Raw genomic sequence first — 144,179 nt, 5'->3', positions numbered from 1 at the left:
AGTACTGATGATATTGATAATGTAAATAGTGATAATTATGTCATTTTTGTTGGTGACAATATTATAATTGGCCGTTCAAATCTTCGAAAAGAAAATACATCAACTCCAAGAAAAGTAAGTTTTATTATCTACTCAATTTTATCTACACTACTATTTATTTTAAGGAGCTATATTAATTTCATTATTTATGTAATTACATTTGAATGTTATCTCACACTTTACTCATTATTCTTATCATTATTGAGTCTCTATTTAAACAATATTGTGAATTAATTTAATACATTTTGTTATCTATATGGTTTTGGATATGAAACTATGAATTAATTAAACATACTATTATCAAATACCAACTAATTTTTGTTAGTTTTTAGTTGCGTTAATATAATTAAACTATTGATTAAAATATTTTTGATTTATCATTAAAATGTTATACTCCATAATTGGAAGTTTAAAATATTACTTTTTTGTTATTAGTTTACAATTTATTCAAAAATAGTACTTAAACAATAATTAAAAGTATTTTATTCATATTCAAAGGAATAAATAATATATATTTATATATAAACATTGTTTAGTTATACCTATTTATATTTAATATTAAATTTAACATGTATACAATTCTAATTATAAGCGTTTAAAGATTATATTGGTCAATATTTCCAAGAACCTTTTTTATATAATTTTTGATTTTTATTCATAATATCAATATAGTAAAAAAAAAAAAAATTAAATAATTAAAAATTAAAATCATTAAATTACATTGAATATAATAAGGAATAATCTTTTAAGCATCATAAAGTTTTGACTATAATTTTCAAACAGAATTATTAGTTCTAATTAAACCCTAACTATACTTGATTTTTCTGTTTGAAAATAATTGAATAGCCAATAAGTAAGGATAAAGGGTAGATTAAACAAGTTTTTTTTATTATTATAGCTCGAAGACATTCATCATAGGTCAATGAGCTGGTTCTTTGTAGAAAGAGCCTCGGGCATTATTATTTATTTTATAAATACAATATGTACGCATTCTTTTGCACAATGACACTTGAATGCTGAAGTATTAGCCACTGGGCAACACGATGCCATACAATATTTCCTGTTTCAAAGAGTTTTTCATTGTAGTCATTAGTTCAGTATAGTCTTTGTTACATATAAATGTTTTTAATGTTGTAATTTGTTAAATTTTACTTAATGTCTTGACTCTTGGATAGTCTTTGCATGGACATTATTGTAGTTAATATTTTTCTCTATCAACAACTAACAAGTAATAATTGTAAGTTATAAATTATAACTTATAATAAATAATATTTTAAAAAATGTGGTAAAAAAAAGATTGAGACCATTTTTTATGGACTTACATTAATTTATTAAAATAGTTGTTAATAATATTGACTGTAAAGACTTTTCTTTAAAAATTCTATGAATGCTAATGTTGTGAAAATATCCACATGAATGGTATTTATTTTTATACCTTTTGTTTCATAAAAAAACAAATCAATAAATAATTTAGTATTAGCTAGGTAACTATAGAAAAATCGACTAGACAAGATTATTAGAGTATGATTTATTGATGTGAATTGTTATTAAGTCTTAAGTGTTTGAAAATGTACAATTAAATAAGGCATTTCGTAATTGGTCGATGATTCGGATTATTGTTCTTTTAATAACTTTATTAAAATTAGATTGTTATTCACTACGTTTGCCGAAGTATTAACCGTGACATTTTAATGGGAAATTGAATATATAGTTATTTTTTCTTTGTACTTTCGCATGAGATTATTGATATTATAAGATGTATTAAAGTATTACAGTATATGCATACTACTTATATATTTTAGGTCGCCATACCGGTTTTAGGTCAATCATTAGTGAAAATATGTAGTCCGATAAAAAAAATAAATAACCAATCTTCAAACAGTTTAAAATTTGCGATAGAAAATTAAAAATTTTAGTGGTAGCAAATTCTTCGTTGTTTGAGAATATAGTACCTATCCGAAGGTCATAAACTGTGGGTCATTGTGCTGTAACAACAACTTATAACGGCACAGCGTTCTATTAAGTATTAACTGTTGGAAACTAAGTAAACCTAGTTTGAGGTCATACGCAATTGAATCTACAAATAATTACTGTTTTAATTTTTAATGCGATATCAAGTACGTGACGGACTTTATTGTTATGTTACATTAACAATTACCATTTATTTTCTAGGACCTCCACATAAAATTCTCCGACGTACTCGAAACGACGCACGAATATCCGTCTGAAGCATCGATGTTGATCGAAGAGGAAACGACAAAAAACGACGATTCTACGACCATGTCGCCAAAAAGTAATATACACAATTTATCGTCTGGAATACCATTAGATTTTGTTCTTGCAGACTGGAACAAACATAATGGTTCATACATGATATTATGTTCCGTATAAACCGATTAGACGTGTTATATGTATTTCGTTTGAATATTTACGTATCGGTATAGTCTGCACAAAGTAGGTCGCCAATACTTTCACTGATGGTCAAGGTTCAACATTGAAATTACATCTTGAAATATCCCGTTTGTATTTAGTTTTCAACCATTCTAATTATACATAAATATGCGTATATATTTATTTACCACATTTTCATGCGTGTTTAATTCATCCGTCATGAATGATGTCCGCTTATTTATTCCGTTGCACTTCGACACTTTAATCGTACTAAAATAATTATAGGTATTTAGCATATCAATAGGACACTGCGTATTAATTTCATAGACAGTGAAACAAACTTTTCAAAACCCATTAGTTATATTTTTCCATACATATATGTAATATATATATATATATTTATGTATATTAATAGATACACGCATACTCTCGTTTGGTTAATAATATTTTAAGTAAATTATTAAATATTTAAAAAAAAAAATCTAATCGGAAATTAGTCAAATTTTAATAAATTAAAATGTATCGATTTTTACACTTAAATTAGTGTATGTTTTTACTTTATTTATTTATTTTAACAAAATATTGTAATTTCATTAACAGAATCGAAGCGATAACTTATATTATTATCTCGGAGAAATGTTTTTACTAAACGTTAGACCATAATGTTTCAGGTAAATTTGGCAATTACATTCCAAGTAAATTGGGCACAAACGAAGAAGCGTTTCTCGGTGAATACGGTGTGAGCAGGAGTAATATGAAACCTGTAAAACGTGTGGTCGATAAAAATGAAGAAGACATGTCAGTGATGGACACGTATGTGCCCTGGAGTGAAGAAACTACACCCGATCTCTTGTTTTGAGTTCCTAATCTTTATATTTTGTATTGTACGAGCTCAATGGTGTTTTTTCCAAACAATATAAATTAAACGGGAAAATCGATTTCTTTACGTATTTTTTTTTTATATTAAATAACTATATATTACCTGTATTAAAGTTTAATTTAAACAATGGCCAACTCGATAAAATACAAGACTCAATGAGAAATTCCTCGACTGAAAAACTACATTCTTTACATAATATTTATATATTTTTACGATTCCTATAAATACGTGTAATATTTTTTTGCTAGGTAGTATTCGTTTATTATTTAATATTTCTACTATTAACTGATGTTGTTTATTTATTTGTGCTTTTTTTTTCTTTTTTTTTTTATATAATATAATACAATCATAATAGTATGATATTTTGATGTTTAAATGCATTTTGTACTTATTTTACATATTGGCATCATTTTGAAAGTTTTGGAATTGAAATAAACCGTTTTGACACATTTATTATATAAAAAAAACAATAACTATTGTCTTACAATCTATAATCCGTTATCCATATGCATAATATTGTAATATGTATACTTAATAAATACTTATATTTAACTGTGTATCAACTCAGTTCGATCTCTCGGAAATTGTATTACCGGTTTGAACGAAGGAAAAAGAAAAAAAATAAAGGGAGGGAGATGTCACATCTATATAGCATGGCAAGTATCTACGGTTGTCCGCGTCCAGAAGAAATACGATTAAAGGACTACGCGTCCTGAGAATTAAATATAAATGTCTGGCTAGAGAATTAAATTATTATACTCGTGCGCTACAACTATAATATGGTCGTTGACATCCGGAAGATTCATTTTGATTATTCGCGTGTGATATAATATTATTTCCCTGTTAATAAGTTTTTTCAAATTATACTTTTTAAAAAAATCGTTAAGATTTATGAAAGGGCCGATCAAAATAAATGACCTATTTAAATGTGTAAGTGTTTCCTATATTATGTTGTTTTAAGTACATTGCACGAGCATAGAGAATAGACACAGTAGACGCCCTTTAAATATAAAATATTGTGTATCGACAATATAAATACAAGGCACTTGTACCGGCAAATTTTAAAAGCAATGACAGTCAATGACTACACACTTATCAAACACGTGCCAAATCGAAAACAAAGCGTGCTCATCTTAATGCTATATATACCAACGTATATATTATTATATCGACTGGCAGCTACCGTTACATTTTTTTTGTGTGGAGCAACTATTACAAATAAATACCCAACTACTAAACAACCCCAATCCATAAAATAAATTATTCGTAAATTTTAAACGAGTCTGGGAAGTCTTTAGATACCCGCTCTCGCTCTTCATAAAATATAGGTACCTATTCTTATTGCCACCACTTGTGTTGTGTAGCTGCACCCACGGTGTATAATTCAATTGAAAGGCTGCAGTATAATGTATATTATATTGATAAAATAACAATTAATATTTAATAGTCCGCAGGCTTTAAAATAAATATTTTAAATCGCCCCGTCTCCCGTGGGTACCTACTACTTAACCTAACCGTTCCAACCTATCGCATAATTATGCAATGATGTAGGTACTTTATAATATGTAAGTTTAAAATCTAAGGTTTTCCTTTCGTAAGTTGTAGAAATTTTAGCTCAATTATAGGTGTCAATGACTTACAGTTTACTTATATGGCTACCTACATTTAAACATTGAGTATGTTATAGACGCAGTGATATTTCAATCACTGAAACGTCAGTGAGTATAGGCTTAATCCTCAACTCATAGAATAATAAATAATAATATACTGGTATAGTATACCTATATCTATATGGCTATATATTATAGTCATATAAGTTTTTAGGATTTAAAAAAATTTCACGATGTTATATATATTATTAAATTGTATAATTGCCAAGAATTTGAACGAAGGAAGAACATTTTTTATCGTGTATAACCTATACATATAGATAGTAAAAGCTCTCCAATAATTTTATCTGATTTCTACTTATGGGCTTTGTTGAACGAACCGTTATAAGGTTTAAAACTGCATGTTTCATATTGAAAAGAATTAGGTTTATTCTGAAGTCTAAATTCAGTTATATTCGAAGTTAAGGTTTTTGAAATATTTTAAATGGACCTATACGCCCATACAGATTATATTAATACATTCCTTATTTTCTTATTAGGTATATTAGGTACCTATTAATTATTATTATATTATAAATTATACCTAATACAGTCGTTACCAGATAATAGTTTACTTGGAATGGAAATGGCACAAACACTGCTAACCAGTGTTTCTCCGTATTCGATGTTGCCTACTAAATATAATATCAACAAATCCAAAGCTATTTTTAAACATTTTAAAACTGATATTTAGTATTATAATATATCATAAATTTTAAATAATAATAAAAATAATAAAATACTAAAAATTATTACAGAAACGCCACTGTCGTGAGAAATACCTACAAAATTTAATGATAAATTGCTAATATTTTAATGACTACGTAGCAGTCTTGTAAATGATACTTTTATTTTGTATTCGGAATACGTATTCGAATAATTTTCAAAAATATATTTAGAATACATTCTGAAATACTCAAAAAATTATTTGAATACTTTTAAATATTATTTATTAATACTTATTTTGCTCAAAATATGGATATTATCTACACTGGTAATAACAAATTACTATCACTATTTATCTGGTTTTTTGTGCTAATACAGTAATACCATAGGCCTCGTGTCCTTATACTATAAATAGACGGAGTGTGGTCATATGGATATAGTTCCGGCGTATAAAGTATAAACCTGACAGCGCTGGTAGGTAGTACATCGTACACCACACGTCCGCACATCAAGTCAACTAGTATAAGGTCTATGGGCTATAGCTAATTCTATATTTTATGTTTTTAATGACCACTACCCAAGATTATAATTTATAAACACAAACATTTATTTTTCAAATTTAGTATTAAATATAAAATAAAAATACTAAAAAAAGATATTCAGAATACGTATTCGAATAAATTTTTTTATGTATTTAGAATAGTATTCAAATACAAAAAAAGTATTCAAATACTTTTATTCGAATACTTTACAAGACTGCTACGTAGTCTGTACTCGGTACCTACTTTTATCTTTACTTTTACTATATGTCTATATCTACCCTGTTTTTTACATTGAAACGAATAACGAGCTGTTTAATTTTTTTAAGTTGGATTTGTTAAATTATATTTGAAACGAGAACTATAATTACAATTTATAAAATTATGACCAGTCGGTATTTACTTTTCCGAATTTTCGTTCGAAAATTTTAAAATAAAACAAATGTCTATTTTAACTTTTAACATGTTTTTTTTTTTTGTAATTAAGTAATAGGTATCTATATAGTTCGAGTAGTTCGACATATAAAACCAATGCAACTTACAAATAAAGTGAAGCGTTTTATTCATATTATATTCATCTATAAAAACTAATGCAGTGCACTATTGAAAATCTCAGTCAACTTAAAATTAAAAACAATATATTTATTTTTAGGCTAATATAATATAATGTTAATATATTTGTAAAATATTATTTTATTTTAAAATATAAGTGCTGCAATATAGTTTAAATACTATAAAAATACTGTAATACAGCGGAACTCTGTGCAAGTGTTTAAACAATTTTATGAATGGAACGGTTGGCCTACTTTCGAGATGGCTATAATAGTAGGTATACCATGATATATAGGTATAATATGTTACCTATTATCTATCTGCATTAAAATAACATATTTTACTACATGTCTTAATAGAAGGTATAGCTGATATATGTATATATATTATATTTGGTGAAAACATGAGTTTGACATAAATACATAATAATATTCTCTCAGTCGTAGGTACGTTTTTTTTATAAATATAATAATAGTATACGTTGGCAATGTTTGGACCAACGTTTTAAGATATTTAATACTTACGCATGTAGTGTAGAGTGACATACACACATGAATTGTAGTTAAGTACCGCGAGTTTTGACGAAAAAAAAATCATAATAATGTTGATAAAATAATATTAAATTTGTTTCGCTTCACTTACATAATGTGTATCACTGATCAACTTATCCGATTAGTAATTAGCTTTATTGCCTATATTATATTATTATAGAGGTTATACTTAAATATATATTTAGTATTATTATAATTTATAATAGATAATATCGGTATTCCTATATGGCTACATTATACATACATCGTATTTATATAACTATGTGTATAATAGTATAAGTGTATAACGCATTATTATATATTGTATACACTTGATATATTAGTTACAGATAAAACTATTGAAATCAAAAACCTTGGGCCATGGCCCTCGTCAGTGTAGTGATTGTATTTTGTATTATACCTTAAGTTTGGTCCGATACGGCCAGACAATTACTATTGTGCGTATTACCCGATTGTCACCTATAAGATACGCCTATTTAATAAATTGGGTACCTACATACATTGTTATTATAGGAAAAAAATAGTTAAACGAAACATTCAGTTTTCAGTAATATACCTGTTATAGCTTATAAATTATTTTAGTAGTAAAATAGTTTTATTTCAGGTGTATGTACAGAGTGTCCCAAAAAGAGCGTTTTTTTTTTTAAATTTGTTGCCATTTTTTTGTATTTATCTTTACAACATTGTTTATAACATTGTTATCATCATTTTTTAATCTCCTATTATTTCAGTTTGTTGTTATATAGTCAGTTTTTGTCAAGTGTCACTATGAATCGAATGTCAATTGAAACACGTGTGTTGGTTATTGAGACATTTTACCAATCTAACGAAAGTGGTGCGTAGACTGTGGGACAACTTCGTATCTTGTTCGGACTGGATGCTGCTCCCAATATGTCATCGATTCGTCAGCTAATAAAAAAATCGAAAAAACTGGTTCAATTGTTGATCTCAAAAGCCCTAGTTAGGTTAAGGCGTCCTCATTGAAACTCATCAGAAAGAACTCGGAGGAGGTTATTGTTAATTTTCTAGATCCCACTTCGGGCTGTCTATAAGCTAGGGGAGGACAATCGAATGATATTATTTTTCATAAGTATTTCAGATGTTATACCGAAACTGTACATATCCTTTTTTGTATTTGTTTGAACAATTAAGTGTTTTTTTAGCTAATTTAAAAAAAACGTTCTTTTTGGGATACTCAGTATAATGTAAATAGCATAGTAGGTAATATATATATATCGTACCTATGATGTACAATGAATATTTTTATTTATTTAACGTACGGTTTAAAATTTTGTTTTTGAATATGTATATTTAATAATTTAATTACAACTACCTACCTATTTACTTTAAAAATAACATTCAATTTTCGATAAAAAAAAATCAAATTTATATCTTTTTTTAAATAGCTTACTCTATTTTTAATATTTAACTTTTTTAAATGACAAGCAATCTTATTTTATATTTCATCATATTTACGTTATTTAGAAAATGAAAAGTTACTTTAAAAAATTGAACTTGAACAATATTGATGTTTTATTTTTTGTATAAATTATAATTATTTTCACAAATCCTCCATGATTAGTCTAAAAAAATCTAGAAAAGCATCATAGTATGATATATAAGAGCATATGACATAATTTTTATTTTTGAGTTTCTTATTTTAAATTAAGACAAAAGCAATTCGTTTTAAAAAAAAACGAAATTGATTGAAAAAATTAGTATTTAACGTCTAAAAAATCACTCTTTATAATATGTGCAATACGCGTGTACAATATACATTAATGCGTTTTATAGGATAATGGCTGTATAGTGTATATAGGTACGATACTGTTATTATACATAGACTATATGAACATTATAAACCGAATTTTTGAAGCAACTTTGAGATGAACACTACAAAACATGTTAGCAATATATCACAGTCAGTCTTTCGGTAGGGTATTTTTTTTCTTGTGGATGACTTTTCGTAGTTAACGAAGTGTATTCGGGGCAAGGGGTTATATATTTACACAAACGATGGCTATATTTTATTTCGGCCGACATGATAAGATACACGGTCGTCTCGTCGAATTTGTCAAAAACCGTCCGCGTTCATGTTCCGCTCATGTTACTGATGTAGTCATGAATTAGAAGGGGGAAAAGGGGCTTAAAAATAATCCAACGCTTAAGTACGTATAATATACCGTTTAATTGAAGGTGTGTTCTTTTAATTAACAATGTGGTATAGAATTGAAAATAATATCATTAATATAATTTACTATTTTATTATATTTAACGTGTATACTGTATATACAGCGTATATAAAATAAAAATACAGGTGTACCGGAATCTGCGGTCAAGTCATATTATACTCATATACTAAATTATCAAAAGCAAAATATTATGTGTTATTATAGGTTTCGATCGGGGAGTGTGTTTTAATTTTATACTTAAATATAACGTGTGTGACTGGGATATTCATTCTCCATTCTAGTCATCAATCCTATTACTAATAATAATATCAAATATGAATATTATGAAATACAATTAATGAAATATTTTCTAGAAATGTGAGTTATATAGTAGATACTTAAACATTTTACATTAATGCGGCTTAAGTGTTTTAACACCTAAAACAACCTCCTAGCTACATCACTACAGTTAATGTGTTATATACTTTTTATTACGACACGCCGTGTCATCATCGGATTATGATTTTTAACAAACAGGCTACACGTTTCTTCGGATCGGAAGTGATGAGGCTTGCCTTTATTAAACTAATTTCGTTTCATCGGAATATTGTCACATTGTATTAAATATTAAGAAGTCACGATGACAAAAAAAGTTTGAATGTTTAAGGTTTAAGCAAACAATGATGAAAATCGGAAGACGCGGCAGACGTACAAAATACTGCCGGTGGTCACGGTTTTTTATTGCAATAATTCTGTAGTATTGATCATTTGATCAACAGAAAATATTACTGTCACGCAGTGTCACCTCAACCGCAATATAAAGTCTGGTTTCACGACCGTGGTATAAATTTGTTGACCGTGCTATCCATTTGTATGCGTAGTATACTCGTGAGGTGGTAATCGTGATATTTTCCATCGTTATTCGTCGGTTAGTCTTGTAAAAACAAGACTATTTTCTCAATATCCGTCAGTTTGATTTTTTAAACTATTTCCGTGACATCGTCTGTTTATTTGATTGCTCATTAGATGGTTTTTAGCCTGACGAAGTTCCAGTCTCCCATTTTGTTGGCTGTTTATAGTGGATTACCGCCGAAAACAGTGCGTTAAGGTACAACACACATATCATGTCACCTTATAATAAAGATATTAGATAACATTTATTTTATATTATTTACCTATGTAAATTGTAGGTATAGAAATTTAGCAGTTATTCATAATATGTTTAGATTAATGGTCATTTTTTGCGTTTAGATTTTTAGATTTTACTTTAATGTTTTACCTAATTGTTAGTTCAATAAGATTTTTTTAGGTTTATTATAACGATAAAACACTTTAAAAAAACCTGAAATAACAATCATATACAATTTAAATACACATCATATTTATATTGTACTTATACATTGGCTATATTTATTATTTGACACACTTAATTTAAATGGCTAAGATAAACATTTAGGATTTATACTTGAAACTTCGTACAGTTTTCAGCAGTGATGCTCTTTGCAGGTTTCAGGTAAGCAAATCTCGTTAGGTTAGTCGTTAGTCGTTTTTATAAGAGTAATGTAACAACAATTCGATCTAATATATAACAATCATTTTCAATGTGTTTTGAATTAATAATTTTTTAAAGGCAATCTATTATTATTGTCACATGGTAAATCACATAATATACGATAACCAAGTTTTTACTACAATATGTATAGACGTGCAGTAGGGTTATATTTACATTTTGCTACGCTATTATTATTATTAAATAGTTGACTGTTCAACTATTGACATAAATTATAAAATATAAGAAATTCCACCGAACAAGTAGTTCATCGTAGATATTATGGAATTAATTAGCTGTATGATGTTCTTGATCTTTTTGAATTTTTTTTTTTGATACTTGACAGTTTCTTTTGCAGTTTTTAATTTTGTTAAATTGGGCCAATTTTCCTTATTTAACTCCTCTATCTCCATCTGATTTTCTAATCAATTATGTAACAGTTTATTTCTAATTTGAAAATATTAATTTTCTTCTTGAAAAGTTAACCGATCCGTAAATATCGTATCGTAATTATTAAATAGTTCTTTATTTATCTTAATCAACTCGTTGAATTTATCTATCAGATATAAATTTAATGATTAAGTAGCTTTTTTGTACTCCAACATATAATCTTCCGATTTAGCGATTGCATCTTTATATTGAATATTGATGTAAGCTTTATTTCTAGTTTCTCTATATAAATTTCCATTTTTTGTAATATCTCTCTTTCGTTATCCATTATTTATTTCAATTTGATATAAAAAATATATATATTTATAGATATACTTTTAAAATATATAATATTAATATTCATTAGATTCGAATATATTTTACTCGATTTCTGGTTGTGTACAAAAGTCAATATGTTTCCTATAGTTACAATATAACTATACTATCTATATCTATCATGTCTTATATATTAATTTAAATATTGTAAGACAATCTAATTATTTAAATAATTATTTTTTAGATTCAGATTGGTACAATGAATGAGTTGTATAATTATGTTTTTTTTTTTTTTTTTGTAGAAAAAACTATACTATATAAAACCACCAGTAGATTGCACAAAACACGTAGATTATGTGTTTTTTTAAAAGTAGAAATATTTTAGTGTTGAATGTAAGGTATAATCTAAGGTAATATGTAACTATCTATATTTTAAAAAAAAAAATAATGGACTACCCACAAATTGTTTTTCCAGTTACTGCCTTGCATATAGTAAGTACCCCGAAAAATGTTATTCAACTAATCCGTTCATTAAAACGTTTAGGTATAAATACTTAATACTAATAATTAAGTAACTACCTAATAATTCAAAATTTGATTTTTATGTATTGAAGTAATTCGAAAAATATTCTTCTTCGGAATATGAAGTTAAAAATGTATGATATATTGTCAAAAAAGTAAAAAGCTTAAAAAATATGATGATAAATAGTTTTAAAAATTATATTAAATTATGTAAAAATAATATTTACAAAAAATTAAAATGTTATGAAATAATGAGTGTATAACCATTAACCTTATATATGAATATAGTGATTCGCGTTGGTAAAACTAGCAACAAATTGCTGATACAAACACGGTTACGAGACGTGTGGGCCACACTAGACATGATCACGATGGCACTTGTGGAGCAAAAGTTTCCGGGTGCGCGCTGTCCCCCTCCCCTACGAAAAAAAAACGTTGATAGTGGCTCACTGCAATCTCACCAAACAATAATCACCGGGTTTCAGTAGAGAAATCCGTTAACGACACTCAGTGAAGAATATGGTGTGGCATCATAACGATTCATTAAAACTTCTTAATGAGTTCTTAAATCTTTTAATAACAGCGGTAGCGCGTCTATACTTACCACTAACCCCTTTCTCACAGCTCACAGGGTTTGAACTGGACTCTGTGTAAGGGTAACCGCCACCTCTCTACTGTGCAGTATACGTCATATCACCGCTGCAGGAAACTTTGGATTGTTTGTGGCAAGGAGAGTGTGCAATTTTTTATGGGCATTCGATGGAGTATTAATTAAAGGATTTGGAGATTAAAAAAAAAAAACAACTACCGTAGTTCCTTTTCTTCGTCATTAGCCGATAGTCATACGCATCTACAAGCTATATTGTCACTTTTAATATACAATATATTTTGATTATCTCTTAATAACGTTGTCAGTGGTGTCATATTGTATAATATGTGTACACGACACACGTATAGTATAATATAGGTTATATATGTAGGTTTATTGTATATCGTATATACATCTAAATACCTAATATATAAAAATTATTGTGTATTTTATTAATATTTAGCAATTTTGGAATGCAAAAGCGGGTTGCCCATTTATTTGTAAACTGAGGTATACCCTAAAACCGAGATACACCTATACAGCACCTTATTTTATAATTGCTTATTTTTTCCAAGCCAAAGTTAGATTTTAGTAGTTATATACAGGCATACAGCTAGTAGTAATAAAATACTATACTACATATAGATTACCTCTATTTGTTTCTTATGACTTAATATACGTTTAATCTATTTGCATAGTACTATTAGTTCAATATTGCTCACCTACCCCACGACTATAGTCATATCAGAGATATTTTCAGTTTTAAATAGTTATACCTCGTTTGGTTGAACGACTCGACATTTATGTTTCTGGTTGCACCAGGCTTAAGAAATTAATTCACCTACCAATAAATCGTACTAATTTTGTAAAGAAATCTATTTTAATTATGATTAAAATGTTGATAGCCAATAACAATGTTATTAAAAAATAAATTTATGACAGTCAGACAGTGTATTCAAAGATGCAAGTTAATAAATTGCAGTATTATATATATAATTAAAAATTAGATGGTTTGTGTGTATTCAAACGATATTTCTCATTAAAATGTTAAGTGTCATAAAATTTCAAGCGTAATGAATCAAAACAGTACAAATTAATAATTATTAATAATATTCCTATAATAGTTCAATAATTTAAAGAAAATTAATGTAATTAAGTTATTAATTAATAAAAATACAATATAATATAATTAAATATTAAGTTATGACTGCATTTTGTTATGTTAAACAACTAAATGGATTTTTAGTACGATTAAATATGACATATGGTTATTGATTTATAACCATACGACATTTTAGAAATTAATAAAGTAAAATATTAAGTAGTACTTTGTATCTTTTGTATTATTTATCTATGTGATAGATCGCAATTAGGTTGTTAAGCGCGAGTTTGCAAATAAGTAGTCGCACAAGTCATTCCGACATTTTATATCATATTAGGACTCTTACAACATAATATAATGCAGGACCCGGTACCAGGATCCAAGTATGAATTTAAGTGAGACACTAATAATCATAATAATATTATCACAATGACCATTAGCGTAAATATTCAAAAATCACAAAAAATTATTACAAATAATTTAGGAATGTCAAGTGAATTTTCGTTGTTTTACTTTTTAGAACTTGGATCTTGGACAGTTGTTATATAGGCTATTATCATATGACGATAAAAATGTTATCAAGTGACAAAAATTTATAGAGTAAATAAACACATTAATTGCCAATAAGTATCAAAAACATTAAGATTATTTAATATGCTTTAACTATAGTGAAATTAAAATAAATAAAAAGTTAGGCAAGTGGATATCGCTCTGATGTATAGTAGAGATTGAGAGAAGGTCCATTATAGTGATAATGGATGTGTTAAATTTATAACAATAACAATAACAGGTATCATTGTATACGAAAAACGATTCTGAACGGAGATGATTTGTTAGTCTAGGATAATTAATAAAATATATTATGTTATTAGCTTATTACTTATATTCAAATTGTAATACATCGTTGTTTTATCGATTTCGTAAAAAAATAAATTTCATACGCTCATAACATTTTTTCTATATTGATGCTGGAATTTTTTTTTACAGTAACTTAAAAGAAAATTTATGGATAATCTTATATTGGGGTTTTCAACCTTAGGTATAAATTGTAAACATTTGACGAATTATCAATTTTAAAATTCCTTACAAATTTTCGCGATTTTGATATATTTCGTAAAATTTGAATTGTAAATGCTTATAAACAAAAATTGTGACCAACGGTTTTTGATTTTTTTTCACTACGATAAGAACAACTTATAATAAACCTTGTATTAAATTTTAAAGATTTTTTGGATATCCAATTTTTTTTATAATCATTTCAAAAAAAAAAAAAAACTTAGAAAAATCGAAAATTTCAATTGTCTATAAATAGCTTAAAAAAGTTAAAATATTTTGAAAATTTAATCGTAAATAGATAATGCTAATATAAAAATTTGGTTAATGGACCATTGTGATAAGTGATAATGATATATATTATATACTACTATACCTGTGTCACTTGCAATAATTTCGTTTTTTGATTGTGATTCTAATGGTCCTCTAAAAATTCTGTGGCTCCTGCAATAATACAGTATCGAGAATCATTCTGCATAATATCTTATGTATAATACTCCCAAAGTTAAAAAGTGCCTATTTGCGTGGGTACATTAAGTGTTGAGCGGGTCACTATTATGGCTGACGGGCGTGTTAAATTTGAATTCAATGATGTATGTGTCATTGTGTACGAAAAACGATTCTGAGCAAGAACGATCTGTCAGCCTATATCATTAAGTATATTTCATGATGTTTTTTTTATATAACTATTAAAGTCATTTATTTTACTTTTAGTATTATGGTAGGTTAATATATTTTTTTCCGAAAATATTGCATTTATTATATTAGTATTAAATTATTGTAATAATATATATGTATATTATATTATATCAATTTATATAACTCAAAATGTAATAACATATTTCTGTAAATACCATAAGACAGTAAAAATAGATTCATTGTATAAATATATATCTTAAGAAAAATCAAAAATGTTATTGTGTTAAGTAAAATTCATAATAATAATAATAATATAATATATCAATAAACGTCAACGTTTTAAGTTTTCATAAATGTTCTTATATAATTATAAAAAATAATTAACATCGATATTTTATTACATAAATACGTAATTTTGTCCAAATTTAAAATTAAAATATATATATATAAAAAAATTGTTTATATATTTTTGAAATTTTATGGTCTTGGTATGAATTACTTTTATCTATTAAAATTCCAAAACTTAGGTAGGTATATTAAGAAAAGTTTTTATACATTTCTAACAAAATAGTTTGCAATTTTAACGAATTTCGAAAAAAATTTAACTTTAAATACATATAAAAAAATGCACTTATTTTTATGAAGATATAAGAACATCTTATGTGGTATATATAGTTTATGTGTTCTAAAAAATTTTCAAGAATTTAAACCTATAGCAAATAATTTTTTATCAACATTTGTAGAAAAAAAATATATGAAAATTTGTCTTGTCTATAAATAGTTCAAAATTAGTTTAAAATGTTGTATATTTTATAATACAATGAAAATTATACTATAGAAATTCGGTGAAAATTTCAAGTATCTATTGTTATTTTTATTAGTAATACAACAAAATTCTAACTTTTAACGCGTATAAAAAATACTGCAAATAAAAATCTATATTTTTTAATTGAATAATTAAAAAATTAACAACTCATGAAAAGTTTTGTATTAAATTTTTAAAATTTCATTGTAAACAGAAAATAATAATTTAAACTTTTTGTGAAAATTTCAAGTATCTATGGTTATTCGGTTTCAAGTTGCACCAAAAGAATAATATCAATTTTGTCCGAAATTGGATTTGCCTAATAATTTCTTAACGTACTTTTTTTTTTTATCGCTATTATATAAAGAAAGTTATTTTCTATCAAAAATCACCCCCATTTTTAAAATTGAAGCATTTTTACTGGCCTAAAAAATGACGATAAAAATAAAAAAAAGTTCTTGAAAATAGAAACAATTCACAATAAACATATTTGGTTAGTAGGTACTATAAACAAAGTATTGTATAATATTGCTTATATGTAAGCCGGTATAAATATTATACAATATAAAAAATAAACATTAAACACTAAAAAACAATTTATTTTTCAAAAAAAAAAAAAATTAATTATGTTTTTTACTTAATACCAGTGGAAGCTAAAATATTTAATGAGTTTAAACTTTGTATTTTACAATAACCATAATATTATTGTAATATAATGTACTAATTATTAGCAAGCTATTTAAATTAAATACTGATTATATAATTTGGGTAAACTTATTGTTGCCAGTCATCGCACCGATGGTATAAACACTTGAATAATTCTATTTTTAAACTACTCAACTAGTCAACTGGCTCTCAAATTGCAATAGTCATATTTTTAATTAATCCTACTCCCTATTATGTCTCATATTGTTATGCCTTGGAGTTGAGCGTGCATTTTATCTTTTGACCATATATTTGATTTTAAGATGATGTTTATCTCTGTTCCTCATATCCAGAACACGACTAAAATAAGTTAACAAAGATTTTTTGTAAATGATTTGACCGTAACACTTTTTATACAGAATTATTAGATTAAAGATGATATAGTATATTTCCTGGCATTTCAAATTTATATTTTTGTTATATTTTGAAATTTAAGTTGCAGTTTTTTGAAGTAACTTTTTATTATGTAATTACTACATTTATAAAAACAATTCAATGATTTGTGGATATGTAGTCGATCATATTGTTATCATTAGTATTATGTATTTTAGTTTTAGAAATTAAGTTAGTTCAATAATATTTAACATTCAACTCTTCGTGAACTTTACTTTTGGTACTGAAATTTAAATTAAAAATCCTTAGTGTTAATGTGTGACCTCCTATTTTTTAAGACTTTATAATTGTTATTTTAAATAAATGCAAATAACATGTGAAAAGTGACCAGGCAAATAGGTAATTTGCATTACTTTATAGTTTAGATGTTGGAGTGTACTATAATTTTGATAAGGTCACTAATCAAATACACTGTTATTCTTTGTTTAATATTTAATTAAATATTAAAAATATTTAATCCAAATTTAAACATTAAATGTTTATAGAAAATTGTATTTGTTAATTTTTTTGAATGTTTTTGTTTCAGTAAAGAATTATTTATGAGAACCTATAATTTTTGTATTATATATTAAGGCCTTACATATGAAAACTGAATATTTTATTAATTTTTAATTACAAAATAATTTTTAAATTTTCATGATTTTGACAAATTTGTTAATACATTTGAACTTTAAATGCTTATTAAAAAATCACATATGTTATTTAATATTTTTAAATAGCTTTAAAAACAAATTATGTTGTGGGATCTTGCGTATTACATTTTCAAACTTTTTTTTATCAAAAGACAAAAATTGTATTTATCTAACATATATGTACTTATCATAGACAAATAAAAAAAAAAACTTAATTTAATTTAATTTTAATTTATAGGTACCTATAAAAAATAGCGTGAATAATAACCTAAAATATTTTGAAAATTGTTTCATTTCAATTATTAAGTAAATGCTATAATAAATATTTTGTGAAAGTTTCATGTCTTTATACAGTTATTCAATGAATCAACTTTTTCAAAAACGGGTTTTGAGTAAAAACTGCCAATTTTTTTGTTTTGTTTTATTCTATTATTTTAAAAAGTATTTGGGATTTTTAACAAGGTTCAATTTGCTACAAAAAATGAACCTTAAATTTTAGAATCGAACCCTTTTATTGTTCCAAAAAGATGGGAAAAAATAACATTAAAACATTGATAATTATACAACTAAATTAATACATCCATCGCAATTTAGATTCTAAAATCTGATTTAAAATAAAAAAAAATAATATTTTCTTATTAAATATTTATTATTGTCTATTATCAATTATGGATATATAGTTTAAGGTTGTAGTCAATTTGCACAAAAATTATCACATTAACTATCACATAATAGTATAATAATGTATTATTTTTGGAAAAAAAATTATCATGTTACTAATAAAAATAAATTACTTTAACATATTATAAATTATAATAGCGTATTTATTTTAAAAGGCGACGTATAAACAAAGTTAGTTAAAAAATGAATATAAAACAAATACATATAATAAGCTACGAAATAATCGAATACATAGATACTATTTTTGGTGCAAATTACAAACAATAATTAGGCTACTTGAGGTGGTGCATATTATGTATCATTTATTTTTTATGACACGTATGAATTAGCAGTAGTAATTATATATAGTATAATATAATATATATATTACATAGGAAATATTAAAATTGTGCACATTATATTGGTATTTGTATAGTTGGTACTTTAACATCGGATTATTTATATAGGGTAAATTTTTTAAAAATAGTACTTGTATCTATTGATTTAAACATATTTTTTCAATGATACAGAATATATTATTAATATGAAACAAATTTTCCGTTATCGATGTCACCAAATACCTTCATCTTTTTTTAATATTGAATCAATGTTGAAATAAATATATTAAAATATATTATAATTCACATTTTCTATTTATAAAATATTTTTTAATAGCAAATAAAATTAATGATTAATCAAATATCTCCAACTATACAGTATTATGTACGGTATATAATACTGTCTGTTTGGCATCAAATATTTGAGCCCCCCTCAATATTTCACAGGATCTCCGTTTATGTATATACCTATAGTAAATGTAAATATAGTAGCTAAATATTATTTTCATTTTTTTATTCCTATACATAATACATGTTTATATATTTGATTGGGTTATTCCATATTATCTAGGTATAATATTATAAAATAAACATATATACATAAATATACATTTTTTATGTTAAAATATTTATAAGTTTAAAAAAATGAATTTATTTTTGATATTTCTATATTAATAATGGATGTATTCAATATCTATATCGGTTATTATTTCATATCACAATATGATAATATTGATATTGATACTAATACAAATATCTTACAACAGTTACAACATCGATAACATTTTGTAATATTACGTCCTATATTATTTCATAATTTGTCTATATCGAACTCTTTAGGCGAAAACCGTGCATATTTCTGTGAATTATGCACACGTTTCATGAGCCACTAGACGTCTGAACTATATATATATATACGAAATCTATGATCTGGACACAATCTATTTTACTGGGATCGTCTCTTTGGTTTTTTTTTTTTTTGATTTCACGGTCACGACCACCGCATGTTTTACGGGTGTTGTATTATGTACTTATTATTCATAATATAAGGCACGTAGAAATATGTAGTGTCGTCATATTTCGTCCTTCACGTATTTTTGCAGTTTTAATCTACGACAATGGATTGAGTGACCTGGTGAAGGTTAGCGCAATATTTAATATCAAAAAGTATTATTGTTATTACAGCGGTGCGTAACATTTAGATTTGATATCAATGTCCCGTCAGTACGCACTTTACCACGTGTGTGGTAATACGATTTGATCGATCGTGTCGGTTGAACAAGTTACACGACGTTTATTTATTTTTTGAATAATCGTTTGAATTTTTTCGTTTTGATGTAACATAATATGTAGGTTATAGACGCCCGCCGGTAACGAATTGTGTACTTACAGATTTTTTTTGTCATTGGTAATCGGTAGTCTTGCGTACTTTATTTTTATCGCACATAATATTATTACTATAATTTATAATATTTTTATTATTGTTATTATTTTTTCTTAACACGTAAACGATAGTGGTGTTTATTTTTAGCTTTTTTAATAATTTTTCTAGAAATATAAGGATTGTTGTTGTTTACAAAAAAAGTTGAAAAATAATCGATAATAATTTTCTTGTCTAGATATATTACTTTTGCTGCAGTCAACAGTTCGTTGTGAAATTAAATGTAGCTATTGTTGTTGAGTGTTATTGACTACAAACTGCTAAAACCTATGACCAGTATATTATGTTCATAATATATTAAAACAATTCGTGGTGACTTACGTATATTATGAATTTTACTATACTGAATAAAACTTTCAAAGTATGTGACTAATTATAAGATATTATCTTTTTATACTATTTACACTGTTTTACGGTAAGGTGGTAATAGTCAAAAGTCAATTATAATAATAATAAATTATCATGGTTTAATTAGTTTAATATATTATTATGATAATAATTAAGTTTTAAAAAAAAAAAAATTATATTAGTATTATTTGTAATATAATGAATGCAATGTTTTCGAAAACAATTAAATCAACCTACCGTAATAGTTGTAGTAAAATAAACCACATTAATAGCTAGTAAAAAACATATCATGAAATGCACTTAGTGTTAGTGATACAAGCTGACCGTTTTTGCTCAAAATTGTTTTTGTATATAATGATATCATTAAATTTCAATTTTACATATAGATTACAGTGGCTCAATATCTATTGTACAACAAAGCAGTATTTCTTGCCTACCTTTTTTTTTTTGTAAATTATTTAAGATTTGTGTTATTAAATATTTAATTTAAATCTTTCAATAAATTAAATTCTATAGTTGGGGTTTTGATTTTTTTTTATATATTGTAAGCTATATATATATTATGTTATATAAAACGTATTTAAACTGTGGATAGTCATTGGTAGAGGTGACAGACAGGTTAGGATAGGTACTCACTTAAAAAAAGTTAAGCTTAGACAGTGAACATATTATAGTTACCATGTTTATATTCTAAAATTTTAAATATATTCTTAAGAATATTTTGTTCTAAATCAAGCAGAAAGAATTTTGAAAATTTTTAAATAAAATAATGTTTAACTGTTATAATCATTCAATGTTTTAGGAAATTAAAAATTGCTTAATTTAAATTGTATATTAGTTCTTTGAAATTGTTAATCAATATAAAAGTGCAACGGATCTATGCTTCAAGAACCGATTATTTTAGCTATTAATAATTCAGTGTTTTGTGTCTATCTTCATATTACATTTTTATTCAATACAAAAAAAATTAAATAATGTTTTATAACCCTATGTTATATTATCTTATTTATTATTATTATTATTTTTTTTTATTATTGATTAATAGGTATATCATGACGAAAAGGACAATATCTGGGTTTATTTATAGTCACTGATGGTCGCCTGGTTTGATAAACCCTTTATTCTGCTCAGGTGAGTATCGAGTTTAAGTATATGATACCGTCGTTGGAATAGAAGAGTGGGAACCACTGTTGATTTATTGTTAAAGGCTCTCTGTGGGTTACTATATGCGTAATACTGCTACTACCCATGCTCATCGTGTATAAAACTATTGAGGAACGAGGGTGGGCTATGGGACGATGATCCATAATGGTCTGTTCCAGGAGAAATTATTACATACAAGGTTACAAGGGTGTTGACAAATCGCTGGTAACATAAATAAAACGGACGGCATACATCATAATAATTGGAAAACGGTTACATGAAATGTTTCTGCTATATATACATAATATATGTATTATATATATATATATCATTTGTACATATTATACTCACTGCAAGGGACCGGTGTTCCATTATGGATTTTTTTTACACCCGTTTAACAGCGCATACAGTGATAATATTTCCTTATCTCTGTACTTTTCTTTTCCCTTTCGATATATCCCTATTAAATGAACTTTGAGAACAGAGTTTCTTGGCAGACCGCAAATACTTTTTGTTGCCAGTGGTACCGACCTTAACGGCGACCCCGCGTTTTTATCTTTTTGTTTAATTACCTTTCCGAATGGTGAATCCTATCTACTCCTTAATTTAACCGAAAATAATTGGTTTCGTGGATTCCGCACATTAAAATGCTTTAACTTGTGGTCTTCTTTTTTTTTTCAATTACTGTCAATAAAAATTCAACTAGTAACTAAAATGTAAATTAAAAATATAATGTAACTTGGAAACTCGGAATAGCGTGCTTTACTAATTTTATATTTTTATGTATCAATGTTTTGTACATTACGTATACATATTATTCTACACATACAATTATATAAATAAATTAAACGTTCTTATCTAATTATTTACTGTTTATCTTACATTTTTTTTAATGAATTGGTGGATGGTTGAAAGGTTCAGTGATAAAAACTCAAATCTTAGACAAAACAAACATTTTTTACCGTAAATTATAAAACATTGAGACATAATAAATACATATTTTCTCAAGAAAAAAAATTTCGTTAAAATTTTGAAAAAAACAACGTAAACTTTTAAAACTTTTTTTTATAAAATTATAAGTATTTTAGTCGTTTGTAAATAAATTCATCTTTGTGAGTCATATAATTTAACCTTTTCATTGTTAATTATAGGTTTAATTTATAATCTATAAAGTCAATAAGTTAAAAAAAATTTTAATTAATTTATTATTTTTAAAAATAACTTATTATACTTCTTAATATAACGGAGTCCTACTTTTTTTAATACAATTTTTTAAATTTTTAGATTTGTTAAAATTAAATTAGTTAACAATGGTCTATTGTATTAGTTAACACTAAAAATCTGGTCTTGAAAGAAAAATAGATAATTCGTATAGAATGGATTTTATTCGACTGTCTTGTACAGAAGGACACTTAAATAAATAATCCTTAAGTAGTCGGCTATTTATCGCCACCTCTGTAAATCATGTAACTCTCAACGTCACTTGCAATAGTCCACACAGTTTCAATTAAGTACAATCAAATGGAATCAAGTTACATTTGCGCGTAATGTCACAATTATATTGATGCAATAAGAATAGGATAACAAAATAAGATAAAACATAAGGAGATTATTGACAATAAAAAATAATTCATACTATTTTATAGTATAGTTAATAAAAACGTTCTTAATACAAATATTAAACTATTAATTTAACAGTTTAAATTAATAAATAATTTACCAGTAAATAGTGTTAGGTACTTAGTTTTTATCAAAGTAAGATTAATTTATTTAAATTTTAAATTATTGCAAATTTACACTTGATTAGGCAGATTGATTATATTTTATTAGATTGAAATATTGTTTTTGAAATCGTATATTTAAGCACCTCAAAATATTTTAACTATTTTTTTTTTTCATTCTTATATTCAAGAATCAAGAGTAAATGCTCTTTTTATAAGATTATAACTAATAACTATTGTAACATTTTTGAAAAATATAAAATATAATTTTAACACAATTGATACTAATATAAAAATTGTATTAATTATAATCTTCTAAAGCCTTAAATCTAAATATGTTGCAAGGAAGTACAAACAATTTAATTTTGCGGAAATCTTGTTCCGCAGTATATAAGTTGTTGAAAAAATTTATTATTTTCACTGTTGGTATTATAATTTATTAGGAATTACGAATATATTTAAGTTCCTTATGCTTATACATGGTATATGGTAGCGATTCCCGAACTCTACACCGAGGTGCACTATAAGCACTGCGAGCACTTTCCAAGAGCATTGTGGTCTATAGATCATAATAAATTAATGAGTATTTTTTCGTTCTGTCTTTCATGGTATTCACAGCAGGACACCGCTGGTGATTTTGGTTCAAAAGTGGACACCATGGAAAAAAAGTTAGGGAACCGCTGGTACACAGTAACAATTTTCAGATAATAACTTAGGGCAGTCGACGAGGTTGTTACAAATATTGTAAACTAATATAATATCTGCTAATTTATGTCTTGGACTTAGTGACTCTAGGCTTAAGAATTTTTCAACAACATTAATGGTATTTAGTGATATATATATATTAGATATATAAGTAATTCTTTTCAAATATTTAAATTGAGCATAATTAAGATCATTTATTTATTTTGAGTAATTACTATACCAGATGAATAAAACGAATTCGAAGTTAAATCTTATTAATAATATATATATAATGTTTTTGAACTTTTTCGTATTTCTATTAATGAAAACTAGCATTCCATATGATTTGTTATAACCATTCTATGGTTTAATTTAAATGATAAATAATTTTTAAAGTAGACAACCAAGTCTTTAATATAAATTTTTCTATATAGAGAACAGTTATAAATTCGATACTTATATATTATTAGATTTTTACTACGTGTAAAAGAGATTACTTGGTATTTATTTATATTTAGAGAAAGAAGATTTTGCTTACTTCATTGGAAAAACGTATTAAGACTGGATTATAAAATATTTGCATCATTAATAGATCTTATGTCAAAATATAACTTTGCGTCACCTGCAAACAACAAAATATTAATATTAGTATTAAGAGATTGTTTATAAAAACAGGTAGGTCATAATAAGTTATAAGTTAAAATTTAACGTACCTTTTAAATGTTATTTCTAGACATCAGACATAATAATTTACAAGACTTTAAGATAATTTTTAAATTTTAATTCCTTAAAAGGTATTTAAAAAAAATTATAGTATCTATGTTATAAATGTTATAATATATCTTATAATTTATATAAAAGTATCAATTTTAATAAATATTTTATTTGAATAGTTTCGTCATTTCTACCGATAATCTAATCATAAAAAACTGGATGTTAGATAACTAGGCGTCGTCTTATATTGCTTTGTTTGCCTCGTCATTGAAGCTTAATGGGATGTTAGGATATTTAAATCCAAGGAAACAGTAAATTGTAAAAAATGCATTACTGGATGAATGCAAATAATAAACATAATTATTTCACAGGGCGCTTGTATATATCTCTATATTTATCTGATGATAGATGAATTGTAATACTTACCTAAACAGTTTTTTTCTTAAAACAACATTTAAAAATAAAATAATATGGAATTTATTTTTATATAAAATAGTTTTGATACCACGCTTACGCAGTTAATATGTACCATAAATCAACGGTGCACTTAATAATTGAAGAGATTAATCGGTTAAGGTAAAATTAATATTCAATAATATAAACAATCGGATTATGAGATAATTTAATTGATACTATCAATTATTAATTATAATCATTTATTTTTATTTTTATCAACATTGTTAATACAATATGTTTGTATTGCTATTTGACAATTGTAGTTGTTAAATTAAAACAAAATATAGTTTACTATTATACTATTATTCATAAAATGAATCGTTGTCGTGGTGGCTGCATCAAAAATTTGATTCTAGTTCTTAATGTTCCTATCAAATTATTTCGGCCGTTATACAAAAATGTAATGTGATTTAATTATCCGGCTTTACAGTGAATATACGAATGTATCCTATTTTCTTATAGTTTAAAACTAATATATTTTGCTCAAACCATTCTCCGTGTTTGACCGTGTAAAATTATCTGTTTTATGGGTAATTGTTAAAATTTAGAAAAAATTAATAATTTTTTAATTCTTATTTAATTTTTGTTACGTTTGTTAAATTCCTATTGTTTAAATTAATTAATATCATTCCATAAATGGTTGATTGCAGTATTTTAATATTTTTTTCTCTGAGTAAAAATGTGAAGTATTTTTCACAGCTATGGAACTATGGGTTATGTTTAATAAGTTTAAAGTAAATGGAATTCGAGATCATAAAGGTTATTCTGTGAGTGTACTCCTTTTTATCAGAACTTTTTGAGGTAAACTTTTGAAAATGACTGACAGGATTTGTTTTTGAAAACCTTTGACGACATCCTACAACTTTTCATTGTGTAATTTAATTCACAACGGATTCAGCAATTCCGTTTATTTTTATTTATTTATTTTTATATAATATACTTATATTGTTTAATGGATATAGATGGGATGATACTTGAATTAAGAAAAATAGAAAAACAAAATAAATAGCAGTTAGACATTTCAAATCGAGCTGGCGAAGAAACATATTAACGTCGATTGTTTACTAGAAAGTTTTTATCCGGCATAGGTGGGTGGAAAAAACCACTCTCGTGGTTCGATGCATTTAAACGTTTTGGCGAGTATGCCGGTTAATTTGGCCACAAACCAACTGGAGTTTAATTTAAGTTTCTAGTGGTAATTTTTTATTAGAGAAGAGAGTGATAAAGCATTGGTTCCGATTAGAACCAAAACTCATCAAAAATGATTTCCCTCACACTACACACATAAAGAAAATGCTTCGATGACAATATATTATTTTACACGCAGTATAATAATATGCCACTAACAATATAATAACGGTGTATAATGTTCCTTGACGTGACATTAGAGCTGAATGTATTACCTTCGATGTAGCTTATTTTACGCTAAAAGCTTTCGGAAAGCAAATACCACTTCCCGCCCTGCTTTTATTTTTTTCTTACTCTATATAATGTCCACCCAGTTCTTTCTGAAAACAATAATATAGTATCTTAAATTATTAAAAAATAATAATAGTAAAGGTTAAATAATTCAATAAGAATTTTAGTATTACATTCAATAAACAACTATTTCTATCGCATCATTTATTTATTAGGCAATCTGTTACAAAAGTTGAATAATAAGCTTAATTGATATATATTTTTTTTATATATACATACAGGAAGTGCAGAGTGAAAAGACTTTACAGTGGAGGTACTTCATCAATAGATATTTAATATTGTAGCTAACTTATGTACTTGCAATTACATTTTTTTTTTCAAATAATTTTACATAACAGCTAATGAATTTTATCTCATGTGTGAGCAGGTCAGGTCACCGCTGTCTTTTTAATCTCTTTGAGGGATTACCTGGTATGGATATGGATGCGAGTTGAGAAATAAGTGGATTGGGATGACAATATAATGATATTAAAAATAATACGATATTTTTTCCGTTATATTATTTTTATTAAAAAATGAGTAAAAAATAATATCGTATTTTTTATTTTCATTTTAAATAAAAGCGGTTAGAACCTTCTTTTGAGATAAGAATTCTTGAAAGAGAAATACGATTGTGTCAAATTATTTTTGAAAAACACTTAAACTAAATATATAATCAAGTTTATTTTTGAAAACTTCATTAAAATAGTTAGTATACTTAGAATATAAAATACTTCAGTGGGCATACGCATAATATAATAAATTGTTTTATAGTTATCCTAGCAATAATATTGTAATAGTGTAGATTAGTTTCTTATAAAATCAAACTATTTAGAATTAGTTATTAATACTTAAATAAATACTTAATTGGTATCATATAACTTTTAGTTGAAGTTTCAAGAATATGAACGTTTTGCGAATAAAAAAATATTCGATTGATAAAACAATTATATTATCCTAAGAATAAAAAAATATATGTTTATAAATTACAGTTATAAAGTTATTTCCATTAGTATGCTTATTGCTTACTCATAATTATTTATACAAAATTATTTTAAGAATGACATTTGTGTTCATTAAATTTGCTTAAAATTGACATTGTACTTAGCAATTAGCATATTGTGTATTTGTGTATAACGCTTTATTTTAAATAGTATTCCATCAATGATCAATATTAATTAAATAATAATATTATTATTAAAGTATATCACAATAACATGAGGCAATTTAATGATATAACGTTTCCATAATCTAAACTATTAAGATACTTTTTTAAGGTGATTAAACTTAAACTAATATAGATTATAGAGACAATATTTTAAGTTAAAATTATCTATCTCAGGTTACACGAATATATTAATAGGAATATTATAGAAAATAAGATTTTTGTGTGTTATTATTGACTATTCATTGATATTCTTTTCATTGGTTTTATTTCCTATCCTGACAATAATCTTGATGTGTGAACCTTAATCAATATAATGTTATATTAATTTCTTAAAAACTAAATTATCAAGAATCATTCTAAATCTATTAGTCAAAATGTCTTATTGAATGTGTTTTAATTACAATACTTGGCTAATTAGTTTTGGAATTGGTGAATAAAAAAAATATATACTTATAAATAAATATATCTATAGTTATATTAGATTAGTTTTTATAACATTGTATAGTAGTAGTCCTGAATATCTTTTTACATTCACTAAACTTAGTATATAGTTGTTTTATTTTACCCATTAAATTATCGATATTAAATTCAGACTGAAGATCAGTGCGTGGTAAGGGTTTGTATGTTTTTTTTCCGTAGAAGTATTTCATCCAAGAAGAAAAAAAAACAATAAAAGTCAAATCCCGGTTTCATTTCGGTCGGATGGCGCAGCCTACAGATTAAGGGACGGAATAAAATTATAATATAAATTTGTCTGGGTAAGCATAAAAGATAAAAACGAGACGGCTCAGAGTTGGAAAAAAGTGATTTTAGATGTACAGGGCATGACGTTTTAGTTATCATCGAGGAAATAAGAATTTAATGAAATTCAAAAATGAACATTTGAAAATAAAACTACTATAGAACAGGATTTATTTATTGAAATTATTCTGAGGTCACTTTTACATTTACTAAGTTAATTGATTTATAACATTAAAATATTGAAGTTACTAAGACTAAATTTCCAACCATAGGTAAAAATAAAAACTATTTTCTTTATTATGTAAATTATTATTGGTATATATCTATAAAACCGTTATATTTTGTGTAATTAATTTTACGGATAGTCGAGTAAATTTTAAATAAATATCCACAGGTATGCGTACATAGTATAAATTTATTCTAAAATAATTGAAACGTGGAATTTTATTTCTATGTCTTGAAATATGTATTCGTAATTAATTTTAGTTTTTTCATATTTTTTTAAACATATTTCTCAAGTAAGAATTGCTTTTACGTAACAAATAATGTTCCAAGTTTTTTTAGATTTGTTTTGATTCTTATACATATATATTGTTATCAAAAAACTATTTTTTTATAGATGATATGATGTTTGAGCTCATTATTTTATAGTTATTGAGTTACAATATAGATTGGTTATACACTTTATTTATTATGGAAATAAATAATACAATAATTTGAAATAATCAATATGTTTGCTTGATTTCCTAATGGGTATATTCTACAAACGATTTATGAATTAAGATATAATATTATTGAAAATATCACATTTTCTTCGTATAATTAGTAAAATGCTATATTTATCTTAATTTTATACTTCGTTATTTTAGGTTATAATTACTGAATATTTAATTATTATAATAATTGATATTGTCGGAATTTTTACCTAAACATTTTGATTTTATTTTACTTAAAATTGTTTTCATTAATTTGATCAATAAGTTATATAAAATATAATAAATGTCATATAATGCTTACATACAAATTTCGATGGTATTAAATCTGTGATTTTATAGTAATAATTTATTATTCGTTATACAATTACTAGGAATATGGAATTCTATAAAAATAGAAATCTTAAACTTTAAAACAGTGGAAATATAAAGAATTCTACAGTGATCAATTTAAAGTGTTATTTCGAAGTTTTAACTTTATTAAAAAAAATATTATTTTTTACATAATATGATATCATTAGAAAACAATATTTTTTAAAAAAAATTTATATTTTTTGTCATTATAACTTTTCAACTCTTACTTTTTTAACGTACACTTTGAATTTTAAATGTTGAAGTAGAATTTTTTTCGGAATACTTTGATAATCAAAACTTACAAAAAATATAATTTCAAACGAGTACATAATTAGTTATCACTTATAACTTATAAATAAGTACTTAAAGTTTGCATAACCAAAGTAGTGGATCAAAATTTTGTGAGGTACATTTGTGCTGTTATATTTTACTCGTCTAAATTTTAATTACTTACCTATAAATTTTAATTAATCAACTACTCGTTTGAAACTCAATTTTGTGTATCGAAATACTTTTGAAAATTTAAGATAACCAACAATTATTTTCAATTTTAAATTATAATAATTAGATAAATTACCTTTATATATATTTTTAATATTTAAATGTGATATTTTAAATTAAATTTAAATTGTAATAATTTATTAAACTTGACGTTGACGGTTGATTCTTATTATTAATTTTTATTATACATAAAACATTTCTCATGAAAATTAATAAACAATTTTTAATGAAAAATAGTTGACTTTAAATTTAATGTTTAATATTTAAATACTTATTGAACGAATAACTTAACATTTTTAAATAAGAACAAATAAGAATTTTGTAAAAGAATGTTTGTTTAAGTATATATTACCTTATCAATATGTATTATTCATTTCTCACAAATCAGTTATTGGTTTTTTTTTTAATTTTTCCATTGAAATATTAATTAGACACGATAGATATACCATCTACACATCAAAGGGCATTATTCTTTCTTACTTTCTTAGGAATGACTTAAATTTCTCATTTTGGTTTCAGAGCTTGAATACGTTTGTGAATGTAAATGAGCTTTAAATATTTAAATGAAGTAAACCTTAAAATAAGTTTGAAAAATATCTGTGAAATAATATAGTCATGTAGACAATATTATTGTTAAGTTTTTGAGACCGTTAGTAATAATTGCATACAAACATTTTTTTAAATACAATTTGTGATTTTACTCAGAAGTAAAATATAGAATTTACGGTATTATATACACATAATTAAAATCATTCATTTTTTGTTAAACAATTTATTTTTTAGAAGGTTTTCTTATTGGTGGGATTCTTTCTTCGTGTAATTTTATGTTGTTATTATTTTTAATTAAGCTACTAAATTTACTTATTATATTTAATAATAAAACAGATTGTAAATATATATTTTTTTAAATTAAAAAAATTAAATACAATTTACCAATATTTGTGTATAATATTTTCGCTTTTTATAATTAATTAAGATTTCTAGTACTTAGTATTTATCATCATGGGTTGTAAATGTTCATAACTCCATAAAATTATATTAAACAATATTATTTTTATCTAATATATTTATAATATTAAATCCTTAAAAAAATTAGAAAAAAATTGAACAAAGCTACAAGAACAATTGATAAACATTATTTGTAGTTATATAATATAATATGTATTGTGTTCTAAAAAGTACGTCTTATTACTCGTATACATATTTTTGGTATTAATAATTTTATTTTGATATTATTATTTCTTGAAGATATAATTCTATGTAATAAATGCACTGTGCAGTTCTAATAAATCTGAGAAATATCATACTTTTTTTGTGTGAAGTATTAGGTCATGTTTGCGCGGTAATGAAAAGTGCCGCATATGACATATTAAATTAAATTCAATAATAACTTTAATTTGGAAACAACTCATATTTTATAAACCGATCTCGATTAATACATTTATTTATTTTTTTTTTTAGACGAATAAATTAAAATCACGAATCACCACGGAATAGCTATATATATATATATATATATATATTTTTTTTTTTGTAAATTGTTTTGTTCGTCTAGTGAGCGTGTGCGAAGGGATGTGGGCGTCTTATATTACGACGCTTCAGTCCTGCGCGGTTGTGCGACACACCAATCACGTTGTCAGCACGTTGGCCAGTTGGCTTTAAACTCGCAGACCGGGACTGTATCGCGTTGCTTGTGCATTTTTCCAGTTACGAAATATTTCGTCATAAAATAATAATTATAAAAATCATAACCTGTATTGAAAATGTATAGTCCACAACATAATGTATCACCAATAAAATGATAAAGAACATCTATAGGTAATCTATACTTACGAAACAGGTATGTTAAAGTATAAAGACGCAATAAGTGATAGGTACCTGCAGTCTTATATATAATCTATGGGTATAAATAATATAATATACTCGTATTTTAAAATACTAATACATATATAAATATATTTATATATTGTATATACATTATATAATATAATAAATATAAATATCAAAAACTGCATAGGTTTATTATTTTTCATGAAACAATTATCAAAATACGAACTTGAATTACTACAATCTTTTTTTAAATGATAATAAATTCCAAGGTTTTAATAAAATTATTACTCAATTACATTTGACATCAATTTGTCCGTGTACATATTTTAATCTTATGATATATACCATACATATATATCGAATCATACATAATGTTACAAAGCTATTACATATTAAATATAGTATATTAATGAATCACTAAATATTCATAAATATTTATTCATATTGTACGTATATATTTTGATAAACATAAAAATCATTGTCATATTCAAACAAATTCGGTACGTAAAGCTTTAAAAGTAATTTATACATTTATTTTTAGAATTGGACTATACGATTTCGTCATGATTTCAAATTCGATCAAATTACTAGTATTACATTTTGGTCTTATCCTGGCATTCGGAAATTGGGGTGAGTACAAATAAATTTTTTCGTTAATGTAATAATAGTTATAATTTGAATTAGTTATTTGTACTATGCATACGAGAAATAATGTTTTTATTGGTTACTATAATCATTTTATTAATAATATATATGGTCAGTAATCTTTGGTGAATAAATTATAAGAGTTCAGATAAGTAGTAATAGTTTTAGATATTTTGTTTTAAATAAAACTTTTACAAGGACAATGATTTTTTAGAATTAAGTTACATTTTTTTTAAACAATGTCTATTACAATAATATGCTTTAAAAATAACTTAATAACCTTATATCTAACATCTATAAATAAATTACATTGATAATATATTAAATTCTTGTAACAAAAAATCTTTTTTTTTCCAATTTAAAATTTGTCGTGTAATGTTCTAAAAATACTTTTCTTTACTATAAAGTTTAAACTGTAATTTGATAAGTTACCTCTTACCTTTTTCGAATCCGGTCTATCAGGTTAGTGAGAAAAGATCCCTAAAGGATAGCAATACCTTAGCAACAACTTTATAGTGTCAGGAATTTCGATTTTAAACGTGATAGTGTTTCAACCCGTCACTCTTGGCAGTCGAACCCTTGAGATTTTGCTTAACCCTTTTAAACCCAATTCTTGTAAATGATTATTTTTTTATTTAAAATAAATTTTATTTTTGTTTATTAATTTCTAATTTCGACGAATGCAATTATTTAAAACTTGATTTTATTTGGAAATAGATAAATATCTAGGTACCTAATTAGTTGTTATAAGTAATAAAATATACTATATAAAATATGTTTTTATATGCAGAGAACGTGTATTTAAAAATAATAATATTATTGATTTTTTTTTTTTTTTTGGATAAAAGTATTGTAATTGGTAGCAGTTCTTCTATTAAAATAATATCATTCTTTTCTTGGTTTACAATTATTCATCTATTGAAGTACTTAAAACAAAGAACAGACAATCATTGCTGGGTAAATAAAAAAAAGTTCAATACATGTAAATATCATAATTTGATTATTATAAATACTTTAGATTTTGGAAAATATCAAGTTATTTTATAAATAATTTATCTTATACATTTTATATTTTTAAATAACTAATGTATGTATTTAATGCATTTAATATATTATTATATTTTTATTATTCAATGTGAATATGATTTAAATTCTTGTGATATGAGTAATATAATATTATTTTGTATGTATATTTTGTTTTTTTTGGAAGTTTTCATACAGTAATCAACATTAAGGAAGGTTATTAATTTTGGTAACTAATTTGATTAAATTTGGTTGAATTACGAGATTGGAAATCAAAAAAATGTCAGTACCTCTTTATCGTTGAAAAAATTGAGAGTTAACGAGGATACTAGTTTAGAATAAATTAGATATCGGTTGAAAAAATAAAAATAATTGTGAAGTTTTGAAATGTTCACAAAGTATTTACATCAATATTTTTATTTTATGATAGAATCTTGAAATATTTTTCTTCTTTTTAAATGGTTTATATTTTAACATTTATCTTTCAATATATTATGAAAAATATCGAAACTATTTTGAGGGTAGAAGACGTGTGTTAATGGTTTTAAGATGTTTGAAGTTGAAATTCGAACAAGCTTGGATACATAAAAAAAAGTTAACCAATTTTCCTTAATCGCTTTAATTATTTTGTTATAATAAAAAAAATAATAATCGTAAAGACTTAAAACTTCTCATAATTCAAGTATTATTATTTACCATAAAAAGTATTATGTTTTTAAAATTATGTTTAGCCTGACTTTAAAGTTTACGCTATTCATATTTTGAGCCTAGTTACACTTTTCTACGATACATAAGTTTACCAGTATTGACTTATTTATGCGAGCACTTCGGTAACAATTAGTTCACCCAACCAAATAAAGACAATTTAAATAATAATTATATATAATATAAAGTAAAGTATCTTTCAAATAGATGCTGATCAACTTGTTTTCTTCATTCAGAATTTTTTTACAAAAATTTACTTTTGAACATAACTTTAACAAATCTTTTTATTAAATTGATTACTCAGAAACGAATTAAATTAAAAACACTTTAGACAGCAGAGCGAGTTTCTTGGTTTTAATTTTTAAAATTATATTTATTCATTGAATTGTGTATAAACTTTACTTAACAGTTATATTATGTACCATGATACCATGATTACTATTTATATAATATATTCTATTTAATAAACGAAAATGCTATTATTGTTTATCTTAATCATAACCTAATTTGATAAAAAATATGATAAATTATCGATATCATAATATAATTTTAATTATAACAATTTTTGATAAAACTGTGTTTTTTTAAATACCTAAATCAAATAATTTAGTATTAATTTATAAATCAAAAAAAAAAACCCTTACAAAAGAACCTGATTATGAATATATTAATAATAATATGGTATAACGTATACATTCTTAATAAAAAAATTACTTAGGAATATTGCGATATTGAAAAAGTACTTTAATTACTTTCCGTAACAACTAAGTAAGTTTAAAGTGCAAACGTGTCCATTTCTTGAATATTTTGGTGACTGTGCATGCTTTGGAAGTATGTAATATACAAGTGATGTATACAATGTAGATCATGTTGACATAGTTGAATAATTTATAATGGGTTATCAAATATCTTTAGTCAAGTGTTCTCGTTTGTTTTCCGGGGTAGAACTAAGGATGGTTTATTATTGTGAATTTTAAGCAAAGACAACCACGAAAGGAATTCTCATATGTGTGTTAGGCGAGAGGATAAAACAGTGTCATCACCGGCTCTATGTATGTTATTAGACAAAATTTGTCATCTGGTAAAATATGTTTAGGTTTCCAAGTTCAAAGATAAACTATATTATAATACCTAGTTCTACCATGACCACACGGATTTTTGAGGTTAGAAAAACATGTAACTGAACATAATAATATTTATAAAAATATTTTAAAGATAATCGTTTAATAGATTTGTCTTAATACATTTTTTTTTTTTTTTTTATTAAAATTAATAAAATGTTAATAAGTAATGGGACAAGAGTATTTGTAGACGGATATTATGAAGATGACCTATAGGAGCCTAGGGTTTTATTTTATGATTATCCACTAATTCAATCCAATGCTTATATTGAAAAATCTATAAAAATAAAAATACTAAAAAAATAATAAAGTACTAATTTATATATTAAAAATTCATAAAAATTAATTGTATTTAATAACGATTTAAAGATTTAATTATTTAATAATTCATAAATATTTAAAAAACAATACCTGAATGACTCACTATTGAATGTTTTTGGATACACTTTGTGCTCTAATGATTGTTTTAAACGTATAAGTTATACGTTTATATTAATTATAAATTATTATAATATGACGTTAAAAACTAAGATTTGAACAATTTTACTTATTTTCTTAAACAAGTATAACAATCATAATATTTAAAAACTATGTAAACAATTAGATTACACTTTATGTGAATCAAAAGCTTAAAAAAAATCTATTATTTTTGAACGCTTTTCATGAAATGACTATTTAAAGTTGTTTCATTGCAAACTTCTAACAGGATTTTCTCAGAACAAAGGCTTATTTTGGCTTTTACAAACTATCCAGAATAACCTTATACGATCACAAGAAAAGAGACGTAATATCTGAAATTGTTGAATAATACTGCTTAGAAACTTTAAGAAACATATATAATCCACTATTTAGTATTTAGTTTAGGTATAATTTATAAATTGAACATGTATAATATGTCATAATGTGTTTTAAAATAATTTGATTATTAAAAACATTGCAATATTAAGCATAGTATATTCATAATTATTTTATAAATATTTAAAATGTAACTATGCCTGTAATACGTTTATAATATACCGTATTTACAGTTTATGTAATACAATATTATGTCTGAAAATTATTAGATTTTTTTTATACATTTTTTTTTTCAAAATTAAAATTATCTTAAAACGATTTAAATTCAAGATTTTTACTTTTTTTTATACATTTTCTATGTAAGATTAAAAGTTTCTTTTCGAAAAAAAATAAAATAATTCATCTAAACAACCATGTGAATATTTATAATCGAAAATATTTTGAATTAAATTTGTTACATAACTAAACATTTAGGTCTATCATTCTGAATAATGTTCTGAATTAGATTAATGTTGTTTACATAGTTTTGTCAGATACTTACAATTAGGCAAGTTTTAAGTTTATGAGCCAGTTAAGCATTTTCATTTTTTTCCACGTATCGAAGTTTTTCATTCTGGTTAACTGATCCGTAAAAGTTGAGAATCGAAAAACTTTTTCTGTGGCAGACATGGTAAAAGCCATCAGACAAGTTCGATGTCAGGAGTGTCGGTTTGATGGATGCTCTCTAATCACGGTAAACCACTTTTAACCGGCAATTTTCTTCTTCGCACTCACTTCATTTAACACATTAAGTACTCTATCTCTTTAAAACTCATTTTGAGGTTAAATAATAGTTAGTTTTATAAGCACTTAAATAATACTATCCCTATTACAAATTTGAAATTATATATTGAACTTTTCACATATTTAGTAAAATTTGCGGATTTCAATAAGCTCTAGTACGTGCTACAATGTTTTTTTAGTTATTTTCGATAGATTTTTATTGGGAGTACTTTAAGAGTTTCCTTCATATAGATTATAACCTTTTTAAATATATATTTTTCATATAATTTATACTACTATATATAGTAGTATGAATTATGTATATATATACATAATATGAAACTTCAGTGAATTATTTTTAATTTAATTTTTATCGTTGATTTTTATGAGCGCTTAAAATTAGAATAAAATTCTATAACCATTAATTAGTTTTATGAAAATTTATTCACTAACAAGTTATATGATTTTTAATCAATGCAAAAATTAAATTGGTATTAGTATTACTAATATTATTGATAGGTAAATGGATATATAATTATTTAATACCAATATCGATCAAACTAAATAGAAGTAGATGAGAAATAAAATGCGTACAAATATAGTATATGTTTACATAGTTCCATTAATTTAATTTCATAGAATGGAATAATCAATAGCAATGAATCAAATATTCATTCGATTAATGGCTGTTGTTGTGGACTAGACTATATGATAATATGTATTTAACTTAATATGGTATGTAAAATAAAGCAAATCTGGTTCTTCTAACATCATATTATTATTTTTTTTATTGTGTTCCAGTACCTATATTATTAATACGATTTTATATTTAAGAAGGTTTATAGGGAATATAAATTATACTGAACGCGAGCTACAAATTCATCGTTTTAATAATGTATGACCATAATATGTAGAATGGGTCACTTATATTTTATAATAGTGACATTTCGACTGCCTTCCTGATGTTGAAATAAAATACATCTAAATTCGTTATCAATAATTTATCATGATGTATTTTTATTTATTTTTTAAAATATTGGTGACACAATTGATTTTGTTGTTGAAAATATAACTCAGAGGATAGCGTTTTGTACGTTTGTTCCGGTCTTGGGCAATCATTATTCATTCCTGTTTTAGATAAGAAAACTAACCTCCTCCCACAGTTCCGGTTAAAATGCCAACCTTTTAAACAGTAATTCCCTCTCTCTATTTTTTTCGTTTCCACTTTACCCTTGAACAAACCGAAGCTTTATCTTCCCGGAAAAGCTTTTCCACGCAGACATGTTGTGAACATGCAGTTTTTGTCCCCCATGACTGCTTGTAGAAATTGAATACTATGTATGAGACTGAAGTAAAAGTATGATATAAACTAACAGTGATAAATTAAATACAATTAAAAAATGCATTTGGATAAGCTACTATAACTATATATTAAATTATTGTTAAATTATAATTTGATGTTTTTAAAAGTAAACAATTATTAAATTTACGTATTATTTTTAATTGAAACTAATTTTTATTAAATCATTTTTTATTAAAATTACCTGATTAATGACATTTAATATTACGTAACTTAGTATTTTTTAAATTTTCAAATTTTCAAATTAATTTTATATAATTGTTTAATAAATTAAATAAGATACTATAATATAGTTTTATTATAAATAATTATACTTAAACAAATACAATTATATAAGATAATAATAATTCATAATACGTGCATATTAATTAAAGTTTCATTGCTTGTTTTACAGTGTAATAATTATTATATTTTATAAAACTAGTCAATTATATAGTACATAATATATGTATTGTATGTTTGAAAATTGAACTAACATTAAATATACAATTATATATTCTAATAGGTACGTGAAAATAAAAATAAAATTTGAATTAAAAAAAAAGAAATTGTTTTTAGAAATCTTAACGTACAATGTCACGGGAGCAAAAGAAAATAGACTCTATAATATTAGAGGTAGTAAAAGTATTAAGAGCGAAGTGAATTAATCTGTTGTTTTTCCGGGGAAATGTGTTTATATTGTAGGAAGTTTTCAGTAAGTAGACTTTGATAGATTGTCTTGTCAGTCAGATTTAATAATACACCAGTGGTTGGTGAAAAACAGCGTTTTATGAATGGAAATTTTACCATAATTAACCGAGTCTATCAAAGTTTTTGAAGCAATAACGTTAAGACACATGGATATTTTTATTTTAACATAAAAACACAAATGTGTGCTATATGTTTTTCACACGGTTTGTATTATAATATTTACCTTTGAACATAATATATATTATAATATATTGCTATCTGTAATTAGTGACAAAAACTGTTCGAGATTTTATGTGGTTACACCCACATTCGATCAATCAACTAGAGTTTTTTGTTTCAGTGTGAAATAAAAGGGGAAAATGTAAAAAAAATACAGTAGACGGAGGTTTTCTCCATTTTTTACCTCTCTTTCACCCATCGTAGGTGAGTAAAATACTGTCAATCAACCTTATATCTTGATAGGAAAATAGCCTCATATCTTTTAAGCGGAACGCCCAAAGCTTATACTCTTCAATCAATTCGATGAAAGTATTTTATACGATTTTTTTTTATCCTGTTCGTTTAAACGTCTCGCTGCTTTTTTTTAACGTAACTTGAAGTAGAAATATTATCTTCGGTTTGTATTGTGCATTATTATTGTGTATAAATTACGTAAGTTTGTTAGTTTATTAATAATATAAATATATTATACCCCAGTTGAATTAATAAATTTAAATAAATTTAATGAAATTATAGGATAATGTACTTCCCTGACATTTGGTAATGATTATGATTCCATAAAGTATCAGAAACACTTTAAAAATGTTCCAAAAACTATAAATGATTATCAAAACACAGTTATTATTGGTTTTTAAAATAAAAATATATTATTTTTAACATATAAAAATATTTAATTATTACTTTATAAGGTTTGTTCCATATTCATTTTTATTTAATTTTAATAATATAAACTGGTATAAGTGCATAACTTTTTGATAAATGTTTAAATTAAAAAATTAATAAATAAAAATAATATATGTTTTAAAATATATTTAATATGTTAAATTTTAAAATACATATTATGCACTCTAAAGCAGTGTTTCTCTGGGAGTCGTGGCTATTTGACTGGTGGGTAGTGAAATTGTAATAATATATAATTAAAAAAAAAATTAATTATTTACAAAAAATGTAAGGGGGGGCATGACAAAACAGTTTGAGAAACATGGCTCTAAGTGTATGTTACCATAGCTAATACATATTACTTGCTTTAGATCATTGTTCCAGTGTTTATATTATAATCATTATTTTATCTTATTTATATTTTTTCGTTTGAAGTGATTATAATATATTATAAAATTATTTGATGTTAGTAAAAAAAATTCTTAAATTCTATTGTAATAATGTTATTACTTCTTGAATTAGTCATTATTAAGCGATTTATGTGTAACTATATTTGTGTGTTTTTAAAGTGCATAGATTTTATAAAGACGCTGTAACGTCTCAGTAAAAATCTGTATTCACATTTGTTAAGTAATATATTTTTTTGTATAATATACTGCTATTTAAAATTGTTGTAGAATATTTTTTTAGTTTTTTAGTTTTTTATTAAATACAATAATATTTTGTTTTTTAAAATTAACTTCCATTTTTCACTACTTTTAAGTGTACAAAATTTAAAAAATAAAAAAATGAAAATGTTATTAACTGTTATAATAAATTCTAAGCTGGCGGATTGGTGTACTCGTAATAGTGATTTGCAAAAAGTTATTAACATCGAGGTTTTCCATCAGTTTTATTACCTACCGTAGAAGTATTTTGTAAACAAAAAAATTTATCACAGAAATTGATTGAGTTTCTATAATACAACACATTATATTATAAAGTATACATTGTAAATGTTTTAATATTTTATTTTATTACTCATTCTTATGCATTCTATCATGGAAATTATTTTTATGGATAAACAATAAAAAGTTACAGAGATAGATTTTTATAATAATTTCTTATTATTTGTTTTCATAGCTTACAACTTATTAAATTAAAAAAAAAAAATTGTTATTTTTAAAACCAAATGATTTAAAAAAAAATTTTGACTTGGATAATAAAAATACCGAAAAATTAAAATATGGTTTATATTTTTTGTTAAGTAAAATAATTATCAATTTTTTATCTTATACAATTATTGTACATGTTTTATTTTTGGTATAGGTACCTATACCTTGGTTAGGATTCGCCTATTTTGATATTTACATTTCTTGATAAAATAATTATATTTTTACCTCATTGTGTAATTATAACTATTTTGAAACACTAATATTATAAATTTATTTTATTAATATAAATTATCTAATATTGAGTTATAATTTTTAGTGTAAAATGATTCAATAACTAACTAAAATATTTCATTATTGTCGGCAAACGGTAGAGGCGAAATTGACTAAATGCAGAGATATATTGTTCTAAATTATTCAACGGTTAATTGCATTGTTTTTTTGAAGATAGTACGACTATTACACTACACACACACACACACACACACACACACACACACACACACACACACACACACACACACACACATATATATATATATATATATTATAATTTATAACCTATAATGTTGTTTTTTTAGTTTGAAAATATAGAGAAATGAAGACACTTATTGCATTCATGTGTCAACGCTTTCGGCAATAGTAGGTATAGTTCTATTTGCCTCATATACATGGAATATTTTTTTTGGTCTCGGGTCGCAAAAGTCAAACATAATATGTCACGATCAATTGTGTTGTCGAAGTTTTATTTTTAAAAAGCAAAAAAAGCCTTCGTGTAGTAATCTAATTTACATGTTATTTGAAGTAAAGACATTTACAGGCTTGCAGCATACGGCATGAAAGAACAGTAGGGCGAGACGTGACAGAGTTTAAAATACAATTTTAAGCTCCTCATTCCTAACCCAACAAATCCGTATATAAGTATATATATATATTTATATTCAGACAAGTCTCAAACAATAGTGACCAAGTGTTTGATATTCTTATTATTATTGTTAGAGTTTTAATCGGTCCTTTGATCAGATGTAAGAAACAATAAAAATACAATAGAAATGGTACTAAAAATCTTAATTAAAAAATTCGGAAGTATTGCCAATTACGATTGTCTGTTTTAGCTGGACGAACAAAGAATCTTTTTTTTTTGTGTATCTAGTGCTATCAAATTCGATGTGCATTTGTTTCGCTGCATACACTCAATTTGGTTTTCATTCTTTTAAACGAAAATCAGTATCTCAATGGTTATATAAATATATACAATTACAAGGAAGCTAATGCATATGAAATTTTACTCATATAATTTATTTTAGAGTATTTTTATTAATGATCATCAAAATATTGTTTTCGTGTTATATAATAAGAAAACAACTATTAAAACAAAATTTTATACATTTATTATCATATACAATTTTAGAATTTTTCCTGAGAATTTGTCTGGTATTTTAATTTTCTACATCGAGTATAATATAACATATTTATACTATTATCATTAATGCTATTTTTTTATTTAAAATAAATGCATAATACATACTTTATTGTATATTGTACATTGTATCATGTTAATCGTTTTCATAAGTAATATTAGTTTAATTTATGGTATTTAGTTATTTATCGTAATCTGTACTGAAATAATATATTGACAACAAAGAACGAGTATAGTGTAAAAATCTCATTTTATAAAAATGTAATTAAATTTAGTAATAAGTTTGTTAACGTTTTTTCTACGGCAACCTAAAAATATCAAAAATGCACATGCACAATTTTTTTTCTTAGAAATTGAAACTTAAGTATTTACTGTTAATTACTATAGTTTTCACACTCATATAATATTTTATAATATAAAGTAAATTTATTTCGTTATTTAAAATACAATTTCATTATTATTTTTTTTTTTTAAATACTTACATTAAAAAAATTAAAATAGGTATGGAAATTAAGTATAAAATATAAAATATGATTATATTTATTTATATTTTTATACAATTATTTATAGTGCTAGACTTAAGCATGAATCTCTTTGCATTTATCATTGTATTACATTATTGAATTTCCCATTAATATTAATAATCATAATAATAATTTTGAATTCAGATTGGTTAGATGCGATGATTTTAGAGAGTGTATAATTTCAGCCACATCACGTTTATTGAATATAATAAGGTGAATACCTACATTAAAGGTAGGTAAGATGAAACTTGTTTTATATTTATATGTGTATAAAATAGAAATATCGATAACATGTCCAGTTGCAGTTGTTCTTCTCGGTCCTTCTGATATAGGGTATAGTATTTTTAAAAATAAAAATAATTCGACCTAACGCCGATACGCCCTCGAGGCAGCCGGTATTGTTTATTACACACAGACACATACATACCTATCACATGAACACACATACACCGGCTATACGTATAAGGTATATAGGGATGTTTATTATATAGACTCCGCGATGCGGACGAAAGCTGTTGTTTTTCGTCTAAGGACCAAGTTGATTGCGAATCACTGAAGCAAAAGTCTCTTCCGTGTGCGTGTGCTGCGAACCAGTTATTATATTATTTCCTATATTTTTTCTGACGTAGAAACACCCTGGTGCACCGTACCGGAACGAGAGATTCATATAGTAAAAAAAAAAACACACACACACACACAAATATAAGAGCAATAATAGTCGTAGTAGTAGTTCTCACTTCTGAGATTCGGGGAACGATGCCAACCGTTAGTGTTTTTCAAAAGTATTTGTCGGTGCCATAAACTGTACATTCCTCACGCATTCTAATAAGCGACATCATACTGACACTTGAGTCACCAGTAGTAATTGTTTAATAGGATGTAAATGATGTAAATGTGTGTATAAATTATCATTTCCGACTAGACTATAATGCAAGAGGGGTTGCAGAAAAGTAAAATTATCGCCAATATCGCCCTTTTTAAAATTGTATATGCCGTTATTACAAATTGAATGACCTTTTTCTCTCCAGTTTCACAATAAGCGATTTACATACTTCGATAGTTTTATGTTGGCGTTATATCAAAATTATCGAAAAATAAAATTATAATAATAAGCAAAGACTCGTTTATTATTATTTCGAGACAATATTATCATGTTTTGTTTATGGTTTTATAACAACACTTCTATATAGGTATGCTATTCAGCGTATTTTATGCAAACATAATATTCTACATTCAAGTTATAGTATTTTATGGTTTGCAAATGACGCACGTTAATTATTTTGTGAAGTTAGATAGTTTAAATTTGTTGTGCATATTTATTTTTTTTAAGTACACGTGAATGTCACTCAAAAGTCAATTCAACTTCCTTGGCATTATTTACTTTTGGTTTTGAAATATTAAAAAATGGAGTTTAAAACTACATAAAATAATACTTATAGATTTAACAACAATTCCCACAAGTACGCACATAATGATAATATAATATTTATATGGAATGGAATATGAGTGTATATTAAAAATATCAAATGTTTCATATATTTTTGAATTAAATAACTGTAGTTTTATTTATTATTCCAACAAATATTTGAATTTGACTATAGAGTATTTACTTACTTATATTTATGTATACAAAACGTCCATGTACATTATTTTATTGATGATCAGTTATTATGTTATACCTACGAATATTCTTATAATTTAGAATGCGTTACTTGCGTGAAATGGCGATAGTTCTTATAATTATTATAGTTGGTTTTAGATATTATCATAATAATTCATAAAAATATTCAGTTTATAATTTTATCTCGCATTTGTATGAATTCTCTACCAATGACCAAATTCAAATTTATACCATAAACTTAGTTATGGTATCTGCATTTGTAAGTGATATAATATAGTAATTATAAAATCTTGTACACATTTATATTATTTACTTGTTCATTTTTAGTAATATTTTATCAGTAAGTACTACTCAATTGTTCCTTTATTAGAGTTGAGCATATCGGACATTTAATCAATATACACTTTATTTTAATAAGAAATATTACATACTAAAAACATAAGTTTAAGGAACTCTCATTATGATATCAATTACTATGGAAGTAATTATAAATAATAAATAAGTTATTATTTCATAAAGCTCAAATTTCTCAGAAAAGGCAATTAACCAAAATGGTTTAAAACCATTGGTAATATACTATATAAAATAAAATATGTAATGAAAATCAATAATTGTGTTTTAAAAATGTCTAAACCATCTGTATCTATTGATTAAAAATTTGAAATAATTATAATATCATTGCATATCTTATATCATATAATTATTATACTAATAGGTAACCACAATATTAATGTTGATAAATTGCCTAAACACGACGCCGTTTTAAAAGTAAAACATATTTTCCTTTATCATTAATATCCAAAATAGTTTATAATAACATATTGTATAAAATAAATTAAATTTAAGAAATAATTATAATAATATAATTTAGAATACTTATTTTTTTTTTGTAAAAAGTTCTATTTTTAGCTTACCATATAAAACAAAGTTATATATGTATTAAAAATGAGCAAGAAACTTTTTAAAAAGTTTTGATCTCCGGATTAGAATAATTTATACGTATAGATATAAAGAAAAAAAAATAAAGCAATAGATTTTTAGTAAAATTCAGAAATCTTTTTTATCACCTTTGTATTAGTTTTATAAGCTTCCAAACTTTTGATGTTGAAAGTCAAAGTTTACGTTTATAGATTTGTGTTTATAAATTGAAATATTTTTCAACACATAAACGTTTGTATTTTTATTAACCAAAATAGTTATAAGATATGATAAAATGTGTTTTTATAGTTTGGAATTTCTCTACAATTTACTGATTAAATAAATGGACTATTTGTTTTTAATGTACAAATTATAATTAAAGGACAACGATAAATTAATAATCTACATTTATATTTTTAATGTAATAAGAAAAAAGTAAATTTGTTTCAATTATAACTAATTTAGTGTAGTTACATATTTTTAGAGTATAAATTAGGTTAACATACTGATTTATTGTGTAATGTTTTATTCGTCTTAAACTAATCCCAATCCATCAAAAAGTAATATTGGACAGGATAAAGCGTTTTAAATTATTGTGAATGTTATTTATAAATAATATCTATTTAGCTTAATAAAAAACTGTGAGTACACACATAAAATCATGTCTGCCGTTTTAATTTATCAGCGAATGCGTAAAATAGATATAGTTCGAAATGTGTAATATACATCATTTTTTTTTTTTATATATAGTTCGCTCAATAGATTTTTCATAGCAACTGCAGTTTTAAACGGTTCGTATAACGCACGTGAGAAGTATGAGGGAAGTCATCTGATAACGGTCTCGATGAAAAGCTTTCGTCGTTTTCGCGGAAATCTCGTTTTTATCGGCGGCAGCGGCGGTAACGGCGGGTAAGAGAACAGAAGGAGACCGTTTAAACTCCCTGTAATCGTGGTTCTAATAATTACCACCGAAGTGGTATACAGAGCGGTATGGTTTTTTTTCGTTCCCGTTCTTATCTGCGCACCCTCTTTCACGGTTGCCTCGCTATTTTTTTCGTAGCTCCGAGATGAGATTATATAAAAGGGTTATTATTATTATTTATCTATGAACACCTATAATAGTAGACCTAACTGCGTGGAGCGTTTAGAGGGTAGGTATTTTTTTTTATCTTTTTATATACAGCCGTCACAACCAAATGCGCGTTCTTTGAGTTTTTTCTTAGTTTTCCGTTTTATTAAAATCATGTAAGGCATTCATTGTACAGCTGACAACCGTCACCGCGCATTTGACTTTTTGGTTTATTACTATCGATATCGGAAAATATGTACAATATAAACGACGGGTTCAACGAGCATTTAATATCATTATATTTAATACAACGTTAAAATATAGTTTTTACATTAGTTGTGTATTTCAATATATATTTTATTACTTTATAAAATATATGTTTGCCTTTTTTTGCTTTTCAAAAATGTACATGTTTATTTTCAGGAAAACAGTAAATTACAATGTCCAGTGTATGTACAACATTAAACTACAAAACTATATGTACTTTAAATTGAAAACAATGTTATTATTATTATAAAAAAGGGAATTCTAATCAGAAAGTAATAGTAAAAAGTTGATAGCAGTTTAAAATATATTTATATAACAGTATAATAATAGTTTTAGATATTGGAAAAAGTAAAAACTGTATTTTTTTCATGATTTCTACTTTATATAAAGTTATATTATTAGTATTACACACATTATACATTGTAATTTCGTGTATATATATCGTGCACAGTATTATGTGCACTTCACTTAGATCTTTTTCATACCTTCTCTTAGAAAAAAAAAAATGTTTTATGTTAAATTATTATAAGGTGCGACAAGATCAACAAGTTCATTATCAATTTTTCTGTGACTAACATTATTGTAACCAGACCATGTCATCAATTGCTCTCCCCCCTCCTAGTTGAGTTTTTGTGATCAAGCATGGGCTATACAATAAAATACGACACGTCGGTCTCGTACGTGTATACGAAATCCCGCATAGGAAACCCATCATCAATCGGAAACCGTATAATAATAATATAGTTTCATATATTATATTGTTTATTATTCTCGGCCTACTCGCATTCGTGGTTTATCGTCAGAGTTACGATTGCAATAATAATAATAATGATAATGATAATTCAACGTCCGTCTATAGTGATTCTAGTGTATAATATCTTGAAGGCACCGGCGGGTGCGACAACCACTTTTGACACGCGACAGATGGCGTTCGACACACTTGGCTCATTATATCATTATGCGTTATACAAACGCCACTACGGCCTTGCGGGATTGAAGTTTTCTACCCTCCGAACGGTGTGTGGCGCACCTCGGAGTGGCGGTGGTTTATCCACGTCTGTAGACCCACATCGGTCAATAACGACGGCAAACAGCGGGATTTCGTGGTAATCGTCTCCCGAAACGTTTCATCATCAATATGATAATATTACAATGTACACAATATATTATAATACCTACACGCACATGGCATGACCACGTGTAAGTGCTATAATTTGAATTCCCCAGTATTGTTAGCTCCTTATGGTTATTAGAAACTGAAATATTAATCGTGGAATGATTTCGTTTTTATTTAATTTTTACCAATAGAGTCAAATATATATATATATATATTATGTGAAATTATAACGATTAACTTACAGTTTCGATATTGTTGTCCTTGTTTCTATAATGTTTTAACTGTATTATGTAAACGTAAATATTTTTTTTAACTTAAATATCGTAATTTCATCAACTTATTGCACCGATCTTAATGTAAGAGAGGATCTTTGTATTCATTAGATTTCTAATCTTATATTACGTAAATTGTATATTATATGCTGTTTTACCTTATGTTATTAATTTAATTTAATTAACATTTTTATACTTTACCACCCGTTGCTTTATTTCAATTTCTATATAAATTAAATGCTTAATAATTATATAGGTATAACAAAACATTTAATCCTTATAATAAAGTATGATTTAGAATAAAACAATATCATTATAATAGAAAAATTATTCTTTTTTTTTAAGACATACGTTACTTGTATTAGTTTTCTAAATGTTTACATATATAATTTCTAAATAAAATATAATTAAAACTTTTATATATATATATATATATAATGATGATGATGATGAAAAACTAATAAAAAATATAGAGTGAAATGAGAAAATAAATTGTTTAACAAGTACTTACTCAGCTTTATAATACATTTTTATCAAATTAAATAAGACATAATATTTCAAAATTAGATAATTAATTTTAATGGAGGAAATTATTTTGATTCTAACATTAATATTTAAGCAATTATGAGTGCGACGGAAAATATTTTGGTGAAATTGTAAAAGAGGGCGTTCTTTTTAAACGCGGTTAGAAGTAAGGGAGTTGATTCATTTTGCGTATCTAACAATTAAACCCCTGTTGAAAACCTATCTAGCTTTAATCTAACCACAATTTTCGTAATTCTGCTCAGGAAGTACATTTTTTATATCAACGAGCTCATAAAACTAAAAAGCAGCACACTGTGCGTGTGCGTCCGTGGTAAAATATAATATAGAACAATACAATGTTTTCATGTTAAAGATCACAAAAAAAAAAAAAACCAAAATATATTGAATATGCATTAAGGTAACAAAAATAATATGCTTTTAAAAGAAAATTGATGTTTATGCAAGTACCTATGTGTAATATTAAAATCAGTGTCTTAAAGGTTATACAAAATAAATTTCTATCCTAATCTGTGGTTTTTTATTAGTTAAGAAAATAATATGCAAATGTATAAATAACCATCTTACTTAATATTAAGTTGATTGATATTTTGTTTCAATTAATTAAAATAATAATAATAATAATTTTTTTTTGTCATTAAAAGATCAGGCTGCTTCCAAATTACATTGTTTATTTGGTCACATACAAACCACTACATCCATTTATTCGAAGTTGACTTATAATGTGGTCATTTTTGAATTTAGGATGACTTATGTTATACATTTTTAACGATGTATAATACTAAAATTAATCCGCGTTGAGTCTACACTAAAATAATTTATACGATTATCCTTAATATGTATTTCATTAGAGTTATTGTGTTATTATTAGGGTTTTAAAAAGTCATGAAATTTATTTTATTGAAGTATTTAATTTTAACGGAAAATAAAAAAAATGATTATATCTTAAAGTTTATAACTACATCAACTCGCAAGTGAACAATTTTTAAAAGTTGGTTAATTGTATGAAAAAAAGAAAATATTATGTATTATAATAATACTAATAACCAATAAGGATCCAATTAATAAGTGATACAGTCTAGGGCTCGGAAATTGTTGTATTTGCATGTTTTTTTCAACTATTAGATTTATTGCTTAGTGAATTAGATATCTTTTCCCATACACTACGAAAAAAAATATCAAAAATTGATAATGCATATTTTTGTATATTTACTATCAATATTTTCTGACTTTCTGTGTATAATCAATATATTATTTTTAATCGTCTATAACCAAACACGTTTAAAAGAAGAAAAAATATTTTGAAATATTTCAAAAAGAGTGAAATTTTAAATTTTGAATATTTCAATTAAATAATTTCAAGTGAAATATTTTAAATTTAGAACCATATTAAGTTGTTATTGTTAATAAATATGTGATATTTGTAGATTATACATAATTTATTATTGCTGTATGTTTAATATCTCCTAACATATTATACAGAGCGATTTAGCATATACTTGCAACCTGATCAATTACTCTGTATATTATAAACCATCAATCGGTGTTAAATAGTTATCCATATTATTATTACCTGAATAAAATAAATCACGATTAAAGAACTTTGTTAGTTTTTTAAAAATTATTTGAGATTATTCATATTTTAAAATTGGTCGTTGAAAATTGTACACGACTTATTTATTTTTAATCAAATTATGATAACGAACATTTTTCTGTATTTTACTAAATTTTTCAATTTGATTGCGTTGCTGAAAAATCGAGAACTTTCAAAACATTCGTCGTCATTGTTTAAGCCCAAAATATATTCGGGTAACACGTTCACGTATAATAATAATAATATTATTATTGTCATATCGTGACAAGAGACACACGTTCGTGGTTTGCGTATTAACGTGTACAAAAAAACGTACTAGGTAGTAGATTTCCGTTCATTGTCGTTTCGTAATACTTTAATTCGAAACAAATATTTAATGATATGAACGATATGATGCCGCGAGTTTAGTTTTACTTGGAAAAATGTGCACACGTAATATCGTGTTATATAGACTGTGTGAACTTTGCCCGAATGCAATAACTAATACGTGTCTAAACCACAATTGCTGCACAGACCTATACCTATCTATAATCACTACGGAACAGTAGTAACTTTCTATAAGTATTTTTTTAGTAATTTCTTTCATGTATTAAATTGTTACGTTTGGATGTATTATTAACACACGCGTCAGTCAAGTGCGTCCGGGAAACAAATACTATTTTAATAGGCAAGTGCGATCTGAAAAAACTGTTCACTCTATTAGTAGAGTAATACGAATTTATTTTAAAAATATTATTCGCATACTTACGATTCAATTGGATTGACGTCGAGTGTACCCATTTTTTAGAAAGAATATCGCATTTAAGATAAATACGTATAACCATTGTAGTTGTAATAATAATTTATAATATTATTTTATTATGTTGCTTTTACGTTTTATCGCCATGTATTACGTAATCATACGTTAAGTTATTAACGGTGAGTCACAAAAGCTCAGAGACTGGCACCGCGAAGTCGTCATAATAATTTCGTTTGAATTCAGTGTTTTCTGCGTGGGTTTCACGAGACAATGCAAATCGAGTTTATATTAAATTGTACTTAAATACGTCGCGTACGATATGCGTGTAGTATTTAGATACCATTAGATTTTTATATACAAGTGTTAGGTTTTGTTTCGGAATGTTTCTCACTTATTTAGTTTGATTATATGTCCATGTAAATGATTCCGGTCTTACTCAATACCATCTTAATGGATTTTTTTTTTTTACCAATTTTTTTCAACCACATCCTAGCGATTTCTAATGGATTACTTTTTCTATGTTATGCTTTATCTTTTTTAAACGATTCATGTATACTACGTTCGTATAATATATTGACGTACCTATGATGCATTTTATTTGTATAGCGAATAACAATTTCTTGGAACTATTGAGAATCGTCGTGCTTTCAATATTATAATAATATGACGTTGTATTCAATATCACCAGATCATACAGTACACTGTGAAAACAAATCCGATCGATTCCAATTCGTATAATATTAACACTGTGCACGTGTATTTATAATTTATTTTTATAAAAAAGTTTTTTCTTAATAACTTTAACCGTTTGAAAAATAATAATTTTAAAAACATAATAAATTCAGGATAAAATGCGCGTGAAAGAATCATGTGCACATGGATTTTTGTAGGGATGTACGACAAACGTATAATGAAAAAACAATGTATTATACGACATGCAAATCACGTCACACGAAATGGCAATCGTTTACGAGTGTTTAGTATTTATAGGTACACATTATTGTTTTACGCTTTTAAATGGGCGACTGCGAGTGCCGGTAGAGTCGCGTCCTCGACAGTTTGAAGGGTGATGGTTGGGTGGGCGAGGATAATGTGGTGGGGTTCGAGTGATGTTCGCGACTTTTGGTACGATGGATACCACACTAAGCAAATACAATACGTGTACACATGATAATATTATGGTTTGCGCATCGATTCGACCGAATGATAATAGTAAATGTCGTCCGTTTGTCGGTTTGTCGGTGGATGGGCGGTATAAGGGTATAACGGCCGAACCGTAAAAATTTTCTTTTATAAAGATATACACTGTCGAAAAGACGACTCACTGCTGAGGCCGACAACGACGCCACTCGGCAGGACTTCGTCTAGTCATTCGGGCGCCCGTGAGGGAAACGTTAACGGCAGCTCAGTTATGTAGCGTCTACACAAGGGTCGTTCGGATGGCGGTGTGGATGCGAGAGAGAGTATAAATGGATAGAGACGAGCGAACGGCGGGCGAGTGGGAAAAAAATAAAAACTAAAATATATCTCTCGGTGAAAACTACGTATGTATCTATCTGTTTGTGTGTGTGTGTGTGTGTGTGTGTGTGTGTGTGTGTGTGTGTGTGTGTGTGTGTGTATGTGCAGAAAAGCGGCAACAATAATAAAACTGGGGACGATGTATAATATACGAAACGAGAGGGGTGGCCGCGCGGAGCAGATTAATCGGTGTTGGCAACACAAACCGACTCGATGGCGCCGCCGAACGAATATCATATCCGCTCGTCCTTTTGCCCGCCGCCGCGAACGTACATGATATAACGGTGGAAGTCAATCGGAGACGAGTGGCGTATTTTCTCATGCTGTACTTAAAAGGATTTTTCGGAGCGTAAGCGGAAATTATTGTCCCACCGCCGCAACCGACACTATTATAATACTATCGTCGAGAGAATGTCTGCATGGTAATATAATAGTTTTATTATTATTATCTTTGCAAACGATTATTATCTGTCAAAATAGCGAAAATAACAGAAACCTATACAAGAAAAAGAAATAACATCACTGTCATTTGTAGGTAAACCTACTATCATAAATTGTTATTATTATTAGGAGGAAGTGTGTCGGGTTCGAGAAAGATAGTGAGAGAGAATGGACGGGGAAAAAACTACTACAGTCTGTATAAATAAGTATATTATCGTAATATTATAATTAGGGCTGTGAATTTAGTGCATAAAAAACTTTAAAATATGCACAATAAATCCCAAAAAATACATTAAAAACCTTATAAATGTATCTAAATCGAAAGAATTTAGTAAAAAATACACTACAAGTAGATCGGCAAACTTAGAGATCATTATATAAAAATAAATTAAGCGTATAATATGTATTTTAAATTAAAGTTTATAACTAATTAAGTACAATATGTGTACTAGGTAGAGAACATGTAAAATAAGACAAAAATAAAAAAAAATGTTAATTGACGAAATAATAACCATTAAAAATATCAAAATAAACGACATAAAAATCAAGTGTTAAAAATGTAAAATAAAAATTCTAAAATTGAATTCATTAGTATATCTAATTCTGTACATTTTGTATTAAGGAAACTATATGCTTTAGAGTATGCGGAAACTAATGCATTTTTAAACAAGCTCACAACTCTAATTATAATATTACATATTCTGTGAACACGACAACAAGAAAAGTTGATTGATCGGTCAGATATATATTTTATACGTCACGTGCATATACGTATGTATACTTACCGACGGGGACTAATACAACATACGATAATTAGGGGTTGACATCACGGGTGCCTCGCTGTGTATAATGTTATACACATTTAACCGTATATACACACATATTATTATTATATACATAAATTTACGAGTAAGGTATCTAATAATTATTGTTAAACCAATGTAAATATTGTACATATTATTATACATATCTTGCGTATAATATAACATTGTATAATATCGAGTAGGTAATTTATTGATTTCGTGTATTATTATGTTGTTACAGGCGTACAGGCCAGTTGGGACGAGTGGTGGACGTACGATGGAATATCAGGTATCGTTATTATATTGTTATTATTATTACTATAATTGTCATACTACGATAGCTGTTGATGAAATACGCTCGATCGATAAATAATTTGCGTTGATAAAAACAAGTTATATAAATACAATATTACATCGGGACGTTATTGTTATTGTCTTATTGATTTGATATTTTATAGTATAATAATGTGCGCCGTATGATGGCTCATAAAATTAGCTTATGAATTTGGTATGCACAGAGATTTAATTAAGGTTTAACTGAATTCGAATACTATATACTTAATAATCGCGATTCAAACTTGAACAAATTATACGCGGGATCCGAAGACTTAAAGGCAACGTAATACTTTTTAAGTAGTTTTAATTTTAAAATATAGTTGTTTAAAAGTACACTCATTTTGTACAGTATTATGTGAAACAATGATCAAATTAAAGTATTGTTACTTGATATAACTTGAATAACTTAAATTAAGAAGCAAAAATGTTCATTTAAAATATTTCTAATTATTTATATATTTCATAGATTTTTATTACTTGTATACTTAATTAAAAATAACTGTCATTAATTATTACTTAATAACACTAATAACTTTTTACTGTCATAGCTTAGAAAAATATAACATAATATAATAGTATGAATTCACAAATTAGAAAGTTAACAATGATTATTATAATAGTATTGATTAGGCATTCAATTAAAATTTGTATTAGGACATTAAGTACATATTTTATTTTTAAATAATATATAGTTATAGAAATTCCATTGAGAATGTAAACAAGAAATTTTGCGTACATGTAAAAATCATAACTTATTGTTGTGTGTTTCTAACGAAATACAGTTATTTTTAAATATAGTAAACTAAATAAAATAATTTCTTATAGTACATTACTACATGTCTATACAACAAAATTAATTTATATTATATCAAATATTTTTACAAAAGATAATTTGCACGTTTACCGAGTTTACATTTACTCATAACCTTAAATTTGCTAATATAAGACAAAACAAATTAAATGTCAAAAATAGTTTTAAAGTGACCAAACTAAAAATATTTATTATGTATACAATAAATAGATTTAATAAATATAACGTATAAAAATTAAATTATACCAACTATCTATTCAACGATACAATATAATATTATTAACCCATTTTATATAATATTATACTATTATAATAATATTCTATGCATTGTATGCTATTATATTTATGATTGAGTTTAATTATTTATTAGAAAAATATATATTTCTATGATAATTTAATTTTCATTGTGTATACATATTGTATTATTAATCATATACTATTTTTAAGGTAGAAGTGTAGTATAAATTCATATGTTTATATATAAATATATATTGGCTATACATACGATATTTGTAATTCTTTTATAACACTGAAACAGATATGTTTGGTACTATCTGTGTAAATTAGTTTTATTATTCTGGGGGTGTAAAAGTACTTCTATACAAGTGAAACACAACTTTTGTTATTTCATTCGATGTTTTAAATTTTAACCACAAGTCCAAAAAATATTTTGGTACCACCTTTCATCTTATCAAAACTTTGTTCAGTATTTTATGCTTGACAGTTATAGTTTGATTACATACATTATTTCCTGAAATCATATTCACAAAATGATTTATTCAAAAAGTACCGTAAATTTTGTATACTGTAGTGAAGATAATGTGAACATACACGAATAGGTATAGTTTTTCATTGTTACACACAAAAAAAAGAAAAAAGGAGGGAATGTTTGATACATAACAATAATATTTTAATGTTGATTTATAATATGTACATTATCTCTATTTGAAATAATGTGATAATGTGATGTCTAGCAGTAAAACTATTTTTAAAGTTATTAGTAAGCATTAAAACTTGAAAATGAACTTTCATCGTAATATTCTGTTAATAATACGTAAAATACGTAATAATGTTACACAGCTATAATACATGATAATGATAATGTAGTAATTTACTCAATTGTCAAAAAATAAATATAGATTTAAAATATATTATAATATTGTATTTTTTTGGTAGACTAAGAATTATTTTCGTAGGAAAAATAATAAATTAATAGATATTAAAATAACTTATCATCTTATATTTTATAATATATTACAATTAGGGTTCTAAAATTGTATGAAATTAAATTAGATTATAAGATATAAAAAATAAGATAGGTTTATTAAATATTTATAACTTTTAAATTTTAATAGTTATAACTTATAAAGTTATAAACCAAATGCACTATTATATTAATTATCCTTATCTATATTATTAACCTTTGTATAGTTTTACTTATTACCTATTTAAATTCAAACAAAATAGAAATAGAAAATTTATAATATAGAATAATTTGCATTATAATTATTGAATTATAATTATATTAATAAACATACCAAAAAACTCAAAAATTATAAAAAAAAAATAAAAAAATATTTTTCAATATTTCATTGAAGGGTGAAAGCTTCAGGTTTGAAATACTTTAAAGTGAAAATTTTATATGAAATATTTCACACTCATAACCCTAATTATAATACTTACCTTTTTATCTTTTTAATTTTATTACAAGTCAGTATACCTTAAACAAAAAAAAAAAAATAGCAATGAGAGAGATGGGAGAGATTTGACATAGATTTACCTATGACTATGTTATTACAGGTGCAACTATTAATACGTATATTGTACTTGGAAAAAATATTTAGCATATAATAATGAAAATTAAAGAAATCAAATTGTTTACAGAACAAATAACTTACAATCTACTTAACTACGATACACATTATATAAAAAAATTAAAAAAAAACATAGGTAATGTGGGTAGTTGCCAAAAGCTCCTATGATTTTAAATAATGTACAAGTATAAAATATATGAATTACAAAAATAAAACAATTTGCATTTTCATGTCAAGAAGAACGTTTATAAATATTTCGAAGTGTCATTAACAACTATGCTATAAGTATTATGTATTGGACTAGGGTTTGTGGATTTATTAAACGCATTTAAAGTTTTTAGCCTTAAATGACGTATCCAATTACGTTCTTGAATACTTCAAAGCAGTTTTCTTATACACTCGGTGAATTTCCATTATAAATAAACTTTGAAATTATAACAAAGGGTAATGATAGGAAAATAATTACTCAATAATTTCATAATGAGTTATTATTCAAAATACACATCAAATACCAAATATTAATACGAAAATGTAATATGGGATACAACAGTTATATTACCTAAAACTTTTTCTACCGCAATTAAATAACATTCCACACCGTTATTGTTACGACAAAACACGATATCATTGCAGTGCTGCTGATACATGCTAATTAAATTTGACGTTTTAGTATTAATAAAATTATTAATTGTCAATAGTATAAACGTTATTTTTTCACTTTATTAACGAATGGTCATAAAAATACCGTAAAAGTATCAAAACCTTCTTGGTCATTTTAATGACGAAGTTTTGACTTTTCGTTGTGTGCGAAATAAATCTTAAATAATTTTCATTCGGGGGTCGGTGAAAACATTAAGAATTTATTACCTCGTTGACGATGGGATTGGTTTGCAATCAGATAATATCAAAAGAAATGTAGTTTTAGATTTTCCCCGCTTCTTCGAGTTATTAAGGTTCGGGGGAGGCGATTGTAGTTTTATGTCGAGCTTGTATATAGTGGAATTTATGCTTGAAGCATAAAACGACTACAATTTTATTATTTTATATGTTTGGCAAATTTACAGAGAGAACATAATTAGAAAAAAAATGATACGTGACTTGAAGTTTCATTATTTTTATTCCCAGCAATAAAACTTTCCGTGGAATGAAAAAAAAAAACAAACAAACAAATAAATAAAATGCCGTACTCGTTTCACCACCCGACTGTGCTAGAACTGATTTACTAGAATCGGACTGTAAACTAAGTACTTTCAGTAAATTGCTTGACAATTGTGTACTTGTTACTTTTCAATCCTAAACATATCTTATGCTTGTCCGACGTGCCGTGCTTCGGGACTGTTAAGGTTTCTAATCACGGTCATGGCTTTTTGTACTCACTATTGAATACTATAAGACGATAGTAGACTGCTATTGTTTTGTTTAAATTTACTGAATATACTTGTTTCATTCATTTAGTTTTTCATTTCAGAATTCTGAGTAGGTCTTGGGTTAGTTATTTTATGAGAATTTATTATGACCTATTTTAGAGGTGAACCATTAGATTACAAAGACAGTGCCTGCAGCAAGTTTGTCGGTATAAGATTGAACTACGATAGGATTGTTAATCTGTATTTCAAATAAAGTATAATAGAATTTATATCCAATTTATAATTCAATAAAATCCCTGTATAGCTCGTAAAGAAAAATACCACCGTTATTTAGCTTATTTACGTAAATTTTGGTGTTGAAAACATACATTCGAGTTTAAAATAGTTAGTAGATAATTGTTACTAGAAAAACTTAAAATAAAAATAAAAAATAGAAAATAATTTATCGTGACTATGCGTTCATGAACGCGTGTAATACACTATAATTTGTTAACGTTAAGCAATTATTACAATTTTAATATACGTATATTGTATACATATGTAAAAATTGTTTATTTTGGATGAAATAATTCGAAAACTTGGCAAATAATACATCTACATTTATACAATATAGAAAATTTATGAATAAAAAGTAACATATAATTTGTTCACGTTCAAGTACCATAGATTGATAATCCGCTTATACTTTCAATCACGACTGAGAAAAATATAATACAAGCCAAAGTCAACATACCAACTTATAGATCTGCAAATTATAAACAAACATCCAAGTTGTTATTGTATTTGTTTTTACAAAAAGGATCAGAACAGCAAATGTATTCCGGTCACACATCGCCGTTATGTTTACAATTGCGATTTTACTTTACGCTGGTGACGCTGTCCGGGATGCATAAAAATCATCAAAAAAAAAAAAAAAAAAAAAAATGAAAAATAATAAAAAATTACCTTTGTATTATTGGCGTGGTCGGAGTAATACAAGTTTAAATTGAAACTGTTTTAAATTAATGGCTGGGATCATCTTTGATATTAATAAAATCGGTTTTCTATTAAAGATTATTGAACTTATTATAGGATACTTTCTTATAGCTTCAAACTTCTTTTTTTTTATTATTGGAACAAATTAAGTACCTACATAATAACGTTTTAATAACAATTTTAAATTAAGCCGTAATATATTTTATATCTAGCTATAAAATGTTTTCCAGATATGGGTTATTAAGTTGTGAATCCCTTTTATTTATGAAAATACATTTAAGATCACTCGTACTCATAAATATTATTTTTTTGGTACCTAGCAGTCTTATATTTAGAAATTATGTTTTTAATGGCATGTTATTCCTGAATCATAATAGTTAAAGTCTAAAGAGTAAAGTGTTTTTAAAAACTCAATTTCAAATAATAGAAGTATAAAATATTACGTTGATTAATAAAAACCCTTCGTTACAGTTAAAATTAACATTTTTTTAATTTGATTTAATATTGAGACAATCGATTAAAAACAAAACAACTTTTCGACTAAAAACACGTTTTATTTATATGTGATACGCGCAACTATCGATAATTTATCTAGGCGTCACCGAATAAATGTACGATTTTGGATTTGTCAATACAGCAAAAATCCACATATTTCTTTCCCAGTTCTAAACATGGTCTAGTTAGTAACGATTTTTATCGTTGGCTATAAACGTTTCCAATGCCCTGCCAAAAGTTATGACTTATATTTATTTTTTTTTTGACGATAATAACAATGTATGAGTCATAAAAGTTCGATGAGACTACTAGGATATGTTTTTTCACCATACCCATTCGTATATACGTGGATCCTTTAAATGGTTCTAAGATAACGGTCAATAAAATTCAGATTCTACCACCCGCAAAGCGCAACCGTCCATCTATACTCTGGGCATTGCCGTCGTTGGAACTGTTCGTGATATATACAATAGGATATTTTTCAAACTGGCAAAATTATATTATATTCAAAATCCTTGAATGACGAATGTTTCACATTGATTTGCGTTTGCATTAGTACAACATGAATGTTTAATGTGTTTCACTTTTGATTCTTTTAATGTCTACATTGTTATTTATTTAGTTAGTATTTTTTTCGACCTCCTGCCAGTCTCTGTCATAACTGTCGTATCGAAAAACCTTTTTAATAACGCCAGTTCGACGAGCTTTGGATTTAAAAATAATAAAATAATCAAAGGACTTTATTCAACTGAATGCAATTTTTATTCATATAAAATATTATCATTATTATAGTTTGTCAAAGAAAAATATGTTTAAGTAATGACGACATCAATTATTTTGTGATGATCATATTCGTTTTTGATAATATATATGTTAGTTAATAACTACTTAATAGTATAAATGTATAATATTATAAAAATTATAAATGATAACAAAATATCTTTAATAAATGTTTATAATTATGTATGAGATCTGGCGACGATATAGATTGTGACGTATTGTGAATACCTAATGACTTAAAACTATACATAAATAAATCTTTTAGAAAAAAAAATGTAATGATAAAATAACTATTTACTGATAAAAAAATCACTACTTTTACTGTAACTTTATTGTATCCTTTGTTCTACTTCAATTATTTAACACAATATTATTTTATTTTATTTTATTGCAGTTATATTGTATTTATGAACAATGATCATATATTATATGTATTATCCTATATGTCTTCTAGTACGTCAGCATATATTATTCTCACTTGTTTGTTGTCATACGTTATTGGTTTAAATTCATTACGATATTTGATACTTACTATATTAGATGTAATATGAATATTTTATAAATATCTACAATATATTTTGATACTAATACCTAATATTGATTTTACTATGGTGTTATTTTTCGTCAGTAAAACTATTTGTTAGATTCAATTCGTCCAGTATAATCAATAATCATTTATAAAACAATAAATTCTCTACAATAAATTAATTAAATGAAAAACTTTAAATTTGATTTTGCTATGTATCAGTTTTAAATGTTCGTTTTTTTCAGAAACTCATAATCAAATACAATAATTAAATTACAATCCACGGTTTTTTCATATATTTATTATTTTTAGTATCATAATATTATAATAGAGTTACAGGATGTTATTATACGTCTTTGGCTCTTTGCCCTATTAAGTTTGAATGATTGTAAGAGATACACATAATAGTAATAATTGGGTCTATATTACGTATCAATTAATTTTAAACGAATCAAATCAAATCCAGGTATGATTTAAATTAACTGTCACGTGTGTCTGTAAATTTTTATAAACTTATCTTGTTCAAAACACATAAAAACAATTTTTAATATTACACTAAGTCTATATATATATATTATTTTATCAACGTTAATGATGTAAAATGTATACATTTTCTATCATCATAAAACTAATTTTGGATGTTTATTTTGAATTCTCTAGCTAAATATTATATAAAAGCTAACCCAATAAATAAATATGTAATAGTATAGTTATCTACATACTATTTATTAGAAAATATGTAATATGAATTATGATATATTATGTAATTGTACATACAAAATGAATATGAGTGAAGGTGGTTTTAAAATTATCATAACCACATTAAATAAATTAATAAATATAATTTATTTAGTGTGTAGTTTCATCTAACTATAAATATTGGTTTACAAATATTAATAAAATATGTTTTAAGGTATAATAAGTAAGCAAAAATAATATAAAATTAAATAATATAGAGAAAAACATTTTTTCAAATACTAGTTGGTGAAATTTGATAACGACTATTTCAGTCTATATAAAAGTATTACCTAATTACTAATTTCTTAGTACTAGGAATTACTTAAGGTCAAGCAAAATTCGTTCATCAGAAATTAATTAAAAAATATAAGGAACTATACAATTGTTAGTGTTGACAAAAAGTGAATGCTAAAAAATAATAAAACATCTATCAGCTATAATAACTTTATAACAGAGCAAAAAAATGAAAAAAATTATGAAATCCATTTGGCAAAATACGTTGAAACAATTGTAGTGTGAAATGACAATCCAAATGGTTATAAAAGACTAAAAATAATGACACAATAAAATAAGATGATTGGAAGTGTGGAGTTTACTGAAAAATATTACGGAATAAAATAAAATCACTGATAGAATGATCTATTTTCTATTAAATAAGTATACCTGTTGACATTAAAAAATAATAAATAAATAATGTATAAAACGAATGAAATTAATGAAAGTAAAATGCATGACATCAAATTAGGCGAACTATACATGTATTATGGCTTATAATAATTATGAATTATAATATTATCAGTGACTTCATACGTAGCAGGCACGTCTTTAAGTTAGACATGCATGTCGAGTTTCAAAGTTTGAGACCCGAACTTCTACCGCAGATTTTGTTGAATTAAAACGATGTACAAATTGAACAACTCAAAAAGCCCACAAGCGATTTCCAGTCGAATAAAGTCTTAATTCTCGGCCTCTTCTTACTGTATTAAATGAAAGCAACTAATTTCTATCAGATGAAGCACAAAACGTCTTTGGGTGTACTTTTTAAACTTTCCATTACACCCCTATATTTCTAGGTTTTGACTTATAGATTAGTTAAAAATTAATCACTGATCATGTGGTATTATATGTGTATAGGGTATAAGTATACATATATAATTAAACAAAAAAACCAACGAAAAGTAATTAAATGTGAAAAAACTTATTAACTAAATACATACATAGTTTAAAGTGAACTAATTGGTTTTCTGAAAATAAAATTACTTTTTCAAAATCCAATTCATACGAAAGGTTTTTGTGTATAAGTTGTAAGTTATTATACATTTTAAATGAATGACACATTAATTTATATTTATTCTTTTTAAATAAATATTTCATGATTACTCTGGTGTACTTGTATATTTAAAGATAAGTATATATAATAAGGTATCTAAGTTTTAAACTATATTCAAATTGGTTGAAAATATATAAAATGTAACATTTACTGCAGTGGTGAAAAATCCTGTTCAAATTCGTTTTTAAATACCAAATAGTTGAAGACTAATATTATATTCGTATTTCAATAGACGAATTCGCACAAATGCTTTTTAATAATTTATTCAAATATAAAATCGATAGATTTTATTAAACTTTTTCTTACTGCTGCCTATTTAAAAACCATCTCAATAACAATACAGTTCTCTTTACGGTTATAGTTTTGTTAATTTGGTCTTTAAAACCCATATAATATCATTTTCGGCATTGTAATATTGATTACATTTATATCCATGTATGTATATTATGTATATTTATATACAAATCGTTTTTCAGTCCTTTGCGTTTCTCCCTATTTTTATTTCGACCAAAGGAATAAAGAAGGGATTCAATAACCTACGTAAATATTCATTGTTGCTGCGGTTAAAGTGAAAAAATTTATTATTCTCTTTTTAACACGGGGCACCGTCGAAAGCAAACCGATGAATTATTATTGCATGTACCAACTATTATTATGTTTGAAAACGTTATTCACAGATCATTAACCACATAAATCCACGACCTCGTATTTCCTGATCAAACCGACAGGTGTTTATCGAAAATTCGATTTTCATTTGTAGGGTGAACAAAAATGCCACCAATCCGGCACTGAAACAATATCATTAGCATGCTAAAGTTCACCAACTATTAATCTTCAATCATTATTTAAAACATTCGTGACCCATATAATCTGTTCACTGATAAACAATTAAATGGTAGTTTTTATTATAATTTTTTTCGCTAAAATATTTTGTTGGTTAATCGGTGAACAGTTACGTTAAAAAGTGTAAAAAATGTAATTCACATTATAGGTACACGTGTTTTACCATGTATTGAGGTTTGTCTTAATCGAATCTTTACAATCGAATATATTATTATATTATGTAAGTTTATAATTATACACTATTATTAATATATTATACTATTGTTATTATATACATGCTATGATTTCGACATAATTTTTGAACATTCTGTCATACCTACTAGATTTGATTCTCGTTGACTTATGAAACAACTTATGAAATCTTCCCAACCCTATTTACTCCTTAAATTCATGCTGTTGTTTGCTAAAACCATAAGAAGGTTACATTCTATGAGTGCAAGAATGTTATTATGTTTATAAAAAGTATATGTGAGTTTTATTCAGATGCACCTGTTTAGGACTTAGGTCATATTATAATATGGTATTTATATCTATTAAAATCATTCGCTTAACTCTATTGCTTTTTCAAATATATAAACCTACGAATAAAAAAAAAAATTGGTTAGTTCTTCTATGTTATAACATATGTTACAATATATACTATTATTTATTTGTTTGGTATTTATAATCAACGGTGCTATGTTATAATCGTATTATTATATTAACTTTAGAACTCTGAGAATTTAATGGTGATTCATTTATGGTGATTCGCGTATATATTATGCATTTATAGTTTAAACACTAATTATTTTGATCTATTTTTGTATTTTTTCTTTTAAGTATTTAGTATACACCGGTTATAAATTCATAGTTTATTCATACTTTTTTTTAAGTACATACATTAGGTTATATTTGACTCACGCCTGTGTAAAATGATTATGACTATTTTAAGGTTAATATACTGAATAACACGATGTTTTTATATCATCTAAAAACGTTTCCGTTCAGCTGACAAAAGAAAATGTGGAAAACCAATGACTTGCCCTGCATAATTCTTTATATCCAGTGATGTTCTTATACTAACTATAATTGTTTTTGGAGGTTTATTAAACCGGAGAATGTCTAACTAAGGATACTTTATTGTAGTTAACTAGAGAAGGAGAGATATCAATGATTACAAATATAATTTAACAATTTAAATAAATTAGGGTAAATCTTGAGAGTATAATTTGAGCATAATATTATGACATATTATTTTATGATGTAATAATATATCCGACGGAACATTACTGGATATTATTGTTGTTATTATTTCTATACAATTAAAGATAAAGACTTAAATCCCACGTGTTTAGACAAACATTCGATAGCGGGAATTTAGAGCTACGAGCACATTCATCAATGTCACATGTAATAATTGTTTTGGGCCTATATATGTAATTATAGTATATTATTATAGCACACGGTATATGTACCCACGTAAATAATAATCGCCTATCTAGATAATATAAATAAATAATTATTATAATATATTATAATAATATAATTATTATTATTCACGTATCGTGTGTTTCGTCGAGGTATATTCGTTCTAGGTAGTGGTAAGTTGTGCGATGTTATTATGTTGTTATCGTGCGTGCTCTATCACATTTGATAGTAATTTATTATATCAATATATTAATATATACATTGCATTATGATATGTAGTCGACTAATTGACTGAAATATGAACTATTGTTCGGATATCGGACGTAATAATTTTCGCAGCGATTCGGTCCCATTAGAGTAATTTTGGTTTTAAATTACAACTGTCCCCCGGTGCACGCTCATTTGCGCACGCCACTTAAACTGCCAGTCATAGTTATTGGTTTCGCGCAGTTATTGTTTGCTTTTTATTTTTTTATACAATTATATCTTTATTCGTGGTTGTATATTTATTGTATCATTGAAGCCATTTTGTTGTGTAACTCAGTAATTTCTAGCAGTAACAACCTAATGTTTCTCTGACTAAAATCAAACTCGCGAACCAAATAGCGGATAACATCTTATTGCTTGGTTATATACAGTATTATTCATCAAGTATACTCATCAATTTTAATAATATCATTTAATAATGCATATATTCAAAATCTGATTATTGAATTTTTAAAATACTCTTAAAATTGTATAAAATGTAGTTGTCTGCCTTTGTATTTCTGTTACATTTTAAGGTACAAAACGTTTCACCTTTATGGCTTTATGCCACTAGTTCTTTATATGTTTCACACACAAACACAAAATATATAGTTATCGAACTTCCGATCCTATTTTTAATGTTTAAATGTATTTTAATTAATTTAAATTTAGTCATTTAATATTTTTAATGTAAACTTTGATTAATTTGTATGTGATATTGTGATTCATCAAGTATACTCACCCCTATTTTTTTTTATCTAATTATGCAGCTAATCGGGAATTATTGATTTAATTTTTGAAAATTTTAAATATACTTTAAGAAAATATTTTTGAATTCTTGAGATTTTTTTACTAGTTTGTGATACTCTGTTTTGTGGATATACAAATTTTTGTTTTTAAACGAAAACCTTCTTTTTAACTTATAATTATTTAATGAAATTGTTTTCTAAAAAGTTTGACATATCAAAATAATAATTTGAGTTTTTAATTTTGAAATTGTATAACTTTTTATATGATAGCAAAATACTACTTACATCTCTTTTCTACTGTAAATTATTTATTTGAAATTTGTCTAAAAATATTAACGCGCACAAATCACATTTTTAACTAGTAATTTTTAAGTTCATTAACTTTATGTATCTACTAAGAATAATAGTATAATATATAATAATAACGTGTTTGAAAGATATTTGAGATATGGTGATTTGTAAATGTTGATAATTAATATCAACATTTATAATTTGTAAAAATTATCAAAACATAAAAAAATACTAGATTTAATATTGCGTATATTTTATATGTTTATAAAATAAATTAAAAGACTATTATTCTTAGTATGTATACATTATATATAAGCAACTGAAAAATTCGTAATATTATTATATATAAGGTAATTTAAAAAAATAATAACCATTAAATAAATTAAAGTGAAAAATGGGGTTATCAAACAGAAGTTTATATTACTACAAGGTACTCCTTAAATAGTTCAAAAATTTCAAAAATTTCAAAATTTGATCTTTAATTCAAAATACCAGAATTTCAATAAATATATTATTGAAGGAATAAATCGGGGTAAACATGTTTGTCGAATAACCCAATACACATATATATATATATATGTTAATAAAATAAAACTACATTTTCAAATCCTTAGATTTTAATTTAATGTAAAAATTAAAAAAAAGCGTCAAAATGAGAATTGTATTTTTTGCTGTCAATTTAAGCAGATAATTGTATGTAAATCGCATAATAATTTAAAATTCTAACGAGTTGTTTTTAAGTTATTAAATTCTATATTCTAAGCATAATAGTCTTTAATAATCGTTTAACATAGAATATATTATAATATATTTAACATTTAGTACTTGACGCAATGAGGTTATTCACATACTTACGAAATAATCATACCCAAACATCCTCTGATAAAATACTGTCAAATTTTTGATTGGTTGTGCAACAAATCGAGTGAAACAGTAATATACTGAATATTTTATTAAAAGTTTTTATTGGATTTATTAAATCTACCTATTATATTATGATATATTGATATGGAACTACATGAATTCTAATTTCTAAATAAATATCTCAAATATAAATGTTGTTACTAACAAACCTCAGTACAGTATAGTATGATATAGATTCTTAGTAATATTTATATTTTACAGAGTTATATTAAAATTGCCATATACGTCACCATTATTTATTAAAGCTTTTTCACATATTTTTCGAACTGTTTATACTTTAATACACCGAGTCCCGCTTAATGTGATCACTGGTTTATAGAATCAACCGTTTATTGAAATGAAAATTAAAAATTCCAAACAAAATCTTATATTACTAATGTTAAATTGATCTTTTATTAGAATCACTAAGTACCGGATAATTGAATCATTTTTGTGAACATTCTAATCGTTTATAATTTTTATAAATATTTCAAACATGACAGGTACGGATAAAAAAACGTCCTTTAACTATAGGTAAAAGTAAAAATCTACATTGTTTTCGAGGTGTTAAGATATTATTTGTCGATTATTACGCTAGTTCAAATTCTTGGATGAGTAGTCTAATTTTTACCAAAGTTTTGCAAAAATGGGATAAATAATAATAAAACCAAGACGTATTTTACTACTTATCTATAACTGTACGGCTGTAAATTAAATTTACAAATTTGTGAGATTTGAAATTTTTACTGCCAAATACTATGTCATTCATTCAGCCTCTTGATCAGAGAATCATAAAAACAATGAAATAACTGACTATCAAAAAGCAATGCGAAGTAAAATTAGTAGATTCTCAAATACAATAAAAAATAGATAGTTTCATAACTTTATTTTAAATGTTTTTATACGTATAAATATAAAACCATCAATAATAATAATAAAAAAAAATGTTTTATGTTATCAACCGGTTAATAGAATCAAAATTATCTGAACCAATGTGATCATATTAAGCGGAATTCACTGATCACATAAATTCAAAATAACAGTAGTAGAGGCGTTTGCGACTATACAAGAACTCTGTAAATAAATGGGTATGAAAATAAAGTTGACTTTGTGCATCCTACTTTGACATGCCACCCGGCACATAATCCACAGGAAATGACCGGAATGCCAGGTTGGAGAAGATAGACTTACTTTACGATTTTAATTATTAGTACATTATAATAGAATACAAATTTAAAAAAAAAACGATAAGAGTATTAAGTAGGCAAAACTATATAAATGTTGTTTTATAATGAATCTTAGAATTACTTTTCGGAATGAGTGTTAACAATATTTATAATCATTCATTCAGTATACATAGGCACTTACGAATAATAGTCAGAATCGAACGGTCGTGCGATACCGAATCAATGGCTTAGACAATTTGTTGATAAGATAAAGATATACGCGGGAAATATCACGGCCGCTAGCTTGCCATGAGTACCTATACCATGAACAATAATTTGGTAAGCAGTTAGTACTGACTGTGCATACCACGGTTGGAAAAAGTGAGATTATGACCTCGTTGGATTTTAATAAATTTACGTTCTTTCCATGCGTTATTTTCATTTACTGCGTTTTATGAACTGAAAAACTGCGGAAATTAGAAATATGGCATAAGCGACAGGTAACCACCGTTTATATTATTGTTTACAGCATAGGTGCTCGTAGTAAACCATAATTGTTTTCTGTTGGTCATCTTTTCATTAGTCGTTCGACAACGAACACCGCCGTTTATTTTTTCCTCGTCTCTGTCAGACTCACGGAGATCTTCTGAACTAAATAGATTTTCGCAAGTGTATAATAATAAAGTGTTGTAAAGTGTGAAGAAATTTCGGTGAAACGAGTCTTGAAGACCAGACGAATCGTACCGCACGTTTAACGAGAATTATGCGCCTGGTTACATGTAAAGGTACGATGTACATGAATTACCTATATTTATTATTTACAGGCGGCTTGTACGGATAGCGACAATTTCAGTATTTCACACGCCCCTACGACGCTTTTTTTTAAATCTACTGTGCATTCGTATAGGTATTATCAACATAATATATATATATATGTAATGTGAATTAATGTATAGTGTAATATGTTTGTGAAGTCCAAGTTAAAATCTAATATTATGATAAATAATAATTTATATTAAATATTTATTTATTTAATTTATTTATTAACAGAGAAAATAAAAAATGTCTTATTCAAAATTGAAAATTGGTACTGACACTACTAAAATCTAGTAATTAGGCTATGTACGTGACTAATGAGGCAAATACAGAAAATTTGGGAGTTACTCGACATTTTTTAAAAATATTGATGGCTGTCATATGATTAATATAAATAAAAGACAGGATAGGACATTTTTTGTTATATGTGATATAATTTACGTTTTTTTTTTTTAAGTTAACGTGAAATGATGATTTTTGGTATGCCAATCGTAAATTTTAGCAAAGTATTTAATATTTCACCACATTATGTGTAGTTATTGTAATGATGTTATAATAATCGCTACAAATAAAGTGTATAGCGTGTTACACCAAGTTAGTTTCGCTTTAATAATTGTAGGTATACCAATACCACATAGTATAGCTTCTTTTTTTGTAATAACTTCTCTAATAACTTATTGTAATAAAAAAATTTTGAATTTGTGTTTAAATGCAATAATGTGTTAGAGCAAAAAAATTATAAATTGGCAATTTTATAATTTCGCCATATACATTAATGTAATTGGCGTGGTCTGGTCGAGATTTTTCAATATTTTTGTTTTCAACTGAACCAAACGTATTTTACTCGACTCAGCGAAAGAATATAGAAAAAAGTATATTATAAACAAAATTATATTATTATTTTTCGAGCCATATAAGCCGAAACGCGTCGGGATGTATATATCGTAAACACAAATATTTCCTGAGCAATATTCACTATACGAAATTACACGGTGGCAGTTTTTATAACAAGTTACGAGAGAACGGTTGTTATAATGTTTCTCCGGGTGGGTAATGTACAGAATAAAATAAAATAATAATAGTAAAAAAAAACAAAACGAAACATTCCAACCGTATAAATGTTTTAGTTTGACATTATTTGGTATTTGTATATTTTTAACGCACTTAGCACATAGTATTTATCACATCATATTATCGCGATTATTTTTTAGTTTTCATTATTTGAAACTTAAAACAGTATCGTCACTCTTTGAACCATTAAAATATTATTTACGCAACGCTAACGGTTAACGTGACAGTGATCTAGAGGCCTTAATGTCAAGTTCAATAAGACGCGTACAACTATCACGTAATAAAACTATGATACGTTTATATTATTCATGCGAGGTTAATTGTTCAGGTACGGTCTGACGGCTGATTCTGGGGGATTTTTGATCTTGAATACATTTTGGGATATCTGGTGTATAGTTTAAGTACCAACGTATCATATCTAGGTTTTATAATACATTTTAAGCACCATTATTCATTAAGCCATTGTAAACGCGAAATATACACATTGTTATAGACTTATAGTAAATAATCATTAAACTATACTTCGTTACAATGACGTGATTTCATGCATGTATGTTTTGACTTTAGTAACTCAAAGTGTTGTTTTCAGAATATATTCTAATAATATAATTTTACTATAAAATGGTAAAATCGGTATATTATATGCTATAAATAGTATGACAAACAAACAATAAATAATTTTTTTCCAACCATACTGTCGTGATATCTATTTATACATAAGTTATATTAATTTAGCTATTTATAGAAGATCTTCATTCTTTGTAATTGTTTTCATTTGAAAAAAAGTTTCAGTATTATTTTTAACAATATCTATTTATTATTTCTTTGTATATAATATAATAACTATACCTTTTTATTTATGTTTAAATTTAAAGTATATTTTAATCAATAATAAATTTAATCAAGATTCACACATCTCAGTGACGTGCAAGTTGAATATATTTACTTATATTATATTTTAATAACGTGTTGCCAACATTTGGTCACTACGTATTAAATTTACAAAACATTGTACAACACAGTGAAGTATAGTGAACTCACTGCTTTATATTTGTTTGTCCTGAAATATGGGAATTCAACATTGGTAACAACATAATATATAAGGAATTGATGACATCTAAAAAAAAGTAAATAATATTTCAAAAGTATGCTATTTTGTATAAGTATTATGTGGGTTTTATTTTAAGTCGATTTAATAATTTGCTATCTATCAAACAACAAAACAGCTATAAAAGTATATATTTAATTTTAAATTTTCTCTCTTAATTAATATATTTTTTTAATTAATGAACATTGTAAATTAGTGTTCATGCTGGTAGCAGCTGCTATAATATTGTCTTCTACTTAAGTTTATATTGTCGTTTATATACTTTTCTCGTCGGGAATTTGGCGTAGGGTTACTCGACATTTTAACGTTCCGATATGGTTTTAAGCCAATACTATAATATTCGTTTTATATTTGAATACGATTTGAACTGAAAAATAATATAACGCAATAATATAGACGGTCTGGTCGAATATCAAACAAATCTGCTGCATACCAACCACTACGATGGTAATATTTCTAAATGGTCGATTCGTATACATTTCTATATTTAGAGATCGTTTTGAATCATTCGTATGAGAACAATTCACGTCGCGTTTCATGTGGTCATATCGTTATCCAATCCAACATTCTCTTTATAAACCCTTTATTATAATTTAGCGTATTATATCAGTCGGATATGAAGATATTTTTGAATCAGATACGTGCATGTCCAGTGATGTATATAGCATTTGGTTCAAGGATTGCAAAAATCATTTTCACACACTCATATGTGTAGGTATTCGCATGCCTTTCAAGTTTCAACAACTCCACTCACCATATGGTAGTGGTTTTAACAAAACTTCAAAGAGGAGTTAAATACACTCATACATACATTAACGTTATGTTTTAATATATTTATGTATAATGTATATTTATACAATATATACAGGATAATTTACCAAGTATAGGGTTAACCCTCTTTTTATCCTTATAATGCATTTATGTTATATTATGGAATTTTTAAGTATGCTTAAGGACCATATTTTATTAAATATTTACAGACTTCGTATACCGGTTAGAAAGTATTCTGTGACGATACAATCTTTTTTTTCAAATACATTTTTTATTGTTAATAAACACGTCGTATTATTCTTGTAATTGTTGATGTATATGAATCGAATCTTAACAAGTATAGTTTCTGCGTTATTAAATTGTATGTGAATAATTATAGTGATTAATAATGGTATAACATAAAATAACATAAAATATAAATTTAATTTAATATTTAATATAGTATTTGTTATATTCAGTGAATTTTTAAATATTATTATAATTTTAAAACTACCATACCCTTTATATTTTATAAGCATATTATCTTGAACTATTATCCTTGGTTAGAAGGTTAATAACTCGAAAATTAATCGTATTTAATATGATTTATAAACACAAAATATATTCAAAAAAATCATCTGTTTAATAAATTACAGTTAAAAAAAATAGTGTAGAGGGGAATTGTTTGATAAAAAAAATCTAATGACATTCGTTAAATGGTTTACAGAATCAGAGTATTTGAAAATAAAGTATTTAAGTATAATATATACTAAACATTTCAAAAATCAGAATTTTAATTATTAAAAAATAGTAATGAACATTGCTTGAAATCGGTATTGGCTTGTGATCACAAAATAATTTTAATATATACATAAAGTCTTATCATCATTAGTAATCATTGTAAAAGAGGTGACATGTTAACGTATATACTGTGGTAACCAAAGGTGACGTTTACGCGTTACCGAAAGAAGTAGACCATGTCCCGCCGCAAAAACGTCGAAGAATAAAATTTCCATAGAAAACAAAAACTAATACAGTTTCCTACCGATTCCGAATGCTGTTATATTATATTTTAAGTTGCAGGGGGTGTGTCGGTGATTGTGATTCAATCGTCCCGGTGGGCTTGGAAGTCGGTCGTCGGTGGCACGCTGCGAATCGGACGGCCGTCATGAGCCCACGTCCAGAACACGCACGCCGTATTATAATACGCGTTTTACCCTTCGAACGGTTGCTTTATTTGAACATAATATTATAATATATTTATGCATGTCGTGTGACATAGGGGGAGGGGTTCGAAATGTAAGGCGCAAGAGAGTACGACGAAATTGGTGTAGGAGAAACAGGTAGGTTATACGGATAGTCGCATCACCGTTACCATTGCTGCAGGCTGACATAAGGTTTGACGTGACGAGTGTGTGTGTGTATATATTTGTGTGATATATTTAAGTATATGTATATGAATAATATGCAAACGGACCAATTCAATTTCACGGTGCCAAGAGCTCAGTCGAACATCACGTTCACGACCGCACAGCGTTTTACTGCAGCAGTGATAGATGTATTACTGGCGATCAGACTTGAGATTTTCCGAATCATAGATTACCTTCGTATTACGTTTTATTATTATTATTGTCGTCGTCGTCATGCAATAACATTTTTTTAACTCGATACATTGTCCTTTATCAGCAGGTTTTTGTGACTGATATTTTCTTAAATAATTTATAGCGTTTTTTAATAATTAATACCATTTTTAACAACATTACACGATATATAAATGTATGATATCTATACAAGGTGGTCTATTAAAGTGTCTACACTTAATATTTCAAATAACGTTTACACTTTTGTAAATATTTTTTTTACGCAATTGTACGTTATTACAAAACAATATTTTCATATTTTTTAGCATTATATACTATTTTTATGAATTATTTGATGAGCGGTGCAAGTGTCACAGGAGTACCCTAAAAAAATACTTGTTCACTAATCAAACTTATCTGAACATTAAGTACTAATAACTAATTTACTACTCATTTGAAATTTGACTATTAAAATCACATCGAAAGATTTAGAAAAATATTCTGCTTCGGTAATGCAAAACTGAAAATATATAAGTGATTGTGATTTAAAAAGAAAAGAATAAAAAAATTGTAAAAAAAAAAAATATTAAAAAGTATATTTTTTTTTCTAAAATATTGTTTTCTAATGACATCAAATTATGTGAAATTAAGTTTTTGTGCAATATTTGTTAACAGTGCATAACCGATGATAATCATTTATTATTTAAATTATTTTAGTTCAGCGCCAACTGTATTTAATGTATTTTATGTATTACTCACAAATTTAATTTTATTTACGAAGTTGTTATAGCCATTTCTCTTTATATTAGCTATAAAACAATTTTCGTAAACACATTTGGTGCTGAAGGCGTTTATTTTTCGAAGTGAAAACCATTGAAAAAAAACATAATTGAACTTAAAACAAAACGACCATAGTTTTGATCAGTTATACAATTGCTTGTGGCACATTATTTATGATCAGTAAAATGGGTACACATAAGTCATAAACCCATCAAAATGTAATTATCAACATGGAGATTTAAACAACAATTGCATTCAAATTGTATACTATTTTAAAAAAAAAAAAGTATAATAGTAAGAATTCCAATACAAAATAAACAGTATTGCAGAATTGAGATGCACAACAAAGACATAGTTTATTATTAATTTATACGATTGTATGACGTTTAATTCTGCAAGCGCGGTAACATATTAATATCCTAAACGGTCTATTAATAATAAGAATCTTATTCATTTTTGAATTAAAACAACAATATAAAACTAATTTAATAGAAAATTTTTTTTCCGGGAAAATTCCCGTTTTTTGCTAATCTAGATTATTTTGAGAAGTATTTAAAATTAGTTACTTATTTTGACTATTTAAAGTACTAACTAGAGCCAATTAATAATGTTAAACCAACTTTTAAGTTGAAGACTTAATTATTTTTCTTTTGTAAAAAGTGTCTTCAAATACACATAAAAAAGACACATCATTGTAAAACATTTTTAAAACATTAATTTTAATTATATCGTTGTGAATCTATAATATATATATGTTATACGTAAAACGTGAAACTACGTTTAACTTAAAATAATTTTTTGATTGATCATATTCTAATGGATGGCAGTCATTCTATTTATTAATCTACAACAGTTGAATTTAATTTAAGTAGTGTAAAAATCTACATGATAATATTATTGATGGTAATTGAATAGTAGATAAACGTAAAATTATTGTGACCTTGTCGATTACGCGTATGAACATACGTCTACTAATAATATATTTAGAGTCTTAATATAATTTCTATTTAATTTTCATTATTGAAGTTTTAAATTTAGCAGGTTTTTTATTTTCAAGTTTTAAGCTACAAAAATACTTAACAATAATTTGTGCGTATCGTTATAAATTAAAAAAAAATCAATTCATTATTTCTAGAATATTAGCCATTAGATATGTTGTACTAGTTTGTATATATATTATTCATATAATCATATTACATAATAAACATTACACATAATATAATTATCATTACCAAATAATAATAAATAGTAATATTACATCGTAGATGACAAATATTGATAGCATTTAAATTATTTATTCATTTTATTTTTTTCATTTATTAACAAATTTGATCGGATTATTAGTAGAGAAAACTATTGTGGGAATACTGGTTGACATTTCTTTAAATAATATCGTATTGCTTATTTAATATTATATTGAGAGTATCACCAGTGTGCTTTAATGAGCAGTAGATCATATTTCGTCATATTAGACTTTACACAAAGGAGAACAATATAAATAAACGTGAATTAATGTTGACGTGTAATTTCAAAATAACTATATTAAGCTTTTGTTTCACTATCACGGAAATGGGTTTTTTGGTGGAAGTTAAGAGACGCGTATAGCGGTTTTTTTATTTTACTTACCTATATAATATACAATATTCTAAGAGTATATATAAATTATTTTATGAAAATTAATGTGATTTTTTTGTAATAATTTTGAATAAAACAATCAGTCTTACTTTATTATTTTTATTCATATTATTATTATTTTGATAAATTACCTGAAATATTAAAAGTAAATTCCATACTATACTAATATTTTGCAGAATAATGTTATTTAAGCAACTATTTATTGTGCTTGTAGGTTTTAGTTGTAAAAATATTGATGATCTTTAAGATACGAGTACAGTTATGAAACAACGTAATATAATAGTTTTTGGTTGTAATTACATACGTAGAACTGAATTTAAATAGGTATAGTATTTGTTTTTATAAAAATATTTGATTACTTGAACATAACACAAAATATTTAAAACATGAAAGATTTATTAAAATTAAAAAAATATATATATTAATATACAGAAATATTTTTAAATATTACCAAATAATTAAAAAAAATAGTTATTATAGTATAGTATTACTATACTAATGTGCAATTACAATTATGAAACAAGATAATAAATATTCCGCGAATTTATAAGTGACGGTAAACCATAATCTGATATCCTATAGTTAAATAATTAATTTTGAGGTGGACTACCCTTAGTTGTACAAGGTGTCACTATATATGTATAATACCACGTTTATATTGAACACAGACTGTGAATACTTATAAATAATGTATTATTTCAGGGCCAAAATATTGGGGCGTTTTAAACCCATTGTGGAAGTTATGCTCGATTGGCAAACGACAATCTCCAATCGACATTGATCCAGATAAACTACTGTTCGATCCATTTTTGAAAAACCTACACATCGATAAAGACAAAGTGAGAGTAAACGCATATATATAATATACCACTATCATGTTTTTGTAGCTATCGTGCTCAATTTAATGGCAATATAGTATTCAGCTGACTTCTTTTTTTAAATAAATAAATATATATATATATATACTTGTATATTATGCAAGGATTGACGGAAAAATAATAAAATCTGTTTGGAATCAGGATTTTCAAGAAGTACACATTTTATATATATTATATACATTTATTTATATTATATACTATACAATCATATAGATATATGCTACATGTTGTATACGATATAAGAGTATTATTATTATTTTTTTTTTATGAAAAATGGATTTTGAAACGGAAAGCAATATGTCAGCGTATATAACGTCTTGATAACTCGGCTGACTATATTAATTTTGTTCTCTTTGGCACTTTTTCTTATCCGTGTGACACACATACACACAGCAATACGTTATAAACAAATAATATGACTACAAATAAGTACAAGAATTATATTTCGAAATTAAATTCACAAAAATCATAATATATAGAAGTATATACACTATACAGTATACACTGTACTCTCTTGAAAGATAGATTTAATCAAATAGTTGCTGTTGGATTATATTTTATTTGAATAATTACATTCGTTATTCGCTCTATAATATATTTGTTTAACATAAAAGGTTAGTGGAACAATCGAAAACACTGGACAGTCTTTGGTATTTAGAGTGGATAAAGAGTCAAAATATGTTTTGAACATCACCGAAGGTCCTCTGACTTATCGCTATCAATTCCAAGAATTCTACATACATTTTGGCACTGATAACAATCTCGGGTCCGAACATAAAATCCAGGGTTACTCATTTCCGGCTGAAGTAAGTATTTGTGTTACTTTATTTTATTCGAATAAACATTTGCGTAAAAAAACATAATCTTAATTGTAACTATACATCACAAGTAAAATATAAAGTTGATTTAAGTTTTGCGTTGATATATGGAGGAAAATTATCTTTAGGTAAAATGTTATTAAATTATCAAAAATGTTACGTATAAATTGATCAATATTTCGCCAAATATCTATTATTTAAAAAAATATATACTGCTCAAAACATAATATGCACATCAATATTTTCACTGATGTACATTTAAAATATGTAATTAATTTAATTATATTTTTATATATTTTGTATTTAAACATGTTGTTAGTATATAGGTTTTGAAATGTGTTGGTTTGATTGAAACTATTTTCATTGTACCATTTTAAGGATCTGATGTAAATATTTATATGATAAGGTTTAATATAATATAAAGGTTCTACAACAGCTATAATATTATAAGTTATAACGTACATATAATAATAATAATAAAATTATCATGTACTTAGTATTATTATTTTCGATTGATTGGATAATATATTTTATGATCAGAATGAAATAATTTAATTATACAAAAAAAAAAAAATATATTTTTCACGTAGGTATAATTTATTTGAATTGACAATAAAAATACAATATTATTTAATACATGTTCTTAATGCGACTTATACATTTTTTTGTTTACTTTCACTACACGATTTAAACAATTTTCTTGATGTTAGAGGATTTTAAAAAAAATGTATTACTCTTATTGTTTTAAAATCGTTATTTAAAATTATTCTTTGCTTAAAGTTATTGTATTATTGAGATATAGACATGATTTATAGCAATAGTGGCCAACTTTCAGCTTGTGAGCCGCATTTAACTTTCGTTATTGTCAGATATGGTTCACGTTTTATTTATAAAATCAAAATGTATCTATTATCATTATGAGTTTAAATTTTTACCAAAAGAATTTATAAAAAAAAATATTAAATTATATAAAATATATCTATAAACGTTTTGGCTCTTAGTATCATTGTATTTATTCGTGAGACCTACAAACATTTTATGTTAGCCACGACTGATATATAGGAATCACTTTGTTTAGTCGACACTTCGACAGTAGGCGAGTTGTAAATGCAGGATCTAGTCCTTTAATATAATATTTTGAGAATCCAAATGTGCTATATATATAAGTAGCCGCCTTCCAAGTTTTGAGTACAGTTAATACATTTGTCACCAGTGTGTTTATTTATAATTCTTATTCTTATTATTATTGTTTTTTTCTAAATAAATATTCAAGATAATTTGATTTGAGACAATTAGCAATATTGTGTTTTATTAATGTGAACTAGTCTGTATATCTATTTATTTGTTTAATTATTTTAGAAATGTCTATTTTCGAATCACGACAATTTCAAATGGGTGAATCCAAGGAATTATATTAGGTTTATGTATAAGATCTTCTACTGAATGAATTAACTAATACATTAATTATTATTATTTAAACAAAATAATTTAGTTTGCATTGCTTCGATATAAAGTTAATCGGTTAAACGAAAAAAAAAATAAATTAATAAAATGTTCTACTATTTTTTCTTTATAATATTACCTCCAATGTTGAACACGATAATTTGTATCTTTCGATAAAAGTCTGTATAATTTCAAAAGTTTATGAAAGTTGTTCAGTGTGAAAAAGTTATTTTACTCGACAAAAAAAAGGGTAAAAGAAAATTCAAATAACGAACGTGCATATATATATATAATTAAAAAAGGACACCGTGTGTTGATAATTTATTAACTCTAGGTATAAAACTTGTCTAGATAAAAAAATATAGTATAGTATAAATAGGTTTCTACAATTTTCCGTTTAAATTGTATTACATCGGATGCTTATTAAAAGTTACAATTACAAAAAAACTCATCACTAAATAATGTAATATGTACCAAATCAAACAATAATATTTCATAATTTTTGATAAATTTATTGATTTAGAAGTCATACATAAAACGTATTCTATTTTCTATACCAATTTATTGATCCATATCAGTTTGATAATAATTTCCTGAGACTCGATTTCCGTGGTATAAATAATTCATGTTGTGGTGATGTTTTTAGTTTGTAATGTTTCAATATAAAAGGATTACAACGTTTATTTTACCTCAAACACGCATTTTAGGCACATTCTAGATTTTAATTATTATCATTGTTTTGTTTAATTTGTCCCGTTTATAACAAATTCTAATAATTTAGGTAGATCTGTTGTTTTCCAAACGACTATTTTATTCTAACCAGGGAGTTATTGAGTTATAATTTTGTAATATTTCAAAATCACAAGTACATGAATAATACGACTATGTATACAGAAATGGTGTAATGATAAATTGGCTATTGGATTTTAACTTCCTGAATGTAGTTTTGTACGGAAATTCGTCAAATGTACGTTTAGATATGTTTACGTACATAATCATTCAAACGCATTTCTCCCTTCGTCGAATATTCCCTTACATTTGAATAATTTTCCAATAGTCATGCCGGAACTTGTATAAATTCGATTTCTATATGAACGCATTACCACCATGTAGAGTGTTGCTTCCGTAAGCCGTAAAATCTGAACAATATAAAAGTTACTCGAGAAAACATATTTTGGAAACCAATTTTTAAAATAATGACGAGTTTGGGTAAAATTAACATAATATGCTATTTCACCCCATATATATGTGTATAATAATAATATATTAATATAATATACATATTGTAAAAAAATTAATCGAATTTAATATAATTGTAAACATCATTAAATTGTTCGTTCTTAAAATATAATTAACTTCACTATAGGTATCTATTAATAATACATTTTTACTACTGTTTATTCTACGATAATATTTTAAGTGTTGTAGTTATATTTTAATATATATTTTTTTTAATAATAAGTTACTTTTTAATACAACCAACTTGTTACTTTTTTTATTCAATATAATGAAATTATATTTATTATATTTTTTACAATATTGTGAACATATTGATTAATATACCTACTTTTTACACATTACGTAATATTGTACCTTATTATATACCGTATCATTAGTTTGTATTATAACGATTACATAAATAAACATAAATTCTTTAAAAAAAAACGAAAAGAGAATATCTTTTGAAAACAAAATTAAGTGTTTATTTTAGCGATCTTATTGATATATTATTATGAGAATTTATTCTGAAGTTAAGTTTTATTAAGAATATCATCATTAATATAGTTAGTATACTTAATTCATATTCGTACTTTAGTATAATGATGTCTATGTTTTATTGAGTATTTGTATTACTATTTAAAATAAACACATCGATACTCGAAAATATTATTTTTTTTTTTTTCATAATTTATGACAAAATATAGATGATAGATCATCATAATTTATTTAGACGTTTTATTGGTAAAATATATGCTTAAATATATTTATCTGTATTTAGTACGATAATACTATTTAAAATAGTTATAATATATAGTTATTTCTGATAACTGCGTTCTTTATCATGATACGCTTAAACTTAAAGTAATTGTTATTATTAAATTTGATATAAAAACTCTATTTATTTATTTACTAAAGGGTGATTATTTTTTATATTTTATTTATAAAATAAATGCATTTACAGAAGTTTTAAATTTATTCGTCCGTCTATCATTAATATCTTGTATATGTATAGACATTATGGTTATTGATTAAAAAGGTTTCATGACGTGTATTTTAATGAAGTCGTAATTATTTTAACGGTTGTCTTTCAATAATAAATCTTAAACAATATAGTTGCATAAATATCAAAAACAGTAAAAAGGTAAATTTGTGTTGGATATAAATAGCAAGCTTCCCTTAGACGGCACCATAATTATATAATATAATCAATAAAGAAGAACATTTAAACATTAAAGATATAGATAACCAATTCTGAAATCTTTATTATATGATTGTTGTCGATAAACATAGTGACCACAATCACTGTATGATAATAATTTTAAGAACTTAACTCAAAATTAAAAAAATATAAACTTATATAAAAGTTATGCCCAGTAAAACTAAATAAATCACTTGTTTTAAGCTGCAGGTAGGTTTAATCATACTATTTCAATTGCAACGTAAAAAAATATGTTTTAATAATCATTGTATAGCTATATATAGTTATGTGTTTTAGTACGCAAGTACATACCACAATTATTTTTCTTTGTTTCTTTAACAATATTATGTTATTAAATATTCAATAAATTAAAACCCTGCCATTATCTTGTTGCATATAATTACTATTTACTAAATATAAGTGAATAACTCTTACTTTTATAAACATTCAACTATGATATACAAATGTAGAAAAGCATAGTACGAGGTATTTGTAATAGTTAATAATTGCAGGTATCTATTGTTAGTTTGTTTATAATGTACGATTTATGTTTCAATGGTATATCAATTATTATTTGAATGTATTGTATATATATATATATATGCGTGTTTGCTTATATAAATATAAATTATGAAGATTATAGATATCATTAAATTTTATATTTTCTTAAAATATATCATAGTAAATATTCGTATACGTATATATTATTGTAAGTACAGTTTCAACTCTTTGGGAAAAAATATGAAGTAGGGAAATGTACCAATCTTCAATATGTAAGAAATGATATTTTTTTATTTTCTAGCTCCGCTAATCAACGTATATCTAACTGATATTCTAAACTATTGTATAATAAAATTAAATGCATAATATTATGAACACTTAGATACAACTTTAAAAGAATAGCCACAATATTTTTTGACAATAGACCACATAAATACAGTGTAAGAATTATTTTTATGGTACAAAGAGTACGGAACAATTGCATATAAAATGACAAACAGACGTCTCATTATGCATAAATCCATCGTCACTATAATAATGTATGTCTGTTTCATTGAATACGGCATTGTTAGTTATCATTATCACCAAGCAGACAACTACAGACAAAACGGAAAACAATTTTCTCATAACGATGGCAATTATTAATATCAAATACCTGTGTGTATACGCATAATTTTCATTGTATCTGATTCAGCAAACAAATAACGATATTGCTTTCTTTTTTATAATACTACCATAAGCGTTTAAAAAATATAATATGTCAAGTTTTTCCTTTATGTTTTTTTTCTTTTACATAAATAAATGTACTTTTATTTGTACATAGTTGGCAAATGAATGTCGTTAGTCGTCTGTCCAAGTTATTTTGGGTTACACGCACAATAACGAAAGTTATTTATTTGGGGTGGGTTTATAAAAGGTATATAACAGCCCAGTCTAGTAGTAACAAAGAAAATACAAAAATAAATATATTTTTATATCTGAACGAGATACAATGTATTAAAATATGATGTCAATTTTTATTCAATGAGACGTCTATTTTGCAAGTAATATAATATGAAAAGTAATACACTTAGTGTTCTTTTAAAAAATAAATGTTGGACACTTAATATTATTGAATATTTGACAATGTAAATTGGATCGTGTATAATTTTTTCAATACCAAACTTTTAATAAATATGGTTTGTGGTTTGCAATTCTATTTTTTTAAATTATATCAACCAATTTTTATCAACCAATCATTAAAATAAAAATTAAATTTATGGAAAATAAAATATGTTTATGTTTATATTACAAATATCTTTTAAAAAAAAAAAAAAACAGCAAAAAGAAAATATAGTCTATATATATGGAGTTAAACTGTGATTTATATTCATATAGTTTCTGGATTGCAATGGTATATTGAATATACGCAAAAATTATTCACTATTGTATAATCAAAAATATTTTATCATTGGTTAATACATTTAGTAATTATAGGTATTATTGAAATTGAAACAAATATAAATATTAGGTATACGTTTAATAAATCAACTTCTACTCAGAGTAAATCTTTTGAGTTGCTTTAAAATTTAAAATAAACATAATACCTAAATCACTATCTCGTAGTAGATCGAAGCCCAATATGTATGTATAATATTGTTATACATTAGTATAACAAACTTAGTGTATAAGTTGATATACATTTATATCTAATTTCTATTTAATTATAACTAAACTGATATTTTTTGTACTTCTAATTTCTTGATAAAACAATTTTCTCATCAAACTACTATACTTAACGACTCACCTAAACAAACATTCATTTATTTTGATTGTCTAGACTGAAAAATATTATGCCTAATATTCATCGAGTCTTCCTTTATTTTTATAGCATTACAAGTTCAAGATAGCATTGTTAATAAAAACGTCTAAAATAAATTTAAAATAATTTCCAGGTATGTATAGATTACACAACCGTCTTGGGTCTTTTTGTCGTTGACGATGCTAATCGATAGAGCTTTATACGTTAATTAATTCGGATCCTTGATAAATCACTCGAAACCACTTTATCACTGTCAGCACTGGCTTATCAGCACTTCGTAAACTTCTAATCGGGTTACCCTTCGTTTCTCCTTCTTCTTATATATATATATTTTTATAGACCAGTTAAATTGACTTCTTCTATTACCATTAAAAATGGAGGCGATAAAGAATGACGATGGTGTGCATCCAAGAACCATTAAAGTAAACAGAATGCGTATAAAATAATAATAAGAAAAAAATGCCATTAGCAATAAATCAACTTCGGTGAAAACTCATTTTAATGCGATTTAAATACAAATATAAATTGAATGTAAAATCACACCTTTTTGAGGGACTAAATGTTAACGATGCTCCAATGACAGATTTATCTTGACTGGTCGAAAATGTGTGATGTTATCGAAATAATTAAAATATTTTAAACTCCGTTAAAAATAATTGTATATTAATTTAAAAAATTACGTAGTGGAAATTAGTGAGATAATATAAATTACATATTTTTATAATACGTTTTTTTTCTAAGATAATATCATTCATTAATTACTGTATTTTAATTTATGATATACTTTTATGTAATTAAAGGTAAAATTTAAATACACAAAAAAATAAATTATAAATTCAACGTTAAATGATCAACATCAGGTACTAATTCTAAAATAAATACGTGCATACGTATTATATAAGCTAACGCGGTTGTCCAAAGGTCGCGGTAACAACGGACCCACCGAGCTATCTTTGTACTATCGCGGCCGCAGTCAACGTTACGCACACGGTATGGAATGCAAAATGTTGCTCGCGTTACTTCACGCAATTTAGTGACATTACGCTAATATAGTTCGTACTCTTACGCTCGCGCCACCATACGCATATGAGCACCTAATTCGGTATTATTTTATATATTATATATATACTGTTTGTTCCCGTTGTGTTACCACCTGCCACATTACTGATCAAACCCATCGGCATCTTCGTCAAATTCATCACCATCTTCATCATCTCCACCCAGGCATACTGCAAATAGGTTATGTGAGTCGGCTTTACGCATTTTTATATATTCTATATTATTGCTCTATGTTATTATTATTGTCATCATTTGTTATATGATAAGTGGGTACTAACAGTGGTATTTTAAGTATCACTACCGTGTTATCAACCGTTACTATTTAAAATATCATTTACTATTACCACATACGCCAATATTTGTCTTTTTATTATATACACATACTATTTTATTATACCTATATTTTCCTTGCCATAAAGTTCACCACACCATTATAATTTATATTACGTGGCCAACAATCTTATATCTGATGAGACTTGGTACGTATCAATAATAGATATATTTGTTTTTAATAGATACAAATACTTCTAATACAATAAAAGTCAAATATAGTTTTATTATAAATTTATAATTTTAAATTCTAAAATACTTCATTTAGTGATAAATATTTCGACTCTTTTCTTACTTGATCGGAAATTTAAAGAAAATACCAACGTTATATAAAATACAATAACGTGGCATTAATTTTATTTAAAATCGATTTATCAAAATTGAAATTTATTTCAGCAATCATGAGTTTCAACTTTACAAGTGTTTAGTAAAATAAATAATAATTGTTACTTAATAAACAGTTTTTAGTTAAATGATTCAAAGTAATAATATTTATAACACAATTAACTTTACAACTTTACTTTATTTTATAGCGTTTCTAATAATATTATAAAAAAGCTCCATAAATCTATAGGACCTATTATAGTTGCTCCACTTTTTAAATCCGTTAATTTTTGTAATCATCGTTGTTGCTATTGAAAAATAGCTGCACACGTTATGTTGTAAAGAAAATAAGTTTTTTTGAATTAAAATAGAAGACAACGTTGAATACCGTTTAAATTCCACGTACACGCAGTTGTAACAATATTGCCTACACATTTCGCCAGCCAACGAATTAATGCAGTAACAAAAATAATATAAATAATAATAATATTATGGTTATTAAAACTTCATTTGAACGAGTTAAAATCATTGGTCTTATTGTTATCATTATTTAAGATAAGGTTTACGATTTATTACGATACTACTGTTTGCAGCTTTATATATTATTTTTATTTTATTTATTTATTGATATATTTAATACAATTTTTTTTAATAAATACCTAACCATATAAAATAATACATTTCAAGACGTTGAGTATGTCCTATATATTAACACGTTATTATAATACCTACCTATTATATTTGCTACGTAATTAACTAAGGAAATCGTTCTTATATATAGTATTTACATTGAGTTTAAAATACCCGTTAAGTTTATAGCGGGATTATAGTGGTATTAGATAATGATTACAATTATAGGTCGATGTGCTGCAGTTTAGGGTACACTGAGAATACAGTGAAGATTGTTAGGATAATGGTTAGGGTCGTAAACTTGATAATTTACCAGATAATTATATTTGCTTTTCTCCTCGGTCGAGAAAGATATTTCGTTTTAATTAGCTAATACCCAGAATAGTTTATAATATAATAATATATATTATTATATTCATATAAATGTAATTGCAATATAACAAAATATACAAAATTTCGTTCTTAATCAAACGTTTTTCAGTAATTTTGATTTCTAGTCAAAACATTTAGGTAGTGTTTTGAAGATTTAACTATACTCTTTGATTGTAAATGTTTTATATTTCGTTTAAAAAATGTCTATTTAATATTTTCGAAATTGTGGATTTTCATTATTAATATTATGGTTATTAACTTGGATTGCACAACTTAAAAATACAACTAATATAACATAAAATGCGTTAATATTAATTATTAAAATTAAAAAGCCAAAGATACCTAGGTAAAATCGACATCTTATTGTATAATATATTATTGGTTTGATTGACAAAAATTAAAATAATTGAACGGACAAACTTTTAAATAAAAATATAAACCACTAATAACTTTGTTTGCATAACATTTTAAAATTTCATTTTGGTATCTTAGGTCTTACGAATCACGATTTAACTTTTTAAATTTATGTTTGATGAACAGTAAGTCAGTAACTGAATTTCTTCAGTGGTTTTTTTATATTGTAGAGTTTTTAAGAAGAATTATAATTCTATATTTTGGGAAAGGTACTTTTTAGATCTGTGTACACAATCTACAATGATGTAACTAAAATTTCTAATAAGAAAATGCTACCTCTTTCCATAATAAGCAAGGTTTTTTAAACAGTATTAGTAGTTTGTTTTAATTTGAAAAGCAACACAAGACATAGTGGCAATTAAGGATGCAGTATAAAGTTTAGGCAAAAATGTAAGTCACCAAATCAAATAAATATTAGACAATTGTAAGTAAAAATGAAGAAAAAAAAATAAATGTTTAAGTAAAAATGCAATCGTTATGTAAAAAAAAAATTATAATATATAAAACTTAATATATACTATATTATAAAAATTCGATATTTTTTTTTTTGATTTTATTATTTCATTGGTGGATCATTAATACTTGTTTTAGTAAAGCACTTTGAAATATTGTAGTACTTAAAGAATTATTCCCTCAAATCTAATTCTGTATGTTGACATAACAATTTTAAAGGCTGCAAAAATAAATTACAACAAAGATCTTATAATAAAGTTATATTATATCCACACACAGAGTTAAGATATTAATGGGAAACCAATACTCTCTAAAATTCTTGATCAGCCATAGTCACTAATTCATTGACCAAGTTCACGGCCTAATATAAAATACTATTATAGTTGTTCATTAAGTTCCCTGTTACATAATCTACTTTTGTGGGAAAATTTCCTTCTTCGAAACGTTTGAAACAATTTTTAGTTTTACCGTGTAAAAAAAATAAATAGTTTGCCAATAGCAAATATCAGTAGAAAAAGAACTATTTAATGCATTTTATATTTTTTATTAAAATATCCTGTACAAGCAACATTTGAGCTACATTTAATTCAAAAAACTGTCAAAGTACTTTACTTTAGGTCTTAGACTTTCAACTAATCTGTTAAAATACGAACATAATTAATTATGTTTATTTAATTGTTTGTATTATAATATAAAATATTTTATATTACAAGATAAAGTAATAATTTTTAATTTATTATAATTTAACTATCTATACATAAGACTATGTGCCTTCCACTGAAAATCCTGTCTACGCCATTAAATGTAATATTAATATATTATTTCATACTAGTATTATAAAATGCACATCATTTACTTGCTAGCTTGCTATACTTATACGTATCATAATGTTTGTATTTTATACCTACCTGTTTGATCGCAATGTTTTGTTTTTATAATATATTATCATTCTGTTTCGAACGCAATCCATTATGCGACATTTCGATACAGACAAACCCTGAACTTTCGTAATAATTTATTATTTTAATAAACATATACTATAGTGGTGAAATACGTTTGATAGTATCGGTGACAGTTATTTCTAAAATATAAATAATATATTATATAAGCTAATGAACAACGTTTTTATATAAGCACAGGCATTGCATAATTTATAAATATTCAAACCTATACCAGATATTCAGATCATAACAGAATATAAAGAAAAATAATAATGTTGAAAACCTATGATAACATTTATATTTATATATATATGTGTTAGTAATTAGTGTCTAGTCGTAAATCTAATACTATTTCAATGAGCATTATTGATTTTTTTTTTATGTGTTGGGTTAAAGTGCCTAATCGTGTAATATTCAATGAACTATATAGTTTAGACCAAAATAAATAAATATATATATAAGTATGTTTTATGATTGGTTTTTTTTTTACTATTATTATTATTGTTGTTATTTATAAAGGAAAAACTTAATGATTTGTTATAAATCATTATTATTTATCTACCTATTTTCATATTACCATAACATATAGGATATTAATATAAAATATTATAACTTATTGTATTCTACTATTTTTCCAAAAATTTTCTTATAAATTTAAATTATTTAACTAGTAGCAAAAAAAATAATAGTACAAAATATTTATAGATAATTAAGCAAAATATTACTAGTAATTTGTATGTGTATCAGATAAAAAATGTTAAGTTTTTTTTTTATAATATACCAAAATAAAAATGTGAAAAAAATAAAAAAATAAGATAAAAAGTAAGGGAATAAAATAAAATAGGGATATTTTTTTATAATGTATAATTTATAATACTATTTACAGACACTTTAATCCATATCAGTGTGAGAAAAATGTTATACCGTTGAGTAGTACAATGTTTTTTATTATGTTTAAAAAAATACATGTAACTAGCTGTTGGATTACAATATTTAACATTTTAATAATTTTGGAATGAAAAATTATTTATTTTACAAATATACTAGTCGTAGTTTAGTGATTTCAGTAAAAATAACATAATTTAACATGATATTATATTATTGTTAGTGTACACCCAACTCCCCATATAATATTATGTGGTTTCAATGTATGTATAATTATTTAAATATTTGCGTTATGATGTGTCTATTAATACATCGACACTCAGTAGCAGATATTATCAGGTTTATACTGGCTACTAAATACATGAAACATACTTACATACCTAAATGGCAACGACAAATAAAGATAGAATAATAGAATAATAGTACAGTATACCTTATTTTGAGTATTACTAATATAAATAGTTTATAATTATCTTTATCCATATGGTGATATCCATTGTATGAAAACTTTCTACAGTAAAGGTATAGCACATAAAATACATTTTCATAAATTTTTAATTTTGCACCACTTAACCATATATGTTTATTTTAATTATGGTACTCGTTGTAAGACCACCTGTTTATACTTTATATAATATTATGATATGTATATCACAGAAAACGTCTATTTAACTAGCACGATCGTTGTTGCTATTCATAATGTTATATACAGTGTAGTGTGTTTATCTTTTCGCTTTCGTCCTCCACCACCCGCGTCAAAACATTGCCATTCCAAAACGCGCTCATCTCTCCTCTCGCACAGGGGTGGTGGAGTATCGTCTCTCAAAAATTCTACCTAGAAAGAATCCGCATGCAAACGTTTACCATGCTGTCAAAAGGCCATAATCCGCTGGGTTTCGATTTCAATCTCGAAATGGAGATGAGCACCGTTGCCGCTGCTTGTCGTGTGTAAAACCCCCACAGAGGCGAATCGAATGCTTTTTAAGAAAATAATCCCCCCAAGGAATATACGTGCTGGCTTCTGTGTGTGTGTAAGTACGACTGAAATAGGCACTCGGGCGTTAGACGAATGGATTGTAGTGCGGCGTAGCAGAGATGAAAAAAGCCGCAAAAGGCCGACATAGTCGAGACGCGAATGACAGACGGGTGGATGGCACAACCGATGATATAGGCTGAAGCAGAGAGTTGATTCTTTTCCTCTTCCGTTACCTCAAGAGTGTATGTGAGTGTGTGTTTCTGTGTCCACCAGCTGTATATAAATATATTATATTATAGTGATTGGATTGATGATAGCTGACGCGAATGGTTGCTGATAGCCAACTTCCGAGTAAAATTCCGGAAGAAAGACATATGATAGCTTATAAGATACCAGTACAACAAAGTTGGCTATTTCAGATGTATAAGCAGCGAATAAAATATGTTATTAGATTTTGAGTTCACTAACTGTTATAGAACGATCATATGATTTATTTTTATTTTCTATGCGTGGTATTTAATTTAGTCTTATTTTGGCCTTTTTACAGTATACCTATATAATATAAATATACATCATTATAATAAACACAGTAAGTAAAATAGTAGGTACTAAGTAGGTATATTACGTATCTCGTATAGTTTTAGGAATGAATATATTTTGTTTACCACTTAGAATTGTTATAAGGTAGGTAATACTTTCGTGACTAGTGACATTATATTATGTTCAGCTAGATAATTTAAGAAAATTTCGTGTACAATGGTATTTAAATCGTTAATTGCTTTTTGTGACGATTATGTGTATATGTCCACCGGTTGTAACACTTGTAACCAACACTAATATAGTTATATTGTATCGATGATGTAGACGCTACATATTTGACTTTCGAAAGAAATGCCTGAGACAATATTTTATATTATTTATTCACATATTTAGATAGATATTTATTCTATATGTTTCTTTGTATTCGATTGTCTATTGATTCATCTAGGGTGTAAACAAAATATTTTTCGCACAATTTTTGTTCGGTTTATGATGTTTAATGTTCTATATAAATTTAAGTATTTTGTTAACATTTTTTTTTCACCTGATAGATAAGTAATTTATTTAGAGTCCACGAATGCTATTCATATATAAATCGTATTAATCGTGAACAATTAAAATTAATGTTAATAGTTCTTTTCGACTATCGTCTAAAATGGTGTAGTTTTTGCAAGTATTTTAGTGTCTAAAAACGTTTTGGGAAGTAAGACTTTTAAAAATACGAATTTAATGGAAGCAATGAAAAAAGGTATCTAACCTTTTCCAGTCGGGTGGACATTCTCAGTTATTCTTTGACAGCCATTGAACCTAATGGTGCTATAATAGTGCCCTTTGAGTACATGTGTTCTCTCAGTCAACGTTAAACACAATTTCCGAAAAAAAACCTTATGCAACCATAAACTTAAAGCCAAGTGTATTCACATTTATTTAGAGTATCCAAAAAAATCAGACATTGTGAAACATGATTTTTCAACTTTTACTTAGTTGTTAACTTTAAAATTTAAAAGAATGAAATAATTATCTCTTTTTTAATCTGTTATTGATTTATTATCTATATAAATTTTTATTTGCACTTTAACTGTCTATTTGGATTACATTTTTGAGAAGTATTTGTAATTGTATGTTTTTTGTATAAAAATATACAAATGGCCATAGAAATAGTCCAAGAATGGCATTAAATAATAAACAATTTAGTATTACAAAAAATACGTATTCACTAGATTTATATGACTATGCAAATTCCTCTGAATCATTGTTTAGTCCTCTTGAATTTAAAATAGATTCGAAATACAAACGACAGTTTAGTAACAAAAAAAAAAAAAAAAAATACTATTTGAACATTGTGACATATAACAATATCGATTTACTCTGAGAAAATAATATGTACCCACAACTCTGTTTGCTGTCCTCATAAAATATTATAGTGATTATAAAACAATTTTAAACGAATTGCGACCAATAAAATGCAATTTAAAAAAAATAATTTCCTGAATCATTATAATTTAAGAAACCATAACGGTGTTACAAGTAAATCGTTTTTAAGAAACCGAACAATAGAAAATATGATAAATAATAAAATAACTATAACTTTCTAAAAATGCCTCTGGTAATCGAGTATAATGTATATGAACTCAATTATAATATAACCTATAAGCTATTCTAATGTTATTTTTCATAAAATTCGTATTATACTTAAAAGGATTTTAATAAATAGTTTAAAGGAGTTATTATTATTATAACAATTACCTAATGTATACAATACTGTTTACAGTTACTTCTTTTTCTTTTTTATAAATTTATAATTTAATAAAACATTAACTGTAAAAATTGTGTTATAAATAATAACACAATATTATAAGTAAATAGTAATTAATAATTGCTAATTATTGGTATCATCTAAATAATACGCGTATATTATTAATAATATATTATAATATTTATTAATACTGTTATATTGAAGTATTAAAATTCAGTAATCCTTATTTAATTGTTTTCGTTTTCAATTATACTCAGGTTTATCCGTACGAAAGTAGACAAAATCACAAATTTCATTTAAAATACGGACGAGTGAGATGCTGAGATCGCTATACGTGATCTGCATATCGTAATATACATATATATTATATATACTTACAAATATGATAACTATATATTATATAATATATGTTAACTTAGTATTTGTCATTTTATACGGAGTATTAACGATAGCTTATTTATTTTCCATATCGTTGCTCCCACTGAAAATATTATCCCTATTACCGTGAGTTTGGTGAAAATAATATTTTTATTTCACGATTAACAAAAAAAAAAAAAAGTTATAAGAATAAACGGAATTTGGTAGTATTTACTAGATATTTCTTTAGAGGACCATTAAAATATTTCTCGTGGGCATATTTTCTTTTATCTTTTTGATTGATTTTACGTCTGTTAAAAACAATACAATTGAAGTTTTAAGAATATTTCAATGTATTTTATTACATTTTACTAAATTTACACAAATTATACTCTTGCGTGAACCGTTTAGTTTCAAGTTTTATGTACAATAGTTAAAGCCGTTAACTATTTGTTTAACTATATTATTGTTGTTATAACTAAGAAGTAAAAATCGTTTTTATTTTTAGATTCAACTTTATGGTTACAATACTGATCTTTATTCAAACATGTCCGAAGCCCAAATGAAATCTCAAGGTATTGTGGGTGTATCACTTATGGTCCAAGTGAGTTATAAAATATGTCCTGTTACTTTATAAACGTACGTCTTCTTAATTATATTTTTAACCTTATAGATTGGACAAACAACGAATTCAGAATTTCAAATGGTCACCAATGAGTTCAGTAAACTGTTATACAAAGGTAAGTTAATATTAGCAAACAGCAAATTAATTATGTAACTGACTTGAAAAATTAAAAAAAAATTCGTTAAATATCGTAGAATCATAAAACAATAATAAATTAAAAACGAGTGCAACAGAAGATGTTATAACTATTTAAAAAAACATAGCGTCTTATTGTCATTTGATAATTGTTATTAATGTTTATATCAATAATATTTGTGACATTGTCGTACTTTTGTAACACCGAAAATATGAGTTTGTTGAAGTCAATATTGTTGGTAAATACTACATAGTATATAACTATATTATATTATGGGTGATTTTATAAACATTAATTTATAATTAAAACATCGGCATTTTAGGCGCGTTTTGTTACTTTATTAATTTTTCTTATTCATAATTTTAGTAAAATCATTTATACGACCTGATTTTGTAGGAGTTAAACAGAGAAATACTGCATTATATCGTCCTTAATTTTAAGTACAGCTCTAAAATCACTTTACAGTCACTTAACGATTTCAGCATTAATGTGAACGTGCTTTGTCGTGTAATGTGTGTGAAAAACAATGAGAACAAACTGTGCGGTGCTAAGTCATTTAAAAACTTTGTTTTTGTCTTGAATACTACTATGGGCACACATATATACGTATATTTATGTATACATAAACATAGTATTTATGTATAAAGTGCGTAAAACGTAACGCGTAAAAAAATTATTTAATGTGATATTGTTCGACGACTACCGTTTATAATATAACAAAAAATATCTCAACAGAGAAGATAAAACAATCGATAAATAATATGCTATAAATAGGCACTATATATAACTCAAATATATTTAATTTACATTGAGTTATAAGTTATGAAGGAATCATCATACTACAGATGTGAAATCACTGTACAGTATCGTATTCAATTTTATGACTTGTTACCTAACAAATTAGTTTTTCCAAACATTACTGTGTTTTTCTGCGTTGTATAATTTATACAATTGTCTGAAAACATTATTATTTAGTAAATGAATTTTAATTTCATAGGATTATTGCAAAATACAAAACCTATTTAAAACAGTGCAATTAAAATAAAGTTTTTTGTTATAAAATATTATGAATCAATATTTAAAATATTTCTCAGAAATATTAACAAAACAAATTTGTTTCTTTAAACTTGATTCATTCTTCTTTAACTTCTTTTTTTTACGAAAATATATGAACGAATTCGTTTTAAATATTTATTTATTTCATGAATTCCAAACATTTTACAATACACAAGTTAAAATTCGTCGAGGTATATATTTAAGAAAATCGTTTTGACTACAGTATGCCGTAATGAAATATTTGGCGTTTTAGACTTTCGACAACCTGAAACTTGTGTTTCACTATGAGAACTTTTATTTCCAATGATAATTAGGTATATACTTACCTGTGTTAAAACTATAGTTGTATTTAATATTTTGATTTGAATTTGTGTAACTGGTTGTATTGATTTTATCGTAAATATTTGTAAAGATAAGTAGAGACACTAAGTTTACAGGCATAATTTATATTGTATTTTGTTATTAGTCTTTTGTAAAAAAAATTGATTTATAAATAATTGTTATGTCGAAAAAGCAAAATAAAATTAATTTTATGTTCAGAATAAATTATAAATGTTATAAATTGAATAATATGGTTTTGATTTCACTCTACAGTAGGTGGACACGGTGCATTACGTTATTATGTGTTTAATTGTATCGTTTGAACAATACAGTTTTTATCTCATGATATAAAATTATGTAGGGACTATCCTGATACATTTAAAATGATTCACTGAATTTTACAATCGATTTTTAATTTTTTATTAATGTAATTATTAGAATTTAAAAAAAAGCTACAAAAATATGATTAATTTAAATTCTCTGAACAGTAAACTTAAAAAAAATGATTAAAAAAATATAAAAATTGTAGTGTTAGTTTATGTTAAGTACTAAATATTATACCTTGAATAATTAAATTACAAAATTGAAAAATTATGTTTTAAGTACGTGGTGTTACAGTGATATGTTTTATTTAAATCATATAACATGCTGTTTACAGTGAGTACTTATAGTTGTTTCAATTTTAAGATAATAATTCATAAGCATTTTAGACCATGGTATTCCAACGAAATTTAAATAAATGAATGTATTCATAAAATAATTATAATAACCTTTATTACGGTAAAATAAATTCAAATTTACACAATGAAATAAAACAAAATATAAATTACAGTAAGTAATTTACTATAAAACAATTACAGTTAATAATACATTTCTTATTTTATTAACAGTTGATATAAGAATACATTAAGACAAGAATATAGACATATATATTTAAATATTAGGTAACGATTTATTCGTAACATTGAGTAAATTGATTTTAACATTAAGAAGTTTTATTAATTCAAAATTATCTAAGACACTATCCAATGAATTATCTAACAACTTATATCTTTTGTCCAAAATTTAATGACATAATAGAAAAAAACACGAGCAATATTGTCATTAGAACGAATTATTTTTTATTCTCTATATATCATACTTGCATAATTGAACTTGGAACGTACTAGATAAAATATAATTAAAACTGAAAGATATCCTAGGTGGGTAGTGGGTACCATTGTATAAATATTGATACGGTAAAAGATCACGTATAAAATATACATAAAACCGATTACACCGATACATTAATCTGTATGTATATATGTGATATATTATATATTTTTTCATAATTACAATTCGGTGTAGATTTATCTTGCTTTATTGGAAGCAATTCTAGTTCTAAACTTAAGTTTGTGTATCTAGTTATTTAAGGTGCAATTTTGTATGAGTTTACAGTGTTTTTTGAGCAATTTTAATATTTGTGAGGCGTAGAAATCCTCTCTAAATCGTTAGTAGGATACGACGTTTGTGTGCATTTTTTTTTTTTATGTGTGGAAAACCTAAAATAATCGTCAATAAACGATCGAAACTGACGCTTACCACTTAAAAGGATGTTATACTCCAAAATATTACTTTATGTAAAAAATACAATTTATTTCAAGATCACGTTTTATTAAATAAAATAATATTAAAATGAATATATGAATATGAAGTTATACGCATATTATAATATGTTTGTGTTTCGGTTTTGATCTAATTTTATATAGTATCAACTCTATTAACTATTATTAATATGATCAATATAATATAATCAATATTTGTTTTTTCGAATTGAAACTATTACGGTATTCGTTGTCGTGAAATCTTGTTAAATAAAAATACAATATCACATAATATACTGTTTTGGCCCCATTTAAATACAATATATTTATTGCACGATGAAAACAACGCTCTCTTCCTCCGTTCGAAAATATACCGGATCAAAGGTCTGGAACAAATATATTATAATATTATATGCCTTATGAGCAAATGACAATTTATTGTTTACATTATAATAGTCAACATGACAGAACGCAATTTATTTCTATATTAATAATTGAATATGTCAACCTACATAATACCGTGTATAATGTAATATACCGATATACCGATGTCCTCGATTAATGTAGTTTTAGATATTTATCCAAAGTTTAAATTTAAATAATATAGTGTACTCGTGCAATACCTAGAGAACCATTATTTCAGGCACGTAATAATATTATACGAACGTTTCAATAACTGACCATAAACTCACAAATATTAATAATAATATTGTACTGTATAAAAAAAAAATATAAACACTATTTATGTAACGCTATTGTTATTATTTTTGTTTTATTTCCATAAAATATGTCCGAATTTATAAAAATAAAGACATATTTATATTTTGAATGTGAAATGGCGGCTACGAATATAAGTGCGATGACGTTTTAAAATGTCATAGGCCCTTATAAAATTAATGATGTTTAATTCTCTGTAATGAAATAGTAGACCCAAGTATAGTATTGTGTGAAGTGTGCTCCGCTCTGCACGATAACTCGTTTGAGTTGTTGATTCGAACTCGAAATTAACCAAATTTATTGAATTAGAATAATAATAATAACTGACCCGTTATAGCCTTATAGGTTTAAAAATATATATTGTTCAATACTATGTTATGCCATTTATTTGTATAAAAAACATGGCCACGATGTATAGAATTATTTTTCATACATTATCACCCCTATTTTTTCCTTTAATAATGGATTTATTTAAATTGTGATTTTTTTTATTTTTATTTTTAAGTATTCTTAATAGTCAAGTATTATATTTTAAAATACTTCAAATGTTATGACGTTTGAGAGGATTCTATTTCGATAAAAACACTATTTTTTAAAAAATAAATACCCCATTTTTCCTGTAAATTGTAAAGCTGATATATTTTTTTAAAAATAATTATGCATACAAATTGAAATTCAAACGAGTGATCTTTTTGAATTATTGAACTTTATTTGTTTATCAAAATATTCGATGATAATAGTATATTTATATTAATTAGTTGTTTTAAAATCTTTAAAAAAGGCTAAATATGATGCTTAACACAAATTTAAGAATTTAGAACCATTCATTTAAAATTTTTATTTATATACAATGTATATTATACATAAATATTTTCACAAATAATGTTGTCTTATACTTTAACAATAAAATAGTTAGGTTAGCAATTAAACAAATAAGTTTGCATTGCTATAAGAAAATAATTAATAAAATCAACGCCTTTAATTGTTTAAAATATTGTCTCTAACGGTATAATTAAAAATTCAAAAAATCAAAATTCAAATAAATGTATTATTATAGTATAATATAAAATAAAAAGGGGGATGAGATTTTTTGGTCAATCACTCTATAATAAATTTAGATATATACCAAATATATAATTTTGTTATGCTAAAGTAAATAAACTGTACTTTTTAGTTTTTAGTAATAGGTAGTAGGTTTAATAAAAAATCAAATACTGTAGACATTAAACGAAGAATTATTTATAAGCACATAATATATTATATTTAATGTATATATAAAAAAATGTGTTTGAAAGTACGTGTGCGTATTACGTAATCACATATAAGTGTACACAATATTCATTTATACATGTCGTCTTTAAAGCGTATACAAGAAATTCTTGATTTAAAAAGAAAAATCTATATAAGGTACGTCTTTCAAGTTATTCGCATATATTTTATGATATTTTATATAGGTAGTTAGAATTGTATTATTGTTGTTAATCACCAAAATCTTTGATATAACATCTATATAATACATAGATAAATATCAAAATATTCAGTATTTTTATTATATTTTAACTATTATTATATGAAAATTCATAGTAAATAATATAAAAAGTATAAATTAAACCTAGATCAAAAATGAATAAAATTTCTATTTAAAATAAGTAAAATAATACAAGAATTCTTGCTTATCTAAACTATATTTTACCATATAGATATGTTTAAGTTTATTATACGTCATATTTTGTAATACAATAGTTCTAAAAAACTATTTAATGTAACGTGGTTATAAATAAGCTGATCGGCTAATGAAAGTTGTATGTGATATGAACAATCAATATACGTAGCTACAATAATATTTTAGATGTTTACATTTTCCTTAAATATGGTTATTTATAAATAAATAATAACATTTTATTTTAATTATTTACGATAATAAATCAGATTGTTTCTACAAACATTACAATTTCAAACATAGAAATAATTGTTAATAATTTATATTTTCTTAAAACTTAAGTTATGTTAATTAAAATTACAATTAGCGTTTAACACTTACGTATTTTATTCTTATAGTACCTATAATTTACTTTTATGTGGTGAAAATGGTTACTTTAAAATGTCGTGCTTATGTTCATACAAGTACTAGAAAAAAATGTCAAAAGCCGTTAATTAAGGACAACGCGATAACGTGAAAATAAATTGAAGTGTGTTGTATGTGAAAGGTGGTGATAGTGCGTAGGTATTTTATATTTATTTTATACTGAAAAAGATAATTTTGTCAAGTAAATTTTGTTTTTTTTTCAACTCAGTGTTAAAAAATATTCGTATATATATAATATGCAATATACCTACATGTAATAACTTCATTTCAGATAAATTTAATATTTATTTCACTGGAATATTAATTAAATTTTAATCAAATACTAGGATAAAAACGAATAAAATTTTTACTAAAAAATAATCTTGGTGGTCACTTTTTCCGTTGTCCAAACTTGTCCATGTACAATACGATGTTTTACGATCATTAAAATTATAAAAGTAGAAATATTATATAGATTTTAATGAGATTTAAGACCATTTAAGTCAAAACCTGGTTGGATTGTTGTGATCTTGAGCGAAATGATTAGATCGCGTGAATGTTTTGCAATAATAATCATACCATGTAATTATCGTTCAAAAATCTAATCGCTTCGACAACTGCTTAGTGCTCATCCCCGATGGTCATTAAACACAACCATTGGCGTTGGTATATACAACAAAGCTTACAGTGTGTTTTACCAAGCATTTTAATTTCCATTTCATAGTTTAACTATAGATAATAGATATACATTAATAACAATTATAATTTGTTTTTTTTATACATTTTCTAATAATACTAAAATTGCATATTTTTTTAATACTTCAATTTTTATTCCAGGGTTCTATGATGATAAAAATTTCATTTTTAAAATGAGAACCTTTGTTTTTTAAATCACGGGTGAAGTAATGAATTTATTGATTTTACAATGATGTGATTTTTTTCTATCATCATCTTCCGGGACAGTAAAAATATTTCAAATTTATCATTTAAAAGTGGGTTTTTGAAAAAAAACTGGATACAATTTGTATTTGGGAGGAGGAAAGATGAATAAAAATTACGATATTTATGTTTTAATACCATATTACTAATAAAAAAAAATAATTGCTTATAGCAATTTAGATATTTTTGAAAACAGCATTAGAAATATAGGCTAAGATTTAGATGATTTATCAATTAATTGTAATTTAACACATCTATTGCGGTATCTACTAAATGTCGAGATACGCACAACATCTAATATAGAATAGAAAAACTTTTCTGATGTTTTAGTGTTATGGTTGTTGAGCTTTTGAACAGATATTTTTTTTTTAGTAATTCATGGAAACAATTTATTGATATTTTGTTTATAAAATAAAAATACTGAAAAAAATTTTCTATATATTAATTTACAGCAAAAAAGAGGTAATTTATAAAAACATGTTTTTTTTTTTAAAAATATTTAAAAATATGGCATATAATATATAAATTTAAATACCACAAAAAAAATTCAAATAAGCGAATTATTACATAAATAAAATAAATGTAAATATGATGATTGAATCACTCTGTATATACGCATCATAGTGCATAATGCAATATCATCATATTGTTTTGTGCGTGTGCAATATTATTACTATAATGCGCGTACTGGTAAATGTTTACGCGTGCGACTTCTTTGTGTACTGTTATTGTTGTGTAATTACCGTGTCGAAAACGTAAGCGTCCGTCAATTTATTCGCGTGCAATAGTAATAATTATCTTGGTGAGGACTACCGCACCGTCACCATAGTATATGTTGGACGGTTTAATAGTAATGATAATAATAATATCGCTATACGTATATAGGTAGTATAATAATTATTGTTATATTATAATACATTAAAATTATGACTTATTTTATTTTCTAACATAAAACAATCGCATATTTTCGATGCGAGACGACCATTCTGTTATTTTGTATGATATATTATTATAATGCTCGACTCTGTGTTACACTATGGCTACATATTCTTGATTATTTTTTAAGTAAAATTATATACCCGTTTTAATAGCCATTTCATTACAAATAAAATAATAATATAATATTAGAGTGCGTACGATAATAATAATAATATACATACAAAATATAATAATATTATATTATAATATAGTTATTACATTGTTGTAAACCCTTAAGCAAGTTTTGCCTATCGGTTTGCTCGTTTTATTACCCGTTCAAGTGGCTTTGTTGAAAATGAATACATTTTTTTCTCTCGTATAATATTTCATATGGTTAGTCATAAAGGTACCATAAAAAAGTATTTATTTTATATTTATAATAACCATCATTCCGATTAAAAGTTACTATGACTTATAATCAAGCTGTGTTTAAATATTATTTAATACATCCAACTTCCGTAATCTACTCATATACATACTACACAGGATATTCTCAGAATCAACAAAAAAAGCTTGGACGATGGCGAATAATGATAAATACTGTTTATAAAATTACTGGAATATACTCTACAATTAAACATGTTACCAATATAATATGTTTGTTATGCGTGTGTAATAGAATTTTGCATTTGAAATTGGGTTTAAAAAAGTTGTTGTTTAATTTTTAACATTGTATATCTTGAATTGGCTGTATGCGATTGTATTGTTATATACAATGAAGTAAATATGAATATAGATTGCAAAATTATGAATAGTAATATTTGAATACACTATAAAATTAAAATGTGTTGTAGCTAAAATGCCTATCCAGAACGCCGTACGATCAGAAAAATAAATTGTATCATTAAAATACAAAATATAATATTAATATTGATAATAGTTAAAATAAATAATGGATGGATTCTTCATGCAAGCATAAATAACTTCCTATTCAATATATAATTCTCACTTATTATAAAAAAGATAATTTATGGATTGTGAAACATATTTAAAACAGACAAAAAATATTAATAATGTTCAAATACGAGATGTCAAAAAAATATATCAATGTTAGTATCAAACATAAATATGAAAAAATTGGAAAATTGAATTAAAATGCGTACACTTAGTATACCCAAGTGGGTTTTCATAGATATCCATACTTATTTTTTATAATTTTAAACTGTAAAACATGAAAATTACCACATGAATATATTTTTGTCAGATTAAAAGGTGTTTTATATAATATGTAATTAATGCAGATGGGGTGTTTTACATCGTTTCGCGAGATGTTAATGGAAATTATTCATGGCATTAAAATAATTAATAAATTGTTTTTCTAATGCATTTAGTATTTTAAAAAAAGCTTCTCATTCATCTACAGTGATGAACACCACTTAATAATGTATACAAATTTTTAAGATGTTTCAAACCATAGGATTTCATTGTAATATAAAATATAAAATACATATTATATTATTACATAAAAATAAAATGTGATTTTAAGCTTTAGTCGTACTTTACTCTATTCGGAACATATGATTATAGGTATATTTATATTTTATATATAATACCCGATTATTCTTAGATTCAAAACTTTATTTTTAAACTGTTGTCCCGTGGACTTTTATACGGTAGCAGCCAATACAAATGATATTAATTGTTTTGTGGTGGTATGAATGTGGTTTATTATAAGAGTAGTGTACGTGGGTAGCTTGGTAGGATTCAAATAATGAACAACAATTATAGAGACTACGAGTATTCAATTAATGTCGAGAAAATTATAATTGACGAAAATCTCTCTGGCGGCTATATGTATACTCAAGATCAGTGGTAGATTCCCGAGAGAGATGACTTTCACGTGTAACAGTGTAAGTAATGCAGTACGAACGTGTGATTATCATACTACTATAAAATACGAAGCTTACCATGTGTATCCTAATAATAAGAATAATAATAATAAAAAGAAGAACAATATAATAATAGATGCTCTGATCATTGTTCAATTAACCGAAAGACGTCACACCGATTTGCCTGTAGACCACAATACTCACTTGCGCTTTATTGTGTTATAGATATTTATTATATTATTGGCCGACCATGCGTGTACGGTTCCCATTGTGCGTGGAGCACTTATACAAAATGTCGATTTGGGAAACGAAAAGACAAATCCAAAAACATGGCCTTAACCACACGCGCACACATACAATCACATAATATAATATTATTATATATATATACTAAATAGGTAAGGGTAAGATTGTGCTGACATGGATGGGTGAGAGGGTGAAGAGGTGTGTGTTGGGTAAAACATCTTTACGAACAACAGAAATTTATTTGATCAGATTTCCCCCGATGGCCACCCACCTGACCGTGACCGTGCCATTGTTTATGTCGACGCCACCACTACACTGTTATATAATAATATATTTGCTGAGTCTGTGCGTAAAGTGTATTTTAAAACACTATACCTATAGCATGCTGCTACTGGTGTTGTTATAGTATAGCCACAATGTCTAAAACACGTTTTCCTATAGAGTGTTATTTAAAAACACACTCTATAAAGCACGTTTTAAAATCTTCAAGCACTTATCTAATACAATATATCAGTAAACAATAATCTTGGTCAATTAAAAATGGCGTCTTTTGTTTTTCAAACATTTTTTTTATTTTTTTTTAACCTTAACTGTTACCTACTCACCGTTGCTATGTGTAATACAATATATAAAAACAATTAATCAAGATAGGAAATATTTGGTTAGGGTTCTTGAACAGCGATAATCAAAATCTTTTTTTAGTTTTTAACATGTTTGAAACTAGTATTTTTTTCTTTAGAAATAACTAGGTACCAAGCTTAATGTCACTAATAAATGGCTCCTTAATCCCGTAACTCCAATAATGCTTTTATCCTCTACCTCACATATACTTATTGTGCTTACTTACATAGATTTTATATTTTACATAATAATAGTAATAACAATAATGAAATAACTAGTAGATATAAAGCTGCCCTTTGATATAACAAATATGATAGAGCAGATAAATATATATTTATTTTAACAATTATGATGATGTACTTAATATTATTAAAAATATGTATAGGAATATGAATGGTGAAACTAAAAAGGATGTACGTAATGTATTAATTTAATATAAGAAATATTTTTCTTAAAAAATCATCGCTAGAGTTATTTATATTCACTTAATAGAGCTAGATTATAGTATATTATATTTTTTAAATTTAATATAATTTAGAATTGATACTAAATTGTTATTAATTGCATTTATTTATATCAAAAATATCGTAATAGAACATTTATTTTATTTAAAAAAAAAAAAATAATAATAAGAAACAATTTGATTTTTCCAATGTTATTGTATAGTTATTTTCAAGAAAATTGTAGTGATATATTCCCAAAAAATCTGTCAAAAGTTTTAACGTTATTATTGTAACGATCGCCATATTGTCGTGTCAAATTTTTACTTAACCACACGTTCCTTCCCGACAAAATAAGATATTGTTATTATTACGACTCGCTGTCACGAGGCTTTCCGTTAATATCGAACGTAATAAAAAAAATGGGGTTGGATTTTTTTATATTAATTTAAAAAACGACGGAGTATATTTTTATTTATTTTTTTCAGAGCTAGGGTTTGGATGTCTCGAAGAAGGGTTTAATTTTTTTTTAAATAATAACATTAATATATAAGGTACCTCGTAATAATAATACCAGTAATAAAATGTAATGATAATAACGTAAAAAAAATAAACTTTTGTAGACAAAATTCAACATTTGCGAACAATAACAATATTAGACAACAATACACAAGTCATTATTGTGGGTGCGAGGAATGCAAGGGGTTAATGACCGTGGAAAGAGCAGAAATAATTAAAATCCGAATCACCGACAAACCCCTATATAGCCAACCGTTTTGTCCAAATTATGTATACCATGTTATTATTGTTATAACAATGCCCTTCTAATGACACACGCGAATCAACAAGAATAAACAATACGATCGTTAATTTAAAAGCTATTATAGCGAAATTTAACGGTTTGTACATCAAGCCGAAATAGCGAGATTTCATTATATCGTTTTACTCATAATCGGCAATCGTATAAATAATGGCATTTCAACTTTTCATTTTCGCTCGCCGACATTGTCGTTTTGTGATAATATTATAACTATAGTTATAATTATAATATTTATAATTATAGATAAATATTGATACCACTGCTGTAATTAAATTATTCTAGATTTGTTGAATCTTATAATAATCGCGGACTTTTGAAATAAATATTTTTACCAGTATGTACTCAATATTATAGTATATTAATACGATTTGCTTATAACGTTCTTTATCAGTTGACTTGTCCACCACAAAAGCAATATTTTGCATATTTTATTATAAAGCCATATTTTAAACAGTACTAGTAATATTTATTTTATGTAGTGGTATATCAATTTATTTTTCAAATAAACTTTAAAATTTAATAAAACTTGCTATTGTTATACAATTTTTTTTTAATTATTAAAACTAATAATTGAATAAATATTAAATATCTACAAACCACACTCGAAAAAAAAAATAATAAAAATTTACCTAAGATTCATATATTATATTAAATATTATTCAAATATTATTATTATAGATTTACAATGTTTGTTGTAAATTGAGGAATACGTGTCGACTTACAGTTCCATTACTATTGTTATCGTGGCAACAGACAATTCTTTATTTTATATTATCTGCACGAGGATGTTGATCTCGTCTTTCTTTCTCAGTCTTTTTTATGACCGAATTATTAATTTCGCCATTATAGCACCCAGTATAGTTTTGCAGAGTTAAACCTGTATTTGGTAAATTTAACCGACTTCCACACAGGTGTTTTCTTTTTCTTTTTTACTTTGGTTTAAAAAACACGAATAAATAAAAAATGTTTATTGTCATCCCCGAAAACAAGAAATGTGGGAAACACGAATGATTTTCCAATTTTCACATGGCACGCGACAACGAGGGTTATTGTACAATGATTTAGCGACAGTTTGAAATCCAATATTCATAAACTCTAACTGCCGCACCACATTAAACGCCCATTTATAATAATAATAATAATAATAATAATAATAATAATAATATAACATTGTATCTATCTTTTCGTTCGCTGTGAATTTTTATGTTTATTAGACGAAGCGAAACATTAAACACATAAAATATTATATTATATTGTTGATGATGCGACAGAACACGCCGCAGTGCAGTGTATGTAGCCCACCACTTAATGTGATAATGTATGATGAGGGTGGAAGAGGAAGGGAGGAAAAAGTTTACAGCTATAACGAGCGATAACAATTATTATATTATTATATTATAGTATGATATAGTCTCGATTGATTGACGGAAAAATATATCGTTTTTAAATCGAGATCATCCGCGAGAGTTTTTAGTTATTATATATACTATAAAGGTATCTACTTACGCTTATTATGCATTATTGTATTTAATTATACCTAATCTTAATCTATTACATTCGTTTGTTCAGCAGACATTTTTAAAATATCGTTATTAATGTTATTATTTAACTAAAATTAATTTTACTAGTTGACTTTTTTTTTTTTTTATATTAAAATTTGAAATATTAATAAACTAAATGTTGAATGACTGTTCTTATTTTATATGTATATTATGTTAGGTATATGATTTCAATAGCAATAACAATTTTTATTTACAAAGAGTTAAAGAGTAGGTTTTTAAATTTGAAATAGTTTTGTTTACACGTATTTATAGAGTAAATACAAATAGGGAAATAATTCTGAAAATACAACAAATAATCAAACGTAATTAAATATATTGCATAGTTATTAAAATAATTGTGTAAAATTCAAATTTAGCGCAATAATAATAATAGTAATAATAAAATATACATCACTCGACAATTTATATTTACAGTTAAATATAGGTTAATTGAATAATTACGATAATTACAGTTTGGGATAATAATCGATATTATGTATATGTTATTGAAAATATTTAAATATTTATATAGACATATAATAAGTAGCTATATGTACGTTTTAGTTGTATTTTACCCGAGTGTTAATACAATTATTGCCCACATATTTAATGACCACACAACATTGCTGTTGTGTGCCTTTGTGTTATTGTACAGAATGATTTACTAAACACACTTCTGTTTTTTCTTCTTGTAATTAATTTTTAAATTTAAATTTCTGATTTTTTAAGTATACCCGCATCTTATCGATCATTTATTATTATTTTTTAATTGTTATACAATTTGAGAAATTTTTTCTATAACGGTACTATAACTTATTTTTTTCAAATAATGATCAATTTTTTCCTTATAAATTGTAAGTCAATGATTTTTTTGGTTCTTATAAGTTATAATGTATCAAAATTAAAATCTAAACGAGTAGTTTCTGAGTTATTAAAATATATGTACTTATTTTTAAAAATAGCAAATAAGATGTTTTAAAAAAATAAGATATAACTTGCGTAGTATACTCGTACAATTTAAAAACGATTCCTATTAATATAAAAAAAAAAATGTTACTATCACCATAGTAGCATAGTGGATTGTTTAATAAAATAAGATAATTTTAATATTTTAAAACATGGTCTTTAAGTATACTTAAATATTACAAAAATCAAAATTTAAATAAATTCATTATCGAAGGAAAAAAATTGGGTTGAGTATGCTTGGTGAATATTACTCTATATATATCGGTATAACAACGTTTATGCGGGTAATGTTATACACTATTGTATATTACGCACATTGCGGGTGAACGTCATTGCGTGTCGAAGTCTTGAAAGGGTAGGAGCGAACAGAGGTAATGTTATGTTACGAGACGATTTGTTTTGAGTGGTTTCTTTGACGTCTTTGATGTATATATATATATATGTTGTTGATCACACGCGGCGACCCTTCGGCGACCGCTTGTTTTACAGACAATTTTTACGACCCATGAGTCACTCCGTAAAATTACATACTATATATACACAACAAAACACAAGCAGACGATCAAAACACGAAAGCCAAACTATAGTCTGGTTTTATCGGAGTTTTCTATAGTATAGTACTTATTGTAAACGCACCACTGATTAAAACAGTTTTGGCGAGTATACGACGACGACGACACTAATACAACCGATAGAAAAAGGAATTAAAAGGAATTTATGTTAAAAGAACGACCAGTTGACGGCGTCTACAATTAACTAAAAAAAAAAAGAGACGAAAACGAAGAATGAGAGAAAACGTTAATGCCGTAGACTTTAAAAGCTCTTTAAGATGCCATAACTCTACGTGGAGTCATAAAAATCGGATTCGCGCGTTCCGAGCCTCCACGAGGCGGAATTTATCGTTCAATCGGTTTAAAATCCTTGTAAAAAAAAAAGTAAAAAATAATAATAGTAATAATAATAAATAAGTCAGATAAATAACGGCTGGCGTAAAATCGATTTTTAAACATTTCGTTACGTGTATAGTGTATAATATAAATATTATATATATATATATATACATAATAATATACAGCAAGTATCTTGTTCTTACTCAAAATAATAATTATTCATTTACATCAGTGAATCGATCGGTCGATAAATGTATGATATGCACACAGACGAATATAATAACATTATAGTATTATAATCGCGGTCGTATTTAGTACAAAATATAAGTAGCTTTCAAACGATTACACATACGTCATATCAAAGCTCTACATTATAGTATATTTAATATTCATATTATAGGTTTTTGTAAAACAGCGTTGGCTTTCACAAATTACAATGTTATTAAAAACAAAATCAAACATAGTAATAATAACAAAATATATTTGAAACAAAATGCTTACGACACGAAAAAATCTTTCAATTTCTCTAAAATATTTCTTGAACACCTCTCAGTGTATTATAATAATACTCTGTTAAGTGCTTATAGGACGATTAAAAAATAACACGTTATGTACCAAACGACGTTGACGCCACGTAGTCGAATACCATCACGTTTATAAATCGGGTTTAAATTCTAGTCCCACTATATATTAGCGAACGCCGGATCGTTTAAGATGATTGGGTGGGTATAAAATGTGATTTTGCATAAAAATATTCTTCGTGTTATACCGTTAAAACCTGACCCACATGCACAAATGTGTTATAATAATAATCTATACTCTATATATACGACTTGCAGATCCTGCCGACCACTCTGTATTCACGTGTATAAAATGTGTTTAATTAAAACTTATGAAAATGTATTTATGTTAATAACAGCGCAAACGCCGGTCTAATGATTGAGGGTGAATTAAATAGAATTAATGTTTTATTCAAAGGCTTGTTAGAGCTTAGACTATTAAGTTGGTGCATCGTTTTTGCAATGTACGGTACAGCATCATTAAAATTGAAAATTATAATATTTGTGGAATAAATAATAATGCGCGGTCAATAGGTGAGTTGGGGACTGGAAGAATGACTTCGTCAACGACCAACTTGTTTATATTTTATACACAAAAAATTTGATTTTCCTTAGTTTTTTTTTCTTTACATTTTATTATTATTATTTTTTTTTAAAGAATAAAATAACTTTCCTGTCCTCTCATCCCTCCGCAGTGATGAAGGTGCACATAAACATTATGTATATATTATTATCATTTTAATAAAATCGTTGACCGAATCTTACTTCATGGCCTTATACCATCTTAATGTTTACTTTAAAATAACTAATAGACTTTTATCATCAAATGCATTTTTAATGTTTCTATTTGGATTTCAGTGAAACATTTTTTTCCACACAAAAAAGAGTATTTAATCAACTATGTAGTAATGTTGAATGACGGTAAATTCATTTAACGTTTCAATCTATAATTGAACTTGGCGGAAACTTTGTACTAGTTGGGTCATATTCAGAGTAGTACCTTTAATACTATTACTATCAGAATCGAAAACTTTCTAACTAAATCAAAATGTAACGGTTCAACGATATTTAAACAGTATTTACACGTAAAATTACAGTGAATTATAATTTTAATACTTTGTATTTACATTATTTTACCCTTGTATTTAAGTTACCTGCTATGTTTATAAATATAATATGATATACTTAATCATGATAATATTATAATATAGTAGACAAATAACGAGTGCAGTACATTAAATCGTTATGTTTTAAACATATTTGTTAGTGGTTGAAACGAGTTTAAAGATTAAAATACTAAAGTTTTAAGAAGAACATTATTTAGTAAAAGAAAAAATTCAAAAAAAATTAGAATATAAATTTGACGTGTGCTCATTACAATTTACGAGCCATGTAATTTAAATTAAGTAAAAATAAATACAAGGAAGATAAATATATAATATATATATATTATCTATAAAATAACGTTAAAAAACTACCAAATGGAACTAGTATTTAATATCAGTATTTTAAAGAGAAAAATAACCGATGATGAACAAATGTCGATATTATCGATATCGATTTGTTCTGTGTTGTATACAGACTACAAAGTGTACCTGCAACTGCCACCTAAATGGAAAACATAAAAAGTAAAGACAGTTATAACTAATAATATTTATCAATATAATTAATATTATATTTCGTTGCATCTTTCTTAGTTTTTTTTTTCCACACATAAGTATTTTCTATAATAATATTTAGAACACAAGTAGATACTATTTATGTATTAATTACATTTAAATTAGTTCTAATTGTTGTAAAATATCAATTTTCATTTGAATTACAATTTTACAAATTTTAATTCATTATATTCTTTTGCCTCACTCAATACTTACACAACTCATTATTTTTGAACATTTATTTCCAATAAAATTCTTTGTTATTGCTTTAAATTCCAGGAATTTTTGACCGGCATTATCTTCTATATAGGTATACACTTAGAATTTCCTTATTTAATTTTTATACGCCTAACTACAGACAAAATAAATAACAGTAACATAATTGTTATTCAGCTATATTTTTGGAAGACGGATCATTTATTCATTTGTATACATTATAAGACATAAATCGGTGCAGAGGTTATTATTTTTTGATTACCTAATTGAAAAGGTAAGGTCGAATATTATGAACATTACGAGCGATTCTAAAACAAAATAGGTAAAATAAAATATTTATTTACTTGTAGAGTGTTTAATATATTATAATAGAATGAAATCACAAAATCAATTAAAACAGAAGAATAAAATCATCACTTTTGTTCGTGTTTTAATAAAAGATGGGGAAAAGTAATTTTTATAGTGTCGAACATAAACCGAGCGGAAGTTATGTGTCATGAATCGCATTAACAATTATTATTATTGCCATTATAATATTATCACCCATCGGTAGATTATATATGTATAGTCCATTAAAAGTTCGGTTTGCAGTATATAATCGCTGACCGATACCGCTATCCACAATGGTCGTAACATTGTTATTATTATCTCTATACAAATTAATTTAAATATTTTTGCGGAATTGGACGTTTTACTTTAAATATTTTTAATTTAACAAAGTACAATAAAAAAAAAACACAATACAATTTATAAAACAATATACTGACTAACTATAATAAAATTAATTTGATATTTTAAAATCGATAAGTAGTTGCGATAACATATCTACAAAATAGATGGTTGAATTTTGGATAAATTGTCGATTATCCACTTGGTATACCATTTAAAATATATAGGTGTCTGCGAGGAGTACTTATACGAGTTATCACTCGAAGTATATCACATCACTTCAACTATATACTAACAATAATTCAATAAATCGTAAAAACTGAAAGCTATTGGTGACCGAAGCATTTTATTTCACTGGTTATCGATTAAAGCCGAAAGGTATTAATCATTATTTTATATTTATGCTGTAATCAAAAATAAACAAAACAACGAATATAAAGCTCAAAAAGTTTGAATGACACTTATTTATTTGTTATTTTGAAAAAATCGATTACAATCTTTGAGATTTAGTAAGGAGAAATATTTATCATGGGTCTTATGTGCGTATCGAGATCGTGAGTAGTCTCGGTAAACAATATTTTTCGAGAGCTTAATCATGTTGTAAAAGTTAAAAGCTTTCCGAGAAAATTTGAGTGATACGGGGATTTCACTATAAAAAGAATCTTCTCTTCCTGTCAGTGTAATGTTTCAGTTTCGTGACGTTTTAAAAATACTTCTATAACCATGTAATATTATATTGCGCATGTGCGTATTTTTAGTCAAATAGGTATTAAAATATGATAATATATCAATATTCAATATAGATTATAGAATAAGGATATTGTATATTGTGTTTAAGCGGAACGACTATGCGTCGCAGAATATCGATCTTATGACAAATAATCGTTAATATGTACAACGAAGGAACTTCACGTTCAAACGAAAATTAAATCCAATTAGCTGTCTTTGAATATAATATTATATTATATCTGCAATATAACCATCCATATATATATATATACGAGTATAGGCACAACTTGCATAACTATCAACTTTTGTATACCTAAATAATATACAATATCGATGTTCATATATATATACATAAATATAAAATGTCACACGAGTCCTCTCAGTGGACCCAGTGCTTATTATATATATATTTATATTTATATATATGAAATTAAATAAATAAATAATAATGTGTCTTATATATATTGAAAAAAAAACCGTAGACACGGAATAAATATTATGTAATGTATACCTCCAATTATAGTAACTCACTCTTGTTGTCGGTGCAACAAAATATACATCAACAGTTACATTAATAATTTAAAACGATGTGAAATAAATTCATGAAGATTATATGACAGTTATTATACATTGAAATTGCATTTGAATGTGTTAGGTTTTTATATTTATACTACATACACGTTGTGAAATCGCGTGTTAAATTTAGCTGAACCAAAGGAATGGTCTATATTATTTATTCTTTTACTCTGTCGGCTAATCACAATTTTTATTCTAATAAAATGTTCGTACAAAATAAGATACTAACTTACTGTTTTACTGTCTATAAAAGACGATTATAGTGTAGTTTATTTGAGGTACACATTTTTCCAGTTAATTGTTTTATAATTTAGATTTATTGGTTTAAACGAGTAGAATGAATAAGTATTAGGTACATTTATCGGTAACACGTCAAAATATCCTAAAAACAAAATATTCCGCGTAAATATTAATTCAAAATGTAAACCTTTTTATAACATTTACATAGATATTAATACAATACAATATATGTATAGAATACAAAAAAATAAAAATTAAAAAATATTATATTATATATAAAATTATTATAAAAAATGTTAATTAAATAATTTTATTTAAGACTTAGCTCACGGCACGCATTGTAGGTAATGATATAAAATTCCATACTATACCATTATTAAAATAACGAATAACATACATTCACTTTAGATAAAGTTTGATTATTACTTCTTATCTTAACTTTTATAATAAAGGGTTAACATTTTAAGAAATAATTTACGCGAGGTATTTTGTCGGGGATATTTTGACCGGAATATTTTGTCGTAGAACTTATTTATCAAATATAATATGGTAACGATTTGTCTTCGGTCAAAACACACTTCATTGTTAAACTAATGCATTCATCACTCTGGTTAGAATCTAATAAAAATTAACGCATCTTATAATATAAAAAATAAATATGTACTTACAAACATAACAAATCACGATAAAAAAAAAACTATTTCGGAAGAGTGTAGGTTATAAAAAAAAACATCTGCTGTTATTCACATCAAAAATTGAACGGTAAAATATGTCTCTTAAAATTATAGTGGTGTATTATGTTAAATATTGTCTTGTATTGTTTTCCTGTGATCTGGTTATGAACGGATATTCATATTTTCATTGGGTTTCTATACGCAAGTTTGTAGTAAATATAGTACAACAATTTTTTTTTTAATTAAGTTTCCCAGGTTGTTTATATAGAATACTAGTAATTGCTAACTACGTTATCACAGTGTTGAAGATGTCTGATACAGAGACACGATACCTAACGATAACTACTAAGGCAGTATATTGTCAAAACTATTTTTTTAAACACCATATTTTCACTAATATCACATGTGCTTAATTGTTGTAGGGGTGAGTAAAACCTTTACAGATCAGTTATTTATCCTAGAAACATTTAATATGTTAAAAAAATGTTTTAAATTGCTTTCCCCCTACTCACTTTATAAAAAATGAACCCTGATTTGTCATATTATTAATATATAAATACTTACACATTTCGCGTGTAGCATAATATTATGCTTCCTATGTGATGATACATAAATAATATTATTATACGTGTTGATGGTTGTCTCAAGTTTCCTCTTGTACAGATGCTGTCCATTGACCAGTGCTATTTTCTACCCTCAAAAAAGGTACTTACCTTCGACACGAACATAATGCAGATGACAAACATCGATGTACATAATAAACATGCTAAAAAATGACGGATTTTATATTGATAAGGTTTTGGGGTAAATGGCACAGTATAGTCATTGTCGTATTCGTCGTAACAGGATTAATGACAATGGTCCTAGTATGTATACTCGCGCACCCAAGTTCAGTGTTTGGAACATATGAGTAAAAATAGTAAATAAGTACGTGACACGAATTTTTTTTCCCCGACAAATTGTTCTATAATGCGCTCAGTGCAGCAGCAGTGTAGTGAACGCAGTGTGCACGCCGATGGTCGTACGACACGACAACATAATGCATATGTATATATATTTATATATATATATTAAATATACAAGTATACGCGTAATATACATCGCTCCACATGTCCGACGGGATAAGTCTGATGCATATCTCCGTGACAAGCAGAAAATTGGAGAGATGTCGCGGGCGATTTATGTCTTTTAATAAACGATTTGTTCTCCGCGCAGTGCATTATCATAATAATAACTCGCCGCAGTCGGACGATGGCGCAGTATAAACCGAACTACGTGCGCATTGCATACAATAATTTTATTACAACCGTATAACATAATATTATATGCACGCCAAAATAATAGTAATATATAATATTATGGCGGAGGTCTTATTTTATCATAACAAAATGCTTCCAAGAAACATGGAATCATTTATAGAAGTCTTATCTAACATTTGGATAATCATATCATATGATATACTTAATTGTAATTCTTTTACCACGCGATATTTAAAAAAATTAATAAACATAAATAATTAATGGGGAAAGATATTGAATTATTGTTTAATTATCGCGCGTAATGTCTGTTAGATAAAGAAAAAAAACACGGGAGATAAAAAAAAGGCCAGTAAATATAGAGATTGGCGATAGTTTATTGTTACATATTTCGAAAAATAGTTACAAATTAAATGTAATACACAAATACTAGTATACGAAAAAAATGTGTCTCCAAAACCCTGAGCTTGTGAGGAGACAATAGTTCAACATGTTCATTAATTTTGTATATTATATTGAACAACACTGTTTATAAATTTAAATACAAATAAAAAATAACATTAAAATATTAAAACATTAAATTATATCTTCTATATCATATTATCAGTTGACTATATTAATTTACCCTAATATAATGTGTATAATAATATACGTTGGGCGGTTACAAAATCGAATTTAGTTTTTTTGGTTGTCTCGTCATGGCTGTCGGACGATTACACTTACCTTGGCACCTTGCGCTTTATAATTTCCGTAAATTAACTATCAGAATTTAAAACAATAACAACCCCTATGATATTAACGATGATATTTTGTGACTCCACAGCGTGATATTTTTACTTTTAATTTTCAACATTTTTTTTTTCTTTTTCCCTGTCGACAGGTTCTCTCCGTACAATAAAGGATATATCCATCAGAGAGATGCTTCCGGACATCAAATACTACATGACGTACGAAGGATCGACCACTCATCCTGGCTGCTGGGAGACGACTGTGTGGATAGTGCTGAACAAACCCATTTACATAACCAGACGCGAGGTGAATGTATATTCTCGCTATATATGTATATTTCATTATGTGCATACGTGGTAATGGAAACACGACAGCAGCGGTGGCGGTGGTAGACGATTAATTGCGGTGGTGATGCAAAAACAAGCAAACGTTCATATTTGGTTTTCTATCCTTTTTTTATTAAATTTTTTTTTCCCTTTTTGTCTTTCTCTTACTCTTGCTAACACTGTAACTCTGACTCTATTTTCCTCTCACACTCATTGCTCTTCGGAACGACGTGTTCTGTCAAAACTGTCACTTTTAAATTAATGAAAAGGACCTTCTCTTACAGTATAATACGTGTGACTTAACTCATAGGTTTTTTATTCGTTTGTTTGCCATTCGAGTAGGCACCCCACTTGGTGTATTACCAACTGCTGTACCACAATTGCCTGTATAATATTATACTCGCATGCACGAAACAGAACCTAACCCTACCGTCGTTTCACCGTTGTTTCAGATGTACCACTTAAGGAAATTATCCCAAGGTTCAGTGGAACACCCAAAAGCTCCACTGGGAAACAACTCAAGGCCGACGCAGGATTTACGTGAGCGAACTGTTAGGACGAATATTAATTTCGCACAGAGAACCGAAGCCGATCCACAGGTAAGAATGAACACTTCCAGCTTTTGAAAAAATTTACATATTCACACGCCTATTATAATATAATATAATATAATATAATATACATACATTTACCTTGTATATACTCGTACGAAAGTGAATCTGCAGTGTGTTTTATGGTTATGAAACGTAATCTGTCGGTCACAAAGCCGATTGAAGATGTGTACGTTAGGTTGAGTAATCGTATTCCTAAATAATTTAAAATAAATAAACTATATTGAATATAATACATATATATTTAATAAAGTAGTTGTTCTTGATCAGTTACAAGTTATTCATCAATTTAATTATTTAATAAATAAATATAATTTTATGATTATTCAAAAAAAAAAAAGTCATATATTTTTGAATTTGGTTACCCGCAGAAAAAATAAGATAATACACATAATTTCTTACGCGTTAAATGTTACAATTTAAAATATTATTTTTAAAAATAAAAAAATATATTTATGATAGATCCCACAGATAAATAGAGATCTCATAAGTATTCCATGTGAGGTATCTACTTACGCGGTACTAATAAATCACACCGTCGTCGTTCAATAGATATTATAAAAATATTCATCAAAATACATAAATGACGATTCGAGATTTCATATTTCGACGTATATTTTGTCAATGTAACATAATATTCAATAAATGGTGTTTTTTGAAAAAACGAAAAAATTGTGTATGAAAATAATTAATTGTTACGCGCGAGATCCTTGGCGGCGCAGCACATGCACTTTAGTAGTGCATTATTATTACAGTCGTTATATTATTGTGAGACGTAAGCGCGTAACTCGAACACTTAACTTCGGATCATCTGTGCCGCATAATAATTTGCATACGGTTGACATCGGCAAACGACCGGTCTCGGGTTCTCGAGTCGCTCAACCGAACAAAGACCGCGCAGATAACAATAACGATTCGTCTCGCGTTTAGTAATAACAATGATAATGATGACAATTGCCGTCGGTGAGTACACGCACTCACCCACCCGCTCAAACACAAACACATACTCACAATTTACATTACATAAATAATACACTTGCCTGCGCACATACGAGTGTGCGACAACGACGTCGAGATTTTGAGCGATAGAACGAGCGCATATTATAATATTATTATAATATATCATGTGATACGATATCGTGTATACGACCGAATGCCATTAGCGAAGGGGCTTGTACGAAATCCGCGTACACACAATATAATGCCGTGCTCTTGCACATAGTGTTATTGTGATCGGATGTCTAAAAGCTTCGGCGGCGCGCGTGTTGCTGGCGCGCGTCGCCGCGTCACCAGTTATCGTTCCATTGAAATGCGCCTGCCAGTCTGAAATAATATTTATTTTCGTACCACTACGTTATATTAATACCACATACGTATTATATTATAGTATATGACGTGCGATGTGCGAACCGCGTATCGGCTGGTAATTCAAAAGCCATTTTCCACGCGTGCGATGATGGGGCGTGCAATAGACACTCGCTAATATTCGCTATACGCTTCGCCAGTTTTCGTCGGTCAATTATTTTCGGCGAGCTATTGACGATTCGTAGTAAAGTGTGGAGCGGAAAGTATAGTAGGATATATTATGATAACACCGATTCACCATTTCACGGACGGTAAAAATATCGGATTAAAATGAAGTTTTTAGTTTCAATTTTTTTTTCGCGAGTACAATGTGCCATGGGTTTTAATGTAATAATAGACATTTAGTACCTATAAAAGTTTAAATAGAAACAAGAAAAAACCCATTAATGTTAATTTAAAATTGTACGCACATGAAATCACACATGCGATATAACGATAAGCTGACAGCAATTACTAAGATTATTATAATATAATTTAATATTTTAATAAGTATTTAACATTTTTTTAATGAATGGGATCACATACTAAACTAACCTACATATAAGAGATACTGAAATGACGAGAAATATCGATTGAAAATGTCCAAATTTTTAGATTGAAGATTGCTGACGTATAAGGTCGTCTGGGCGGCGGGGTGATAAATGTTATACGGTTCAGTGGTAGAGCGATAACAAACAAGTACCGTAATAGGTATGTTGAGAAAAATCACCGTGAAAACGCCCGTCATTTTCGTTTGAATAAGCCCTCATAAAAATGTTAGCATAAACCAGCAAACATTTTATAATATCATATTATTCAAAATAGTACATTTCTTGAACAATATTATATTTAACCAAACACATACGTACTTTAAATGTTGTAAACAAACTTTTTCTGATTATTAAAAGTTAACTTATGTACCTACTTATTGATATTTATTAGAATAAACTATACTATAGTTAATATAAAAATATAAAATACGATAAATTCGAACTAAACCGAAACCGAATAATTTATACAACGGGAATTGCAGTCCCTGAATCAAAATGTCGTTTCTTTGAAAACTACTGGTCGCGTATAAAACAATACAAAAATAGTAATAGTAATACAATATACAACTTTTACAATCCTGCGGGGCTGCGTATATGATAATTAATACTTTATTAGTTTGTTCTTAAAATCCTCTTTATAAAAAATTCAAAACCACTAACAAACTAAACTTAAAACGTTAACGAGAGCAGAAGACAATAACTTTATGAATGTATCGATAGTTGGCTGCTGTAAATAAATTATTATTTATAAATATTTTCCAAATGAAACTAATTTCATATTATATCTGTTTTTGCTGCCGTTATAATTTTATTGTCCGAATGTTTCCGCAAAAAAACAATCCATTTTATATCGTTACCACCGTTGGATAAAGAAGGGGGAAGGTTCGATGACATAGATCATTAACATATACCTATCATTAAATACTATTAACACACTGTTATTGATTTTCATAACAATTTTTTCTTTTTTTTTTTATCATATAGAATACACATCATATATGTTTAAAACATATAAATACATTACCAGTTTTTGAACTGTTAATCGAAGAGATAGCGTGGTATTGAGTATTTTGGACAGTGCACAATAAATAATGTGTTCAATTTGAATTTTTAAGAGATATCTTGCATGTGATACATAATTGATCTAGGCTCCTTTCTAATCAAGTATTAGCGTGTAAAATTTGAGTCCCATTCTGAATATATTTGTTCTCTTCTAGTCAAGTGGTACAGATAAGTTTAGTTAATAAAAAAATAAAATAAAATTACGACACAATAATTGTTTTGGTTCGTATCTAAGTTTCCATCCCTCTAGGTTTTTTATTTATTAAAATTCGTGACATTTGATAAAAATAAACATAAATCGTGTACCGGCATGATGTCGACTGTTTGCCGGCTTATTGCTGCATTGCGCGCAAACATTAAAATACAATATAATAATATATGAATAATGTAGAACACACCCTATTTATATTATATACCCTTTGTAAAAAGAACCGCAAAAGTTGTTACGATATTTGATTTTCACATATTTTTCATTATGTTATTGTGGTGCCTGAAGTTTAAATTTAATCACGTAGAATAATATTGTTATATTGCATTACACGAACAAATACTTTCTTCTCTATAAAGTTAATTTAAACGTCACGTATTTTTAGAACGAATTTATATTTATGCAGATAAATTAATTTCGGTACTATACATAATATTATATCATATTATATACTGTACAGTTATTACACTCAGAAGCAAATTTAATATGCACCTATTATAATATAGGTGCCTACATAGCATAATATTATTATTATATACCGAGTAAAAATCAAAACTTGATATACTCTTTGATACTACTACTCTTTCCTCTAGAACAAACTTTAATATAAAGTTTCTCTCTTCAACACATAATCAAATTAACGTTCTGTAAACAATATGGTATATTATTTATTATTTATCTCCGGGGTTGGAAACTTTGAATTTTTTTTTTTAAACGTCTAGTCTCGACGGTTATGCAAATCAGTACCGATCGAACACCGCGTCCGACCCCTTCGTGATTTATTCGTCTTGCGTTCTTTTTACTTTTTCGATAATAGTTCACCAATAAATAATGTGTTTTGTTTTCACATTCAAAAGTATACTGATATTATTACGACTACTGAAAATATCTCTAACGGATAAAATTCGTTTTGATGACAGATGAGCTTAAAACCACTTATAGTTATGTTGAAAATGGCATGTTGAAATTGCTTGAATAGGTTATATAGGTAAGCCATATACAGCCAGATGACGAGTGCCACTACGCTATGACGTGTACTGACTTTCTGTTTGAAGTAGTTATACAAAATATGGATTTCTCATAATATTATTATATCTATATTATATGTATGTATAATTATAAAATATGAAGTCTTACTATTCAAAAACATAGCTCTTGAATATTATTATTAATTACCATTTATCAATAAATGATATTATATTATATAAAACCTTAGTATCAGTGTTAATATAAATTTACTGAAATTATATGTTTATGTACCAGTCACACCATAGTAATATTGTAAATAGTCTTAAAAATAGAGGGCAATGAACATTATTTCTTTTATAGTTCTATAAAACCGTCTCTGTTTCTCAGTTTCGGTATATATTTTCGTTAACGTTTCGTGTTGTCTGGTAGCCCACAATATACGTATGTAACTAGGTAGGTACTTTTAAAGTCAAAACTTTATTAGACGTAAACATTACTTTTCAAAACGTGGTGTATTATAATATAATTCGTGTTCCTCGACTCGCACTTTAATATCTCGTTTTTTAATCTTAACTCCTCGTTTTCACTTAATGTTTCATTAAATTCGTACTTCAGTTACCTACCTGGAAAACAAATTATTTTAATCGCGTGTTTTTAATTAAATGCGTTCTATACAAATAAACGTATTTACTTTTTAAAACTTTGAATTGAATCTTTAGCTCATTAAATGTTACCGACGTACCCGCAAAGATAATTATCATTTATTGGGCGAGTTAAATTAGTCCGCACATAAATTATTTCTAATTGTACCTATAATATTAAAAATGTAGTACTGTAATATTATAAGTATTATTATACAACGTGCTTATTAACGTGTCAGTATCTGTTGTCTTATCGTTTCCTTTATTATTTTAATTTACACTTGTACTCGTATAATATTTGAAAAATGACTAAACCAATTTTCTTGAATGAAATTTAATATAAAATAAAAAGTTCTGTATTTATTTTATTATTTTATTTTGATTATAAAATAATTTAAGTTCGACAATCATTAGAACCTATATAATATAAATATATGATAACAGCTTTTATTATTTATGTGATACGTTTTACATTTCTATAAAAACTCAATCTATTAGTATGAAAGGGAATATCTGTGAAGGTGAATTTCTTTAACGGTATCGTAGTATAAATTTAAAAAAAAATATTTCTACTGTAAGAGTTGATAAAATAAAAATAAACGTTGGTATAGTAATACAAATTGTATGTAATTTAAAATTTAAATTATCACCGATAATGTTGGATATTGAGAAAAAATTGTCATGATTTCAGATTTATTTGGTACTAGAACATAATTATTAATATTTATAACAAGCAAAAAAGCTTATAACATTATTATGATTGAGTGTACATTTTCAGTCAGCAGCTTGTAAAATATTTTATAAACACGACAAATTAAAAAAATATTGTTATCGTTTTCTTATTAACTGTAATATGTTAACTACTAATATGTTTTCGTTGCAAATACATTTTGAAATTTTCTGACGTAACACTGCCCATTAATATTATAAAACTGCAACTTTTTTGGTGCATAATAAGTGCATCAATAAAAATGAAAAAAGTTCATCGACCAAATTTTAAGGAATTTCGACATTTTATGTGTAGCTGTCCACATTTTTGTAAAAATAGGCACGTTCGCAACGGTATTTATTTAAAAATAAATATTTGGGATATATATATTCGATAACTAGTTCAAATTTTAAATACTATTGTAATATTAATTTTACGGTTAATATTTACCTAACATTTTAAATAAGTTGCGTTTGTATTATTTTAAAATCTTCGTCGATTTTGACCAACTTTCATATCCAAACAAAACAACTTTATGGTGTTCTTAGAACGTAAAAACAATGAACCGTTACTATTTTTTCAGAAACCTTTAAAAATATTTCACCAATAAATGCTGCTCTCTGCTGATTTAGTATGCATTACGCAATCTCGCTGTTGTTTTAACTTTTAACTGCCAAAAACAGATCGATTGTAAAACAATAGAATGCGTGCGTTAAACGCTTCAATGATTAAACACGACCGTAAAGTTAATCGACCACGATAATAAATAATCAAAGAGTCAACAGGTGAGAATTGAGATGATATAATAGTGTTTGAACAGTGATGGGTTCTACAGTCGAATTTGTTTACCAAGTTCACTGTAAACTTCCTATTCCAGTGTCACAATTATCATAATTTAATCCAATGATGTATCGAATGGTAGTTAAATGGTGAGCTAAGGTATGAGGTAGGTTACAATTTTAAAATAATTTTTATGTCACATTTACATCAGTTCTTTACTATAATAGATTTTTTTTTTAGCAATATTCATAAAAAACAATAACACAGTACGGTAGCTAAATGCATATAAAAGTAACAAATGGTTTAAATAAGAATTCAATAATCTATATATATATATAAGGTTTTTTTGTGTATTTATATCCTTACGGTCCTTACACACAATATTTATCGGATAAATGTATATGGACTATTGGGCTACTGTTTTGATTGAAGAAACTATTAATAAAATAATTTATCAATATAGACTATGTATTTGTAATTGTAACAATCACATTTTGGTTATGAAAGTTTTATTAAGAAACCAAATATATATAATTGCACATAGATGCTCATAGAAATACTTCATGGATATTTTTTAATAAGTACTAATAATTTTAAATATTGTTATTATTTAATTATTTCAGCAGGTCGGCTTGTTGCATGGGTAATTTTGTTTTGACGTTTATAAAACTACTATTTATTATAAAAATATGACTGCTAATTTTTAAAGTTACAATTTAACAATATCAGAGTAACTATTTTAGATATATTATATAACTAAGTTATATCAATGATCCTATTATTTGGCCATTAGATCCGATTTTCTTCTTACAAAACTATATAACGTTTGACAGGAAATAATATTTACAACGGCAGCGACGTTTATATGAAAACTAGAATAATTAAAAAGTTATTCAAATAATTATAACAACATATTTAAAAAAAGAAATGTGTTGGAAAAAATCAGACAATTATTATATTTATACAATACTAGCTGGATTTGCATGGTGTTTCTAGTGGAAAATTAAATAATGGCAGTGGATTTATCCTGTCTTAAACTACGCTAAATGTAAGCTACACCTATTTTTATGTTGTAAAATTATATGAAAATTAATAAAATGTTATTAGTACAGTGAAACCTTTATATAGTGGACAGCCATGGGGAATTATAAAATGTCCCCTTTTTATTGAGAAAATCTCTACATAGAAGACATTTGTGAGAAATTACTAAATGTCCACTATAGAGAGATGTTGTAGAAAATTTATTATACATATAGGTACATACATATTACATATAAATTGAAATGTTAATTTATTATATAATAAGTATGTATTTAAAAGTGTATAAAAATGTTTAATGTTTATGTAAAATTAGAAAACTCTGTAATCTTTTTTGGCGTACATTTTTTCTGCACTCCAGAATAAATTTGCAAATTGGCTACCATTTGTCATTTTCCGAACAAGAAAACCACGAAGATAAGATAAAATATGAACGTATAAAATATATAATAGATAAATATAGTATTTTAAATTTTTATTACTTAAACATTAATTTTGACATGTATTGTGTCCATTTATGAGAGGTAATTTTTAATTTTGGTACCAGTTTTTAGTGTCCACGTCCATTATTAGGAGTGTCCACTATTAAGATTTTATAACTCCTATTATTTACATACATTTTTGCCAGGGGAATTTAAAAATGTCCATTATTGGGGAGGGTCCATTATTAAAAGGTGTCCATTAATAGAGGTTTTACTATATTTATATTAATTACAATAACTTTATTTTATTTGCTGTATAGAAATCCCGCAATACAAACAAAAAAATAAAATATTTGTTTTTTGTGAGTCGACAAATATTTATATAATTTTTTTTTTTTTTTACTTGCACCAATGTTACTTATTTATACTATTAACGGATAATTAAAATAAATAATTATTTAAATTGATTAATCAGAAGATAGCGATACCAATAGTATAAATTCCATCAGAAAACAATTCACGAACGATGTACAAGAAAAAAGTGTTAATTTGGAAGTTCATGTGGTTGCATCTAGAATAAATTAAAAATCATTATTTATTTTTTTATTTTTTAGTTTTCTAGTCACGAATGCACTCAAAACCCACTTATTGGTGCCAAACAGAATGAAAAACTTGATATCTAAAATTCGGAACAGCCTGTGACTAGTTTTTCTATGGCGCATTTTCCATACATGCATAATAATAGTCGACCATGTCTATGCTGATTTAACGGTGATTCTTTTAACAATAAATATTATTTAACCCAAAGGTATTTTTGGCGTTTTACATTATCTAAAAATGTGTATTATACAACAACATTGGATATAAAAATATGTGCTGTTATTCGAAATTTAAAATAACTTAAAATTTATCAAGATAAATAATAATATAACTTTTTTTCAAAAAAATGTTTTTTTTATAATCACTTAAAATAATGTTACAGTATAATATTTTCAAAAACGTTCATACTTTTTTGAGATGATTATAGCGATTATCGCTTACTGTGAAATAAATCACTCGGTATCTATATTGTTAATTATTATCCGATAACCACAAGTTTTGGATTGATATTTATTGCAGATATATAATAATATATCCGACCAAATCTATTTGTGGTTATTACACGCTTACGTATTTACCCTCATTCATACATTTATACACACACACATATATATATATATTGTAAGCGCATATGAAATAACAACTTTACTTATAAATCTCATGTTGAGAGCGGCCACTTTCTATTAGTTTATAAACAACGTGAAATCTTAAAGCACAACAAAAGTTTTCACTGAGTAATATTCGAAAATTATATAGTCGAAAACAAAAGTTTTCGTGTACAGTTTTTTTCTCATATACTTCTTACCTATATACGCCATAGACGTATTATAATATAAATGTGTAACGTTCGCGTCATAATAATATACTATTTACTCCATAAAAACTCTTACGCAAGCGAAAAAAAATCTGAATTCTGCGCGAGTCACTAATATACAATACAGCGCTGTTGTTATATTATAATTAAAAGTTGGCTACTAAATTTTTCTTTGAAATAGATGTGTAATATAAACGTTTTTTTTTTTTTTTTACTTACCTTCAATCTACGCGTTTTTTTCTTTAGCTAACTGTATTACGCAGTGAAATTTGATGAGATCAAGTTTCTTTCAATAGCGAATCTGATTAATCGATGATGTGTACATCTTTATATATTTATATTTTTAAATTTTAATTTAAGGTAATGGATATTGCCTAAGGAAAATCGGAACAAAAAATTAAAATATTTTCAAATTCATTCACAATTAAAAATGTGACCGGCAAGCATTACACATTCATGGTTTCGATCAGTTGGGTTTAGAAGCAGGTTATCATTGGAAATCTAGCTAGCACTGACACACTCAGGTCAGAGTCTTTCAGTCAAAAATGCACATCTAAACAAATTTTTAAAATAAAAAATGACGCTATGTTATAATAGATTAAACAGGCCGAACACTGCACAATCGTGTAGACACAATGTCTCAACTAGAATTTTTTGCTCTAAGACAAAGGCTAATTTAGGGAACCATCCACTATCATTATCTTATATTGCTAAAATTCTACTGATATAAAATATATTATTAACTATTTAAATCACTCGATTCAATTAACTTATAACAAAAATATTTTGTCAACAAAACATTTTTAAATCTAAGGATATTCCTATAGTTATATTTATTTTTTTACGCAATTTAATAAAATTATCTAATACATTTCAATAAGTAATAACTAATAAGTAATAATAAGTATTAATCATTAAAATATTACTATTTTTATTAATTGAAAATCTTTAATCACCAATAAAAAAAGTTTAAATTTGAAAATTAATAAACAAATTTATTTAATAAAATATATAGTATAGATTAAAAATCTAATTTTTTTTAAATTGTATACGAGGAGAAAATCTTGAGTAATATTTTCTATTTATTCTTGAAGTTTATCTATGTATATAGTAAGTTTACTAAGTAAAATAGTGTTTGAAAGTCGATTTTTGCCCCAACAATTTTAACACACCACTACTGCGCTGTAACTACAATAACGAAAGTTGTATTAAAATAATACTGACGAAAAAAAAGATTTAATTCTAGCTCTACCCATCACATCATAACTTTTATTAGAATTCGTTGGTAGAAAAAAATATATAATAATATATTATTTCTATTTTCCAAACTTGTCAGTTATACACTTTTTACATTGTAAATCATAAATTAGCACATTTTTCAATATCAAATAAAATGAAGCTACACATTTTTTTTTTTTTTTTGGGGGGGGGAGGAGTATATTCTGTTTTGTTGCTCTAGCTGTTGGGGTGGAGATTGTGTCCTTCTATGTAGAGCAGGCATGTTAAACTCAAAGTATCAAGTGGGCTAAATATATTGAATAGCTTACTAATTGGGCCACACATCAAAATTTAGCGAAAAAATAAATGTTTTGTACAAATTTTTCAATTTTATTCTTTATGTTCACGAATAAGCAATTACAACTAAATTAAAAAATGAAAAAAAAATGAATTTTAACGTTTAAATAAAATATAAATCAAACTAATTATTTATGAAAATGGGTGTGGTATAAATTACAAAAAATAACATATTAATAATTCTTTTTAGACGATACTTGACATCTCTTTCTCTAAATCTTTTTACCAAATAAACCATTTTCTAAGAATCTAAGAGAGTCGTGACACAACATTAATATTTTATTATTATTTTTTTTTTGTCCATTAATATTGGTAGCCGCGGGCCGCGTGTTTGACATGCCTGATGTAGAGAATATCGACAGCCGTGTAACAATTTACGATTCGACCATAGATTCGGTATTGGTAGGTTCACTGCGCGTGTGTAAATAAGCGTACGCGTCAATTTAAATAATAATAAAAAAAAAATCCCACACGCACTCACTCGTTAAGTCGTAAAGGCATGTATAATATTATATCGAACGTTTTTAAATGTATAAATTGCCCTGCGTTTTCCTTTTCACGTGTCTCTTATGTTCGGAGGGTAAAATATACGTCGGATAAAAAAGAATTCGCGTACTCGAACTCACACTCACGTAAATGTGTATATATTTTTTGAGTTCGTGTATAAATGTGTATTGTATACTGGCGTATGATTTCGGGCATATACACTAGTGCAGCTGGCATACGTCGACCGTAAAAAAAACCGTTAAAAGCTTAAACCAACGAAGCAATAATAGGTACTGTGCTTTTCGTGCCATACAGCACGACCCAAACTTCTAAAAGTCTCACGTATCAATAATAGTTCTGTATCTGTTTGGAAAAATGTATTATTATTTTAATACGATTTTTTAAACAGGGTAATTTCCAAGCAAAATACAAATAATTAATATAATATTTCGTGAAAATAAAATATTTGCGTTATTTATTAGTAATTGAATCACATTTTTTATGACAATCCATAGAAATAACTATTAAGTAGATATGATTGAATTAAAGCTTTTTTGAGATTATTCAAAATAAGTATTTTATGATTTTATGAATAGTACAAACTGACGATTAATAGCTTCTAATTATGGAAATTAAAACCCTAATTGTATTTAACAGTGCATGTGGGTTGTGTCATCACTTATCACATTTTTCGTTCCCAAAAAAAATTAAAAAGTATTTATTTACACGTGTTTTTTGAACAAAATAATCATCCCTCCACAAAAAAAAAATATAGCATTATATTATAAATGGTAAGAGTACAATTTAAATGCTTTAACTATTAACCATATACGTCATATTATATATAAACTATATAATATGTTATATAAGTGTATCACTAAGATATGACTATGAATTCAAATGTTATTTTAATGTAAAGTTATTGTAAGCACTTTTCCTGGTATACTCCTACAAACGTGCCGAAGCCGTTGCGATATTAGTATAATAATGCTACCGACAACCTACGTAATACGAGTATAAATGTATTTAATGTAATTGTTGGTCTTTAACGTATGTGTTTTTCTAACAGTCTTGTATATTGTTTCAGGGTAAGACTTGCAAGCTGAACATGCACAAAAACATGTACTACAAAGGTGAGTGGACATAAATTCGTTTTGAACATATAATATACTATGGTGATATCATTATTTTGTACGGCGATGTCATATTATATTATAATATTGTTTTAATAAGGAACGTACACGTATTGTATATTATTATTATTATTATTATAATCTATTAGTATGCGTTTGAGTCACAAACGTGGCTTTTGATTTAAAATTTATAATTATTTTACGTCATCTCTCGAGTGTCACTCATCATAAAGCGACGGTAAAATATAATATTATTACTCTTAGCTTCATACAATATATACAAAAATAATACTTATTTCATATTTGAATATTTAATTTCTTCTCCGCGAGCTTATTTCTTTTGTACGATATTTTCCGTCCGTCGGTCTGCTACAGTCGGTTGCAGGTAGATGTATTGCTACAGTATGACATTGCACTGCAAACGAAACGACGAAACGTGATTTTTATCCAACTTTTATTCCACCTCACGTAACGATTTATACGATATTATCGCGTTTGTTCACATACTACACAAACATCGATCTTGCTGCGTTTCTGGGATTAAAACTAATACAATCATTGACTATAATCTGCATTGTAATCGCCGTGTCTGCTATATTATATTGTATAATAAACGTGTATGGCATAGTGTCTGCGATTAATCGAGGCGTAATTATTTACGTAAAATATTTCACTATCACAGAGTTGCTTTCACTGTTTCCCTGACGTAAACCTCGGAAAACTTTTACCGCAATACGTTATTATCGTTATTAACATAATTTCGCGACGACTGCAACTATTAATATTTAAGTGCCCAAAGTTACGCGTGGATACGTATCATTTTCGAACGTCTTTAATAAAAATGTATTCGTGTGGGTCACGAGAACCTACCGAGTTAAGTACGTCGCGGTTTTGTTCAATTATTCCGCCGGAATTAGACCTTTTATAAGCAAAATTTACGGTTGCAACAACCGCTGGCGACCGCGGTATAATATCGTTATCTATATAATAGGCTATAATGTATAATAATAAAATGTATGCTATGATATATAATATGCATAAATATATATGTGGGCAATATAGAAAGGTATCCTCTTTTAACCGATGTCCGGCGGGCTCTCGTAGTGGTACACCACAACACAAACACCGATATTTCGATACGCACGAGCGTATAAATTATTATCAAACTAAACTTGACCCGAGTAAGCCGGACTTAGCGAAACACGGTCGAGCACGCCCCGTCACCCCGTCCGTCACAAAGTGATATCCGAGAGTAAATTGTATCAATTCAATTCTCCCGCCCGTTCACCGGTGTCTGCCACCGCCACCGTTTTGCGCGAGTGGTATATTATGTGTTATAGGTACCTGGAATTACTTTTTAGACGACGTATATGTTATAATATTATAATATATAAGTGCATACACCGTTCAATATTATTATTATTGTTGTACGATGCCGTGTTGGCGAAACCAAAGTTTTGACTTAAGCCGCACCGGCGAGATTTATTATACGTTTAGGCTTAGAATCGCGAATCTACTCCTGCACCAGAGATGAGAGGTATTAACTATCACATATAAGAGCACCTCTCGACCCCATTTGCATCAGACAGCGCCTTTTTCGTGTAGTTTTGCTTAACAGACGGCTTCCATGGTTTTTAAACCCTTTAACATTCCAGTTAGATTTTCAACTTTCGACACATAAGCGATCGCGTATGGGCGTGTAAATCAACGCCGTCAAACTATACATTCGAGTTCTCTTCTCTGAGGTTTGGCATATCTACGTAATGGACGATGCTCGAAACAACTATAAGTAAATAAATCTTTGAGTCGATTACGTCACGACGATATTTTTATTCGAATTTCAAAACAACTACCATATTACAGTATTATCTTTGAAATAAAAACGTCTTATCTGTGCAACCGACACCACGTGTGTGCACCAATACTTTCAATAATATTATATACAAATGTATAGATACGTTTCCAAGTTTCTCTATCCCGCTAAATTTACATTTCCGAATTTGTTTAGTATGTATTGGTCCCGAAAAACTATTGACCTCTGTTCAACTATAAAAACTATTTTTATAATTTTCATATGTCCCCAAGCCTCTCCATCTACTATTCAACATTATATATTATAAATCCAAGTTTGTATAATTATAATTTGAAACAGAAAAAAAATAGTTTTATCAAATAAACGTGGATAATGATATTTTCGGAACCGATACGTGTTAATCATGTAATAAATGTTAACCCGGTAAAAATTTAAAAATAATACTTTTCAATATACGAGGATTGGAGATTCGTATTTATAGTAGTCTCACTTATATTTTTTATTTTAAATTTGAAACCTGAGCATTCAGCTAATAACGTCATACTAATTGCAATATAATATGAAAAAACAAATGTTGACAATTTTCACTCATAGAGACATGTTTGTTTAAGTTCGGGTGATTTCCTATATTATTATGCCACATATTTTGACCGTTTTTTCTTTTATAATGAATAATAATTTTTATTTTCATAATGTAATAAAGTGGATGCGTTCGATCCCGTTAATGAGACGACCATTGCAATATTGTAATAATCGCGTAATGCGGTTTGCTGTCGAACGTTAAAAATTAGAGAACTTAGATGCATTTTATATTTTTTATCCTCCGGCGCGCGTGTTGACAAACTTTTTTTTTTACCGCTTGCTCATAAAAAATTCAAAGGTTGAAAAATTCTTTGAATACAAATATTGCCCAGCAGAACTTTGTCCCATCGCGGTCGTTAACTTTTCTTTTTTCTCGTTTTTTCTATTTTATTTAGTCTTCTCCGTCTTCCGTATAGTTGCTCTCCAACCTTTCCAACGGCCGTACATTTGCAGTTGTTTAATCTACTCGGTGTTGTCAACGCTTCTCACGTCTTGGAATAATAATAATAATAATAATACAAAAAAAAAACAAATACATAAAAAATAAAAGTAAATAAAATTGACTCTATTCAATTTATTCGGTGCCCATATACACTTCTAGTGCGTGTAGTCACAGCAAATTTCTTGAAGCCTCGAGAAATATTATTATTGGCATTTTTCCCTCACGTTCTGTAAAAAGATAATGTAGACAAGTATAGATGCTCAGCAGAAATTATGCACCACTCGAATACTATTTTGAGCCGTTTCTGTCTTTTCCTTTTTCGTATCCTATTACTTCTATCTATCATTGTTATTATATTATTATTAAATCATTATCAGCATTGTTTTTTGTTTTTTTTTTTTGTTTCAGCCAACGATTGGACATCGGATTCGTTGTACCAGATATAACTACGGTAAATAATATTCTATACATCAGCCAATTTTTCACAATGACAGCGATAGGTTTATTGGTTGCACAGCGATATTGAAATACTATCAAACATAAATCCGTGGTGTTGCGTGCTTTTTAGAGTTTTCGATTGTATAGTAAAATAAATTTGATCTTAAAAACTCCAAAAAATATTAAAATTCAATAATGTCTTGTACTTATATAATTTTCTATACGCATTGAAAATATCACATGATATAGTATATGGATCGGACACACCTCAAACTTGAATGATCGTGATCGTATGATGTTTTTGGGGGAGGGGCAAGTTGATTGACGGTAAATACAAAATATAGAACTGATCAAGTATTGTTATAAATTTTTATTATTTGTTATTTATTTTAATATGTATAGCGAATCTGTAAGATTATAATAATAATAATAATAATAATAATATGTACCTATTATCAATTAATTCCTATATTGGTATCAGTAGGTGATGGAAATCACTTATTTCGTTCAATGTAATTTACATTACTCTGTACGCAAGAAAACCATTTAGATATTTGACTCTGTGTATAGTTAACATTCTAGTGATTAATTAGGAAATTTTTTAGAAAACTAGAAGAGTTGTATCTACCTCAAACTGTATTCAGTAATGTTATGACTGTTTTCGGGGAGGTTTAAGAGTTTAAATGCCTGACCCCAAAACTTCTTAAGATAATTAGTTTTATTTATTTTCATTATCAATTATAACTTTTGTTATTGATTCAACCTCATTCTTCCTAAAAAAAAATATGCTAAATACGGCCACGAGTCTTAATCGATGATCATATAAGTATTATTTATGTTTTTGTGTCACGGGTTACAACTAGTACCATTTTGATTTGTGAATTTGTGATTAATTGTCATGCGAAAAGTATGTACTAGTATATTATTATAAGTACTATAATATTATATTGGTAGACTACAAAAACCCTGAGCAATCGATGAATACCAATATTATTATTTTATGTTAACCAGTTCGCGCGATAATTTATTAATTTATTAATAATTTCGTCCATTCGTTTAACTGTAGATGAATTTGATGATGTACAACAATAACAGTGATAATAATGATTTAGCTGCAATCTGCGACGATAGTAATAATAGCCAATAAAATACTATTCTAACGAGGATGTATTATTTATTATAATACACGCATATGTATGTACAATAGGTACATATGACTTATTATATTATCTAAGTCATATACATTACGGTTTATTTGTTACTATTTGTTAAGAACGTGTACTACCGATTTTATTATCGCTTGCGTAATTGCGTGCCTATAAAAAAAATGTTGGTTTTTTAAGACCATTATTAAATTGAAAAGGCATTATTATAATAACTTTGGGTAATTTTAGAGCATTATTTGACAGTTTTATGGTATTTAAATTTGGGCTCTACTTATTGGTAACGAGTATTATAATTTAAGTATCATAAAACAAGGCTACTGCCATAGATTTAACTTATTTTAATTAGTAAAAAAAATATATATATATTGTTGTAAAAACTCTAAAATTGAGTTTAATTATCTCAAATTATATCCTCACGATAAAAATCGTCGATATTTGATATGGCGTTATTTCGTAACTTTGAGTAGTAATAATAACAAATTATTGTTTGTTTAAATTTTTTTTTAATATTTTAGTTTTTACCGGTGGTTTTTGATATAATATGGCTTTCGGCATCGGCATTGCCGCCATCTTATGTACCGTTTCGTCCGGCTTCCGACACTTCGACCGGAATAACAATTCATTGTCAGTGACGGTTTCCTCAACACCAAACAACGACGATACTGGTCCAGGAACAAAAATAATAAACATACAGCAAATTAGAACAATAATATATTATCATTCCTTCATAATATTTAGTAAAACTTATCGTTAGTTACCTTTTTAGTCGCCTCTATATTACATTATCAAATACTATTATCGTAAATGTCGACTCATTTGCTGTTGACGTCGGTGATGGGGCTGATGTGGGGGGGGGGGTATCAACTTGTATTTGTTAAATATATTATAATTATTATTATTATTATTATTATTATTATTATTATTATTATTATTATATTATCGTCATCGTCATTTAAATGCCATACAATTTATATTTTGTATTGTTGTTCTATCGCCGTTCGTAAATATTAATGTACATATTATTATTATACAAACGTATAACAATTATTATTATTATTATTATGCTACGATATTATATTATTATGTAAATTGATTACTATTTACGATTTATGTTGTACGATATACATATACATATATATATATATAGAATAGTTTGTAATAATATTGTACCATCGTAATAATATATTAAATTATTATTATTATTATTATTAATATTAACCTGTGCAAAACGTTACGGTGAATACTGTGAAAACTATCGTATTGGCGGAAACTAAACTGAATACATTAAAACGCGATATTATAATATTATTATGTAAAACATTACATAGCTGACGTAAACGCCAGTTCAACCAAAATATTATATTATGTTGAAAAGTGTGTACAGTTGTTATCTGCCCTCCCTCCTCATCAACAATTGTTTTATACAGGTGGTTATTGTAAAATATCTATCGTAGAATTTACTCAAAGAAAATAATTGGAATTATATTCGCCGACCACGTTTTTAACGATGTGCACAATAATATTATTATACTATTTCACTCGATGATAAGCATTGTTTCGTGTGCCATGTACTTACTTATATTATATTTGTATAACACGATAATGGTTATGATTGTGTTGCTTCGACGCAAAAACTAATAAACTGTAAATTGTAATTCAAAAAATACGAACGTTTTCAGTATTATTGTTATATGTATTATATGTGCCTAAACCAACAACAATAATTCCCGTTAATACTTACGTATAATGTAACATTTCAAGCTATTATTGCAAATATTATTATAATATGCCGTCCCAGAGACAACTGAGTATTTCATCGATTAGATATTTTATCAGTCATTTTTGATCGACTGTGTCACGTCCGCGAAACGCAGAAAACCAATAATCGGAAAACGACTACCTAACTGCGAGCTCATCGTAATATTATACAGTGTTGTGTAAATACGATACACTATAATAATAATAATATAATAATTATTATGTTTCACAATAATGACGTGACCTTTAGGTATCCATCCCAAATCATGTCATATCACTGAACATGAAACGTGAAATAAAATATTATGACGACCAACGATACCGTGCAATATGGCAATGAAGTAAGTACTTACATGCATAAAATAATTATGTTTTTCAGTAACCATTTTTTGTTTTACCAACATAGTTGTATTTTATTTATTCTAGTCATTATAAGCGTACATTATTTTTTTTTAGCCAAACATAAAATCGTATAACGATATCTGCTCGACGATACTTTCACAAAGTACATACTGCATACCCATCACTCGTATAGAATAAATTACAAGTTCTAAGCAATTTTGGGTAAAAAAAAAAAAAACACTAAATCATTAAATTTATGAATTTAAATTGTTTAATTTTAATAAACCTCCATTATTATCATTTCATTCGAAAAATATTAAAATGTATTTATTTAATTTTCTACTAAAAAAATTACTTATGTTTGCTGAAAATAACTATTAGTCTGTAGTTTGTAGACCCATTAAGGCGATATATTCTAATTGCTTCAAATAGCAAGACAATTTGATTAGCAAGTGAATTTAATATAATCATGCTGCACAATTAAACATGCAATTTCATTGTTCGATTATATTAAACTTGTGAAGTAATATTTTTTTATGAATAATTAATAATATATTATTAATTATTATTATATTTAATTGACCGGTAATATAATGGTATTTATAAATTGAGTAACTGTGCTCTAACTGTATTCAATTAAATTTATAAATTTAAAAAAAATTATTTACATATAATATATATTATTATATAAACATAATTTATTCATATAAATGTGCTTTATATTATACATTTTGTCAATGCCGATATTTCACTGTTGGTGTTATAAATTACTATTTTGTAATTTTAAAAAGCTATACATACAATACCAATATTAAGTGTTTAAAAAAATCATTTTTCTAGTTAATTTTTTTTTTATTTTTAATTTCATTTTCTTATATCTGAACATGTTAGTTAATATTTGTATAAATAAAGAGACACTTATTATGAACAAAGTGTACCATCAGATCTGATATTTATTTTCATCGCGTCTATTAATTTTGGAAGACGTACGTTTAGTTTTAAATGATGATTGAGTATTTTATTTTATTTAAAAACGATTTAATTAAGTCAATGTAAATGTTGTATGATCCCGTATAAAATAAAAAATCCTACAAAATGTTTGAGTTATATTCATATAAAGTCTGCCTACTTAGTCTTTCGCCTGTCTGTCTGTATCAAGTATTCAGACTCGAGCAACTGAGTACGCTCACCCCATTTTATCCTTCAGTTATTCAAATTCCGATTTGATTGGAATTTTTAAGTACCTATACTTAAGGCCATATTTTCAAATACTTCATTAGTTTTTTTTTTCATACCATTATTAAAGTATTGTTCTGGTGGAATAAAAACTTTTTTTTAACAAGAACTGCCGTTTATTTTTGCAAGTTATTTTTTTTTTTAAATTGTTGATTTATCTAAATAAAAATACTAACAAGTAATTTCTGAATTAGGTATGACTTCAGTATTGTATGGTTGGCTTGTTGGATTTATGGATTTATAATTTATCTTATTTGTATATAAGTATTGAGCGTTCTATGTATCGCAATAGATCGCATACATAGAGTAGGATCCATAATGTACACGGTCAATTATGATAAAAATTGAGACAAACAAAATGTTTGAATGTTATTTTCAGAAGATTAGTAACTTACAGAATAAAAAATCAGATTTTCCACCTGTATATAATTGTTGAGTGATCTAAATTCTATATTTTTTATATTATACATATACCTATAGATTTTTGTGACGTTTACGATTTATTTCTACTACATAAATACATTGTAATATTATAATAAATTATTGTCATATTTTAAATTTATCAGAATAAAATTTAATGAAAATCTCATGAAAAATGTTATAGTTGAAAAGCTATATATTCAATATAATATACATTTTTAATATAATTAATATAATTGGATTAGTTATTGAAGTAGGTAATAACTTTTCTTATAGTTATATTGGTAAATGTATTTTACCTGTTCTGGTTAATATTATTACCCTATGCTAGTATTTTTTTTATACGTTATATTAAATTATATTACCGGTCTGATTGCTTATACCTAAGTTCTGAGTATACACGGTCTCGTGTATTTTCAACAACTATTTATTTTTATTAGTATAAAAAGTATGAAAGTATGCTTGTCGATAGAAGCTCAATATATTTTAGACCCGTAGTAAACCTATTCATCCATAGTTATGTTGTATATACCAGTCGTTATTGTAATAAATTTGTAAATGTATCATGTATTTAAGCTAGTGATATATATATATATATATATTTAAACTATTATTACTATTATTTTTTCTTTTGAACGAAACATATAAATTAGCTAAATTAGAATAATCAATTTTTAGACTTTGATCGACTTACATACAAAACCAGTTCCAGATTAACACAAGTTTAAATGGTTCACGTGCACTATTTCAACTATTGAATCGCAACACAAAGCTCAATTTTTTTTATTATTATTTGATGTCTACAAATATTATTATTTTAAAAAAATAATACATAGAAGTAAGTTAAATTATGATACCATTAATAGTTCAGATGATAATAATCAATAAACTTAAAATTATTTTTTTATGTGTAACATTTAAAAAATATATATATGCCACAGAACGCTTTATACTTTATACATTTACTATTTTATATTATAAAGCAAATTATTTTTCTGTGTATGAAATGATGTGTATTATAGTAATATAAAATATAATATTATTGCAATATAGCAACAAAATTTGAACGGAGTTACGAGAAAAATATATCAGCCAGGTCATAGGATAAAAAATTAGGTAAATAACAATTCAATCAAGTTACAACTACTATATAATTTTAAAACATTCTAGAAATAATAATAAACTCTTGAGTTATGCACGTATCTTAATAATATAATGAGTGAAGTGTGATAATATGTATAGTACATTTAAACTATACCTATTTTTCAGTTTCCCGTATTATTTTTATTTTTATTTTTAATAAAAATTAATTATTTCATTATTATTGTTTACATTTTGATAATTGCATCCTATATTAGAATACAATAGTAGTAAATACTTAACATGTCTTTTTACGAGTGCGAACCAGTCATTATAAAATAGTAATCATGAAATCAGTTGAAAATTAAATTAAAAATTATTGTTAAATAATATTTAATGCATTATTAATTCTTTCCACTGTGTCTTAGGTGAATAATTGTTGAATTATTAAAAAAAATATATTTGTATGTACTATGTATTGGCTATTGCTATTCAATCGACTATGTTGAGGGATATTTTAAAAGAAGATGGAGAGTTCTTTACAGTATACTCTCAAATTAAATAGATTTATGGTCATATGAACAAGGTCCCCGAATAGGATTGTGCACTTGTCCCTAATTTTAATTAATCACGTCCTTTATATAATCTTGTAAACCCTAAATATATAACTATGCGAGCCGTCTGCATATAAATACAAGTAAGCAAGCCCGTAGAATCGAATCCAATCCAAATACAATTATTGTAGATCTTATAATATTGTAAGTTGCTATCTAGTCACAACATTATCGATTACTTCTGGATAATCCCAAGTAGAATATTACCTATTATTAACGCTATTATCATTCTATTTTCAAATGTATTTTATTATAAAGTTCCACTGCAATAAACCATTATACCTTATATTATATGGTTAACTATAACAAATCGCATTGATTTTATTTGGCGTTATATTATAAATTATACGTACAGTCATGTAAATACGTGATATGTAGTTAAAACACGTAACGTCCAACAAATAATAGCTGGATACATTATACAGACCTTTGAAGTAATATTTGCTCTGAGTAAAAAAATGTTTGCCTATAAACAGAATTTACCGATTTAAATCTCGATTTGTCGTTGCATATCAGTATTTTGAAATTCCAGAAGCACATAATGTAAGTACGTTATAACTTAATTTGACCTTAAATAAATCTCGCCACGGAAAGACTCAAGAGTGTATAGAAAATTGTATTGAATCTAGTTGTTGAAATTATCGTGGTGGATCGATTACCCTAAACAGGACACTTAATCGTTTAGTAATTTATTTTTCTTGAATTTTGTTTTATTCTGTGCACGTGACGGTTTGAAAGCCAATAAAAACTTCGAAGGCAATCCATCTTAAATAACCACGTCTTTGAATTAACTTTTTGGTTAAAAGATTTCAAGTTTTTTTTTTTTTTTTTACTTACTATGTACTTTGAATCAAAACAATGATTGGAATATTTTAATAACAAAACTCAGTAAATAAAAAATATCTCCTAATTAAATTTATTCGCGTTTTACGTACGTGTTATTTTCGTATATTTTTTTTAATTGTTTTCATATTTATTTCTGTCATCATCAGAATTTATATCATTAACATTAATGTAGTTTCTGGTAGCAGATATAAAAATCACAATAGTTTATTTTGACCAATCATATTTATTCGACAATACCGATACTGAATAAATAATATACGCGTATATATAATTATTCCGTCCAGGGCTCGGTATTTAGACACACCACAAACTTTCCGTGTTAATCATAATATTTACCATGACAGTAAATTTTTCCTTCAATAACTTTAACAAGGTTGTGATAACAATGTATTACATACATGGTATAAAAAAATAAGTACAGAGTGATCCCATTGTCTATAAATACATTGAATCATTTTTTCGAAGAAAAAAATTAAATACTTTTCAAAATAATCATTATTCATTACCTACTAAATGAATCACGCATAATAATTAAAGAAATGCACGACTAACTGAAAGTATAAAAATAATACTGATAACATCTATCTAATTCGAATCCCAAGTATTTATTATATCTAAAACCATAAAAGTTATTAAAATAATTTTATGTATACTGTTCAAAATTGTAATGGTCTATGATGATTATTTTAATTAATAATAATAAAAAGGCTGTTTTTCGAGTTATTTTAATATATTTAATAACATTATTTTAGCAACTACGGTAATTTTGTGAGCTTAACAAACTTTAAGTATTAAAATAAAACTTCAAACCACAGGTGGTAACAAAATAAATATTAAACAATTTAGTAATACTGTTATAATAGTTTTCGTGAACAAAATGCTTTATATTATAATATACAATTACAAGCGGTTTGATTTTAATTAGGTACACTAATAATTCATACCATTTATTTAGAGAATAATATTATTTTGAACTCTGATATTAATTATTTTTTATTAAATTCACACTTATTCTCAGATTTAAAAAAATAAAATTTTATATTTAACACGTTTTATTCTAACAATAATTTTAGTAGCGTTTTAAACATGTTTTGATCACCGTACAGTAATTTGTTCTAAATCACTTTTTTATTATCATTCTATAGAAACAATCAAAATCGTTAAAAATAATTGATATATATTGAAATTATGTGTAAATTGACAAAGTTAGAGCATGTTAATTTTTCGATGTTTGTGAGAATACAACTTATATAATAGCTTACTTATTATATCATGTTTATTGTATGTATAAATTGTAAATATATTAATTTAAAATTAAAAAATAAATAAAAATAATGTTGTTACTCAAACAAACTAAAATAAGATAATAAAAATTGACTATTTTAAAAAATTCAATAAATAAATTTTCTCAGTGGTTTATTTTTACATGACCTTGTATGATAAATTTTAAAATAATAGTAATAATAATTTAAAAAAAAAAACACACACATTTAAGTATTGCCGTATAATATTAATTGTTCAAGTATATCGTTTGGATGATTTGATACTTTTGTTATCTCTGTTAAACATAGACAACATAATTAATAAATCTAAAATAATTTTGTGCATAACAGCTACAAACCTACAAAGAGAAAATTGTGTTTGTCAATAAATAAAAACTTTGATATCGGTTTTCATTTTACATTTTCTGACTGAAAACCTAAACGACGTTCGATTCAATATACTTTTAATTTTTAATCAACGTTGAATTGATTAATGATGTATTGATGTGACTGTTAATAATTTATCGTACGATAATAGCATCGAAAAACGTATCAAACTCGATCGCTGCTCGCGCTGCATGCTTTTTACTGATAATTGTTTTCCGATTGCTTAAGTTTTTGAAAGTTGAACAAGTTACATTTTAAATTATTTTTATTACGTTTTCTTAGTGCGATTAAGAAGTTTGAACTCAATTAAAATAATTGAATAAAAAAAAGTGGAGATTATATTATAAATATAATTTATACATACATAGTTATTCACCATTCAGACAAAGTTACCTTGATTACTTGCTTTCTTTAATTAAAAATAACCGGACACTGGTTTACAGTTTACAAGTATAAATTAGACTTCCACTTAAGGGGAATTCGATACCGTGATTTTCTATTTTTTTCTAACGCACGCGCGACATAGGATTTTAGACGGATCCTTTGCCAATCATACCAATTGATCCAATGAAGCGATAAAAGTTCTAAAAACAGATTCGAATTTGTCGTCGAATCTCCTTGAAATTGACTTTCCCAGATTTTTGACTTTTTGATTTTAACTTCTCCAATAGTTGAAATATGGTAATTTTTAATTAATCTTTTTTAACATAATTTTTTTAGGAATTTGGAGGGAAATATCGAAGCTGTGAGAAAGTCAATTCCAAATAGATTTGACGACAAATTCAAATCTGTTTTCAGAATTCTTATCGCTTCATTAGATCAAAAGCGATAAGATCAATTGGTATATTTGGCAAAAAACATGTCTAAAATACTATATCACGCGTGTGTTAGACAAAAAGGGCATGGAATCCCCTTAATGATAATTAAACCACATATACGTACAGTTTTACATAATATTTTTTCAATTCCTTCAATCCAATGTGATATGTAATAATTATTGTACTAACTAAACCTGTTATAACTTATAATATGGTATTGATAAACTTGTTGCGGTTGTTTTTCTGAAAACGAAAACTTAATAATAATATAATATTATGATAGCATAATGTTGTATTCGACATAATTTAAGTACGTGCACGCATAGTTATAAATACGTTTGTGTTGCTTATTAATCAGACAAAAAAAGGCAATGTTATATATTTTATCGTAATGATATGTTCACATAACGTTATAAAACTGTTTAAACATAATAAATAAATAACAGTCAGGTTGTCGAGCTCAGATAAAGGTGACTCCCGATATAAATCTTCATGGCTGGTGAAATCCCCGCATTGTAAGATCACGTAGAAATTAACACATATTTGTGACAATAAAGAGCAAGACGTGTGACTTTCTTAAATTCCGCTAGATACAATGGACCGGCCGAATAAGTGTCTCTGGCGCTAAGGAGCAAGTAAGTTTCTTGGAAACCCAAAGACCTTCGATATAGCCACAACTGACTCTGTAGACGACCGCGTTGTCTTTTGACCAGTGCATGCGCATTAACCACTTCAATAACACCTTTCGATACCAAATCATGCGTTGAATTAATTTCGATTTACGTGTTTAGAGTTCTCAATTTGTGTGACTTTACTATAAATATATTATATTA

General features: G+C 26.0%; 2 protein-coding genes across 4 annotated transcripts in view; both read left to right on the top strand.

The window, feature by feature from the left end:
- The window catches only part of LOC113549437, a 6,889-nt gene extending 3,377 nt beyond the window's left edge, over window positions 1-3,512 (top strand). Inside the window, exons 3-5 of the mRNA XM_026950732.1 lie at window positions 1-114; window positions 2,212-2,332; window positions 3,102-3,512. The exon at window positions 1-114 is cut by the window's left edge and continues 48 nt beyond it. Coding sequence (XP_026806533.1) covers window positions 1-114; window positions 2,212-2,332; window positions 3,102-3,289 — 423 coding nt within the window. The 3' untranslated portion in view covers window positions 3,290-3,512. The remainder of the gene's footprint in view (window positions 115-2,211; window positions 2,333-3,101) is intronic.
- A 28,722-nt stretch (window positions 3,513-32,234) lies between these two features.
- Window positions 32,235-135,531, top strand: LOC113547851 (carbonic anhydrase-related protein 10). Of its 3 annotated transcripts, none has more exons than XM_026948384.1 (12): window positions 32,235-32,390; window positions 32,944-33,032; window positions 54,621-54,668; window positions 77,599-77,735; window positions 78,389-78,580; window positions 94,302-94,397; window positions 94,467-94,533; window positions 117,025-117,179; window positions 117,652-117,798; window positions 130,097-130,142; window positions 133,388-133,430; window positions 135,099-135,530. In XM_026948384.1, the coding sequence occupies exons 1-11, from the start codon at window positions 32,371-32,373 to the stop codon at window positions 133,423-133,425; spliced, it is 1,035 nt and encodes a 344-aa protein (XP_026804185.1). In that variant the 5' UTR covers window positions 32,235-32,370; the 3' UTR covers window positions 133,426-133,430; window positions 135,099-135,530. The 3 variants fall into 3 exon arrangements, with proteins under 3 accessions (XP_026804185.1, XP_026804186.1, XP_026804188.1); XM_026948387.1 differs by having other exon boundaries at window positions 32,253-32,412; window positions 135,099-135,529; XM_026948385.1 differs by lacking the exon at window positions 133,388-133,430 and having other exon boundaries at window positions 135,099-135,531.
- Window positions 135,532-144,179: the final 8,648 nt, after the last annotated feature.

This window comes from Rhopalosiphum maidis, chromosome 1 (genome assembly GCF_003676215.2).
Source record: "Rhopalosiphum maidis isolate BTI-1 chromosome 1, ASM367621v3, whole genome shotgun sequence".
In the NCBI taxonomy this organism is placed as follows: domain Eukaryota; kingdom Metazoa; phylum Arthropoda; class Insecta; order Hemiptera; family Aphididae; genus Rhopalosiphum; species Rhopalosiphum maidis.
This window is presented reverse-complemented; position numbering and strand designations above follow the sequence as displayed.

Coding starts and splice junctions, on each gene's coding strand:
- LOC113547851 (XM_026948384.1), top strand. CDS start 32,371: ATGATAAAGAACATCTATAG. Junction 33,033..54,620: donor CCTGGCATTCGGAAATTGGG/GTGAGTACAAAT, acceptor ATGTTGTTACAG/GCGTACAGGCCAGTTGGGAC. Junction 117,799..130,096: donor GAACCGAAGCCGATCCACAG/GTAAGAATGAAC, acceptor ATATTGTTTCAG/GGTAAGACTTGCAAGCTGAA.